The sequence below is a fragment of the Aulonocara sp. 'chitande type north' Nkhata Bay genome, linkage group LG1 (genome assembly GCF_057382095.1).
Source record: "Aulonocara sp. 'chitande type north' Nkhata Bay isolate Kocher_YH1m ecotype deep benthic linkage group LG1, A_spYH_male_GT1.1, whole genome shotgun sequence".
Lineage (NCBI taxonomy): Eukaryota > Metazoa > Chordata > Actinopteri > Cichliformes > Cichlidae > Aulonocara > Aulonocara sp. 'chitande type north' Nkhata Bay.
The window spans coordinates 27,510,288-27,632,183 of NC_141344.1; the positions used below are offsets into that span (position 1 = coordinate 27,510,288).

At 40.5% G+C, this 121,896-nt stretch overlaps 9 protein-coding genes across 12 annotated transcripts in view; 3 read left to right on the forward strand and 6 right to left on the reverse strand.

Annotated features, from left to right (window-relative positions):
- Positions 1–5,202, forward strand: part of LOC147339227 (coiled-coil domain-containing protein 81-like) — a 13,649-nt gene extending 8,447 nt beyond the window's left edge. Inside the window, exons 8-14 of the mRNA XM_086290882.1 lie at positions 341–418; positions 594–763; positions 853–931; positions 2,223–2,333; positions 2,473–2,579; positions 2,690–2,815; positions 4,904–5,202. Of these exons, the coding sequence (XP_086147008.1) occupies positions 341–418; positions 594–763; positions 853–931; positions 2,223–2,333; positions 2,473–2,579; positions 2,690–2,815; positions 4,904–5,042 (810 nt within the window). The 3' untranslated portion in view covers positions 5,043–5,202. The remainder of the gene's footprint in view (positions 1–340; positions 419–593; positions 764–852; positions 932–2,222; positions 2,334–2,472; positions 2,580–2,689; positions 2,816–4,903) is intronic.
- Positions 5,203–35,225: 30,023 nt separating this feature from the next.
- LOC147339228 (serine protease 23-like) lies at positions 35,226–42,400 on the forward strand. The gene is made up of 2 exons (XM_086290905.1): positions 35,226–37,869; positions 38,597–42,400. The coding sequence occupies exons 1-2, from the start codon at positions 37,841–37,843 to the stop codon at positions 39,792–39,794; spliced, it is 1,227 nt and encodes a 408-aa protein (XP_086147031.1). The 5' UTR covers positions 35,226–37,840; the 3' UTR covers positions 39,795–42,400.
- On the reverse strand, positions 40,614–56,971 carry tmem39a (transmembrane protein 39A). Its single transcript, XM_086290893.1, has 9 exons — positions 56,683–56,971; positions 51,242–51,455; positions 49,261–49,483; positions 48,942–49,025; positions 48,659–48,813; positions 47,644–48,001; positions 47,354–47,541; positions 47,135–47,255; positions 40,614–43,631 (listed from the first exon to the last, which is right to left on the reverse strand). The coding sequence occupies exons 2-9, from the start codon at positions 51,352–51,354 to the stop codon at positions 43,392–43,394; spliced, it is 1,482 nt and encodes a 493-aa protein (XP_086147019.1). The 5' UTR covers positions 51,355–51,455; positions 56,683–56,971; the 3' UTR covers positions 40,614–43,391.
- A 1,935-nt stretch (positions 56,972–58,906) lies between these two features.
- ildr1a (immunoglobulin-like domain containing receptor 1a) lies at positions 58,907–65,142 on the reverse strand. Its single transcript, XM_086290946.1, has 9 exons — positions 64,847–65,142; positions 64,045–64,215; positions 63,432–63,581; positions 62,944–63,063; positions 62,646–62,792; positions 62,186–62,308; positions 61,891–62,072; positions 60,627–61,253; positions 58,907–60,482 (listed from the first exon to the last, which is right to left on the reverse strand). The coding sequence occupies exons 1-9, from the start codon at positions 64,890–64,892 to the stop codon at positions 60,444–60,446; spliced, it is 1,605 nt and encodes a 534-aa protein (XP_086147072.1). The 5' UTR covers positions 64,893–65,142; the 3' UTR covers positions 58,907–60,443.
- Positions 65,143–66,877: 1,735 nt separating this feature from the next.
- On the reverse strand, positions 66,878–70,203 carry LOC147339231 (coiled-coil domain-containing protein 42 homolog). Of its 2 annotated transcripts, none has more exons than XM_086299199.1 (7): positions 70,036–70,203; positions 69,824–69,929; positions 68,219–68,311; positions 68,007–68,141; positions 67,360–67,581; positions 67,099–67,257; positions 66,878–67,003 (listed from the first exon to the last, which is right to left on the reverse strand). In XM_086299199.1, exons 1-7 carry the CDS (start codon positions 70,071–70,073, stop codon positions 66,884–66,886), a joined length of 873 nt encoding a protein of 290 aa, XP_086155325.1. In that variant the 5' UTR covers positions 70,074–70,203; the 3' UTR covers positions 66,878–66,883. The 2 variants fall into 2 exon arrangements, with proteins under 2 accessions (XP_086155325.1, XP_086155317.1); XM_086299191.1 differs by having other exon boundaries at positions 67,950–68,141; positions 70,036–70,198.
- A 730-nt stretch (positions 70,204–70,933) lies between these two features.
- Positions 70,934–96,186, reverse strand: LOC147339232 (uncharacterized). 3 transcript variants are annotated; one of them, XM_086290916.1, is made up of 10 exons: positions 95,906–96,184; positions 92,416–92,802; positions 84,574–84,693; positions 80,049–80,105; positions 77,979–78,125; positions 77,697–77,864; positions 77,340–77,468; positions 76,637–76,982; positions 75,836–76,559; positions 70,934–74,505 (listed from the first exon to the last, which is right to left on the reverse strand). In XM_086290916.1, exons 1-10 carry the CDS (start codon positions 95,949–95,951, stop codon positions 74,470–74,472), a joined length of 2,160 nt encoding a protein of 719 aa, XP_086147042.1. In that variant the 5' UTR covers positions 95,952–96,184; the 3' UTR covers positions 70,934–74,469. The 3 variants fall into 3 exon arrangements, with proteins under 3 accessions (XP_086147042.1, XP_086147058.1, XP_086147049.1); XM_086290932.1 differs by lacking the exon at positions 77,340–77,468 and having other exon boundaries at positions 95,906–96,186; XM_086290923.1 differs by lacking the exon at positions 80,049–80,105 and having other exon boundaries at positions 95,906–96,181.
- On the forward strand, positions 86,863–89,629 carry LOC147339233 (uncharacterized). The gene is made up of 2 exons (XM_086290958.1): positions 86,863–87,200; positions 87,582–89,629. The coding sequence occupies exon 2, from the start codon at positions 87,586–87,588 to the stop codon at positions 89,101–89,103; it is 1,518 nt and encodes a 505-aa protein (XP_086147084.1). The 5' UTR covers positions 86,863–87,200; positions 87,582–87,585; the 3' UTR covers positions 89,104–89,629.
- A 3,161-nt stretch (positions 96,187–99,347) lies between the features above and the next one.
- Positions 99,348–105,709, reverse strand: LOC147339234 (cell surface A33 antigen-like). The gene is made up of 6 exons (XM_086299209.1): positions 105,649–105,709; positions 102,159–102,331; positions 101,844–102,060; positions 101,486–101,650; positions 101,104–101,220; positions 99,348–101,007 (listed from the first exon to the last, which is right to left on the reverse strand). The coding sequence occupies exons 2-6, from the start codon at positions 102,297–102,299 to the stop codon at positions 100,901–100,903; spliced, it is 747 nt and encodes a 248-aa protein (XP_086155335.1). The 5' UTR covers positions 102,300–102,331; positions 105,649–105,709; the 3' UTR covers positions 99,348–100,900.
- A 1,450-nt stretch (positions 105,710–107,159) lies between these two features.
- LOC147339235 (cell surface A33 antigen-like) lies at positions 107,160–113,592 on the reverse strand. Its single transcript, XM_086290970.1, has 7 exons — positions 113,395–113,592; positions 112,755–112,927; positions 112,440–112,656; positions 112,083–112,247; positions 109,093–109,209; positions 108,810–108,942; positions 107,160–108,334 (listed from the first exon to the last, which is right to left on the reverse strand). Exons 1-7 carry the CDS (start codon positions 113,432–113,434, stop codon positions 107,896–107,898), a joined length of 1,284 nt encoding a protein of 427 aa, XP_086147096.1. The 5' UTR covers positions 113,435–113,592; the 3' UTR covers positions 107,160–107,895.
- Positions 113,593–121,896: the final 8,304 nt, after the last annotated feature.

Genomic DNA, 121,896 nt, shown 5'->3' on the forward strand with positions numbered 1-121,896 from the left:
CAAAACATTGCTCTGATAATGGTTAGGCACAAGGGCTGACTAAAAATGAGTGAAAAAGCAGACAATTACATACTCAGAAATAATGGAGAACTGTTGTTTAAGAACAACAAATAAGAAAAATTAAGAAGAAACACACACACACACACACACACACACACACACACACAACATATCACAATGTTGCTAACGATATATTTAGGAATCCAAAAAGTCATCTTAAGTTAATTTGGTGAGTTTGATATGCTTTGCTTATAATGTTTTTATTATTATTCTGTTTTGTTGTTTTTCTTTTCATTATGGACTTTCTGATAAGGCTTTTTTGTTTTGCTTTTTCTGGAAGGTGAAACTGAAAGAACAGGTGGCTTCATTCAACCTGCAAATGTCAGAGAAGGAGCTGACTCAGCTTCCTGTGAATTCTGTAAGATAAATGAAAACTGTGATTATTCCCACACTCCCATAACCATTTACATCACAGTTTTGGTGATTCGCAGTTACTGTTCAAGTTTCATGTGAAATGACTCAGTGAACAGTGACTATATCCATCAAGCAAAGCACAGTATTAAAATTTAGACCACACTCTGGGTTTTCTGTAGAATTCCTTCATCTTCCTGGCTCGGCCACTCACGCCTCCCAGGAGTATCCAGCAGCATCGTTACATGAACGAGCTTCAGATTCAAATAGACAGACGACAGAAATTCAAGGCTCAAGAAGAACAGGAACGTCGTGTCACGGAGTGTTTAGACCAGCTACATCTGATTAAGGGGTGTGTAAAGGTGCCACAAGCCAGATGTTTCAAATAATCATATGTTGTGATCACAAATACATCATGTAATGTTTACCTGTGTGATTTAGAGTAGCTTTGCAGCAAGCCCAGCAACTCCAACGTAAACGGGAAAAGGCTAAGCAATACAAGAGTGCTCTGGACACCCAGGCAAGTCAAAGTTACTTTCAAACTTGACACAAAGGCACAAATTCTTGCTAAGAATTGTGTTCAGTCGCCAGTGTTGGGAAGGTTACTTTTAAAATGTATTCCATTACAGATTACAGAATACATGCCCCAAAATGTATTCTGTAACATATTCCGTTACGTTACTCGATGAGAGTAACGTATTCTGAATACTTTGAATTACTTAATATATGCTGTTTACAACTGCGTGAATGTACTATTGCTGTGATTTATTACTGTTACTGACGGTCCGCGGCTCCGAACTGTAGTAAAGGGACCTCTGGCTAATACGTCGGGTTCGTGTCGGGCTTGTAGCTGAAAACTAGCTTTACTTTGTTGTCTGGGTCAACTTTGTTAGCCAGAGACAGAGAGAGGCGTTGAAAGACTGCTCCAACGGAACTTATTGTTTCGGAGGAAAACACGAACACGGTGTACAGTCGAGTCTTAACAGCTTACTTACAGCTGGGCTCGTCAGACACTCTTCTTGGCTGAAGTGGTTATTATTATATTTACATGCTTCCAGCTCCCGTTTCTGCTCAATGACAACTCGTACTTTTCCTTTTTCTCCCTCCCTCGCTCACAAACACATAACGGGTATGGCAGTCCATTCTCCCTGCAGCACGGACTACACTGCCCATGAGGCTACGTTCTTTAGAGCTATACCTGTAGCATTCTCCCTATTAGCTTAGCACAACAACAACAAGGCGCTCTCTCACCCAGGAAACACGCAGAGAGAGCGTCACCCTGTAACCATGGCAACCGTAACGCTGCCGCCTGGAACAACAGAACAGCTGTCAAACAAAACCCAAACAGTCCTGACCCGCAACAATATGAAACAGGAAAGTACCGCCGTGTAATCCATTTATTTCAACAAAGTAACTGTATTCTAAATACCACCTTATTAAACGGTAACTGTAACGGAATACAGTTACTCATATTTTGTATTTTAAATACGTAACGGCAGTACATGTATTCCGTTACTCCCCAACACTGTCAGTCGCATAGTCTTGGTAGCGAATTTGGAATGAATTCAGCGCAAGCAATTATCGGTATGAAACTAATGTACCATATTAAAAAAATTTTCCATAGTCCATAAACGGTTACAAAAAAAAGTTACAAAAACTCACGGGTGAGGCTTTGGACCTCTAAACACAGCACGCAAAACTTATAGGGAGAATGTAGGGAAACTGTCCAGAAAAGTAGTTTTCACGTTTTTGTCATGTGACCATCTGCATTCAGTCTAAAATCTAAAATCAGACTGTTAATTTGCCCTTAGATGTCTGAAAAGAAGCGCGCAGAACCTCCAGATTACCACCCTGACAGCTCCACGTTCAGCCGCCGTGAGACAGCAGCGTGCAAAGCAGAAAGCCGCGAAAGGGCGCAGAAGGTCACCATCCCTCCATAACAGTTTAACATTTCACTGTTAGCCTTATCATACTGCAACAACATTAGTCATACTTGCTCTGTGCGTATTCGGTCCATTGTTGTATTAAAACTGCGACGTGTGATGCGTTTCACACTGACAGATCTTCCAGGTAAATTTTAGTGCTGCCACCAAGAGAACGAAAGAACTGCACAACCAACAGGCACAGCTGGAGAAGGAAAAGGAGATGTTGAGACGCAATAAAATGGAGTAAGTAAAGGCAAATAAAAGAAATGGACCAAAAAGAACATGTAAGGAAAAAGAAGACATAATAACTGTGAAACGTACTTTCTTCTTCTCGTGGTTTCGTTTCTGTCCAGGCTAATGCACGATCGTATCAAACGCTTTGAGAAGATGCAGGACATCAGCAAGTCACTAGAGCAAGACTGGAGTCGCAGTGTGAAGCACAAATACCAGCAAGAGGAAGACGAGAGGCGCTTTCGGAGGTGTGCGGGGGCAGGATCACACTAACTTTTATAGTTAGTAAAATACAGCATCTCTTTGATCCATGATGTAATTACTGACACTGATCTTCTAAGAGCCTCTGGACCTCTAATGAATCAGAGTCCAAAATTTACTCTTTTTTTAGCCCTATTTTTGAGTCTTACTGCCTCCTGGGGGACATATTTGCCTCTTTAGCTGCTTGATGCTCCTCTTTGTTTGCCAGATAGTCATTAAATCTATGTCTGTTGTCTATTTCTTCCAGTCTTTTATATCTTTTTCACTAAATACACAAATATATTAAAGTTGATGTCTGATGCATGATACACATATGAGAAAGAAAGTGCACCTTCTTTCAATTCTAAGGTTTTATGTATCAGCACATAATACATTTGGTCCTGCAGGTTATGAAATTACTTCAGTATATTCAGATGAACAGCACATATCCTCCTAAAACCAAGAAATTCATTCTCGGGTGACAGAAGCCTGAGACCTCTATACGTGATGGCACCCAGAGTCGATTATGGCTCCCTGCTCCCCTGCCATTGATTTAAATAAATAATATTTATGCTGGTGGCCAAAATATTTCATAAAACTGTTATTAGGCAATCAGGTTTTTGGAAATGTTAGAGCTCAAAAACTGCAGGAAGGTTCGTATCTGAAGGCAGGTTAAAATCTGAAAGCTTTCCTCAATGTATCTGTGTACATGGCATGACTCAGATACCCTAGTATCCAGACATACTGGGTCATTTTCATAGCAAGTTCAATAAATTAAGCTTCTTCAAGATTAGGCAATCGGTCAAAGTAACAAATGATGGAAAATATTAATCACTTTGTGAATCTTCAGAATTTGTGAAGTGGAGTCAAATATATTCTGGTAAGGGATGAGGCAGAGAATTACATTATAGCACGAATCGAGTAAAAGTTAGGATTTTCAAACTATTTATTTTGATTTATATAATTAATATTTGCTAAGTGCATTAAACTGTGTCTCTACTTCCGTTCTTTATTAATTCAATTTCATCCCAATTGAAAATGAAAGATATTTTTAAAACGAAACATAAAAAGAAGACGTTTGGCCACAATCACTAAGACTGGTAATTATATTCAAACAGTAATTAGGCAACCACGTTTTTGTAATCATCAGAGTGCACGAACCACAAGGTGCTCATCACTGAAGGCAGTCCAAATATCCGGGAGAAATAAAACAAGCCTCAACGTGTCGATGCTCATAGGTTCCCATCTATCATATGACTTGGATCTGGGTAAACTGGATCCAGTTTAATAAGTCAAGACAGATTCTTAAAGATGAGACAGTCCTGTGTAGATGATATGAGCCGGACTATGAGAAGTTCTTTGCTCAAACGATGTTTTACCAGAAATCCACACAAAAACAAAAACAACATAACTACATCACATCACCTTCATGTGAAAGCACCTTGGAAGTGAAAGCGTGCGCTTTATTTTTCACATGATTGTATTGAGGGGGAACTGTGGAGTTGGGTGCTACTCCTCTGTTATTTACTACAAGCACAAACTTTCACATCAGTTCTGAAAGATCGTACGGTTACGGTGTAACCTTGGTTCTCTTAGTGAGAGACTATCTCTCCACCGTGAGGCCACTCGGAGACGCGTTCCGATCAAACAATCACCGGTGTCACGTCTGCACAGCTGTTTTATACGTATGCTGTGGGGCGTAGCCGGGCATGCCGGAGTGTCTTAAAGAAATATCCACGCGCCACGACCAAGGGGGGTCGTACCCTGTACATATGGAATACGTAACGGTGTGGAGAGATAGTCTCGACATGCTAGAGAACTCTAAATCAAATAATCATTCCACATGCAAATCACAAATCTCTACAATAGAAAAAAATAGATGTCACATATTCTCCTTTACATTTCTTTTCACACTTTGAGCTTTAACTGTTTCTCCTTTAATTATGTTGCACCCAGACTGGAAAATAAATTCTGGAAAATGGTAGCGAATGGACACATGCACTAGTTTCTCTGATTTTTTTTCCCTCACAGTCTCAACTTGAACATGTCCATCATTCAAAATACAGCTCATAATAATTCTGTCTCCCTGTGGTTAGGTCTGCTGGTCTCCTCCTGGTTGATAAGCTTGCAGAGTACAGGCGATGTAGCCAGTGTAAGAGGAGAACCACCAACTATGGAGAGACCAACATCTGGAAAGACTCTCATTACCTGTCTGGTACACAGTTCATGATCTGAGGACATGAATGTGAATAAACAACCAAACCTCAACTTATTGTGTGATGATTACCTAAACAAAAATTACAAGGTTATGTACATTGGTGTGAAAAAGTGATCGCCCCTTCCTGATTTCCTATTTTTGTATGTTTGTCACACTTAAATGTTTCAGATCATCAAAGAGATTTAAATATTAGACAAACATAACACAAGTAAACACAAAAGGTGATTTGACTAGGCCACTCCAGCATCTTTATTTAGTTTTTCCTAAGAAATTCAGAGATGGACTTGCTGGTGTGTTTGGGATCATTGTCCTGCTGCACAACCCAAGTGTGCTTCAGCTTGAGGTTACGAAGAGATGGTCAGACATTTTGGTAGAAAGCCAGAATTCCTGCTTCCATTTGCCACAGCAGGTCTTCCAGGTCCTGAGGCAGCAGATCAACCCCAGACAACCAAACTGCCACCACCATATTTTACCAGATCATTTCATTTTTATCATCCATCCATCTTCTTCCGCTTATCCGGGGCTGGGTTTTGGGGGCAGCAGCCCAAGCAGAGAAGCCCAGACCTCCATCTCCCCAGCCACCTCCTCCAGCTTGTCTGGGGAAACATCAAGGCGTTCCCAGGCCAGCCGAGAGATATTATCTCTCCAGTGTGTCCTGGCTCTGCTCCGGTGCCTCCTCCCAGCATGTCCCTGGCATATTTTATCAGATCATTTCATTTTTATCACGTCATCATATTTATACGTTGTTCCTTTTCTAAAATGCTGTGTTAGTTTTATGCCAGATGTAACAGGACTCCAACCTTCCTTTTCATGATCTGAAACATGTAAGAGGGACAAATACGAAAAACACTAGGAAATCAGGAAGAGGGCAAACACTTTTTTTAAACCACTGTATATATGATACTTTAATGGTGTGATGTTCAGGGTGCTGTTGTTTTTCTAAATTATTTTTGCTACCCATTTTTGCATGTTAGAAAACTCTCCTCTAACCATAATCTCTTCATTTCTCTGATATGTTACACATGATGACTGTCCTGTACCACTGTTTCTTGAATAGACACAGATAAATGCAGCTACATGTCTCTCTCTTCTTTGCTGGCTGGTAGATTTTTATGAAAATAGTCTGTGTTTGGGCAATAATCGTCTTATGAAGAAGGCACAAGCAGTTAGGTCCATAAGTGGACAATGACAGCATTTAAAATCCACCACACTGGACTTTAAATCCATGAATCCATGAATCAGGATGTGATAGAAGTGCAGACTTTCTGCTTTAATTTAAGGGGTTTAACAAAACTTTTGCATTAGTAGGAATTATTATTATTCCCTCATTTTCATAGGCTCAAACATAACTCAACAACCTACCATAACTACACAAACTAACTACAGTACAAGGACTGTTTTAATACTGGAATGTAAATCCTTTGTTTTCAGTAACTCCCTGAAGTCACTGACTGCAAATAAAAATTACCTGTTTGTACCACATTCTAAAGCTGTGGGACAGGATGTTCATTTTTATTCTCCCTCATGTGCTTCGATACTTCCATGTAATAAACACAAGTATTCCATAAAAAGTGCTTGTGGTAAACTTGATTGTTGCTTTTTTTGTATTCTTAAAAGATTTATGATCACATGGAAAGCATTTTATACTGGGTTAGTCACTTTTACTTCAAATGGAACTTATATTCCTGATATTCTGTTTATTTCTGTTAACATTGCTGTTTTTTTGTTGCTGTTTTTTTTATATGAGCATTGGGCCTGAGTTGACAGTAGCAGCGATTCAGACTGAAAACAGCAGGAAAAGAAAGAAAGGAAAAGAAAAAAAACGTGGGACATTTCAGGTGTTTGTTTTAAGCTTCACCAGACCCAAGACATCGCACGGAAGTTTGCATTACTCACAGACAAGATTTTACAACTTAAAGGTCAAGCTGTCAACTATTATCTTTAGCGACATCAATCACAAGGTTTAAGAAAAGAAAATGATACACGTTATCCTGCTTTGTTTGTGCCAGAGCGGAAAATCCCAACTGAATTTACAGCTGCTTTGTTTTTGTTTTTTTATTTGACCTTAACTGTGACCGTTATTCACTGCTGAGGGTGAGCTGCTTGTACATGTACTGAACATGTCTAGTGTTTGCATGCATGCAGCCAGTTTCTTTTTTAAATGTTAGATCATTTTGAATACAGCTGAAATGCAGCGACACCTACCGAATTTTCCTACAATACCTTATAACCACGGACAACTGCTCGGGACTCCAGGCCAGTGGAGGGCCTCCAAGAGCCGACAAACTTCAAGGTGCAGCAGTAAAAAGGTGCAGTTTGCAGCGACAGCAGGAGAGACCTGGCCTGCCCCACCTCACTTGTTTCACTCACTTTAAAAGTGAAAGGCATGATTTTGTTCAGCTCTACTTTCAATGGCACGCAGTCTTTGCATATGGAGGTCATAATAGAAACACTTCCTCAGTATTTTCAGAGTAAGAAAATGTTTACATTTCATATTTGGTTTGTTCATGTTAAAATATTTATAACGTGACTTCTGTTACAGCTCACAGGCTTGAGCAGACGATTCAATTCAATTCAATTCAATTCAATTTTATTTATATAGCGCCAAATCACAACAAAAGTCGCCTCAAGGCGCTTCATAGATACAGAGAAAAACCCAAACAATCATATGACCCCCTATGAGCAAGCACTTTGGCAACAGTGGGAAGGAAAAACTCCCTTTTAACAGGAAGAAACCGCCGGCAGAACCAGGTTCGGGGGGGGGGGGGGGGGCATCTGCTGCGACCGGTTGGGGTGAGAGAAGGAAGACAGGATAAAAGACATGCTGTGGAAGAGAGACAGAGGTTAATAACAGATATGATTCAATGCAGAGAGGTCTATTAACACATAGTGAGTGAGAAAGGTGGCTGGAAAGGAAAAACTCAATGCATCATGGGAATCCCCCGGCAGCCTACGTCTATTGCAGCATAACTAAGGAAGGATTCAGGGTCACGTGGTCCAGCCCTAACTATATGCTTTAGCAAAAAGGAAAGTTTTAAGCCTAATCTTAAAAGTAGAGATAGTGTCTGTCTCCTGAATCCAAACTGGAAGCTGGTTCCACAGAAGAGGGGCCTGAAAACTGAAGGCTCTCCCTCCCATTCTACTTTTAAATACTCTAGGAACAACAAGTAGGCCTGCAGAGCGAGAGCGAAGTGCTCTAATAGGGTGATATGGTACTACAAGGTCATTAAGATGGGGCCTGATTATTTAAGACCTTGTATGTGAGGAGCAGGACTTTGAATTCAATTCTGGATTTAACAGGAAGCCAATGAAGGGAAGCCAAAACAGGAGAAATATGCTCTCTCTTTCTAGTCCCTGTCAGTACTCTTGCTGCAGCATTTTGGATTAGCTGAAGGCTTTTCAGTGAGTTTTTTGGACATCCTGATAATAATGAATTACAGTAGTCCAGCCTGGAAGTAATAAATGCATGAACTAGTTTTTCAGCGTCACTCTGAGACAGGATATTTCTAATTTTAGAGATGTTGCGCAAACGGAAGAACACAGTCTTACATATTTGTTTAATATGTGCGTTGAAGGACATATCCTGGTCAAAAATGACTCCAAGGTTCCTCACAGCGTTACTGGAGGCCAAGGTAATGCCATCCAGAGAAAGAATCTGGTTAGATACCATATTTCTAAGCTTTTCAGGGCCGAGTACAATAATCTCAGTTTTATCTGAATTAAGAAGCAGAAAGTTAGCGGCCATCCAGGTCTTTATGTCTTTAAGACATCCCCGCAGTTTAACAAATTGGCCTGTGTTATCTGGCTTCATGGACAGATAGAGCTGGGTGTCATCTGCATAGCAGTGAAAATGTATGCTATGTCTTCTAATGATACTGCCTAAGGGAAGCATGTATAATGTAAACAGAATTGGTCCTAGCACTGAACCCTGTGGAACTCCATAATTAACCTCAGTGTGTGAAGAGGACTCTCCATTTACATGCACAAATTGGAGTCTATTAGATAGATATGATACAAACCACTGCAGTGCAGTACCTGTAATACCTACAGCATGTTCTAATCGCTCTAATAGGATATTATGGTCAACAGTATCGAATGCTGCACTAAGGTCTAGCAGGACAAGCACAGAGATGAGTCCACTGTCAGAGGCCATAAGAAGATCATTTGTAACCTTCACTAAAGCTGTTTCTGTGCTGTGATGAGCTCTGAAACCTGACTGAAACTCTTCAAATAAACCATTACTCTGCAGATGATCTGTTAGCTGTTTGACATCTACTCTTTCAAGGATTTTTGATATGAAAGGAAGGTTGGAGATTGGCCTATAATTAGCTAAGACTGCTGGGTCTAGAGATGGCTTTTTGAGTAAAGGTTTAACTACAGCTAGCTTGAAGGCCTGTGGTACATAGCCGATCATTAGAGATAGGTTGATCATATTTAAGATTGAAGAATTAATTAATGGCAGGACTTCTTTGAGCAGTTTTGTAGGAATGGGGTCAAAAAGACACGTTGATGGTTTGGAGAAAGTAATTATTGAAGTTAACTCAGAAAGATCAATTAGAGAAAAAGAGTCTAACTTAACATCGATGGTACTAAGAGTAGCTGTGGATAATATTACATCTGTGGGATGATTACTGGTAATTTTTTCTCCATCCATCCATCCATTCGCTTCCGCTTATCCTTTTTCAGGGTCGCGGGGGGCGCTGGAGCCTATCCCAGCTGTCATAGGGCGAAAGGAGGGGTACACCCTGGACAGGTCGCCAGTCTGTCGCAGGGCTAACACATAGGGACAGACAACCATTCACACTCACATTCACTCGTAATTTTTTCTCTAATGATAAAAATTTTATTTGTGAAGAAGTTCATGAAGTCATTACTAGTTAACGTTAAAGGGATTGTTGGCTCAAAAGAGCTCTAGCTTTTTGTCAGCCTGGCTACAGTGCTGAAGAGAAACCTGGGGTTGTTCTTATTTTCTTCAATCAGTGATGAATAGTAAGATGTTCTGGCTTTGCGGAGGGCTTTCTTATAAAGCAGCAAACTATTTCTCCAGGTTAAATGATGATCCTCTAAATTTGTGACACGCCATTTCCTCTCCAGATTACGAGTCATCTGCTTTAGGGTACGTGCTTGAGAATTATACCATGGAGTCAGGTACTTCTGATTAGAGACCTTAGTTTTCACAGGAGCTACAGTATCCAGAGTCGTACGTAGTGAGGAGGTGAAATTATTAACAAGATAATCGACCTCTGTTGGGGTAGCGTTCAGATAGCTGCTCTGCTCTGTGTTGGTACAGGGCATTGAAGATGATAACAGTGGGTGGATTATATTCTTAAACTTACAGTTTTTTCTGATTGCTTAAGCACATTTTTTGTAACTATTGGCTAATTTTGCAAAACTCTTCACACAAATAAGAAAACCTGTCACCCAATCATCAAAACATTGTAGTTCTCTTGCAAAAGCAAACACAGCTAGATTAACTCTTCACACCTTCGTAAAAATGGTGTTTCCGTATCAAACAGTACACACAAGCCATCATCTACTAAGCACACAATGCGCCAACTGCACACTGATGGTATGAATACAAAACACATCTGGCTTTTGCTTTCTCTGTGCACAAGGTAGGCTATGTCAGTTTGAGCTCATACTTCTGTCATAGATCCATAAGCATAGAGGGATCCAAACTTCAAGTACTGGTGTTTATTCAAACACATCAAAACAAACACAAGTGTTTATTTCCAAGTATAAGATTATTTGCAATCGCCATAATGACTATATGGGTTACTTGGTCTGCAGTGAACATGCTTCCTCTGCCCCCAGCATCTGGTCATCTAGCAATTCTGTAAAGTAACAATTTCAGTATTTTTACATCAATGGTATTGGTGTGTTTCTCATTGGCATATGGCAGTGCTACAAATCTTTGTGCGAAGTGACTGTACTAACCGATTCTCATTTCAAGATGTCCTTATGGTACTTGCTACAGTGTAGCGGCTCAGTTTAGGCTGGACCCGTTGGCCAGCTACCCTCAGGGTCATTCCACGGTTGATGACATGGTCCACTATTGTAGCTCTGATGTCATCAGCAATTCTATTTCTTACTCTTCCTACCCTTCCTCTCCCCCCTCCTCATCTTCCTCTCCCCCCTCCTCGTCTTCCTCTTGCTCCTCCTTGTCCTTGTCGTCCTCTTCATCCTACTTCTTCACCTCCACGTCCTCTTCCTCGGCCTCCTCTACTTCTCACTCTTTCTGCTCCCTCCATTGTACTCCGCACACACAGCTTACCTGTATTATAGTGCTTAGGCTGATTGCAAAGTGAACTAATTATCTAAGAAAGTTTTGACATGTGAAAGTGTGCCAGACAGTTGGCAAATTAGTGTTAATGATAGCCATACATGTGTATACTTTTGCTAGGAGTGTGTTGGAAATTTGGTAATTGAGTGTTGTGCAGTGAATTGTGCCTACAGTTTTGCAAAGTGTGTGTTACAAAATTGCAAACTGAGTGCAAAGCAGTTTTTGTGCTTTTAGTTTTGCAAACTCAGTGAGTGGTTTTGCTATAAGTCTGAATAGTTTTAGAGATTGTGCTACAGGAATCACAGTTAGGGTTTAAGCATTCAGAAAAAACTGTAATTGTACCAGTGTGCAAAACTCTGTTGTAGTGTGTGTGTTTTTGAGGGCTTGTGTTTGATGTCTGAGGGCAAAGTTTGGTTTTTCAGCAAGAGTGAATAGTTTTGGGTGTAGAGCTTCATTTTGATCTGGAAATAGGATGTTTGGGAAGTTGAGTGAGATGTTATGGATTTGTGTTTACTGTTGTGAGGATATGAGGCGTAGTTTCAAGAAATGTGTTTTAGCAATCGAGAAAAACTGTAAAACAAGATCTAGAGTGTGATTAAAGTGGTGGGTGGGTTCTTTTACATTTTGAGAGAAACCAATTGAGTCTAATAACAGATTAAATGCCATGTTGAGGCTGTCATTTTTAGCATCTACATGGATGTTAAAATCACCCACAATAATTATTTTATCTGAGCTCAGAACTAAATTAGATATAAAGTCTGAGAAATCAGACAGAAACTCTGTGTAAGGCCCAGGTGGACGATAGATGATAACAAGTAAGACTGGTTTCTGAGTTTCACAGCTGGGGTGGACGAGGCTAAGCATCAGGCTTTCAAATGAATTAAAAGTCTGTCTTGGTCTTTCATTAATTAATAGGCTGGTGTGAAAAATTGCTGCCACACCGCCCCCCCGGCCTGTGGTTCGAGATTTCTGGTAGTTAGAATGCCAAAAGGCTACAGCGCACCCCCCAAAAAACAATGACTAACATGTGTTTGTGAGTTTTTGATTAGAGCCCGAGCAAACTCTAATCACTAATACTTATTACGGAAAATCTCATGGAACAATGTTGTCACTCAAACATCCGAACACCCAACGTTTTAATAAACTGCAGCCTTCTGCAGTGCGCACAGACTAGACGCTGCACATCTTGTAAAGTTTTTATCACCAATTTTCCCATATAGAACAAAAACACGTGTGGATTCGTTCAAAACTTTAAGCCTTTCCCAAATTGTAGTCCTGCTGTCTTTTTTGTTGTTGTTTGTTTTAGATTTTCCAGCAATGTGTTGTAAAATATGTTGCACTGTTCCTGAAAATGAATTAACAAATATATGTTCAGTGGGTCTCTTTTGGTTTGGTTCAGAAGCCCATTGTTAATAAGAGAGCTTCCACTGCATTCAGAATACATAACAGCAATAAGTGCAACAAAGTAGAATAACACTGACTGTAAAAAAAGGAAGTAAATAAAGGAGGCGTAAAAAGCAGATCTAAACACTGAACGTGGGGTTCGTCAGTGCAGCTCAGCAGTCAGATGAGTAATGAAGCCGTCTGTGGGGAAGTCCCTTCTATTTTAATGTAGCTATTCCACATGTGATGCTCAGCACAGGTGTGTGACTCAAAATGCACAGAAAACGTTACAAAATGATGAAAAGCAAGAGGCCCCAAGTTTGTGAGGACTGTGTGGATGGAAATAGAAAATACAAACCATTAGGAATAGCTATGGATTTTTTCAATCTGTCATTAATGTAAAAACAAATTGAAGCAAAGATAAAAGCGAGGAAAATGGAGCAAGATGATGATAAACCGTTTCTTCGGTATGGGAGGATGTGTTCTGGCAGTGGGGAGTTTTTATAGCTGATAAATGTTGTGTTGCAGGATTGTAACAACAGTCTTCTGGCTGGAGTTGCAGTTTTCCGATTACCCAAAACTCCCTTGATTAGCTCATGAAGGGTTTCTGAAAGGTTTAAAACACAGCTGTAAAAAACTGGCCACACATTATGCATGAGAGTTTACTAAACAGCAAACTGTGCTGTGTTATAGGAAAAAAGACGTTTTTTAGGATATAGACTGTGAAAACAAAATGTCCCCAAGCTTGTGCTGTAAAAGCAAGTTTCTTTGTTTGTTTTTTGTACTTAATCTATCTTCTGCCCTAAGTGTTTATCTCTCAGTGTTTGTACTAGCTGCACTCTCAGAGACTTTTCGTGAGTTAGGTCTGTTAAGTGTGCTGGAAACCCCTGAAGTCTACCACTGATGTCAATAACTATCATGGACTCTTTTCTTACAGTGATAAAAGGTTCGAAGAGAATAAATCGCACTGACTCTCCTGACCTCATTTCTGTTTTCTCTGGTTTTATTGAAACGTGGTGACACATATTGGATATTTTTATGACTTTTAGACCAGATAGCAATGGAGAAGATAGAAGCCTGTTCAGTGATGATCACTAATGTCACCTTAGGGTTTGCATTTGTGGCTTTCTGTGAAATGTAAACTACAAGTTTGCTTCATTTTGATTGTTCTGCCTTGTACCTAATACTACTGGGCCTTGTGCATTTTTGTCAGTACAATATGCACTTTGACCCAGAACAGGAAGTCAGACATGTTATCTATTCTATTCAATTCAGTTTTATTTATACAGCACCAGATCACAACAACAGTCGCCTCAAAGCGCTTTATATTGTAAGGTAACCCTACAATAACACATAGAGAGATAAACCCAAACAATCATATGACCCCCTATGAGCAAGGCCTTTGGCAACAATGAGAAGGGAAAACTCCCTTTTAACAGGAAGAAACCTCCAGCAGAACCAGGCTCGGGGAGGGGCGGCCATCTGCTGCGACTGGTTGGGGGGAGAGAAGGAAGAAAGAATAAAAGACATGCTGTGGAAGAGAGACAGAGGTTAATAACAAGTATGATTCAGTGCAGAGAAGTCTGTTAACACGTATTGAGTGAGAAGGGTGACTGAAGAAATACTCAGTGCATCATGGGAGTCCTCTAGCAGCCTACGCTTATTACAGAATAACTAAGGGAGGATTCAGGGTCACTTGATCCACCCCTAAATATATGCTTCACGTGCATCACTCTGAGACATGACATTTCTAATTTTAGAGACATTGTGCAAATGGAAGATGAGCACTCCTACATATTTGATTAATATGTGCACTGAAGTCATAAATGACTCAAGGAACCCTCACAGTGTTACTGGAGGACAATGCAATGCTATCCAGTATGTGGTTAGATACCAAATTTCTAGGATTTTTAGGGCCAAGTACAATAACCTGAGTTTTATCTGAATTTAGAAGCAGAAAATTAGAGATCATCCAGGTCTTTATGTCTTTAGATAAGTTCAGAACACAGGCCAAGCTTCGGCCGCTCGCTCTCCCCATAGCTGGACTGGCCATCGGGCATACCGGGCATTTGCCCGGTGGGCCGCTGGCGATTTTTTGTTTTTATGGGCCGATGGATTTTTATTTTATTTTTTTTTTAGGAAGGGTATATATAATGAAAGGTGTTGGATTGGCCAATTGGTCATGATCGACTCTGGGCTGGACCAATTACAGCCGAGGAGGCTGGATGCACCCTCCCCCTTGTTTAACAATCACGTGATTTTCGCGCATTGCATGCCGGGAACTCGTGGCAAAACAATCCAAGTACCGCATCAAATGCAAACATTTGCAGCACCGCAAAACGTTAATTCTCCGGTTCCAATACCTTCTTTTTTTTTCTTTGCCGCACAAAAAAGGAATGTACAAAACAAAAGGAGAACAATGCCGGTCCGTACAAAGACAGACTCGACGAAAAGACAAAGAAAAGATACGAGGAAAAAATCAAAGGAGTGAAAGAGTGGACAAAAGACGTCAGCGTGCTGCCCAACTTTCACCACGCTCAGATTTATAATTATACGCTTCTTGGAGTGAGTGCACACACTCATGAAGTTTAGTAACTTCAGGTCACTGCAACAAGCCCAGGTACAGTTTACCGACGGATGGGTACAGGACCTTGAAATGCACCGTGTAGAACGAAAGACTATTGTACATATCATAAGTTTACCAGTCTCACAAATCGTCTTCATAAATACACATTCATTAACAGTTTATTAATATAACCTTTGAGCTCAACGGTAATTAATTAGTAGTGGAAATAATTTCTGGTAGTGTAACAGTGTTTATGTGGTATTATTCCACTTGTCACAAATATCAGTGTAATGGGGAAACAGCGCCCCCCCCCTCTCGGTGTGGCTGGCTGCAGTAATCGCTGCCAGTCTGCCGTAGCCATACGAGAGGTGAGTTGTATTGTTCCGCACACAATATAGCTAAGTAGTACAGACACATAAAACATGTTTGATTATCTGACGAGCACCGAGTGTAATAAGTGCTTAGTGGACACATGTCCAACACCAGTTTTATGTACTTTTCATTTGTTTATTAATGTGTGAAACTGTATGCTAAAGCAGAATGCTAATGAGATGTTCTGCCGTAGTGTGCTGTGCGGAGTGGTGTGTGGCGAGCCTGTGCACTGATAATACACCGTTGTTTCCATTCAGGAAATAAAGTGGCAACGATCGATCAGAGACTCCTTGTCTTTTTAAAAACACTACACAACGCAGAGTCGAGGAGTCTGTTTGGGCCGAACTGTTGCAGCGGGATGAAGCAGAAACCGGTTACAGTAGCATTACAGAAATGTAGCAGTGACAATAATATTGTATGTTGTAATCGCCAGTGTTGGGAAGGTTACTTTTAAAATGTATTCCGTTACAGAATACAGAATACATGCCCCAAAATGTATTCTGTAACGTATTCCGTTACGTTACTCAATGAGAGTAACGTATTCTGAATACTTTGGATTACTTAATATATTATCGTGCTTTTTACAACAACGTGAATGTACTATTGCTGTGTGATTTATTACTATTACTGAAGGTCCGCGACTCCGAACTGTAGTAAAGGGACCTCTGACTAATACGGCGGGGTCCCTGTCGGCTCGTAGCCGAAAAATAGCTTTACTTTGTTGTGTGGGTCAATTTTTCTTGCGAGAGACAGAGAGAGGCGTTGAAAGACTGCTCCAACGGAACTTATTGTTTTCGGAGGAAAACACGAACACGGTGTACAGTCGAGTCTTAATAGCTTACTTACAACTGGGCTCGTCAGGCACTCTTCTTGGCTGCAGTGGTTATTATTATATTTACATGTTTCCAGCTCCCGTTTTTCCTCGACGACAACTCGTACCTTTCCACTCGCCTTTTTCTCCCTCCTCGCGCTCACAGACACATAACGTGTATGGCAGTGCATTCTCCCTGCAACACGGACTACACTGCCCATGATGCTACATTCTTTAGAGCTATGCTTGTAGCATTCTGCCTGTTAGCTTAGCACAACAACAACAACGAAAAGGCGCTCTCTCACCCAGGAAACACACAGTCGCAGAGAGAGAGAGAGAGCGTCGCCCTGTAACCATGGCAACCATAACGCTGCCGCCTGGAACAACAGCACGTAGCTGTCAAACAAAACCCAAACAGTCCTGACCCGCGACAAAATGAAACAGGAAAGTACCGCAGTGTAATCCATTTATTTCAACAAAGTAACTGTATTCTGAATACCACCTTTTTAAACGGTAACTGTAACGGAATACAGTTACTCATATTTTGTATTCTAAATACGTAACGGCGGTACATGTATTCCGTTACTCCCCAACACTGGTAATCGCAATGGACAATTAGTGATACAAAACAACTGTTTTATCCTGTGAATAAAAGTGTATGTTTTTGTCAATGTACCATGGTTATAACAGAAGCGAAACGCAATATTGTGTCAGGACAATTCACTATTTATGCACAATAAACAAAGGAGCATAGCGCGACAATTTCTGTTCAGCGCCAGACTTGCTTGTAACCTATATCACCAATTATGTTAAGAAAAATGACGTATTAACTACTACAAAACTCTGACCTTTGTGGGAATGCTTGGAGCAGACTAACATGTGAGCTGGAGTGTTCTGAGATGTTATATTTGGTATATCCAGACCATCCGTCGGCTCTTACTTCGGAAACATGGCTTAAAAAATTTCACTTCAACGACGTAATCCGATAAAAAAAAAAAAACTATCTCTTTACCCGTCGGCTTCCCGTGGCTGTCATGCGACCGGTTATTGCAGTTAATAATACAACAGCTTCTTGCCATTTTTTTGGGTTTCTTTTTATCGCTGTGTAACTGAGTTCAATTGAAAGCCTGCGTGCGCTAGTACCTCTTGCCACAAGTTCCCAGAATCCTTTGCGGTTTTATCCCTGAATGACGTCACATTTTCAATCTTTATCCTGGTGGGCCGGTCTCTAGTCAAAATGCCCGGGCCGATTTTTTGTCCCAGTCCAGCCTTGGCTCTCCCGCCGCTCCGCTCCTCGCTCGCCCGCCAGCCGTTTTACTCACCGGACCTTCAACCTCGCCATGGCACAGCGGCTCCGCCTACCACCTCGGCTCAATGGAGGCTCCCGTGCCAGAGGCTCGGCTGTGTACCCCGCCTGCTGCCTCTTCCCGGAGAAAGCGGCGCACACGGCGAGCGAGAGGGGAACACGAAGGCGAGGGCGAGAGAGAACATGAAAGAGCAGGAGAGAGAAGCATAACAGGCTGGGGGAACATGGGCAAACATGACAGACAGGGGAGGCATGGAATAAATGCGAGGAGAGGAACATTCCTAAATGGGGAAAACCCCACGTAAATAAACAGAGACACACAGAGAGGAACACAGAGGGCAAAGACATAAGGGGAGCCTAAATTTACAAGAAACCAACATAGAATAAACTCAGGACTAGTAAATGAACCTTAAATAATAAACCATAATACAAAATGACATCAAAATACCAGAAACTCAGACGGCTGCGTAAAAATAACCCATAACCATGACAGATACATTACTTTGATAAATGTAAGCACATTCACACCTTGTGTTAAGTGACCTGGCACATCGCTGAGCACATGAAGACAAAATGAATATCAACCCATCATAAAAAAAAAACCCCTATAAGTGAAGAAATTGGGTAGTCCACTAAAAAAATGTGATTCTTTTCTACTGGGATGACTGGTTGCAATGTGACAGAATTTTCCAGTAGCTATTCCTCACATGTTTCCTGAAAAAAGGGACTCTGTAATATTAGATCTGATAAATAATGTCCTAACCCCTCCTTCTTGCATACACAAACACTTCATGGTACTGCATGCGGGTACTGCATGTCATCACCTGTTAATCTGCTGCAGTTCGTGTCCTCATGTCTCTCTGCACTTGCTCTGTATTCTTTAATAACCAGGCGTCTCCTGACATTTAGATGTAAACGCTCCCAGTGAGCTGCAGTTACAGGCAGTGTCTGACACAATCAGAATCAGAATCAGAATACTTTATTGATCCCTGGGGGAAATTATTTTTTGTTACAGTGCTCCATTTTAAACCAACATTAAGACAAGACAGACAATACACTAAGAATAGTACAATATATACATATATATACATACATACATACATACATACATAAGTCACTCATAAATAAATAGTTGGAAAAGAAACATGTGTAATAATCCTTAATGCATCACTTCAGCAGAAAAGAAGCCTTCAGAGAATTCAGTGTAATTCTCTATGTGTGGTTGTTTTAAAATAATGTGTGCCTCATTATCTAAGATACAGAGATATAGTACTGGAAGAGTACTTATCCTTCCTCCATTACACCGCAAGAGGGAGCATCTCCTAAAATGAGCAGCTGTAGTGGGAGTAAACCTGCCAGGCCACTCACTCTAGCAGTGTGCCTAGCAAAAGCCTAGTGACTGTGTACAAGTGTGTAATGTAGTGATGGGTCGTTCGCGAACGAAATGGCTCTTAGAGCCGGCTCTTTGACGTGAACGACGCGAGCCGGCTCCTTATCGCGAGCCGTCACGTGGGTTTTTTTTTTTTTTTTTCTTTCTCTCAGCCTCTCTCTCGCACTTTTTTTCCGCTTCACTCTGCACGCGAGCCTTGTGCTTTACGCTGGGCAGAGGGGGGAGGGGCGGTAGTTACACTCAGTAGCACAGGAACAGAGCCAGAGAGAGAGAAAGAGAGGCAGGGACAACAACATTAGAAAGGTATAGTAATCATCCACAACTATTTTCGGTTGCAGATGATAAAGGATTGAGAAAGTTTATTCATGCAGGTCCATATGACAGAGAATATGCATGTTCTTTTAGTTTTCATATTATAATTTATATTTAATTGTGTTGTGGTTTGCAGTGTTTTGTGTTCTTTTCACTTTAAATTTGTGAAAGGAAAAAGCTGAAAATTTAAATAGTTAAAACTTGAAATGTGAATAGTTGATTTTTGTATTATATGATTTATTTATTACATTTTATGTGGAGTGAATAAATAAAAGTATATTTACGGTGGCCCCTAGAGACAAATGTAACATATGTGTTAAACACTTGTGAATTTCACCCAAAATACTTTCTTTTTTGGAATAAATATGTCATTTTTTTGCATCTCACTCTCCTATCTGTGTGTTCGGTCTGTGTGCGTTCATGTGCGTGTGTGCGCTGCGTGGTGACGTAGGCGCGTGCATGTGTGCCCCGGTCACAGCTCCTTTCAGCATGGCCGGAGGAGAGGGTTACGGGCAGTCGCGTGACACGCACGGATCGAACATGTGTCTCTGTGTTGCAGATGTGCAGTAAAGAGCCAAAGATTCGACACTGTCTCCTGCCTCTTGCTTCAACACCAAAACACAACGCAGAACAGCAGGCGTAACAATTACACGGGTTACACAAAGCACATACAAACTTCAAATCACGTACGAACTCTGAAGCATGTACAAACTCCAAAACACGTAAAAACACGTACAAACTCCAAAACACGTAAAAACTCCAAAACACGTAAAAACACGTACAAACTCCGAAGCACGTAAAAACTCAGAAGCATATAAAAGCTCAGAAGCACATAAAAACTCAAAACACGTACAAAAGACAACAGAAGTGCTCCAGGATGCTGGGCACAGTGTTGAGCCTTTGTTATCTTGTGGCTACACAAGCCAGCAAGTACCAACGACCGGATTTGGTGTGTGGTAATAACAGGTAAATGAACTTTTTTTAAAATTATTTGAATATATATATGAGTGCCTGTGTATAAATACACAAACAATACACACATGCTTTCAATTGTGTGATTTAAGTGATCTAGTAGCTCTGCTTTGGAAGTTCAGTTCATGCTAGAAATGTGTTTTGGAGTTTATACGTGTTTTGTCTCTAGGGGCCACCGCATATATTTATATATAAACATATATAAATAAAACCACTTGTTTTTACGTTAGTAACTCCTTTTGTGCATAATTTTATATTATTGTTAATAATAAATTAATTAAAGCAACAAAACAACCTGAAGAGCCGGTTCGGAGCCGAAAGAGCCGGCTCTTTTTAGTGAGCCGAACCGAAAGAGCCGGATCTCTAAAAAGAGCCGGAAATCCCATCACTAGTGTAATGGTTACTATGTCTATATATTTGCAGGTAAGCAGATAAAAAATAGTAAATAAGTTGACTTTGCCCTAAGGATAGTCCACAGGTTTGCAGACAATGTGGGAAAGTTGGCTGTTAATCCTCGTTGTGTATGTTTATTGTGTATTTAGCGGTTAGCGGTGTAGATTAGCCTTGAAGCTAGCAATTAGCAGCTAGAGCTAATTGACTAGGCTGCTTGCAGACCTCATGAGGCTGTATTTATACACGTACCTGTCTGTAGTTACTGTCAATTAAGACTGAGAATCACAGTATCTTTATGTTTATGTTCTATGTCATTTATGCAACTGTAAGGAGTATTGGTTGTTTTGTATTGGAAAGAGGCCAGGCCTCTCACCATAATGCAGTTAGCCTGGCAAAAGCCTAGAGACTATGTACAAACGTGTAACAATGTACTATGTTTATATATTTGCAGTATATACAGGAAAAGTGGACTCACAGAAAATTAAAACAAAAACTACAGAATTTGAACAACTAACAAAAATAAAATAAAATAAAATAGAAGAAATAGTCATAGTTGCCTCTCCAAGGTGAGCGTTTATTTACAAAGTGGAAAACAGGAAATGAGGCACAAGAAACCACTAAAAACCTAAACTGGGAACAGTAATGAGGAGACCTGAAATAATAAAAAAGCGGAATGTAGAGCAGAGAGATGCAGGATGAATGAAGAGTACATCATGAAACGCAGACGAACCGACAAGGAGCAGGGGTAGACGCACACTATAAATACACACACACACACAAGGCAATCAGGAAATAACACGCAGGAGGAAAACACAGCTGAAACTAATGAGCAAGACGAGACACAGACATTCAATGTAAAATAGGAAATTCACAGACTGTTTTACCAGCACAGAGACACGAACAGAGCACTGGAGGAGGATATAGGTAGGAATAACAGAACATTAAACACAAAACGTCATGTCGTTAGACCCAGGACCATGACAATCGGATCTTTCAAATACATGGTTTTGTGTGATGAAGGAGTAAGCATACACTAGCAGTTTACAATAATGACAGTGGATGAAGTAAGACACTTATTGTAATAAGCTGCAACAGCTTCCTCCACTGTGGACTCATTGGCCTCCTATCATATCAGAGACATTGTTTCACTGCCAGCTCAGAAATGAAACAGACTGAGTAATATTGACTTTACTGTGAAATTTCACTCTGTGTGTGCGTGTGTCCAGTGTTACAACACTTGAACTACAGCTTGATAGATTACAGTGAAAAACAAGAGAACTGCAATCAGTTTCATAAATATTACAGGAAGGGATCCCAGGAGGAGCTGCTGGAGGTCACGTAAATTCTACTGAGACAAACTGAAACACGTCCATCCATCTTAATCAAAAACGTCTTGTTCAGATCCTCTGTTTAAAACTGGATTCGTTTTACAAGCTAGTTATTTTTACGAAGTTCTTTTTTAACAGAATGAAGATGTCAAAATACAGATGACATGACAGGTAACGATCGCGTGAATAAGTAAAGTTAGGACCATAAAATAGGGCTGCAGTCACCCATTTCCTAATAACTCTGGGAAAATTACACTTAGTTCGTTCTGACTCATTTTGATATGCGGAAATATTTCACAGCTATCGCACACAATGGACGGAATAAAACGGGCCGGATGGAGTGAACCGGCTGTAGGAACTAACAGAGTAACACTGGAACAATATTCCCATTGTCATAAAAACAAGGAAAACCCCTTTGTTGGCGGAATGACGCAGAGGACTCCCTCCTGCTGTGAGTGCACGGAAGCTCTCATTAACCCAAAATGCACCACTCTTCCTGCTGGTTGGCAATTGTGACCTGGGTAACAGCTCACTATGGAAACTCTTCTTATTTTTGCGGAGACAAATGAGCGAGGTTTAATGATGGCTGCAGAAACAAAGACTGAAGTGCAGTGAGGTAACTGACCTGTTCCTCTAACAAATTCTAAAAAAAGCTGCAGTAAAAAAAAGAAAATCTGTAAAAACAGACATAATGTGCCTACTTGTAATGCGCAGGAACATAACAGGAAGCTTTCTGCTGGACAAAAATGAGTGTACTGATGGGTATAGCAGGTTTCTGCAACACAGTAGAAAACAGCTGTCGTTAAAAACGCATCGCACTTCTGCTGTTTACCAAGTACAAAGCATGAAATATAAGAATTTAAGCTCATCATGGACTACACTTATATAACCGTTTCTACTCTTAAGGACCAGACACTTCATGTAGCATGCATCCAGTATTTCTTTTTCCTGTTTTGTTGTTGTTGTTTTTATTTTTTATTTTTTTATTTGCTCTTTAAGTGGTTTATTTACAATAAAACATTTTTAAAAATAAATGAATAACAAAACAGTCAAATGATGCTTATTACAACTCAACAAACCCTGTAAGAGAAGGCTTTCTTTCCACACTCTTGTAAGAGGCTGTAGAGTGTTTGTGGGAGTGGTGGTAGTTTTCTAGCCCTCAGGCCCAATATTGTTCTGGGGCCTCTCGCACTAAACTTGCACGCCTGCTTTTGGGTCACTCCAGGGAAACAGTGACTCAATGATGACCTCAGACCCTCAGAATCAGTTATTTTTTATACATTAGCTTAACGTATTTATTACTTGACCATCATGGGTCCAAGTTAAAGGCCCTAAAAGTACAGTTAATACATTTAACTCACACTCAAGTGTCATTAAAACCACATTTTTTTCTGTAACAGTGTTTGAGCATCAGTGTTGTCAGGTGTGCTAGGTTTTAATGCCAAAGCTTACCTATATTTTTATACGAGGATCATAACCTTGCAAGTGGAGAAACTAGATTAGTGTTTAGTCTAAGGAGCCTGGAAAGAAAAGCGTCTGGACTTCTTTAAGTTGCTTGAGATTAGTGTTTACGTGCTTCATATAATAGTTTGGACACATCACATCAATTAACAACTTTAGGCACTAAATATGTTTTTTTTAAATCTGCCATCTAAGCATGCAGAAGGGGCCTGAATTACAGAGGGTCTCAGGACAAATCAGTTTGCAATTTGTTGCTTCATTGCTTGTTCAGCTTGTGACAATTTTCTTTTGGCAAAAATGTAAACTTTTAAGGGATCTGTTTGTTGATTTTGGCCCATGTCCTTGGTTAACTAGCTTTCATAGCATAAAGCCAAAATATTGCACTCCTTCAAATATACTAAAGCTGTTGTAAAAAGTAATAATAATCTGCTCATTCTGAGGAGGTCAGATGGGAGCTCTTCTCAGATTTGATTGATTTCATAAAGAATGAGCTTTGTGAGGCTGCAGGGAGAAGAAAATTCAACTAATAATTTGGACCAGAGTTTAACAACTCCATCATTTGCTTATAAAAAATCACCTGTGAGATTTTCAACAAAAGACTTGCACCCAGAGAACTGCCACCTACTGAAAAGCAGCAGTTGAATTACACCACCTTGGTTGAGGTACTAACCTTAAAGCACTCAGCTGTAAGGCCTTTTAGAGCTGGTAATATGACAGCTGACTGCCTTTCTTCTAACTTCAGTTTTTTCGGGAAAACAAAGGTCAAGAGAAAGCAGCAATAATTCAATTCAGTTTTATTTATATAGCGACAAATGACAATAATAGTCACATCAAGGTAAAGCAAGCATTCAGGGTCACCTGCTCAGCTCTAACTGTACGCTTTGCGTCAAGTCTAAAAGCCCACTTAAACATGAACACATCCTTGTACACAGTCAGTTTACCAAAAGAGCAGAAGAGTTTACAGGTCAAGGATCTGGAACTGACTGAGAAGTCACTAACCCCATCATCAGCATTCCTAAGGCCTCCCACATGGAAGCACAGAGAGGACAACTGGGTCTGGAGCAGAGAAATAGAGATTATTTCATCATCAAAAGTGCAAAAGGAGCCGATCGCAGTCTCCTGAATGTTTTCTATGGTCAGCAGTGACTTTACTGGGAGGCTGACTGAAATAATAACTTGTGTTATGTGCTCACATTATGTCTCATGGCTGGAGGAGTTTACCCTCTGACCTTCAGCACTCATTTAATCAGAAATAAAGAGTAGTGACCTGAGGGAAACAAGGTTTTAGAATAACAGGAAAGCTAATGCTGAAAATGTTATTGTTCTGATGGTATTTGGGTTATCTGAGTCACACTGTAAAAGGTTTATGTGACTTACATGAACGGTTCCTGCAGCTCTGCAGGGATTAACAGCACCTCCTGCACAGCAGATCCTCATTTTGCATTGTACCTCATTCTCTACCACTTGTTGCTCTTTAAAAAGGTCCACGTGCTCACACGTGCAGATTTAGGTGCTCTGAGAATGAGACACTTTCTGGTTAAAAGCCTTGGAAAGTATTTTGAGTTCCAAGAAGGATTTGATTCACAGGCATTCCTGATATGCGGGGGTCCATATGGTTTACATGCTGCCACTTTTCCTCAGTATGGGATTTCTCTCTCAGGGATGGGTGGATACTCAGTGTGACTCAGAAGATCTGATCACCACTAAATAATATTTTGTGCCAGAGAGCCAACAAAAAAACATAAATACATTTTAAAGCGATGAACAGTCACATTAAGGTTGGCCAGTTGTCCACTTGCTATTAGGAAGTGGAAGTGGAAGGGGTGTCAATAGCCTGACGCTCCAGCATCTCAGCAGTGTACTCACTTCCATCTGGACCTCTACTCCACCACAGAATGGGGTATTATATGTGGTGCACCACTGCACTCATCCATCCAACCATTTTTTAACTGCTTTTCAAAATGAAGCATGATGCATAAATTCAGTGAGGAAGATCTGTAGTCGCACATCTGTTTGCTTCCAATGTGTTTGTGGCAAATCTAAGCTTTACAAATCCTGCTCAAATCGCTGTCACCGCTGGGTTCTCTTTTCCTGTGCTGGGCCATCGGAGTCTAACTGCCAGAGTTTTGGTTCCTGTATTGGCTTCTTGCTTACTCTGGTTATTAGTTTTAGTTCCCTATAATGGGGAAGGGGCCCCACCAGGGGTTTTAATCATCCTACTCTGAGGTACCCCTGAGCAAGGTACCATCCCTACACACTGCTCCCCAGGCGCCCAAAGGCTGCCCACTGCTTCACTGAGAGAATGGGTTAAATGGAGAGAGGAATTTCCCCACGGGAATCAATAAAGTATACATTATTATTGATATTACATGTTTTCTGTTTCTGCTGTGGTGGTATTTTTATATTTTCTCTTGCTTCTAGTGTTTTTCTAGTTACTTCTTCAGTTTTGTGTCAGTGTTGATGATGTGTCGCTCCCCAAGAGCAGACTCCTCTTGGGGAGAGTCGAATCTTCAGCCACTCTTGCTCAGCCCTGCAGAAACGTTCTGCTGCATTCCAGATACCTCTGAACTCGGAAGTGACGTCACTACAGAGTTAGCATGAGATCCTAGTCAGACTCGGATCCATACCATGGATCCGAGTGAAAGAAGGAGGGGGCAGAACAACCAAAGACAGCAGGACAGGTCAGGTACACAGAACAATAGAGAGACGGTGTGTTCGATTTAAATGCATGCACAGTGACAAAATGAAGACTTCACCGTCTGCTATTCCTGTCAGCTAAGAACAGGAAACCAAGGCTACAATTTACAGATGAGATCAGATTTGGACAACAGAAGATCAGAAAAATGTTGCCTGCTCTGATGAATCTCAATATTTGACAATTTGGTCAGAATTTGGTGTAAACAATATAAAATCAGTTATGACCACAGCCTACACGTCTTCTGATGGCTGCTTCCAGCAGGATAACACACCATTTCGCAAAACTCGGATAATCTCAAACATGGCAATGTGTTCATTGTACTCAAATGACCTCCACAGTCACCAGATCTTATTCCAATACAGCAGCTGTGGGATGTGGTGGAACAGAGGATTTGCATTAGGCTCCATTTTATCTTAAAGATCTCAAAGTACCATATCAACCAAGTGGAGCACTTTGCTCTTAAGCTGCTGGCTTGCTTGTGGTTTGGGAGACAGAGATGCTCTCTGGTTTTAATATTAGGCTTAAAACTTTCCTTTATGATAAAACTTATAGTTAGGGCTGAATCAGGAGACCCTGAATCCTCCTTTAGTTGTGCTGCAATAAGCCTAGGCTACTTTAGGCTTTCCACAATGAAGTGTTTCTTGTTTACTCACCTTTTTCACTCAGTTAATCCAGGTTGTATTTGACTGAACCTTGATTAATACTGACAGGTATATGACTGAGTCACGATGAAAAATCTTTTCATATGAGTTTTTCTAAACACATCTGTAACCTCGCACCGCAGCTCCTTAGGTGTCCTCCTAAAACTGCATCCTTCATGATTTAGTTGGAATCAAGTATATTGCATAAAACATGACGGTATGAAATAATTAACTTGGAAATGAACTAGTCCAAAGCGGGAAACTATCGCAACAAAATCCAACTTTTGCCCTCACATTTGTATTTCCTAGAAAGCTTACAGAGATTTTACAGATAGCAAGATGACAAGGCTGGAAAGGAGAAAGAGCATGAAACCTCAGCAAAGAAGGGAGATCAAAGCAATCTCAGGAGAGGGCAATATATTTAGAAAAATAAAACATTGAGCGGCTCCTTCTCGTGATTCCTTTGGCATCTGTGCTGTCAGATGATGAGTGATTAAACTGCACCCATGACCAGCGTTCCTGTTTCCGAAGGGTAAATACCACCGATCTTTTGCATTATGTGGATATAATGGATGTTTTGATCAAGTTACCCTGTGATCTGATTACAAGCATTGGCCTTGTGAGCGAAAATGACTTCAGAGGAAAGGAGAGTTCAACATAGACTTTACCTACCACATGAACCAAATTAAGTTTGCAAGGACATCAAATCATATCAAACACAAAACTGAAGAACCAGAAACAAAACCACAACTCCTGAAGGATGTCATACATGGTTTGAAATACCTATCACAAGGATATGAGTCATTTTCCTAAAGCTAGAATATCACATGCCTTGCCAGATAACTGTGTTCATCCATAGTGACGGTGCAAAACTGAATGTGTCCCTTTAAAAGCTGTTATTGGGAGAAAAAAAAAGAATCCCTTGCATCACATTTCTGGCACGTCACATTTCCCAGTTAGTATTCTGTTTAGCTTATAGGCTGAAAGCACGGTGAGGTGAGCCACACTCAAAATCCTGTGGAGGATGATCACTGCCCTCTATGGTCAAATCTCAAGAAACAACGAGTTTGCTGTGTTCAGAAATGTCCTCTGTTGCATTGAATGTGGAAACAGGGCATGACCCACTCCCATAAAATCTCAAATTCTGCATTCTTAAATTCTGACTTGCAATTTTTATTATATGTATTATTTACAACAAAGTAACTCAAAGAGAAATTTTTAAAAGCTTATCAAAAAAAGATATAAATTACAGTTTTCACATTATTTAAAGGAGTACTGTGGAGTACTAAAGGAGTACTGCGTACTGTGCTGTAGAGAAGTCGGCTGAAGTAAGCATGCTATCTGTAGACAGACCCTTGAGAGAACATGAGAAAATGAAGACACGCCCATGTTGCAGTAATACACAGCTGTACTTCAGAACTGCGCAGTGTTAAGGTGTGGTTACAGGTACAAATATCTGTAGGAGAGGCAGTAAGCACTGATTTTCAGCCCGGTGTTAAGAAACTCTTTAAAAAGTTTAGTGTGAAAATAAAGGTTTACATTTTGACTGCTAACAGCTGTTTGGAAGCACAGCTTTGATGGGAGGATACCTGAGAGAGATGACACAAAGGAAGCCAGGCTTTCTGTGTGTTAGTTGCCTCTATGAAACTGAAAAAAACAGTCAGTTTTAACAGGTATGACATCGGTGTCACACCGGCTCACATAAAAAGTTGTCTATGCAGATCATCAGTCATCCAGGTTATAGTAGTCTAAGAAAGAAAGCCACTGGACTGCTCTAAGTTTCATAAAGACTCATCCATGAGGCTTCTTCAGTTCTAAACTAAAGAAGCCTCATGGATGAGACGGGGAACTTCACTAAAATTAAAAAAGTCCAGCTCTGATTCATGACTTTTGCACAAAGTGATGCCATTATGAGTGCCTCTTCTCCAATCGGAGACTTATCTGATGATGATGATAAAAAGTTGACAAAAATCTATAAGTAAAAAGAAGTAAAATGCAACATGGCTGCAAATGAGATGATTAATGCTGCAGAGAATCATAGCTCTTGGAATTTAATGTACAGAGCACTAAAATAAATCTTTATAAAAATTAGTTAATCGTTTTATTGCTGTGCTGCTGTTCATTTCTAAGGTGAACAGAAGACATTTAAATATAAAATGCTACTATGTGCCACAGCCTGATAAAAGAGATGGAGAAATCACTTCAGCTTGTAATAATGAATTTGACTGATTAAACAGCTATTCGTGTATGCTCTGTGTTCTAGTAGCTGCAGTTCCAGCAGTGTAAAAGAAAACAACATTCACATAGAAAATGTATCCCCCAACAGACACGCTATGTGGATTACACTTAAAACATGCTTCAATTAAAAAAAAGTGAAATCTTTCCATTTCCAGATGATTATAAATGAAAACTGTGATTATAACTGGCTCCTGACCAGAGGGGTGCGCTGTGAAGTCAGACTGATGAGTTTGCAAGCTTAAAGTCAGAGTTTTCTGTGTCATGCAAATGGCTTTTTCTTACCTGGTTAAATCATTGTGGTAATGATAACCTGTGTTCAGTATAAGTTACTGATATAAGAACCTGTTTCTGGTCACGATCAAAATATTTTCCTAGTTTTAGTTTAAAATCACGTGGAAGCACCACATTTTCACTGATTATTTAATTCACAGCATGCTTAAAATGCAATATAGATTCTATAGTGGTGGAATACGTTCTAGGCTTCATGGACAATTTGTTAAGGCATAGCTGAATAAACCACTGCATTGTCACTGGCATACCTGTTCAGTCAATCATTTATAATCCATTCCACTTTAATCTGATCCAAAGAAAAACCCAAAACAATTTCATGTCTCCTGTTTTTTGCCACATGGAGCAAAAATGTTTCATGTTTAAAATGTAGCCAGTTTAAAGTTTCAGAGCTCTGATGTGCAGCTGCATCTTCGAAATAAACATGAGCACAGAGAGTGTCCTCAGCAATCAAATTAATTTGAATTAACTGAAACTACTCTGTGCCATGTTAATGTTCATTTCTGCTGCACCGATCACTTGTCTTATCTGTAAAAATTATAGATTTTGCAGCTATATTTTTTATTGTCTGATAACATCTCTGGCTGGAGTTGGTGGCGCTCATAGGAATCATTTTATGTGGAAGAAGAGTCACATGATCCATAAAATACCCATATTCTTGTGAGCACACAGAGATCCTGAGAACCTAGTTTAACAGAGAAAGATACCCGTTAGCCACACTTGAGGTTTTAGGTTTTCTTGAGCCAGCTTGTCCAAAGAAAGCCTGAGTGTGTTGAACTTCGTTTCTTATTTTACCCCTCAGGCTATGTATTCAGTATAAGTCACAGTGATTCAGCCAGGTAAAAAGGGAGCCATTAATTTCACTTTGTAGCACATCTCTCCAGATTATTTGTAGTTTGTGCTCTGCATTCTGCACAATTATTTGTTATGTTGTTGGTGGAAGTTATGCACCAACTCACTCTTTTTTTAAATGTATGCACCTATAGCACTTTATAAATGTATCCTTTTCTTGATTTCACAATAATAACATCTCATCTATCTTCACAAAATCTGAATTATGCATAATGTACTATTACAGCATGATTGTGTTGTCTAGCAATCAACTAGCAGTAGATTCAAATTCCCATTTTTTGCACTAAAAAACATCTTTTTATTGTTTTCAGTGTGATTAAATCTTTTTGCCGAAGCAAAAATAGACCAAACAATACACCCACATGGTCACTAGTTATATTTACTATATATGTTTTGAAGTGAGAAATAATAGCACCAGCACTTTTCCACTATAGTATCACTTCATCACCGTGTTTTATGAACAAATTTAATTTTTAACTTAACCTATTATGTTCATCCTTACTTTTTCTCATATATGTCCTGTTACAGTGGTGGATGCATCATGATTATATACAGGGAGTGCGGAATTATTAGGCAAATGAGTATTTTGTCCACATCATCCTCTCCATGCATGTTGTCTTACTCCAAGCTGTATAGGCTCGAAAGCCTACTACCAATTAAGCATATTAGGTGATGTGCATCTCTGTAATGAGAAGGGGTGTGGTCTAATGACATCAACACCCTATATCAGGTGTGCATAATTATTAGGCAACTTCCTTTCCTTTGGCAAAATGGGTCAAAAGAAGGACTTGACAGGCTCAGAAAAGTCAAAAATAGTGAGATATCTTGCAGAGGGATGCAGCAGTCTCAAAATTGCAAAGCTTCTGAAGCGTGATCATCGAACAATCAAGCGTTTCATTCAAAATAGTCAACAGGGTCGCAAGAAGCATGTGGAAAAACCAAGGCACCAAATAACTGCCCATGAACTGAGAAAAGTCAAGCGTGCAGCTGCCAAGATGCCACTTGCCACCAGTTTGGCCATATTTCAGAGCTGCAACATCACTGGAGTGCCCAAAAGCACAAGGTGTGCAATACTCAGAGACATGGCCAAGGTAAGAAAGGCTGAAAGACGACCATCACTGAACAAGACACACAAGCTGAAACGTCAAGACTGGGCCAAGAAATATCTCAAGACTGGTTTTTCTAAGGTTTTATGGACTGATGAAATGAGAGTGAGTCTTGATGGGCCAGATGGATGGGCCCGTGGCTGGATTGGTAAAGGGCAGAGAGCTCCAGTCCGACTCAGACGCCAGCAAGGTGGAGGTGGAGTACTGGTTTGGGCTGGTATCATCAAAGATGAGCTTGTGGGGCCTTTTCGGGTTGAGGATGGAGTCAAGCTCAACTCCCAGTCCTACTGCCAGTTCCTGGAAGACACCTTCTTCAAGCAGTGGTACAGGAAGAAGTCTGCATCCTTCAAGAAAAACATGATTTTCATGCAGGACAATGCTCCATCACACGCGTCCAAGTACTCCACAGCGTGGCTGGCAAGAAAGGGTATAAAAGAAGAAAAACTAATGACATGGCCTCCTTGTTCACCTGATCTGAACCCCATTGAGAACCTGTGGTCCATCATCAAATGTGAGATATACAAGGAGGGAAAACAGTACACCTCTCTGAACAGTGTCTGGGAGGCTGTGGTTGCTGCTGCACGCAATGTTGATGGTGAACAGATCAAAACACTGACAGAATCCATGGATGGCAGGCTTTTGAGTGTCCTTGCAAAGAAAGGTGGCTATATTGGTCGCTGATTTGTTTTTGTTTTGTTTTTGAATGTCAGAAATGTATATTTGTGAATGTGGAGATGTTATATTGGTTTCACTGGTAAAAATCAATAATTGAAATGGGTATATATTTGTTTTTTGTTACGTTGCCTAATAATTATGCACAGTAATAGTCACCTGCACACACAGATATCCCCCTAAAATAGCTCAAACTAAAAACAAACTAAAAACTACTTCCAAAAACATTCAGCTTTGATATTAATGAGTTTTTTGGGTTCATTGAGAACATGGTTGTTGTTCAATAATAAAATTATTCCTCAAAAATACAACTTGCCTAATAATTCTGCACTCCCTGTATGAACCAGTGATCACGATGAGCAATACTTTCAAACTGCTTTTTTTTCCTATTATTGGCTCTATGTGATGTCACTGAGAGCAGATATCCTTAATTTTGTCACCTTAGGAACACAGCAGCTCCACACTCTGTACTGTGGAAAGCTTTTGTTTGTGAGGGGTAACCAATCAGAAGAAAGCTGGCTTAAAGAGAGTGGGACAGGAACTGGAATGGATGAACTGGGGAGCTGCACCAAAGCTCAGTATACAGCAAGTAAGACTGTGACTGGGAAACATATAAAACTATTATTGCAATGTCCAAGAAAAGGGGATATAGGGCCCCTTTAAATTACTTACAGGCAGGATCCCATCAACCCAGCTGTTTCTACACAGTTGATTTCCCAGTGTTGACATTAAAGTGCATGAGAGCGAGTTCACTAGTTTATATAGTTTGCTTTCAGTATGTGGAATGTTCACCATGATTTCAGGGCCAGCAGGCTGCGACCACTTTAGGAATAAAGTTGCTCTATTGGCACTGCTTTTCAAACACAATAATTGTGGTTTTTCTGAAAGCAAAGACTCCAAACAGGAAATCAGAAGTCTTCATCAGAAAATAACTGGAATGCACTTGGTGTGAACAGTGGAGATGTCTATTAGCTGCAGCTGAGCAAGCCAGTTTTTATCATCTTTTATAAGAAGGAATTATAAATTATGTTTCATGCCAACAGTCACATTATCTCCTTTTTGGCTTTGCCTTGAGTTTTATATGTGTCTTAAACTCACCCCCAAGATTTCACAGCGAATAATTTCTCAAAGAACCTCTGTGGTTATCTCATTTTGCCAAACAGCTGTTCCATGGCCACGAGGGATGAGTGAGAGAAGAGGTCCAGGAAGGGAGAGATTATTCAAACTCGAGAGGCTCGGAGTGGGAAAATACAAAGAGCGTACAGAGCAAACAGAAAGAGACACAAGGACATGAAGGGACAGAATTCAGACTTGCGAGTCTGTCCACACTTGCTTGATTGTGTCTGTCAGAAGCGAGAGGACAGTGGGAGGAATAAAACAATTAATATGAACAGTACTCTGGGGAATGTTCGTTTCCTTGACAACAGCAGGCACAGCCAAACAAACGGGCCCTTTCATAACCATTCAAAACAAACAGAAACTTTATTAGCAACCTTGCATTAGTTTTTTTTTTTTTAAAAAGAGGCGTCCCTTTCTGTCATCCTGGAGACGGAATTCATACATTTTGCCAAATTGAATTCAGCTCCCGTGCTCCTCATTTCAAGTCATTTAATGTGGATTTGCACAGTTTTGAAAATGTAGTCTTGAAAGTGTGAGAAACAAGCCGAGCCTAGAAAGGCTATGGAGCTGATTAGAGGTAAGTGGGAGGAGGATGAGACCCCGCTGTTCCAGACAGTGTTCCACAGAGAGACGGAGAGAGGGAGGGAGACCTACAGCAGGGTGAGAAACCAAAATGAAAAACCTGAACCCTTGATCCATACAGTGAGGGGATTCTGTGTGTCCGTAATGCATTTCCCTGACTTGGCCTGGATCTGGTCTGGAGTGATAGCCTTTTCTGTCTTAATGAGAAGAATCCGCATCCATAGTGCACTATGGGTCAAGTATGATAATGTGATTCTATGCCACAGTCACCAGATCTCAGACCACTGAAACTCCTACAGGGGAGGTTTGCACTGGTGTGTTAGACCGTGCTTTCATCACCAAAGGAGGAATGCTGTTTTTAGAGTTTCAGAGAGTTGGAAGATCGATGCCAACACTCTCTGAAGCTGGTCTAATACCACATAGTTGCCCAACAGCCTTTCTAAGACCCCCTTTTGGATTTTTTTTCCCCCTTGAACTTGTTGCCTCGTTTGTATGTGCCTTTTCTTTGCATATTTGTGTTGTTGGATGGGCGCGGTTATTGTTACTCAGAGAAGTTTTATGATGAGCCAGCCAGTACGCCCTGTTTCTTGGCAAAGGTGATGCGCTTTAATCAGCTGCAGGATATCTTCAACAATGGCTCAGCATTTTCTTTCCTTTCTTGCATTGGGTAAGAAGTGAACACAAACTGCAAAGCAAACACACAACTACAGTCAACAGCTGAACATATGGTAGCACGTGGTATAAGGTAAACCCTCAAAGTATAACCTGCTTTATTCTCACTTTTTAAAAACTCATTCAGACACAGTTTGCAAATCAAAGACATTCTGTATTCAATAAGCCCTGAAACTGTCGAGTTGAAACATAAACTCAAGGGGAAAGTATTTATTGAGGTCATAGATCAAGTGAGCAGCTTTTTTTTTTTTTTTTACCACAGGCTTCAATACAATCTGCCTTCTTTACTTTTCATTATAAACCTCCTAATTCAGACCAAGAGGAAGAAGAAAAAGAGGATGAGTTTATATGGAAAATAAAAGGTGAGGTTCTGAGGTCTTTTTTTGTTGTTCACATTTTTTTTTTGCCCCTGTGGCTCCAGAAACAGAAACTAACCTCACTCTCATGACTAACACAAATGAGTTCTGACTGATTTTAATTACAAAGTTTATCTGTGAAGGCTCTGCACAACAGACAGGGATGGGTGGAGGTTGGTTAGAGAAGCACTAATCCCACCATTTACCCTCTAGTTATGTTCTTTCTTTCTCCAAGTCTTTCTGGTGGCTCTCACTCCAAATGAAGTCATAACATGTACTAACAGCTTGCACATTCAGCATGGGTGGTTTAAATGTCAAGCAGGCTTCCAACATTTGCATCAGGAGCAGTTTCTTCCCACTATATTCATTCCTCTGAGTCATCAGTGACAATGGAAGGAGGCTTATAAACATACAGTAAATGTAAGCTTTTCACCGAGAAAAAAAAGAATAAAAAAATCACAGCTGCAAGATGTGAAACGTGACTTTTATTGTGAAATAAACACCTTTCCCCGAAGCTGGCTGTTGCCAAAAGTCACGAGATTGATCGCCGCAGTTCAACATGTCGGAGAGTTTGTTTAGGCAAAACACTGATGTATGCGTGTTACATAGTTATCTAATGAGGCTTTTGACAAGTGTTTGTGGATGTACTTGAGTTTGATACAGGAAAGAAGAGAGGAGAAGGAATCTGGTCGTGTTGTCCTAGCTAAACAATGGATGTGGGTCAGTGTTTGTGTGAGTCTGTTGAGGTATGCGCAGTATCTCAGTTTTTTCTCTCAAACACCAACAAACATACACTCTTCAGTTTCCTCTGTCATAGTCCTCTCTGCAAGTTTTCCATCTCTCTGTCTCTTTATGACATGCGACTTGGTTCAGGTGGGCCAAGTTTAATGTTTTCATTAGTAGTATTTGATGAGTATTAGCACAAATATAAGTTCTACTTCTTCTACAAAGTGGATAAGTTTGCATAATTGCTTAATTGGGGGGGGTAGTTTTGCCCCTGTACATCACCCAGATTGCTTTTAAACCAAACAATCAATGTGTTTTTATTGAAAGTGCAGGCTTTCAGTTTTGATTTTAAGAGATTTCACAAATCTTTTGCATTAAGTGTTTAAAAATTAAAGCCATTTTTATACATTTATACTTTTTTAGAGGTTCAATTAATGAGCTAATGTAACATCATTTAAAATGTGGGATTTTTTGATAGTTGGATGAAAGTAATTTTCAGTCAATAAGAGAAGAATATCATTTCTTCCCCTTAAGAAACTCTTGGGTTGCTTTTGTGGTATATATTTGGTTCATTATCCATTTTCACTGTGATCAGGTTTTCATCATGTGGCTGAATCAGAGCAGAGATTAAACAACTGCATCACACAATTCAATCTGCTGGTTGAAGCAGCGGCCACATCATCATTAACCACTGACTCACGTCCACTGGCAGCTGTGAAATTACCTCCACATGTTTGACAGGTAATGTGATAGTTTCATCTTGGTTTCATCTGTGGGGAAGTTTATTTTTCTTTTCCAGAACTGCACTGGCTCTTTTAGACGCTTTCTGGTAAACTCTAAATGGTTTTGCACATTTCCACTCATAAAGGCATCTCTTCACCTTCACAATCACACCTTCCTCCCACAGAGTGCTCTTGGCTTTGTTAGATGTTTTGAAGTTGCTTTTCTTAGCCAAGGAAGTAATTCTATCATGATGCACTTCAGATGTCTTCTGTGTCTTTTCAGGCATTTTTGGTGTTGCTGAGCTGGTCAGTGCATTCCTTCTTTTTAACAATGCACCAGATTGTTGATCCAGCCACTCCTAAAGTTTCTGCTATCTTACAGATTTATTTTGGCCTCACTCATCACTTTGGAGCTCAAATTTAAAATGACAGCGAAAAGCTCTAAATTCAGTACTTTGAATCAACGTCTGCATCAAAACTAAAAAAAGAAACGGTGTCTTTGTTCAGCAAATTATAAACCTAAGTGTAGTGAGTTTGCCTGTGGCCAGATTTTACCGACGTGATAGAATTGCAACCATGCACATGACTTTACATTTAGATATCAGACATTACTCTGTAGGCACCACGATAGATGTTGCACGACAGATGGTCTCAACACCAAAAGCAAAAAAATATAAGTGAATGAGGGGAATAGATAGATTCATTTTTAATAAAATGTGTAATAAAGTGTAATAAAAAAATCTTTAGTGTGATTAAAGTTCAAACTCTTGAGGTGATCTCAACTGCACACCTGCTGAAGTAGGCAAAACTCTACAGTCTCTTTAGCAGACCATCTTCAGCAGCAGTTTGCATTTTGAGATCTTTATCATTTCAACAGCATTGCACTTATTTGCCAGATAGTTTTCCTCATAAGCAGTTATTGATCAGAAACATTTTAATTGCTAATTCTTTGCATCTTGTTTTAAAGGGTCCACGATTTTCTCTTTCGGAGCACGTGCGTGTTTCATGTTGGTGGGTTTCTTTCTGAAAATGTCATTGTGTCACAGACTGTCTGTCTTTTTCTCTGTTTGATCATCGCTGCCAGAAATTCTACAGAATAAAATCGAACTATTGATTATATTGAATCCAGATGCAGAAACGGCGTGTGATACAAAAATACAGCACACACGCTTTTTTGGATTTGATTATACGCGCAGCAGAAAGTTCGTAACGGTAACCAGCACCTGTGATAGAAAAAGTCACGTGACCGGGTGGTTACACTCCATCCGCATCGGATGTGACTGCTTGACTCCAGACAGGCAGGCAGGAGACCTGCCCCTCCTCCTATAGCATCAGCAGCAGCGATGATTCAACGCGTCCGCTGTCGACTCCTTTTTGGATTCACGGCTCAGCAGCTGAGGTCTGCAGTCCCTGAGTGAAGAGCTGAGAGAAGAGCTGGTTTGCTTTCGCAGCAGGAGTTCTTCACCGCTTCACAGCTTCCATCGAGGGCGCAGTCTGCTCTAGTTTGAGGCGTTTTGCCCCTCTGTCGGTGTTCAGCCAACAGCTCACCTGCAGAGACTCCTGACAATGCCTCGCTCCCGGGCGGAGCTCCCCCGGTAAGCAACCTCTATGGCAGGTTTCACCCAGTTTATAGGAGGGTAGGGGGGCTGGGTGTGAACCGTGAAAAATCTCCTTAGGGCGAGGTTGTAAAATAACGAAATAAACCTGTAAAGAAGAATTACCGCCGGCAATTAGAAAACCAGTGCTGAAAATAGATATTTAGCCTTCTGATTTTATGAGTTAAAAAAATAAGATTTTTTTTAATCCAAGAGTCAGATATGGAATTTTTTTTCTATTACCGTTCCTGACAGCAGTGTATCAAGTAGTTGATCTGACGGGGGGCAGAGAAAAGTCTGAGCGTGTTTAAAATACAAAATTAAGGCTTTTGTCACCCTAACCTATTTACAAGTAACAGAGCTTGTATTTAGTGCAGTAACACTGTTATTGTTATTCCACCACTCTGGCAGGCTTAAGCCAATCCCTCAGGCCACTTTGGGAATTTTCCATCCGAGCATAGTACGCCTGATCTTTGCCCTTGTTCGTGGTATCGGCTGCATTTTTTTTAAAGTGGAAGATTGTGGCTGCCAGATTTCAGTGAAGTTAAAAATTCTTCAAGTTGAAAAAAAAGAAACTCTCCCGGCTGTAGTGATGTAATCTGAAATGCATTCTAGATGTTGTTTTTTAGTTATGTTTGCTGAGGGGTCCGAACGTCCGGTCACGGTATGATAAATTTGATCTTTTCAGTGCTGCTGTTCACTCACCTCTCCTGCCTCTTCTCCGCAGGTTGACCGGCCTCCTCGTTCTCCTTTTTCTTCTACCTGTTTTCCCGTTTTCCTCATCATCCTCCTCCTCCTCCTCTCACCCTCAGTGGGTCCTCCAGCGTATCCCTGTGGTCATCCCCCAGCACACGGAGGCTCGGCCGGCCCCTCATTTTCTGTCTCAGGCCCGCTTGGACGTCACCTCAACCTGTGACCCCGAATGCCACAAGAAGGCCCCTCATCCAAGCTACTGGGACCTGCGGAGTCTCCTGGCATATGAGACTCTCCACTCTAATGGTCGGCTCACTGAGACTGCCATTAGGATCTATGGCTACAACCCCAACTCTAACACGACCCCAGCCTACTTAACTGGGTCCTCAGGCAAGGCTGAGAGGTCACATGTCAGAAGAAAGCGCCAGATCTTTGGCCACGATGGGCGATTTAGCATTGCTGGGCAGGACTTCTTGCTTAAATATCCATTCTCAGTGGCTGTCAAACTGTCCACTGGGTGTTCTGGTACACTGGTGGGAGACCGTCATGTTCTCACAGCTGCTCATTGTGTTCACGATGGTAAAAACTATGTGAAAGGAGCTCAGAGGCTCCGGGTTGGCTTTTTAAAACCTAAGCAACGAGACACACAACAGTCTTCCTTCCACCTTCTCTCCAACTTCACCAACCATGTTGAAGGAGGTCCGAGTCCCTACGCACCACCTACCAGTGACATAATGAAGTTCCAGTGGATCAGAGCCAAGCGCACCCATGTTCCCAAAGGCTGGATAAAAGGGAATGCTAATGACATAGGAATGGACTATGACTATGCTTTGCTTGAACTCAAGAAACCCCACAAACGGCGCCACATGAAGCTGGGAGTCAGCCCCCCCGCTCAGGGACTGCCTGGTCGCCGAGTCCACTTCTCAGGATTCGATAACGACCGGCCAGGACAGCTGGTGTATCGGTTCTGTCGTGCCGGCGAGGAGACTTCAGACCTGTTGTACCAGCACTGCGACGCTCAACCCGGGGCTAGCGGCTCGGGAGTCTACGCGCGGATGTGGGCTGGTCGACGCTGGGAGCGGAAGGTGATAGGTGTGTTTTCCGGGCATCAGTGGGTGGAGCGACAAGGTGCGTCCCAGGAATTTAATGTAGCAGTGAGAATCACGCCTCTGAAATATGCTCAGATCTGCTACTGGATAAAAGGAAACTTCATGGACTGTAGGGAGGGGTGAAAACAAAAACATGAGGACCACACAAGGGGTGTAAAACCACAGCCACAAATCCCTTTGGCATAACAGGAGCCACACTTTTCAACCCACAGCACTGATATGTTAACATAAATATGCCAATATCTACACGCAGACGAGACTCAGATCCAGTAATGACATGACAAATGGGCCACTTTAATTTGTGCCTTTGCTTAGTTTTTGATATCAAGAAAGTATTTTTCTCCCTTTTAGAACATTTATCAGGATAACCAAGTTTTATTTGGACTCATTTAATCTGAAACATGGACTGATGGGGTGGGACCAGAGAAACTGTTTATCTAGACACTGCAGCATTTTAACTGAGCTAATACTAAAGATTGCACTGTTTTCTCTACTGAAATTTATATTTGTGAATGAATGTACAAGTCAGCTACCAAAGTTGCCAACTGTTTCCTTCCAAACCTCTCAGTGGAAACAGTAGTTATCTACAAGCATAGCATGCTTTATTTACAGTGGGAGGCGGGGTGGAAGCGTTTTGCAGGTGTTGATATTTCAGGACTTTTGCAAGTCTGCAGATTACTTGGTAAATGAAGCAGTTTGTGGAGTGTTGTTTATTGCCAAGCGCCATCTGCTGGCCACATAAGAACACTGCAGGTGTCCACATGAACATGATGGCATCCCAAGTTAGTTTAGGCCTACATAAGCACTTTTTACTTATTTGTGACGTTTCTGAAGAAACCAGAAATCTGTCAGATTTAATGAAATATATGCTTTGAAATAAGGCAAGTGTCTTCTATTTTTTTCCCCAGTCTGCTCACAAGACAAATTAAAACAAACACAACGTTGGTTCGACAAGTTTTTATTTCCAATTTCAAAAAAAAAAAAAAAAAATCAGAAATGCTGTGGGGAACCTGAACACTGTAAAAAGCCGAAATATGAGGACCAGCTCCTTTGACTTCTCCAGCACTGACATACTCAACGGGTTCATCACTGACTCTGAATGTGGAAACGTGGATATGTCATGTTTTTTTAAAACCATTTGAAGTAAATGAGCAACAAGTTGACTAAAATCGAGAGGGTAGAGCAGTAATAAATTTAGAATCTATTCATATCTCAATTCTTCAGCTTTTATTCAAAGCAGACTCTCCACAGAAGCGGGAGTTAGAGTTAAATTGTGTCATTTCAGAATTGCCCTGGGCAAATTAAAAGATGAGAGCCATTCAAAACTCATTTCAGCAATGGCGCTCAACTGAAGGCAACAGCACGGAGAAAGAAATAAAAAAAATAAAAAAAATACCGATTCACATCAACAGCACAATTCAGCTGCAAGACTTTGCTACATTCAAGTGTAAAGTGACCACAAAGTATAAGCACCAAAGAAAGGAGAGACGTTTGCAGACAAACTAGAACATGTATGACATGTGAATTAGAGGATCTGTCAAACCTGTGTGCTCCACATGTACACTGGTTCATCTCAAAGGTAGCAATATGGGGAAAAAAAATCCACTTTGTCAAACTAAAGTTTAATACTGCCTGAAGTTACGCACTGGCTGCAGACGGACGCTGGTGATGGAGAGGTGGAGGAACATAAAGGCAAAACTACTGACGGGTAAGGTGATGATCGCAAAGTGTAGCTACACAGAAAGGCAACAACAATGCAACAAGGCAACCTGTTTGTAACACCATTCCGGTAACTGAGAATACATGAAGTGGCTGTCTTTCCACACCCTGCGATTACGCATTCAGTCCCCACTGAAGTGTCACTATTAAACACCCTCTGCGTTCAAACCTAAATGAGAGCATGGTGACAGTGACTTATTTGCAGTGGGTCAAGGGTGAGGATGAAGGATGTTCCAGTCCACAACAGACACAGACCTGATGTGATACAGTCCTATATCCCATCATACTTGAAACATTCAAGTGACTGGATGAACATTAAGTAACATGGTGTATTGTAGCCAGATTTCAGTGTGTGAAAGTGTGCTCAGGCATCACCCTCTCACAGCAGCAGCCTTTCTCACTTTAAATACTGTACTTGGACTTTCATGAGTGCGCAGTGAGTTTAACGATGCCAGACAAAAGATTTTGTCTGACGCTTGTGAGGTTGTTGCGAGACTGGTGCTGTTACTCCACCCTCCAGTTAGCCAGTGATACGAAGCAAGCAGATACTAACTGTGAAAACGTGGTTAGAAGCTGAATGAGAAGAACACGGCATTGTCTGCGGAGGCCGCGGATTGGAGTACCAACTGTGTTTTTCTTCCAGACTGCTCTCGAGTCAGTTTGCATGAACAGTTTATTGGACTTTGAGTAAAAAAATAACAGACTGAGACTTTGCTTAAAGGAATACTTACTCTTAGGAAATGTTCTCATCCTTTTACATTTAGATAATAAGATTCATATCACACTCTTGCCTCGATAGTAGCTTCAGCTGACTTTTTAGCGTAGGTTTAAGTATTTATACAGTGGAACAGCCAATCCTGCACAAACCAAAAATCACTAAAATTACCTACAATGACCCCCTAAAGCTCATTAATATGAACATGTTTCACATGTACCGACTGGACAGATTTATTTTTACCCTTTGACTTTTGTTTCAATTAAATAAATAAATATAAAAAAAATAAAAAAAAGGTTTCACACACAGGGAATCAGATTCTGCCATTATGTTAAAGCCATCTCAGAGATATAAACAAAAAGAGTCCTTTAGGGTCACTACAGAGGTTGCAGCAGTGGAAACAGTGATATATCTAACACGGACGCCTGTACAGGAGCCCTTGGTGTTTAAATTTAAACACACTAGGAACCTTTAAGTGTTGCTTTTCTTTAGAGAGCTAACTTTGCAAAGGGACATTTAACCCAAATCATGAAAAATGGCCAATCCCCAAGTAAATAAAAACAAAAGGGGGAGGACAAAACACAAGCAGTCTACTAATGTGCATCTTTGTGACGGCAGAGACTTGTAGCAGAACAGCAGGATTTGACTCCCAGGTATGAAAAGGTACGGTAAACATTTGTCAGACTAGCCATTTTTCTTGCATTTGCTAATGTTAACAGATTGAGTGTCTAACTTTGATCAAAAGACAATAAGCACATTTCCCAAAAATCCCAAATTATTCCTTTTAGAGACAAAGAGCTGCACCAATACTGAAATGAAGGAATCGTGCTGATGCCCCCAGAAACGACTGGTTCCAGATTTAAGACTGAAGCAGAATAAAGGACAATCAGGACCCAAGCATGAAACCTCCCTCTGCTCTGAATCGAACGCCTGTTTTAACAGACTGTCAAAGGCAAAGTCTGCGCCGTCATTGGCCGCCTGCACTTAAAATATCTTTGGTGAAAAGTCACTTCCTGGCATTCCCTGACTTCCCTGTCACCTAGCAACAACATAACACAACATGCTAATGACATGAGCGTGGTAATGCCCGGTGTAACTCGAAATAGTATACAAAATAAAAATATTCTTTTAAATAGGTCTATATATAAACACTGCATTAAAAATTGAACCGTATCAAAACACAATTATGAGTCCCTTAATCTCCAAGCACCTTCCACATCCATCAGGCCTCCATCTGTCTCGCCTCCGCGTCCAGAGTTTGTAGGAGAGGTCTCGCCGTGTAGTCTTTACTGTGACTTGAGCCCCAAACTGTTGGAGGACAGAGGGTAGGAATAGGCTTTGCCCAGCACGATGCGGTCTCGGAGTAGTTTGAAGAGGACATAGTAGTTGCAGAAGAGAATAAGGCCCAGAGACAATGTGTGGTTCCAGCGCTCAGAGCGCAGCAGAGAGTATAACTGGTACAAAACCACGCTGGACTCGATCCAGATCAGCAGGTTCAAGATCCGCAGCGGCTTGTGGAACAGGAACTGGAAGCCAAACAGACACAAAGAACGGGGGGAAAAAATGACAGAGTGTCATAGATTAAAAAAATAAAATAAAATAAAAAATTCAATATGTGCAGTGGTTAGCGCTGCTGCCTCACAGCAAGAAAGTTCTGGAAACCTGCTGATGGACTGGAGCCTTTCTGGTTGGAGTTCCCCTGTTAACACCGTGCCTGCACAGGTTTCCTCCCACACTCCAAAGACAGGAAGGTTAACTGTTAAATTTAAACTGGCTGCTTATGTGAATGTGAGAGAGTGTGGGTTTCTGTCAAAGTGCCCAGGATTGGCTATAGCTTTGTGGGGTGGGAAAGCAAAAACAAAACAAAACAAAAAAGACTGAATAGAGTACACATGTATGGACACTTAGCAGGTTAGTGTGGCAGACAACTTGACCTGCTGTGGACTGTGGGAGACAGCCAGGACACTCAGAGGGGGCGGCGGTAAATAAATACTCAGAAATGTTGGGCACAACCAGCCGCCGAGCAGCTTCCTAATCACTTCACCGATGTGTGAATCCAGCTGTTTCAGGGAATCCCATTAAAGATCACATCTTACTGCATGTTTTTCTTCTCCAATATCTGTTTAAAGACAATATCTGTGGTTGAGCAGCCACACAAATTTTGCCGCTGTGCTTGACCACAGGCTGATGATTTTTTGAAGCTCGGCTTCAGAGTCAGCGAGAAGTAAAGATGCTAGCTCAACTCTATCACTGAGTGAGAAGTGCCAGACATCAGCGCTTCTGTACCGGCAGTCTGAACACAGTGCATTAGCCTCTGAGGAAACTCGTACTTTACTCACTTTATTCACTTGTTGCAGTAGTTTGTGTTTAGACATGGGCCACGTGGAGCTCTGTTCTAAACATCTGGGGTGCAGACTCAGTGAAGAGCTACATGATGGACGCAGCAGTGATGTCAAATCTTGTTTTTGCTGACAGGTAAGAGCCCAAACCATCATTAGTGTTACTGTGGACCCTTCTGTCTGAACCATTCAAACAGCTTGATTTTCAAACCCCAGCCCAAACATTCATACCAGGGCTCGGTAACCTGCGGCTCTTTAGTCCTTATACTGCGGCTCCGCGTGGTTTGGGAAAATAAATTAGAAGTATTTAGCTGAAGTGTATTTTATTTATGTTAGTTCTTTTTTAACTTAAGTTCTAAATTCGAAGATTATTGTGATATTGAAATAAAATAATAAAATTACATTCTATTATTTTTTCATCGCTCAAAATAAGCGTCACACTCGCGGAAGCCGGTGTACCCGCCAAAACGGCATGCATTTTTCGAGACTTTCAACCCCAGGTAGGCCAATTATGGATCTTCGGATCCACATTATGTCAGCAGCTGTTCTCCACCGTGGACTATGTTAAAAACAAACACCGCTCGCGCCTCACAGATGACAGCTTACAGTCCTGCGTAAAGATGAAAGCCCCGATTTGCAGACACTGTGCACAGAGGTTCGGGACCAGAAGTCAGGGCACACCCGACGATGTTTGCATGAACATGCTTTTCAGCATCTCTTTATTGACCACTTTTCACACACGGTTGCTGACGCTTACAGCCGGCTGTAGCTTTTCAGCTCACAGCCCGACACACACCAACACAACAGCACAGATGTAAAGACGGCGAGGCGTGATTGCGGGTGCCACTCCGGTGCTTCCGCCTCCCCTGCAGCGGCGCTGCAGACCACGCCCTGCTACACACATTAACCAGGTAAAATACATATTTAATCAGAATTTTGCAAATATCTATTTTTCATTTTTTTAGCAGCATGGTGCATTTTTTGCCAATTATTTTTTAAAAGTCAGGTCAAGCCTCGAAAAGCCCAAAGACGATATATCGTCTTTGCTGGATCATTTTAGTTCAGTTTTCCTTTTGTTATATTTCTGTAAAAGTTCAAAATGTGTTAATTACATAAATAGGATGTAATTTTCTCTGAAGCACTTCATGGATTTCATAAGCAACACACTTTAGTTGTTCACACAAAGCATAAAGGTAAAAAAAACAATATATACGGTGTTATCTTCATTTTAGATGTCAAAAAGTATTTGCGGCTCCCAGTGTTTTCTTTTGCGTGGAAACCGGGTCCAAATGGCTCTTTGGGTGTTAAAGGTTGCTGACCCCTGATTCATACCATGATCCCAACACGCTATATGGGCCTCTTATATAACATCTTATGATTTTCTCCAAAGCAGTGATTTGTATTTTCTGGAACAGTGGGACGACTTCAAAGAGGAGAGATTGCTGCTTTCCGGTTTTCCCGTCCTGTTTTGTCCTTGAATCCAGTATTTTGTGTTAATGATCTTTTTTTTTTTTTTTTTCAACTAAGTGCAAAAGTCTGTTAAAACCCCCAAAAATAAAAATACATGTAATACCGTCTCTATTGTTTGTTTTATGCAACTTAAAATGTGGCACAAGTCATTTCTACCTGATGGATTGACTAAAAGAGTTTGTCATTATAATTTATTCAGGTCTACTGTATTAAACAAACAGTTTTTAGAATATCGCTCTTAAATTCAGGACAATTGTGAGAACACGGCATCTCCTCAGGAGAAATTGTTGGTTTCAACAGCAAAAACAAACACAATTCTAATTTCGTCCACTCGGCAGAAACAAGTAGTAAAAATCTCATTTTAATTGGTAAAGCTCTAATGTCCCGTTTCAATAAAGGCAGCATGAGGTTGTGCTTAGTTTATGAGTACTCTTATTTCCAAACACATCATCACTGCCCACACAAAAACACAAAGCCCAATCAGCTGATCAGAATTAAGGTCCGTTCACGCTCACACAAATACACAGAAAATAGCTCCAACACGGTAATTTACCTTGGCAACATGTAAATAAAGTGCTTGAATTCACTGGAGCTGAAAACGTTATACATACCAGTTTCTCCTAAAAGACATTGACCGAGTTAACACTAGACTAACCTGCTGAATGTTGATCATAATCACAGATCAAACAGAAGACTGCAAAAAATAATCACCAAGCAAACAATAACTGAAAAATTAGAGTTGAACCAATTTCAGATCTTCTCTTTGATCTATAACATGAAGTTTTGTACAAGAAATCAACACAAGTCAAAGTTTTTGTGAGGAAAGCGCCACCTCTTGGTGACACTCTGCAACTGAATTTTCATAATCAAACGTAAACACGCCTGAGTTGGAGGGAGGAGGTTTCCCAGGAATCATGAATAGGCTTGGGTGTGTCTGTACCTAAACCTGCCTTCAGTGGCGATAAGCTTGTACTCTTCTAATGCTTGCAAGTAATCAAATACTGCTGCAAGAGGGACACTGCTGAACAGCACAGAGCAGTGACTACATAATAAGGAAGGCAGTTCCACCACAGCTGATGTTTTTTGTTTGTTTTTTCCTCATTTCTGAACACATTTGAAAAACATTTTATTAGAGATCAGAAGGGAATAAGGACCAAAACTATAAACTGAAAAATGGTGAACATCAGTGTAGTTAATATGGGAAATTCACAGGTACTCACATAAAATCTTGCATGGGAAACATCAGAGGGGAGAGCCACATTATAGGGACCGACCGCCTTATACAGACTTCGACTATGTCGTACTAACACCCCCTGAGGCCAAATGGTGCTTTCTGACCACCTGCAAAACATTAACACCACAGTTATACATAACCTATTAAATAGACATTTCTAAACTTGTCTAAGTACACCAGAGTGTGCGCACACTGGGCCACTCACATGTGTTGAGGTGCGTTACTGTATGAGCCGTGCTCCAGCTTCTGCCAGCGGCCGAGGTGAGCCGCCGAGCGATGAAGCAGGTCGCAGTAACTGGGGGGCAGCAGCTGGCTCATCAGCATCACGAATGCATTGATCCACACCATGATGAGATGCTCACATGACCACCGCATGTCATAGTACTGGGTGCTCTGTAGGAGTAAGAAGAACGAGTAAGAAACCAGAAGCAACCCTATGCAACGCGAAAGGTCGGGAATTTATGACAGAGAAAGAGACGCAAGTGAAACACCCACCTCAACGAAGCAGAGGGGCAGAAAGGCTACGTAGTAAGCGCTGAAGAGCGAGTTGAAAAGCACTTCCTTGATTCGCCGGTTGAAGTCGCTCTTCAGCTCCTCCACCTCTGCTCGAATCAGCTCTGGTGTGTGAGAGTGTGTGGGTGGCGGGCAGGTGTGTGTGGGCGTGTGTGGGGGGCTGGAAAACTGCTCTCTGAGGTTCTCTCGTAATAGGAAGAGGAAGTCGCGTGGTCGGAAGAAGGGGGTTTCTGTTAGGTCGGTCTGCTGGTGGTCAGCTGTGTAATCACAATCGGCTGGTGCCACCTGGCTTTTCCCTCCCTCTTGATGGAAACAGCAGAGTGGGACATAAACACCGAATCTGGGGATGAAAAATAAATAAATGACACAAAAGCATTTTTTTTACCTTCAGATGAGGATGAGATGGTAAATACAATGTCTACATAAACTTACAGCTATCTGAACCATTTCCTTTAAAAAATATCTGGTTAATGGCTAGAAAATGTATAGTAGCCAAATTATTCCTTTTCCAATGCTTTTAAGTTTAGGATTTTTTCCCACTGCTGCAGCCATAAACCGTGTATGCGAGCAAGGTTTTTACTTTTACACAGTCCAATCAGAAAAATGTCTTTTAGAATTTGATGCCAAAGCAAGCAGGAAAAAAAGACAATTTAAGTCCTGCTGACAGAGGTTCATTTGACAGTTGTGGCAACCATTTGTGGGAAGCACTTCAGATAAAGCGCTTATCAGATCACCACACAACCTGTGCACATTTTTTACAATACTTCATTCAGGAGCTGCACAGCCCAGTTTCTGTTATTTCTTATAAAGCTACTGACTCTTATTCCAAATATAAAAATTATCCCCATTTTTTACAATTTGCATGCATTGCGCCTCTGATAGCAGACTTTGACTGCTTCACTCCAGATAATTCAAAACACTTAGAAATACTTTGCTTTGAGACAAATTATTCAGTGGTAGACTGGCCTTTAGAGAGTGAAGTGGACCAAACACTCACGGATATCCCAGGAAGAGGAGGTTAAGAACAGAGTTTTCCTTGTAGAGGTTGACCAGCGTCCAGCACAGCACCCAGCCGCACAGGGTCAGCAGGCTGAGTCGAGCTGCGATTAGAAGCACGTAGCGCAGCAGAGACCCCCCGCTGCACTGAGACACCTGGGCGAGACAGAAGCAGAACAACACGCCGTTATGAGAGAGAGCACGGCAGCCACACTGACATCATGAGGGATCAGGTCCCTACAGTGTGCTTGCTGACTGCTTACAGAGATCGAATCTGTGTTTACCTCAGAAACAATTGTCCAAACGAGCCTCCTGGCCAGCATTACTGTGATGAAGATAGCCAGGTGGTAGTCCATTAAATGAAAGTTCTGTTGTGGGAAGATAAAAAGATAGGGGTTTGTTTCTCCACAGAGAAATTGTTGCTTATTAAATTAAACCTCTTAATAAGAAAGTCGCATGTTATGAGTTGGGGAAAGACAGCAACATATTGATGCAGTTTTACTTACAGTTTTAAAACTGTGATAACAGAAAACTGAAATGATGACCTATTTTTTAGGACTACTGAGGGAACTGGTGGGAAAAGAGTGTGTTATGTGTTCTTACGAGTGAGGTAGAGGCAGCAGGGTGGCTGTATGGGTACCACCACACTGTCCTGTAGATGTTTATGTACTGGACAAACAAGGCCACCAGCAAATAGAGAAAAAGCAGGAACTCAAACAGCAGACTGCTGTCCAATGGCAGCTCGGGGATCCTCGAGTGACGCACTGGCTCCGGAGTAATGAGGGCTGAGATGGGTGGAGCAGATAGACCCAGCGTGTTACTGCTCCTGGAGGGAAAAAGAGAAAAAAGAAAGCACGCAACACAAGGAGAGAGAGAGAAATATAAATACTCAAACACATCTGGGTGTGTGATTAAAAATGTGACACCTACTGCAAGGTGTGTATGCAAACAAAGTGGGATGTGGAGACTAGTCTACAACACCCTGGCAACAAGTGGTTGTTTTTTTTGGCTGCAGCCAGGTGAACTCATTCCTTGTAACCTCCTTGTGATCACCAACTAGTCGGGGGTAGGGATGGGTATCGAAAACCGGTTCTTGTTGAGAACCGGTTCCCACTGTTTCGATTCCTTGGAATTGTTTGCCATTTTTGCAAACGATTCCCTTATCGATTCCAGTCGCCCCGAATGACGTCACCCGTTGCGGAGCGTCATTTACCTGGCAGGAAACACGGCGCCTAAGCGGCTCAAACGCTCAAAAGTTTGGTTATACTTTACGAGAACGGGTGACAACAGGACAACTTGCAATACTTCAAAAGTAGAGATTTCATTTAAGGGAGGAAACACGACGAATATGCAAAAGCATTTGCTCACAAAACACACGATAACTTTAAATGAATGTCGTGTTTTTAATTCCGCTCCGGACTCGTGAATCTCAACCCAGCAGCAGCGGTAACGTTTGCACGTCCTCTCCCGTTAATGCGGCAGGTAAACTAACAGTGCATATTATGTTAGCGCGATCTGCCTTATTACAAAACCTGCCATTACTGTGCATTTAGGTGACCATGATGAGAGACACAGACAGAGTCTGGCTGGCTCAGATGCTGGCAGTTGTCGCTGCAGTCTACCGGTAGCGTCTCCTTTCAGGCCAGGATAGACGAATGTCACCGAGCAGTGACTAAGTTTGTGATAAAACGCTTGCACCCATTTGCCACAGTAGATGCCCCGATTTTTGGTAAGTGAATGTGTTTAATCGTAGGCAGGGACATTACTGGATATTCTTGTATAATTGCTACAAATAATTTATGTTATACTTTGTTATTGCTACAGAAGAATATTTATTTTATTATTTTACATTTACAATTTTTTTTCCTGGGGACCCTGTGACACCCCATTGAAGAGCAGTAGGCTGTGGATCTCTTAAGATCTCACTGTTGGGTTTGTAAGGCTATGTTACTCCTAAATTTCTATCTTGTTCAAAGAGAAGATATAAAACAAAGCGCTAAGCTAATCGACCTTAGTGTTCTCCTTTTTAAAAAGAATCGATAAAGAATCGAATCGTTAAACAGAATCATAAATGGAATCGGAATCGTGAAAATCTTATCAATACCCATCCCTAGTCGGGGGGCAACAATCCAAGATCCTATAAGTTGATCGTTGGTTTGTCTACATTACAACAAATGTTTTGCTCAAAGCACAATAATAGCAAACATACAAAAATAACAGTTGCAGTGAATTTCTGAATCGAAATTTGACCTTCAAAATTATTCTTTAGTGGTCTTGTAAAGAAGCTGTCAGTGGCCAATGTTCATGTGCATCACAGGTTAAAAGAGTGTGATGATTCATAGTAAATGTCTCATTTAGATGAAAATGATTCAGAAATCTTGATGACACATGAATCATGTATCATCAAGATTTCTGACTTTCACCTCACACAGAAAGTTGACATAATACAAGAAAAAAGAAGTTCTATATTGTGAATTGGCTCAGAATTTCTCAATCAGTCCATTCCTGCTTTAAATGCATTAATGAATCAAAACCTCTTTATTACTGCATCTTGACAGCACTGAGAGGCTCCCTGTGTACATACCTGTTCCTGAGGCCTGTACCATTCCCGACGTTTCCTCCGACCAGAGTCTGCAGGGACGGCAGAGCGGAGCGACTTAGCTGCTGTCTGCTGGGACCCCTGCGACCCCCTGGCATGGTCGCCTATTACTGTGGCAACCAAGGGCAGAGCCCACCAACCAAAAGCCACTGGGACTTCCCCCTTCCTCCTCAGTGAGCCACCATGTACTGCCAGGCCACTGTGAACCAAACCAGAAAAGAAGACAACGTTTCATAAGACAAGACAGATTATGAAAAACCTGCAGCACACCATTCAAACTGAACTGACAAAAACCCAAAGCCCTCTACTCAGCGAGAACGGAGCTTTGTCATTTTTTTTGTTAAATCGTTTTAATTCTATGTAACTGTTTTCAGAATGAAAGGCAACTTCAACAAGAGTTTACAAGCTTGTCAAAGCTGCTGTGTTTGATACAACTAGCACACTACTATGTAATGTCAATCACATTTGAACTATACTTGAAATAATCTGTTAAAACCTAAGAGGGATAATAAACAAGGTTGTCTTCATTCACATATAAAACACTTACAGGTCCTCTGAGCCATCTTATCTACAATAAGCAGAATTTCGTTGGAATGTTGTGAGGACAGTTTCTAGCTGCTCTTTTAACTCACAACCTTATTTCAATGACAGAAATGGAACAGACAAATTATCTGACACACTTTCGATTACAACACAGTGAAAGTTCCACCACAAACTATAGCCACTCAAATGAGCTCACAATTTTTTTATTGAATGATAAAAAACCCCCAAAAAAAACCAAACAGTAAAACAGAGGTTAAGACTTACAGGGAGTGCAGAATTATTAGGCAAGTTGTATTTTTGAGGAATAATGTTATTATTGAACAACAACCATGTTCTCAATGAACCCAAAAAACTCATTAACAGCAAAGCTGAATGTTTTTGGAAGTAGTTTTTAGTTTTAGCTGTTTTAGGGGGATATCTGTGTGTGCAGGTGACTATTACTGTGCATAATTATTAGGCAACTTAACAAAAAACAAATATATACCCATTTCAATTATTTATTTTTACCAGTGAAACCAATATAACATCTCCACATTCACAAATATACATTTCTGACATTCAAAAACAAAACAAAAACAAATCAGCGACCAATATAGCCACCTTTCTTTGCAAGGACACTCAAAAGCCTGCCATCCATGGATTCTGTCAGTGTTTTGATCTGTTCACCATCAACATTGCGTGCAGCAGCAACCACAGCCTCCCAGACACTGTTCAGAGAGGTGTACTGTTTTCCCTCCTTGTAAATCTCACATTTGATGATGGACCACAGGTTCTCAATGGTGTTCAGATCAGGTGAACAAGGAGGCCATGTCATTAGTTTTTCTTCTTTTATACCCTTTCTTGCCAGCCACGCTGTGGAGTACTTGGACGCGTGTGATGGAGCATTGTCCTGCATGAAAATCATGTTTTTCTTGAAGGATGCAGACTTCTTCCTGTACCACTGCTTGAAGAAGGTGTCTTCCAGAAACTGGCAGTAGGACTGGGAGTTGAGCTTGACTCCATCCTCAACCCGAAAAGGCCCCACAAGCTCATCTTTGATGATACTAGCCCAAACCAGTACTCCACCTCCACCTTGCTGGCGTCTGAGTCGGACTGGAGCTCTCTGGCCTTTACCAATCCAGCCACGGGCCCATCCATCTGGCCCATCAAGACTCACTCTCATTTCATCAGTCCATAAAACCTTAGAAAAACCAGTCTTGAGATATTTCTTGGCCCAGTCTTGACGTTTCAGCTTGTGTGTCTTGTTCAGTGGTGGTCGTCTTTCAGCCTTTCTTACCTTGGCCATGTCTCTGAGTATTGCACACCATGTGCTTTTGGGCACTCCAGTGATGTTGCAGCTCTGAAATATGGCCAAACTGGTGGCAAGTGGCATCTTGGCAGCTGCACGCTTGACTTTTCTCAGTTCATGGGCAGTTTCTCGATTCGAATTTTGAGATGCTGCCCATTTCATCTCCAGTCTATGTAAAAGCGGCTATAGAAATAGACACAGAGATCCCCTTTATCTTTTCAGAGGCTACACTCTCCTGTCAAACTCCCTGTTAAGCAAGGCAAAAAGACCCGTCATTGCTCTCTGACTGCACAGACAAGAAAACCTGAACGTAAGCAGTTGGGCATGCTTACGCTGATTTTGGGAAACAAATGCCCAGAGGCGTTTACAGAGGGATTTTTAAGTGTCTTCATGCCAAAGAATTCAAATGCTAACACACCTCTGAGGGTGTGTGCAAATGTGTTTAGTGAGACTGATATACACAGAAAATGACAACCTGCCAGACAAAACCTGCTCTCTGCTCCTTTAGAGAACACAAACAAATGTCCCCGTGCTTACTCATATCTGGCCTAATTCACAGACTGTTACTGATTACACCTGAGCTTTTTCTATCAAGGTGCCCAATGAGCTGTGGTAATAGGTCAGCTAGCTGATGCTCTGCAGCACACATTTATAAAACAGAAGTCCACAGATACACAGCTTATTTTAAATTTAAAGTTTAAACGGTTCCATATTTAAAGGATTAAAATCTGAAGTGGGAGCACGCAAGAGTCACTTTTTGTTTTGTTTGTCTGTTTTGGTTTTTTTTAAAGTGCATGTGTGCGCGAGTGTGTGTGTTTTAAAAACAATTTCGCAACCGTTTTCCACAAATCTCCAAGATCTCTGAAGTCATGTCAACCAAAGAGTTGTAGCCTTACAGATATTCAGTTTATGGCACATTTAAAACAGTAAACAGGTCACATACAAAAAGTTGTAACTGGTTCATTTTTATAAATATTAAATAAATATTTGAATTATGTTCCACATAAACCTTTCACAATAAAGCTCAAGATCCTGTTGAGACTTTTCAAAATAAACTGAATCACGTGAAAGAGCAGATTATTTACAGATGAGAATTAAAAAAGAGCCGCCAGGTGCTAAAAAATAAACCTTAGACTCAAACGTTAGAACAGGCTTTTCCCCGCAGCACGCCGTGTAATAAATACAAAGAAAACGGTGGCCGTTACAACTTATGTCTAAAAATGTATAGTTTCATGCATCGGTTAAAACACTCGACTCCGGGTAAAGGACGCGCAGCTGGAAACACTTCACGCAAGTCGAGCTGCCCGAGATTCACAGAATTTACAGAAAATGTTACATTTTTGTGATTTTTATTGTTATCGGGACGATAGAATTCTTATATCGGGATATGAGATTTCGGTCATATCGCATATCATACTTTTCAGACTCACCTATTCTTAATGGAGACGTTCACACTAACCAACAGTAGCAATTTATATGTAGTAAAGTGCAATAAGTGCAATAACATCACGTATATTCTATAAAAGAAAAGGGGAATTCAATGTAAGACACTTTTAACAGCTTAATAATTTAAATAATTTGTAGTCAGTTCCAGATTTTTAAGAATTTGCTGCCGTTTTATCTCGTGATTACTAGTCACTTTATTAGGTACACCTTACTAGCACTGGGTTGGACACTCCTTTGCCTTCACAACTGACATAATTCTTCATGGCACAGATTGAACAAGGTGCATGAGAGATTCAGATTTTGATCCATACTGACATGCCAGCATCACATAGCTGCTGCAGATTTGTCTGCTGAACATCCATAACGCAAATCTTCCTTTCTACTACGTTCCAAAGATGCTCAACTGGACTGAGATTTGGAGACTGTGGAGATCATTTGTGCACAGTGAACTCAATGTGATCAGAAGATGGCCAAACTGTGATCATAAAGGCATACACAAGTTCAGCAACAATACTCAGCTGGTTCTAAAAGGCCCGAAGTACAGCAAGCAAATACCCTACACACCATTACACATCAGTTTCCTGTTTTCAGTTGACAGAAACAGCACCTAGTGTGGTATTCTGCCACCATAGCCCATCTGCTTCAAGGTTGGAGGTGTTCAGAGATGCTCTTCTGCACATCTTGGTTGGAGCAAGCTATTTTTTTTAAGTTACTGTTGCCTTCCTATCAGCTCAGAGCAGTTTGGCCATTCTCCACTCTTGGCATCTTTCACAAGAAAACTGCCACTCACTAGAAAGTTTCTATTCTTCTGACCATTTTCTGTAAACCATAGAGATGGTTATGAGGGAAAATCCCAGTAGATTAGCAGTTTCTCCATTGCTCAGACCAAACTGTCTGGCACAACCATGCTACTTTCATCATCATCTTTGTTCCTCATTCTGATGGTTTGAACTTCAGCAGGTCGTCTCGATCATATCTACACAACTAAATGCAGAGTTACCACCCTGTGATGGACTGCTTAGATTTTTTGATTAAATATCTGAGCGATTAGATATTTCTGTCGACAAGGAGTTGAACAGGTGTTCCTAATGAAGCGGCCAGTGAGAGCATTCATATGATTCTGAGGGTTTCAGCGTTTTGTTTTTCCTTCTTCTGTCAAAGGTATGGTGGCATTTATGAGTAGAAAACAGGCTGGGTATATGTGTGAGCCTGTTCACTCATCATTATAGATATACCGTAAAACATGAAACGCATACTAAAAACTAAAATAATGATAACCTACAATAAAAAGAGACACTTGAGACTTTCCCCCCATTATTTTCTTGTTTGCTTGTTGCAGGGCTGCAAACAACAGAACATACAAACCTCCAGGAAGTGTAGCTACAACTCAAATCCTTGTCACTCTCATTATATAGATTCTTATGATTACCCAGTGACTTAAAACACACACACACACACACCAAGAACGTAGTTTCTCATCAACCAGTGACAGACTTCTAAACGAAAATTAAACCAGAGCCAGATAAGCAGCAGCCTCTATGTATACCAACATTTCCTTTATGCTGATGGAGCTTGTGAAACATGATGGAAAAGATAAAACAGCTTGCTCACAGGCCACTGTGCGGCATCAATATCGAGCACTGGAGCTGACTGTACAAACAGGAAACCGACGTTAACTCACGCACACGCGACTCAAACAGAGCGCAGGGACGCAAGATGACAACTCGAAAAAAAAGAAGCCAAAAGTGAAAACGGGAACTGAGGCGTACAGAAATGAACTACAATGAAGGGATTGCAGGATGGTGTTTAGCAATTTTGTGGAAGTGCAACGTGTTTCTTACTTTAAGCGCGACTCCTTATAATTGTGAAATGCTTTTGTTGCACTCTGCACAACATTTTGTGAGACGGTGTTTTGGGTTTTTATTTTTTTGTTCTTCTTGGGGGGGGGGGGGGGTGTTAGACTTGCTAAGACGTGCACTGAAAGCTGCTCGTCTGGATCATGACATCAGGCGGCGTTGTCATTTTTTAAGACTGCGGAAACTTGGGAGCGCACTTTAAAAAGAGCGCTAAAACGGACACAGGCAATAGCTTTTAGCTCGGTGGCAAACGTGGACAGTTTAAAAGCTGTGTAAAAGCCGTCGTTACTCACAAAACATCGACAACATGCGGGCGGCTGAGCTGGACGAGGATGCATCAGTCAGTTGTGCGGCGAGTCCGGGCAGTACCGAGCATTTCTCCGCCTTTCAGCTTCAATTCCCTGGACTGAGCTGCTGTGGCGACGGGCTACAGCGGCGAGGGCGACACCGGGGGGGTCGCCTTTTCTCAGGGTGAGAGCACTAAACGCCACAAAAAGTTAGCCCTGGGCTGGAAGAGCAACAGTGTAAATGCGTTGCACAGAGACCGACGTGGCAAACCCGCACCGCCTCTGCGCGTGTCGTCATCAGCGCGCGACTAAAGCAAGCTGCACAGTCGCAGTTTGATTAAAAAAAAAAACTTACCAAAAAAGCTGATCTGGAGTCAGTGCATCGTTTTTTCATCTTTTATTCTTAGTGATCATCTCAATGCTGCACTTCACTCATGTACTGTACTATCAGAACATTTTTGCATGCACACGATTTTACTGCCCATACTGTTGTTTGTAGTGACAAACTATTCAGCTGTCTCTCCTACTGCCCTACAATGGTAAAATACATAAATAACAATCATAATAAATTATGGAATTGCGATTGAAGATAAAATTTCAAAAGAGAAAAAGAAAGAAAAAAAATCGAGATTAAATATATCTTTCTAAGAATGTAATTCATATTCACCATAATAAAAGTAATTTAAGTGACTTTGAACAATACGTCTTTTTGCTGGCACCACATTACTTTTTAATGTTTTTTGCATAATTATGTGTGTGCAATTTCTTTAGCGCAGTATTTCAGAAACTGTTTATCTACTGGGATTTGCCCACACAAACATCTCAAGGGTTTACAGAGAGTGGTTTCAAAAAAGAGAAAATATCCAGTGACCAGCAGTTCTCTGGGTGAAAATGCCTTGTTGATGTCAGAGGAGAATGGCCAGACTGCTTTGAGGAGACAACAATGGTTGAAAGAGCCAGTTGTTCCAACCAAGGTATGCAGAAGAGCATCTCTGCATCACCAGGTGTGGTCTTCTGCCTGTACACAGCAGTAGAAGATCACACCTGGTACCACCCCTGTCAGCTAAGAACAGGTAATTGAGGCTACAGTTCACTAAGGCTCACCAAAACTGGACAAGAGAAGATTGTAAAATTGTTGCCTGGTCTGAAGTTTTTGTTTTGTTTTGAATTTCTGCAGAGACAACTAAATGTTAGGAGAATTTAGCATAAACAACATGAAACATAAATCCATTCTGCTTTGCATCAGTGCTTCAGGCTAATAATGGTCTAGTGGTGTAGGATATTTTCTTGGCACACTTTGGACCTCTTGGACTCAGCATTGTTTAAATACTACAGCTTGCCTGAGTATTGTTTGTGACCATGTTCGTTCTTTTATGACCCCACAATGCCAATCTTCTAATGGCTGTTTGCAGCAGGACAACGTGTCATGTCACAAAGTTCAAATCATCTGAAATTAGTTTACTGAACATGAAAATGAGTTATCTGTACTCCTTCACAGTCAAAAGATCTCAATCCAGTAGAGCACCTGTTGGAGGGGGTAGAACAAAAGAGTCTCATCTTAGATGAGCAGCTAACAAAGCTGCAGCAACTGTGTGATCCTGTCATGTCAGTATGGAGCAAACTCTCAGAGGAATGTTTCTAGCTCCTTTCTGAATATATGCTATGAAGATTTAAGTCAGCTCTGAAGTCACAAGGGGATTCAACCCATTACTAGCCAGACGTAACTGGTAAATTGGCTGGTAAGTGTACAACAAGAGCATCAAGTGATAAACAGTATTTGAGAAACCACTGTGTGGCTGCATTAGGGCATGCTGCTGAAACAGTGATAATGATAGTGCATTCAGAAGTGCTGTTTGTGTTTGCCTCATTAACAGAAGCAGGTATAATTAGCGTCTGGTTTCTCAGTTCAGCTCCATCATGTGCACTTTCAACAAAGACAGTGTAAACCGGAAGAAGAAAAAAAAAAAACAAAACCTCATGCACTTTTAAATCTGAGAAAAATACATATTATTTTACATTTAACTTTGCTACTGTCCTTTTTGCCAAATAACCTAATTAGCTGTTCTTCCAGTTGTTTCTTTTTAGTGCGAGTTACTTTCAGTTTTTTGTTGCCCCTGTCCCAGCACTTCTGAGATGAACTGCTGCCATCAAATTGACAATGAGCTCATGTTTTCCATGAAATGGTGAAGTGTCCTAGTTTAAACATTTCACATTTTCTGTGTTCTGTTTTGAATAAAATAAAAACTTTTGAGATTTCCAAATTCTTACATTCTCATTTTTATTTACATTTTACACAGGTTCCCAATTTTTGGGAAGTAGGTTTGTACAATGACTTTACAGAAAACAGTTTCATTTAAAAAAAATTAAAAAAAATAAAAGCACCATAACAGAAAAAGAAAAAAAACCCAGCTGAAAATGACATTAAGACAAAAAAAAAAAAAATCTACATTAAAGCGCAAAAACAACTGACTTGCTTTGCCAGTATGTGAAAAGCCACCAAACAAAAACAAAACAAACAACAAAAAAAAAAAAACACCCCAAAACTATAATTCTCCTGCAACACCTTGACCTTTACATAAACTGTCCTGCCATCAGCTTTAATTTGCATCATATTTAGGCTTTATTTTACAGTTCTACTGTGAATCGTTTTGGGGTTTGGGGTGTATAGTCGATGTCTGATAATTTATAGTTTTTGGATACATACTTTGATATTGCTTTTGCATTTTAGGCTATATTTAGATATGCAAATAGTTCAGAATATTAAAAACTATGGCTGTCAAGAAAACAGTGGCAGTGTGATAAGATATGGCAACCTACTTTGATGATTTCTCTCTACATGTGGAATATCGCAAAGATTATCGACACAACATGTGCGACTATCAAGTTGCTCAAAGGTCAAACAGGAAGAAGAGCAACTCACAGGTACGTTGTACCCCAGATGTCAAAGACTTATTGAAGTACTATGACAAAGTAACTGTACAGTTTTTTAAAAAGAGAAAAAAATAGCTTGTAATAACAGTGAATGAATCAAAAAGGTCCGTCACTCCACTGACTGTATGACTAATTTACTCCTAGTATCAACGAGATACAAGTTATGTACACATGCATTTTCTAACCATAGCCAAGTAATGTATGCATTTTCTTTTAAAATATAGCAAATACAAAAGACACTAAAGACATTATGGAGATGTGAAAGCAATATTTTGTGATTTAACAAAAGCATAAAATGTAATCATATTGATGTGATTTAAACTATAAATTATAATGTAACAAAAACAAAAATGCTTACTCACCCTGAGAGACTTTTCTTTTGCACCTTGTAGCGTTTGTTTCATGACTTTATCCCTTATAAGAATTAACTACCAAATAAATAGAGCTTCAGCACAAAAAAACAAAAAACGCAACAAGCTTTTAGTCCAAATTTCCTTCTGAATAATTTCTTTAGACTAACAAACCAGCCGAGGGGAGTATTACCACAATTTCTTCAGAGTTACAATCATTTGATTTAATTTAATTTAAAAGGTTTCCCTTCTCTCATGAGCCATTTGACCTCTATCCACCTGTATGAGGGGAAAGCATGACGAATATCTGGATTTTTCAATCTCAGAGTTTATGTCCTTCATCAGATGTACAAAGAGTTAGTCGTTTCACAGATTAAAAAATATATATATATGGGCATATAAAGGGTTTACCCAGAGCCAGACAACAGGCTAATGAGTTGGCTTGCTCTCTGAAACAGAGGTCAGTGTGTTTCGCAGATGGAGGGCTCAGATGACGATGCTGTTGCCACTGCGAGACGCCTTGTCCTGAGAGAGACATACTAACTTTAGATTCACTGCACTAGCAAACAGAGGTTTTATTTATAATAGTGACTGCATGTTTGAGAAATGTGTGATACAAGTGCATTGGTGTACTTGCAAGTTTGCAAACTAAAGCAAAGTATTCCTTACAGAGTAATAATCATTTCTTCGTGCTCCTGGTTTCTGTCCCGGCTCGTACTCTGTGTAACTGGGAGGTTTATCGGACCAGCCTCCACCTCCTCTCCTTGCACCTCCCACCGCCCCTCTTCTGCTGCTTCCCTCATCTGAGCTCCAGGACCCTCTCCTCGAGTGTCGTGCTGCTGGGGGAGAGTAATTCCCTCTGGACCTGCTGTCAAACAAGTCATCCCTGGAACGGGATCGAGGGCGGTCCATGCCTTCTCGTGCCCGGCTGCGACCCCGCCCATCCAGTGACTCCTCGCTGTAGCTCCGGGGAATACCTCTAGATCTGGTAGGTGACGGGTAACGTCTGCCCGCTCCCCCTTGCTCGTCGCGACGAGTGTAGCCACTGCGGCTGCTCTCGCTGGAACTCGGTGGCCGGGTCTTGGGCGCAGGAGGTGGAACTCTACCTAACTGCGACTCCCTTATTGGCGGAAGCGTAATGACACGACGCTCTGCTGGGCCATCGTTGAGGGCAGAGATCATGCTGGGGGGGCCTGGTGAAAATGGGACATTGACGGGCATGTGGCGGGAAGGAGGCGCATAGTGCTGGGCAGGAGGTGCATAGTGCTGGGTGTGAGGTGGGGGGGGTGGCTGAGACTGAAAGAAGAGAGAGATAAGAAGAAATAAATATATATTTTATATATATTTTCTAACACAATGCTGTGATTAACGTGTTTGTGTCAAGTCTGGATGTCTCTAACTATATGCATTCTTGACATAAAAAGTGAAAGACGTGTTTAAAACTAAGCAAAAAGCTCTCTCTTCACTGTGGGTTTGATGAGCCCGTCTGAAACGGTCACACTTTAATTCTCTGATGACATCAGTCAGACATAAGTCATAAAAAGTCGTCGCAACTGACTTGTGTTAGCTAAAAAAGAAAAACGATACAGAAAGCAAAAGTATTCAAACAAGTGCAACGCCCATGACGTAGTAGGCCATGAAGCATAGGAGCCATTACAATTCACAGATTGTTGCCTGTAAACCAGGGGTGGGCAATTCCAGGCCCCGAGGGCCGGTGTCCTGCAGGTTTTAGATCTCACCTTGGGTCAACACACCTGAATCACATGATTAGTTTGTTACCAGGCCTCTGGAGAACTGCAGGAGCTAGTTTAGCCATTTAAATCAGCTGTGTTGGTTCAAGGACAACTCCAGGCCCTCGAGGCCTGGAGTTGTCCACCCCTGCTGTAAACCAACAAATGTGTTTTTGTTTACATTAAAAGTCGTGGGAACATACCTGTAGAAGAGGACTGGTCATTTCCAACCCCCTCACTTGGTTCTCCAGGTAGTCGAGCATGTGATTGTTATTGGCTGGCGTGCGGTTACCTTGGACACTGGGAGGGGGCATGCTGTAAGCTGAAGACTGAGGAGGAGGGAGAGGCATAGTCTTTAAAGGGATGCTGCTTCCTGCAACAGACCCTGAAGACAAAAAAGAAAAGAAAAAAAAGCATTTAGAAAATTTAAGGAAACAGCAAATTATAACCTATTTAAGTCTGACACTTTAATATGTGCAGATTAATGTGTGCATGTACCAGCGTAGAGCATTGGGTTCATCTGGCTGGGGGCGGAGCTCAGTGGTGCATATATTGGTTGTCCTCCTAACCAAGGATTCATGGCCTTCTGAGCCTGCTTCACCATACGATGCTGCATCACAGCTAAAACGTGAGAACAACAATTTCTAGTATGTACAGATTCAGTGAGGCTATCTCAAAGTATATGGGCTTTTTATTTGCAGCATGATAAGGTCACATGTTTGATTTCACTAAGGCTATTAGCAATAGGTACTTTCAAACACAAATGAAGGCCTGCAGAAAGGATCTGTTAATGACCAAACTGAGTGGAGCAATGGAAACAGCAATCAAACATTCACTAGATATACAGGCAATGAAATATTCTTCCTTCCTTCATGCTTGGTTTTTTTCCTCCTCAACTCCCAAACTGCCTTATTCCTTGACTTCTGTTGTTGAAGCGCCCTTAAATGAAAGCTTTTACCTTTCTCAGGACAGCAGCACCTTTGTGGGCAGCAGGGACAGCGGACATAGCAGCAGCATATCTGAGGGCAGCACTGGCAGCAGCAGATGCATAAGAGCAGGATGAGAAGGAGGGCACCGATGATGATGAGCAACACAGTCAACCAGTCTGTAGGAAGACGAAGAAAAAGGGAGACGCTCTGTGTTCTGTGTCTTAAGAAGCAGACTAGGTTTTTGCGTATGTTACAGCATTAATAACATTAACAGAAGCTGCAGCTTCTGCTGTGTTTAATCTTATGCATTCATATTTTCTTTCTTACTGTAGACAATGAGTTTGACTTCTTTGGAAGTGATCCCACTGGTGTCTCCAGGAGCATTAACATTGCAGATATACACCCCGTTGTCCCACCACATCACCTCATTGATCACCAGATCTGCCTCTGTCCAGACAATGCAAACATACATGATTAAATTCAACTTCCTCTGTTGTGCCCTAATTTCAGAAGCTCAAAGAACTGGACAGCATTCGTCAATTCACTTCCATCTCTACAAATTAAAAGGCCATCAGGATAACATACTATTAATCCTTTATTTCTGCAAAAATGATCACATAATGAAAATGAAGGAAGAACAACCAAAAAAAAAAAGTTCACAGTTATTTGAACAAAACTACCCATTCATATTGTACCAAGCATCTATTTAAAAGATTTATACAGGTGCTTCAGCTTAAAAAACAAAAAACAAAACCCCCAAAAAAACAAAAAAAACAAAACAAATCACATTTAGGCTCATCTTGGGGTGAACTCACCGTTTTGGACGGAAATCTTCCGTTCCTGGTACTCTGTTCCCAGTATAGGCTGGTTGCTTCCTGTTTTCTGGACCACAGTGCGTATTGTCCGGTCACGGTCTGGACAGTCATTTGATGGATCTTGTCCTAACTGTAGTTGAGCCTGGTATGCTGCAAAACCAGATGTAAAAGCTTGATAGTGCAAAGACTGACAACTGGCCAAAACATGTTACTGGCTGTTTGGGATAAAACTGGTGGTTCACAAAAGACAAGATCATCAGGTACAACCCACAAATGATCATAGATGAAATTATTATTCTTATTGAAATTGTTCATTGCAGCCTTGGGAATAGCAAAAACGAAATGTGTGCAGTAGGAAGCACCACACCAAGTGAGGTGAGAGTAAAAAAAATAAAATAAAGAACTGATTGAAAAAAAACAAACAAACAAAAAAAAACCCCCAAGAATTAGATCAAATTAATGCAGAGGGCAGAAATGCACAGAAATGTATATGCATTTAAATCTACATCTACATAGATTTCCATCTTTGTCACCGTTGCCGAAAGTTTTTTGGCACTTTAATCCCACTCTGTGGCGGCACCCCCCACCCCTCAGGTGACAGTTGCTTTTGTACCTGTGGAGTAATACTGCAGTACAGGGTCCATGCAGAAAGACTTGAAAGTCCATGTGAGAATAACGTTTTGGGGGTTTGCAGAGGTGGAGTAGTCGCAGCGGAGGACCACTTTGGCAAACATAAGCGTGCTGTACTGCGTGTAGGGAACGATCACCTGAACGCATACTGACACTGCAGAAAGACAACAGACAGAGAGTTAACCACATATAGTATTATACAATGATCCATTAGGTTACATTATTTATCAGCAAAAGTCCAGGAAGAAGAATAGAGGAAAGGAGACAATGAGTGAGAGCTACTATGAGCCAAGGAGTTAATGTCAAAGTAGCAGGACCAGAAAAACAGGTGGCACAGACAAAGACACAGGAAGTGGCCTACTGTGAAACTACCAAACAAACACTGAAAAGGTGGAATGAAACCCGATGAGTTCATCTAAGTGTGCGCATAGCGCAGTGACTCTTTCCAGAGTGGAAATAAAGAAAATCGTTGGCTTAACTTTAAAGAGTGACTCAATGGTCAGGGTCCCAAGTATCTCTAAAGTGACCCAAATATTAATAATCTCCGACAGACAAATGTTTAAATCGGTTATAAAGACGAGTAACACATAATTTGCTTAACCAACTATGAAACAAGACGGTCATGTTTGATTGCTTCATGTAAACACCTGTGTCATGTGACCGATACTTAAACTGATGTTCATTTTTGTAAGTGTTTTTTTTTTTAACATTTTCTTGATAAACTGGTTTAGTACACTTGTTTTTACACAAACATGAAGCTAACATGTAAAAAAAAAAAAAATTACCTTTCAGAAGCGACAGCAGTACGACAGCGACAGGAAGTCTCTCCATGATTACCAAAGGGTACAAACCCCCTCACCCCAAAACCTTCGGCTCCAAATACAAACAGAGAGGCAACACTCCCAAGATTAAAAAATAAATTAAAAAAATTACCACAAAACACGAGTTTCTAGCTTCACTTTGGCCTAACCAAAACTGCTCATTGTTTCCGCCTACGAGTGCCACTGAAGATTAGCCAATGTTTGTAGCTGATCCCTGAGACTGAGCTCATCTATGGCTCCACCCCGAAACAGGTGAGCTTTCCTGTGGCGTAGGCAGGTATAAAGCAGGAAAATGCCACGATCATTTGCAAGCGCATAAACAGATACTACCTGTAACATCTCACTGATCTTATCTGATTTTCTCTGGCTGTAGGAGTATTTTGTTTGTATGACACTGTGACAAATGTGTTCTGAACTCTAGATTCAATCTTTTGACTGGGCTGGAGAGAAACCATCCCTGGATTAGGAAAAAATATGTTCAGCTTATTCCTGTTAAGCAAATATTTGCTCTTCCAGGTGTTAGGAAATGTTTTTCGAAATCCCTTCAAAACAGCTGTGTGACTCATGAATGAATAATACAGGGGAGGGAAAAACTGAAGCTGGGCTTTGCTCTTCATGCCTTTGTTTCCTAGACTAATCAAAGTCTTCTAGTCTTTCATAAAAACCTCAACAATAATAATCTGTGTTTTAGTGAAAACAAATTACACTCATATAACCACACACAGATCCAACCTCTTTGGTAAGTTCATATTCAAGTATACTTACCAACTGCGCTTGTGTAAAACTATTGTAGCTTAACTGTTCTGAATGATCAGTATCATAATTTCTTCTATTCCAACTTCCAAGTGGAAACAGGTCTAATTAACCAAGTAAGTGAAACTGGAACAATTCACTGGGTTCATGAGTTGTGCACTGACATGTTTATTAGTAGGTGTCAGGGATTAAACAAGTGTCATTATTTCCAAGTTACAAGTTAACTAATGATTTGCACTGGCTCCCTGTCAAATACCATGTTGAATTTAAAATATTGCTGCTTACCTTTACAATCATAAACAATATAGCGCCTAGCTATCTCATTGAACTCCGTAGACCATACACCCCTGGGAGAGCCCTAAGATCATCAACCCAATTACTCTTGGTACAGCCTAGATCTCGGCTTAAGACCAGAGGTGACCGTGCATTTGCCCTGGTTGCTTCTAATTTGTGGAACAACCTTCCCATTGCTATTTGTGCGTCCGACTCCATCCAAACATTTAAATCATGACTAAAAACTCACTTATTTAACCTTGCTTTTCCAGTTAGTTAATACTCCTATACCATCTTCATTTATGTGCTTACCATTATATATATCTCTTCACTTGATATCCATGTGTGTCTATTGATTATGATGTGATATTTACTCTTTATTTAACTTTTATTCTTGCCCAATTAGTGCCATTGACCCGCTAGCATACTCGGTACATTGCTAATGGTCTTTAATTATTCATGTTTTAATCTGCTGTACTATTGTGAAGCACTTTGGTGTACCCTTGGTCTTTAAGTGTGCTATATAAATAAAGTTGTTGTTATTAATTTATTGGATTAAGATCACATAAGAAGCTAAATGACTGTCGTACTGACCAATTAACTCATTATGTGTGTAGCCTACTACAAGTGTTTGTTGTGCGTTTGTAGTTAGATGGAAAGTTGCTCAGTTCTGGGACAGGCCTGCTAGTTTTATGTGCCCCCTTATTACTTTAATCCTGACAGTACATAAATATACAGTAAACGCAAAGCAGCTGCTGATTGCAGTTCATGTTCGTCAGTGTTTGCTGAATTCATTTCTGAAGTTGAGTCAGCGAATTACATTTTAAAGCCGTAAGCACTTACACATTACAATACTTATTTCAACTTCAGTTAATTCATTCAAATCATAAACACACAAATAGACTTTAGATAAAAAATAGTAATAACAATATTTAAACAGATCCAGTGTACAAATAATTTCATAAGACAGTCTGTTCATATTTCTTTATTTGTGGGTTTTTTGCTTTTCTGTTTTCCCTGATCATTGTTACGCCTTTGTGAGTGAGGCTGATATTGTTGCACTATGTCCGTCTGGTCCTCGAAGAACTGCTTGACCTAAGGAAAAGACAGTGGGGGGGTGTGTGTTACAATCTTCATTTTAATGTTTCACTGTCAGCTGCTCACCGTCTCTGCTCTGTGAAGGTACACACCTGCTCCAGCTGTTTCTCAGTGTCATTCACATCCACACCTTCCTCTCCTCCTACCTGGCCACCAGTCATTTCATACAGATTTAAAATTGCCATCTTAATCTGTCCCAGCTTCAGTGTTTTCCTGGCAGCCGTTTCCTGTATGTTATTCCATTTCTTCTCCTGCATGAACACAGGACAACCAGAGTTCATTCAGAAGACGCCAACATCTAAGGCCGTCTTAGCACTGAAGCTGGGATTTTGATCCAGGATTATGTGTCATACCCATATTAGACCTTCAGAGTGAGTTTTCTCCAGCTTGGTCTGGAGCTGAGACAGCTGGTTGTTCCTCTGCAGCAACAGCAGGTTGTGCTGTTGCTCCAGTGTCAGCAGTGCTTTTCTCTGCTCGTCAGCCTGCTCCTGTGCCTTACTCTCCCTCTCAGAGAGCTGGCATCTGAAGTGGAGGAGACTCTCTAAATGATCCGTGAGCGCCGCCACATCTTTAAACTGCAACACAATTACACTCTCATTAAGGATGTAGCCCGAAAAGCAAATTACCATCTATTTCAAACATGCCAGAGTTTGCCTGCGATCTGAAACAAATCCACTGCTATCATCAGCAATCGTTACCCCAAATCCCAAAAAAGATGGGACGGACTGTAAAATGCAAATACAAACTGAATGCCGTGATTTGCAAATCCCATAAATCCATATCCATCACATTCAAATTGAGCTGATATTTTTTATGAGACAGTCAAATATCTCACTTTATCCATATATGTTAAAAACAGGCATTAAAGCATCAGATGATGTACTGAATTGAGAATAATATTTGTCACATTTATTGTAATACTTGTATTCAAAAGCTACAGTACCTTAGTTATTTTGAGCAGCTGCTCCAAGAGATCTCTGTACACAGAGTGTCTCTTCACCTGATGCTCGAGCTCCTGTTTCTCCTCAGTCAGTTTGGCCAACTGCTCCTTCAGCCTCTCTATCTCCGCCTCTTTTTGAAGCACCCTTTGTCTCTCCTGCTCTGCTTTCTCGATTGCTCGATTAGCTTCTTCATCCTAGAAGCAGATTGAGGGCCTTACTTTTTTGTTCCTCCCATAACATTTATAGCATGTAACGTGATCTCCTGTCATACCTTGTGATACATGTCAAAGCTTAAATGCAGGTCTTGCATTTCCTTTATCTTCTTGTGCAACTCCTCTTCACGCTGTTGCAAACTCTCCAACACCTACATAAACCCACATAATAGGGTTAAAAAAAAAAATTATGCCAAAATTTGTATGAGACTTTTGCTACAAGAAGACAAGCATGTCGCAGTTCTGGGCTGTAATGAAAGTACAGTTTAGAGATACTTATATTTTACTTGCAAATCTGAATTCTTATGCTGTCCTACTCTTCTTCTTCCCTCTGAAATTATGAGCATGGGTAGCAAAATTAAGATATTTGTATACAAAACATATCAAGTGCTTATAAAATTAGTTACTGTACATTAAGTTGCACTGTTTAAAACAATTAAGATAAACATTTGATCATTACAGTAAAACATAAACTTAACGATCTCCATCTGTCCAGTTAGGAAGCATAAACCAATGTGAATCAATTTCACCTGCTTTAGCCCAAATGAAAGTGACAACAGGTACACTGGAGAGGCACAAATAAGACATGTCTCCAAAAAGGGAATGGTTTTGCAGGTGGTGACCACAGACCTCTGTTCTTGTCAGGAAACACCAAAACTGGCACTGATTCACACTGAGCATATTTTACACACGTTAAAGAGTCTGGAGACACTATGGCAAATGTTATGCTGCCTGCAACATCAACCAGCATGACTGGTTTGGCAGTGGGTGCATGATAGTGTGAAGATGCATTCATACTATTTGTGAATTTCAATCCAGTTGGTCCCCCTAAATGAGGTGGGTCCCTCATGCCTCCCTCATGGAGTCTGATTCTGATAGTTTGTTCAGAAACATGCACAAGTAGCATACTGGAGGTCATTTTGAAGGGCTTTAGCAGTGCTCCTCCTGTTCCTACTTAAAAGTGCAGATGCTGGTGCCCAGCTGGGTTGATGCCCTTCTACAGCCCTCTGGCATAGCCAATCTCCTATTATCTCTACTACTAAGACTGTGCTGGGAGGCAATAGGCTTCTTTTTTTCTTTGGGGGGGGGGCACATACAGCTCCTCCAGTGGGCTGAAGAAGGAACCATCTCATGCAACCACTACTGACAAGGACACTAGCAAAAACTAAATGTACAGAAAAATCTCTCAGGAATAAAGAGAGAGCAATGGCCTGTGACCACCACCTGCAAGCTGCATAGACGTTTAAATTCATTAGTGTTGTACTGCAATGAATGATCCCTTAATTCTTTTAAAGATTATGGCATTTATATGAATAGTTCCTGATATATCATATAATATAGTCATACACTTTTACAGCAAATAGATTTTATTTATTATTTAGATTTTATTGTTAACAACACTGAATGATGGGACAGCCCTGCCACTGCCTTTAAGTGGCAGATAACTGGCTGTTTAGATAATTGTTTAGGAATTAATAGATGCTCCCAATAAAGTGCTCTTAATTCTTTGATGAAACTTAAATACATTTGTTCGTTTTTAAGATAAGAAATACTTAAACATTCAGTAGTTACAGTGCGTTGGTAAAGTTCACGCTACCCTTCAGACTGATCGTTCAGCTATCGCGAGAAGTGACTGCCTCGCGTCTCGAGAAATAATTCCGCACCTGTTTGCTTTCCTCGTACTTAGCTTTGAGCTCTTCCTGCTCTCGCTGTAATACTTGTAGCTCTACGAGGACATAGCTACTGTCGCGTCCCGCTGCTGTCCACATCCTGTTCACACACAAGCAGCGGCAGAAAGTTAGCAGCACTGACCGCTCAGATTGATGTTGGCTGGGCTTCACTCGCTCGGACGGGAAGAAGCAGCACACAAACTCACCGTGAAGCCGACTCCTCAGGCGTTAGCTGCGAGAACATGACTTTATGTGTTGTCTTTTCAAATTTCAGCCAGAGTAAACCGTACGGTCTCCAAGTTTTACTCTCCTTCCTGCAGAAGACTCACGACTCTGTAGCGTTTCTATGGTAACAGTTCTGGGAACCTGTAAAGGCGCAGGTCTCCGCGGCAGCGGCTAAAGTTGGTGCTGCAGCCGAGACCCGTAGAAAACTGCACCATTTTTGTGCATTTCATTTTATATCATACAAATGGAAACCTGCAATCATTTACATTGAATACTTAAACATTTGTAATTAAATTGTTGACTAAATAACAGAAATGCTATTGATTAAACAGGTAGATTTCTAGGTGTTTACCACTTGTTTAACCTACATCTGCAGTTTAATCAGAATTAACTGACAGTAACCAAACAGTCCACTGATTGCCATAAGATTTTTGACCAGAAACAGTTGGTAGCTAATTACTTCCATCCACACCAAACCTTTAAGATCCATCTATGGCGTATGTTGATGTCATATTCCTTTGCAGCCATGCTTCATTACAGATGAGAGTTGCTCAACAGCATTCCTGACATTTCACAGGCTGTGAGTGGTCACTGAACCCTCCCATCACAAGCATGCAGTGAAGGAGCTCACATAAACTCACAGAATAATAGCTCAAAAAGTGAATTATTTCCTTCCTATTAATATCTTAAGTAATTACAAATTGTATCCAAATCTTTCACTTGGGTAAAAGTGCAACAGTAATGTAAACGTGCTACACGGCCACTTTTAAGTAAGTCTTTTTCTTTTTAAGTCTTTATCAGAAAGAATTAGACATGAAGGGGAACATTTCATTCTTTGGCCCAGAGTAGTTCTACTGTTCAGTTCTTATTTATTTATTTGTACTGAACCTTTATGCAGCAATCACAGTGTTATGGGAACATTATGGTTCAGTGGTGGCAGTCTGTGGGCAGAAAGTCAAACTGCATCAAAAATATGTGGTACAACCAGTCAGTGGGCTAATCTTGCTTGTGCTGTTGTTGGTCCATCAGCCACCCATGGTGAAGAATGAAGTTATACAACAAGTGAAAAGTGTCTACAGCAGCCGCTGCTTGTACCCTTCATGTTCTATTTTTTTGGTCTTTGATGGTCTTTTTGTGCTTCATCTAGATTGAGCGATGTGCAGCTGGGATTTTGGAGGCCTCAACAGGAACATATCTGCAGTGGTTGAAAGCCCCTCTCTGTAGGCAAATACTAATGAAAACGGACACAAGTGTAATAGTGCAAACTAAGCATAATTCTACCTGTCTTGGATCTCCAAGGCTGCCCCTCCTTAAAAGCCACCTTTGTTTTGACTGGCTGCTCCTCACCTGCTAAACCTTCCCTTTGGAGGTGTGGCCAGATAACAGAAATCGCAACACACTGACGTCGGCTTGGCACGCAAACAAAAATAAACCCAAAAAAAGAAAGAAAAAGCTTCCAATTAAAGTATTTCTTATGCAGGATTATAGATTTGATGATGTGTTGATTAGTATGGAAACAAATAAATGGCTATTATTGGTTTGTTTACACAGACATGTTTTTAGATGGACAACATTTTATAATCTCAACGTTCTGGTTAAGGTTTAAAATATTTATCCACAAAAGTAAGTAGAAACTACAATTACACAGTAAAGGCAGTAAGGTCTGCATACCGACGCAACAGAAATACTAAGCAGCATGATAGAGAAACACCCTCATTCCACTGATGTCTCTGCAGTTTAAAACAAATAATCTGAACTTTCAATAAACCCTGGAGTTTTATTTCTGCGGACTTTATTTTGCTGCGTAGTCAAACACTGCTGGCCTTAATGTTTGCCACCCTGCAACTAGGCACTTTAGCAACCTATTGTCTGCAATTATAACAAATGTGGTATGTCGGCGACAAACAGGGACAATATCTGCGGCTTAGCTGGAAGACCCGATATGTGAGCGTCGAGCCAGCTGTGTAGTCAAGACTACAAGTCTGTGATTAAAACAATGAACAAAGATATGAGTCATACGCAATCACACATTGTCTCCTTAACAGAAAAATAAAGAGTCATCTCTCTCGCTCCTGCTAACTCCCGCACACAGAGTTGTCTGTACCAAACACAAGAGAAAACAAAGGGAGAATTTTTCCACCAACCATTAAAAAAACAATTACACAGATGTCACCAACATGGGAGCCATGAATTACTGGACAGTGTAATATTAGAACAAAATATTTGATATGACCGTTCCATAAAGCACGCTTAGTGTGTGGCTGCTGATAACACTGAGTTGGTTTAAGTGCTCACTCAACATTGATAAGCAATGGCTGAATTATGGTGAAATACAAACTTCATCTTATGTACGCACTTGAGTGCTTACACACACGAGATCATTTACAAATTTTAAACACAAACACACCACGTGCACAAAGAGTTCCGTACAAAAGTGTAGTACAAAAATCGTTCAAAGGCAAATTGCAGTTCAATACCTTTAAATGTTTACAGACAATACAAAATGTAACTTTTAGTTATAAATTGTAACATGTTTTTATTAGAGGAGGGAAAGCTCCACAAAGTAATGTTACTGTCGCATAATAATCTTGACCTATGATTAAATCTCTAAAACTAATATGGGGGGAATTTCCAATGGGATTCATATAGTGGAAAAAAAAGTTGTTGTTGTCGTTTTTCTTTGCGAGGGGAGGGGGTCATTAACGATTCCCTAATTTTTCACTAATTTCATACAGTTTCAGTTTGTCATGTACTGTTGTATATTAAAATATTTTGATGGGAATCATGTTTTAGCATGTATCATGTAAATATATACCCGTCATTAGTGATAATGTTACAAAACTGCACTGGGGTTAACTGCATCACCGCTGCTAATGCTACAGCAAATGTGGGTCATATTTGGGTCAGAGGTCAGTATAGGTTAGTCCACACCTTCATCACTTTAGTGCTGCGTCAGTGCAGCTTTATCAGTTATGACTGATTTTCAAAACCATTTCTTATTTCTCACCGTCAAAATATACTTTTGCTGTTTGGGAACAGATTATGAGGCCTCTTCTGGTGCTTCTACTTCTTTTCAGGGTGTTTCGTTCACACAGTGATGAAAAATCATTGTCTTTTTAATACAGTTTTTTTATCCAGACTTAACAGGTATTTTAAAATGTTTAAAATGCATAGATTTCTGTCATATTAGGTCATTTACAGATTATATGCAGACAGCTTAATGCTCACATTTGTAACCATCTACAAGAGGCCCATTCTGAGGTATCCTGTTGCTATAAACTTTTAATAATAGACATACGAAACTAAATCAATTCAGACGTTTCTAGCTGATACATGTTGCTACGTGGAATTAAACCTTATATTACAAACCTCATTTGTATAAGTGACTATATCAGTCGAAGTTACCACAAGTTACCATTCATTTGGAATTTATGTTAGATATTCTTCTCGTGTAGCTCTGCTTTGTTCCTCTCTAACTTCTGAGAACCTCCACTATGTCCACCATCTAATCACTAACTGTGCCTCTAAGTGATTTGGTGCTGAACAGTGTGTTTATCTCAGCTCTGATGAGAGGGAAGCTAAAGCGTTTAAAGAATTTGTTAGTCAGTATCACTTCTGCATTCGATCTACTACGGGGCAACTTGTTGACAGTCTTTAATTGTTTGTGTTGTTTCAGATTGCTGCTGCACATTGTCAGCACTGTCTTATTTCTCCTATTTTCATCCTTATTTTAAGTAGAAAAAGCTTTACCTCCTTTGGTCATTTTAGTTGTATTCAGATGATGGATCCACAATAGCTGTTGAGCTCTGACACATAAACACTGTCGTTTCATTAATGTCCACTGTCCCATAAAATAAATAAGCGTAAACATTTGGTAATACTGATTACTGCTGCAGAAGCTTTCTGACTAAGGTGCCTTAGTCCCTGAATATACTACAGAATGACACAGCGGTCCTTTACAACAACCATGCTGTCATACCGTTGTCATGCTACAGCAGTTCTTTTTCATTCACGTAACTCATCAGATGGAAATGAATGCATGCATTGTGCTGAAAGTGTAACGTAAATCTCTCTGCTTCAGAGCCTTTTCTGACAGGAACAAGGGGAGACCAACAGCACACTGCTCGCAGGAACGGTCCAGGTCATACTCCCTGCACGCATTAGCTCAGTCTTAGTCCACATAACACACAGCCAGTGACTTCACCATGACATCACAAGCAGCTGAGTAACAATCTCGGGTGCCTCTGCTGTCCTTGTCTTCACTCATCAGTACTGATTCAGCTCTCCCACAGTCTGCTGTCCTTGACGTTATCTTTATGAATCCAAGTTTGTCATCTTTTATCAGCTGACAAGCAGTTCCTGTAGTGCATCAAGGCTGCACAACGCTTTCAGTCTGTACTGAAGACTGAAGTCCATCAGACGATAAGGGAGTCTCGGCTGAGGAGAGTGCTCTGATGAGGACAAAAAAAAAGTGTAAATGATCAAAGCAACAACATAGCATATCTTATTGAACAGTGTGAGGCAGTAAAGAGAGAGTGGACATTAGCCAAACGTGGTTATTATGGTGAAGTGGAACCTGGGACAAAGTGCCTTCAACTCTTTTGTGAGATCACTTGAAGATTCGTTTCAAGACCTTACTTGAGGTCAAAACACTGACTCTTCTTAATCGATGTGTTTTGTAGAAGACGTCTTTGACACAATATAACATTTTGACCCAGGTTTGTGAGTAAGGAGACAACCAGTTATTATTGTTATAGTGGAGTTGGAGATAGAACAGAATCTTCTACCTAGTTTTCATTCTGGTAGCATCTGAACCTGACCTGCCAAAGGTACAACAATAACACTTACTACAGGCCTACAAACCTTTTTTCAACTCTTTCCCAGCCAGTTCCCTGAAGAAGACATTTTAATATGAGGTATTTTCAATTATAAAATACATTAGCTTTTGTGTATAATTCAACTAGAGCTTTCTTCAAGTTCAGGTCGCACGGAAACTTTGAGGCCTAAAAAGTTGCAAGTCCACATTAGCAATTTCTGCATATTTTAGATACTGTTGGCTTTATTTGAGGTGCAGAAATCGACCAGCCAGGGACCGGAGTCAGACAGTGTGTCTCATTTCAAATAGTTGGTAGCATACTCCCAGCCATATGCTATGAGCAGCCAAACTTTGCTAGCATGGGGTTGTGGCTATTAGCGAGTTCTTCATTGTGAGCGAAGACACAAAGTTTCCCAAAGTAAACCGTGGGGACAACCACCACGAAAACGTTTGTAACAACAAACCGAATGAGACACCCTCACTTTTACCAAGCTGAAAATGTTAAAGATGCTAACCAAAGATAAGCAGCTAAAGCTATAGCTATAGAATGAAGCTCTGCTTAGCTCTGCCCACTTTTTCTAGAAACTGAAAAGAACTTTAACCTAATCCGTAAAACCAGAATGATCAATTATTTCTTTATTTATAGAATGAAGTGGCTGCTGTGTTCGACTGCCCTTGTTAACGTGACACTTTGTCCTCAAACTATTGTACAGGATCTCTAAGCTCATGAGTTCCTCAACAGTTTTGTGGGCTCCTAGCCAAGTGCACGTTATTGGAAACACCCTCAAACAATGGGGAAATACAGCACTGGGTGTTTAGTGATTTGAAGCTAGCCTAGTGTTATCATTTTTCTAGTCTGTATTCATTAATTACACACCAGTACCAAGAAAATATATTGAATATATACTCTATACTTTAAATCCTTAAATTTGCATACAATCCCAGTAATTCACGATGTTACTCACCACTTTCCTGGACTTGTTTCTGGGATCTTCTCTGTGACTCGCTAAGGAATGAACGGGCGGCTGAGGGGAGTGAGTGTTTCCTGGTGACGACCTGTCAGTTCTTACTCGCTCTGTCTCCGTGTGAGGAGGCAGCAAATCTGCGTCGGGCCTGTTACTAGGTGAGCGACTGCAGTGCCGACTGGATTCCCCGCTGCTCTTTTTCAGGCTGCTCTTCGAGGGTGTGTCTGAATCTTCATCACCCCGGGCCCCAGTCCTCCCCTGGGTAACCCCTCGTAACTTAGCTTTACGCTCCAGCAGGCTGTTGAGGAAGGTAGCATCATAGTCCTTCTCTTGAGAAGAAGTTGAAGGTGGACCTGCTGTGGGAGGAGGTGGGACAGTGCGCTCCCTATCTGACGTGTCCCTCCTCTTTTTGGGTGAAGGTAGTGGGCTGATGTCATGTCTGTTTTTCTTGATCCGCCTGGGTTGCTCTTCGCGGTCGCTGATGTCCTCAACCTCATTTTCATTACTGTGATAATGCTGAGGTGGGGCAACTCGGTGAGAAGGGTATCGGCTGTACTCCAGATGCTCCATCTCATACTCTCGCTGTTCTTCGTCCCTCCTCTCTGCCCCTCTGCCTCCTCTCTGCTTGTAACAAGCAGCAAACTCCTCCAGCTCGTCCAGTGAGCCGGTTCGCCCTGCAGTTCGGTATGTTTTTCTTTGAAGATGTTCAGAGCGAGGGTTCCACCTGTAAAATACGACATGAGTTAAGTGTACGCCTGTATCTCTGCATAAGGCATTCTGTGTATTCAGACAGTCCTCCACCTGTTGTGGTTTTCCTCATTGTTGTGGTTTTGTTGCCGCTGATTCCGTCCGGGCCTGCGCGACTGAGACGAAGATGGAGGGTCATCGCTGTATCGGCGCGGAGGAAGAGGCTCGTCCCGTACGTGGCGAGGCTCTGGGTCAGGGTCATCATGATAATGGTGGGGAGATGGGGGATTATCGCGGTAACTCTGTGGCTCCGGACTGCGGTTTTCACGGTAGCGCTGAGGTTCAGGCTGAGTGTCGTGATCGGGGATGGCTGGCAGAGCGTTCTTCTGGATGTTGCGATATGTTTGGCGGAAGCCACTTTCTCCCTCATGGAGGGAGCTCAGTTCAGACAGGGCACAGGCTAGATAGAACAAAATTAATGAATTAATCAAATAAGTAACACCTGCCAAAAAATGAATTAAAAGCGCCCTTCTCCCAGAACAAGACCCTGCAGATGAAGAACATCAAGGTTTTAAAGAAGCTGCCTTAAGTGTGAAGTGAGAGTCATTAAAAAAAATACACTTTCAGGGAAGTAGGCATGCAAAACGGCAACTAGATAACATCCAGACTAGAGGAAATTCAGAAGGCAGATTTGCTGAGTGCAGGGAGTCATGCCAAGAGAAGACAAAAACAAATAAAAGACACTACCAAAGCTGCAGACAGCATCAGAACACTTTAGTAGTACAGTAAAGCCACAGAGCAGGTTTATGAGGCTTACACTGGTGGCTGGTGGACCTGGCAGGGTTGAAGTGAGCCAGCTGCTTCTCTACATACTGCAGCACCCTGAGAGAATCCTGATCCTGAGGTGAAGGCACGCGGTAGGGAACCCCTACAGCGTGCACGGGCACTGCAGATACACACTCGAGTCATCAGAAAGGGAACTTGGATGTGTGTTTTATTAGTTTGAGGACCATACTGGTGTTTTTCTACTTTACCATAAACTGAACAAATAACAAATAGTTTATCACAGGGACATTCGGGCTGACTACATTTCTTTTAACCTTTTTTTTCTAGCTCAAATGACAAAAAATATAGTTAACACATGGCAATCAGGTAATCACGAGTAAGTCCCCACCTGCTGTGAGTAGGGTCCCATCTGAGCCGGGGACTGAAGATATCTTGTCCACCAGAGAGGGAGGAGCAATTGGGACCATGGTCGGGACACCAGAGACGAAATACGGTGGGTAGGGAGGTGTCTGAGGTGAGGAGGTGGTTGTCTTTATACCTTTTCCTGCCTCATACACTTAAAGAAAAAAAGAAGAAGAAGGGAAAAAAAAGCAAAATATAATCTTGTTCAGACATGCGTCAGTTCTCCGAGCACAAACCTGTGCATTTCTGAGTGTGTGTTCATACTCACAGTGTCTGGGGCAGCAGCACGTGTCGGGGCAGCACCAGCAGCTGACGTAGCAGCAGCAGGAGTGAGGGCAACACTGACACCAACAAACTCCAATCAAGAGCAGGAATAACACACTGCCAAGTGCCACTGCCACCACAAACACCCACTCTGCAAGCACACACAGCACAAAATCCTGCACATAAATAAATACGTATGTCCTACTCAGCACACTGATACAGGATCAGGTTCATTTGATCATTCTGGAGCCATACTGTATTCTGAGAATGCCATGTGAAAAATAATGAGTAAAAACAAAACACAAAAAACCTTTAAAAATGAAAAAGTAGTGTAAAACAGTTCAAGCAGCCTGCTCATAAACACAATGGCCGTAAAATGTAACGCTGAGAGAAACTGAAGGCTAAAAATGTTATTATCAGCAGCAACCTTTATTCTTCATCTGTGTTTATATAATCTCTAAAGCAGGGGTGTCAAAAAAGGTAGGGACTAAAATTGGCTCAGCACAGGCTCCAATCCAGCCCCAGTGCATGGCTTTGGTAAATGTGAAAGAGAGCATACATATTGGACTTTCAACTGTTTTCTTAGCTCAGCTTTGGCTACATTCATACTTCACCAAAGTAACTAAGTAACAGAAAAACAATTAAATGACAGAAAGGGTTTTGTTTTTTTAGTATCTACTTACTTTGTATCTAGAAATGGCAGGGGAGGTTTGTTCGGTAAGACAAAAACATTTGTTGTGAATTAACAGAACTCTGTTTTATAATTACAGGACAGTCTGACCAGTGAGCTACCAGAAGATTCAGAACTTTTATTTTATTTAACACTTTTATTCATCACAACTGCAGGCCAAGGAGTCATGCTAACAGATTTATTTTAATCACTAAAGCAGCATTTCTCTATAAGGTAAAACACTGACATCTATGACTTTGTGTGTAGCCTGATTTAATTCTACCATTTTTTAATGTGATGTATTTCCTGTCAAAGCAGGAAAAAGGAAAAGTGAACTGGAGCGCGCTGGGACATCACAAAGGAACAAAAGGCTGGAAAGCTGCAAGTTTATGTCCCCTCGTAGATTTCGTAGATTTTCTTGCACTTATTAACCTTGTCGGGTTGTTTTTGGATAGGAAAATGGGAACAAATGACATCTTAGTTGGAATATGAGTTACAGGAAAAAGGAATGATTGTACAAACTGTTATTAAATACCACAGCTTTGGAGAGAAGGATAAAGTGAGTACAAGAGATAACCTACATGTATCTGTCTGGGGGGAAGGCAAAGGAAAGGGAAGGCGAGCGCAGATAAGGAAGTCTTTAACAATATAAAACTAAAGATGTTTTCTCTCATACAAACAAACTAAAGGACACCAGAAGAAAACACACACTCATGTGCAGGAAACCTGTTTTTGCTACAGGAAGGAAAAGGACAGTTTACTGAACGCTTGGCTGCTACCACCAAATTGCTTGTTATGTGATATCGTTTGGAACCGTAATGACTCCTTAACACACGCACAGATACACACACGCACACTGTGGGAGTCATCGTGGACAGCAAGTCATGCTGGGAGTTGCTTCCATACAATCTGCACATTTATACATTTATACAAAAGAATCCGATGCATCATAAAGCCCTCCTCTCCTTTAGATTACTGTGTTTTTGACTGGATATTATCCGAATGGTGTGGGAATACTTGCTGACCACAACCACAAATAACTTTAATGACCATAATAGCTGTTTTCCAGAGCAGCTCATCTTAGTGGGAGCAACGACCAGCTCATTACTTGATGGGTGTGGATGAGTCTCTGAGTTAAAAGAAGGTGAATCACCAGCACTTGCTGCATTATTAGATGTTGTGGGTGAAGAACAGGTTAGACCATTGACTGTAGAAAACAGTCACTGGGTTAGACAGTGTTACAGGCAATATTAGCACAGGAACCACTGAACATGGTGTAAAAAGTGATCTTTTTTTATTCTTAAACTCATCTACATAGTTCCTATATTCATAGTCTGAGCAGTCAGCAGTGTTAGTATGAATGAAAGAAAGCAGGTGCAGGGGGGGAATGCACTAAGCCCCTACCTGGCATTATCTTCAAATCAAAGTCTGGCAGGAGGTCTTCAGGAACACCTGAGAAACCTGGAGAGAGAGCACAGTGGACGAGAGGAGATTGGGAAAGAGAGAGGAGAAGCAATGGAGTTGATATAAACTGAAATGACTGATTCAAAGAAAGTTATTGCAGTAGCGGCATGCATGCATTAAAAGTGATTTAAGAGAAAGACAGAGCAAAATACGAAGAAGGAATGAAAATAGACAGATAAACAGCATGCATGAGAGGACATTGTGGTTTTTCACTGGAACAGGGGTGTCAAACATAAGGCCTAGGGGTCTGAATTGGTCTGGCAGAGACAACAATCCAGTCCACAAGACAACTTTCGAAAATAGGAAGGAAGATCCAAATCTTTTACTTTAAACTGTATTTTTAATGTTTTACAGCCTCTATTAGTGATATAAACTTTCCCCACGGCTTTTCATATCACACCAAAGTAGCAAAGATAAACAATTAAATGACAGAAAAGAGCTACCAGAGCTTTAACTTTGTTACACATCACCAGCATTTATTGTTACGGTGAAAAGCTGAGATTTACTATTAAAATGACATGTCTTTTTCTTAGATCTCAGGGATTAAATATGTAGTTAAACATCTTTACACTGACAGAAATGGAAGTTTTACTGATCTGACACACTTAAGATCAAAGTGGGCTGTATGTGGCCCTCGGCGTACAGTTTATGGTCCCTGCTCTAGAAACATTTCAAATCAACTGATTAGAAGATTGATTGTCTGACTGCTGAAAAAAAAACGAAAACAGACTGGAGTTTGAACGAGTCTCATCACTATAGCTGCCAAGTCAATGAGACTTTGTTTTTATAGAAGCCGACAAAAGTTACTAGAGAAAGGTCAAGTGTATCACGTAGCTTTTAGCTTCAAGAACTATAAATATCTTCATTCATAGTGTTGAAAGATGCACCTGAAATATTGAAGTATTTCCTGAAATGCCAAACTACTCCAACTATTCAGGTCAACCAAATGGTGAAGATTGGCTGTTGAGGTCGCTGCTACAGCAAAAAACACTAAAAATGTCATCTAAAATCTGAACTCCAGATGGCTCTTCTTTTACTGATTCCTATTTATACAGTTACTTTTCTTATGCTGTGTTTGTAACATTTTGGAAACAATTTACCTATTAAGCAAAAGTTTTCTTCCAGGAACTTAATAATTACATTAATCCCAGGCCAGCTTTATTAGCACTGTTTATTGGGGTGAAATAAAGACATACGTTAGATGCCTAACTGCACAATTTTACTCTTTATTTAATTTAATGTTTTCCACTAAAATGGCAGTGTGCTTGGTGATGCATGTTAAGGCTGATGTGTTGTCGATAATATTACATATAGAGTTTGTGCCTTTTGTCTTCCTCCCCTCACCCCCAACCAGTCACAGCAGATGGCTGCCTACCCTGAGCCTGGTCCCACTGGCGTTTTCTTCCTGTTAAAAGGGTTTTTTTTCTTCCCACTGTCGCCAAGTACTTGCTCATAAGGGGTCATTTGAGGTGGGTTTCTCTTCAATTTATTGTAGGGATCTTACAATGTAAAGCACCTTGACATGTCTATTGCTGTGATTTGGTGCTATACAAATAAAATTGAATTGCACTGAATCGATTTTAGATCATTTTAATCTGTCTAACCCTAAGTTTAGGGTTAGACAGATTAAAGTAAATGGTAAATGGCCTGCATTTGTATAGCGCTTTAGTCAGTCCCTAAGGACCCCAAAGCGCTTTACACTACATTCAGTCACTCAAAGTCATATCAAGATAAAAAATAAATACTAGTTTACTAGTTGTTTTTTAAATTTCTCAAATGTTCCTTAACACATTTTTAAAGAAGAAGTCAAACAAATGTCTGAATACAACATGTTACATGAGAGGAACTGTGTCACGAGCTGGTGCAGAAATGTGTGTGAATGTGTTTGGTTTGGGTGCGCAAGTGAAAAAGCCAGCATATGAGTGTGTGATACAAACAAGCACTGGTATTTTGCTGCTGAGTGTGTCATTCTGGCAAAGAGAGGAAAGGAGTGGTAAGTATAAAAAAACAGTTTGGAAAGGGTGCAAGCTGGACTACTTTGGCCTGATTCTAGCTGACAGTGCACATACCTTATTTAATATCTTTCTAGTAGGCTATACATGTTCTTTGCTGGATTTGAAAACAGAAAAAACCTATTAAGGTTATTGCATTTAAAAATGATGTCGACATTTATATCGCTTTACTTCAGACCGCTGCAATTTTTGTTTTTATCTGCTGCTGTCTTCTGTGATTCTCATGCTGTTGAAGCATAGCACTTGTCCAGCTTCTACTAAATCCTGAATTTGCCCGAAGACTGGTGATAAACCAAGGTTTTCTTTCAGATATGCAGGGATTGCATACTTGACCCTACATGCGATCCTGATAGGTGCCGTTTAACAAAGCCATATATACATCTCCTTCAGAGATTAAATGTATGGGGAAAATGAGACTATATGTTGGGGCTGTTTTCACACACTAAAACCAGACAATATTGAGCCCTTCCTTCCTGTAGGCTTATAGTCAGGGTTAAATCAAACTTGTCTGAACAGTTTCAAGAGATCAGTCTATCACACTAACCATGTATCTAGAATTTTCCATTAATATGTATAAACTAGATACAATAAAATAATTCAAATCTTTGCATTTTAGGCCATTAAATATGTATCAATAAGTATTAGGACCAGATTAAGAAAAATAAATATATTACTGATCATCTTTTCAATGTCCTCATACTGATCATCACACTGTGTTTATGAGGTAAAAGAGAAATTCTTTCCTTCCTTTTACTGAAACCAATTCTGAAGTACGATTTCACTAACTCAGCGGGTATAGCAACCGCAGCAGTTTGTCTTGAAACAACAACTGTAATCTTCACATCTCGACTTTTTTCTCAAAATAGATTTTCCTTTTTTTTTTTTCTAATGTGACCTAATACTCCATCGTAAATGTGCACTGTGAATTTCTTAGATGCTATTTTTGTAAATATCCAAATAGACTGTATATCTACCTTTCCTAACCCTCTCAGTTGCCTTTTATAGTCTATGGACTGATTTCTTTTTTAAGGATGGAGGCCGGACTTTGTGCAAAAATCCAACCATGTGACACTTATACTTTATACCGAGTGTCTCACCTCGTTCCTTCTCTGCTGCTCTTAAGCTGATAGCAGTTTTAAAATAGAGTTCACTAATCAGTGAAGTGGTTGATTCAAAGTACAACACAAATTCTTTAGAAAAAATGACAAAAGTAGTACTGGCATGGCTTTAGATAGTGGATTGCCAGCAACAACGTTAGTGAGCAAGCCGGCTGCGGGTATCAGAGAATTTATCTGTGTTAGCGGGTAAGCCAACACTAGTCAGAAAAGCCTGTATTATCTAATGAAACCTGTCTGGTCAAAATTTATCTGAAGGGGGAAAACTACAAATATCAACACAATATTTTAATTCAGATGTTAGCTAATGTTAGCTAACACGTCCTTGCCCAGTGATAACACCTGGAACTGAAAAATGAAACCAATATCAAAGTCCCAAAAGAGACCACATGAGAAACGTGGACTAGCAGAGCTTGACCAAAAGAGGGAAGTCTAGCTGACCCAGAAAAGCAGCAGAAAATTGTTGAATTATTTTCTCTCTGTGCATTTTGTATCAGAACCATATCGTTTCTGACTGTAAATTTAAAACCAGACTGTTCGGCTACAGGATTGAGCTCTCAAAGGCCCACATTAGCATCACCCTCATCTATTGTCTATCACTGTGCTCTGCCGACCCTCCTCCACATCATTAAATCTTCCCTGTCTTCTTTGCTGTGAACCCATTTGCTCAAAAGACAAAAGATGCCTTCAGCCATTCACTGTGGCCTCAACTGTTGTTATGGAGACACAAGAAGCGCTTCACATGCCATATTAGCTACACTAAAACCAGAAAATATAGCATTTAAGCACCATGGTGGATTTAGGGTCTATCACATCAGGGTGAAAACTCACAGTTATGGAACCTGTAACACAACTATGGAGTGGAATTCACTCTATCAAGAGGAAACTGTAAAAGCTTACTGCTGATTACCTCTGTGTATGTGTGAGTGTGTGTGAGAGAGACTGTGTCCTTTTGTGCATACACATAAGTCTTTGAGTGCCAGCCTAACAAAAGTTCAGCCTGAGTGTTTTAAGGCACCAAGAGCTACATAGCTTCTCAACAGTTTCTCTGGTAACATGTAAGTGAACAAAGACAAGTACACTGTTACTGTAACACAACACCTTACTGATACATTCAAAATACACACGTGTGCAGACACACAGTGACGCTGAAGGACTTAGTTTAAGTCTAACATTGTACAAATTTCTGTGAAATCAATGACTTTTAACACAGTGTTTCAGTTGATTTACAAGCTACATATATTTGCAGGTTACATCAATAATTATGACACTTCTTAGTTTTGACTGCAAGTTCTTATCTTTCATTTAAAAATTCCATGTAAATTACAAGCAACTCACCAAGAACCAAAAGCTCCACAGACGCTTCGTTCTGTCCCTCCAGATCATCAGATATGACCACTTTGCAGATGTATACTCCACTGTCTCCCCACTGGACCTCTCCTATCCTCAGGTCAGCCTCTGAATTGGGGGAGTTGAAAGAAAAACGAGTGTCTTACAATTTTTGGCACTCTGGAATCAAAATAATAATAATAATAATAATAAAAAAAAGCATGACTTTCAAAAGCACGTGAATGATGCATGGTTGGAATTATTACCCTGAATAAATCTTCCCTGTTTGTTTGCATTTCTACAAAGTTCAAAGACTCAGATACAAAGTACTACACACATTACACCGATAAAACATCTCATTGAATGCCACAAGCATTAATTAGGCTAACTGCCATTGTGGAAAAGCTTTCAATAAGATCTCAGAGCCTGGCAGCAGGTTTGTTTCTATTCAGCCACTTAATGGTCTCTTAGTGAAGTGGCCACTGATGTTGGGCAATAAGGCCGGTCTCACAGTCTGCGTAGCAAAGTAGTTCAGGGATATGTGTAGGCTAGTTAGGTTTTTCAGTATATTGTCTGTGAGCTCAGGATAATGTATGAAGTTATTTGTTTTTATGTTTCCATGACTGTGAAAGGATTCAGAAAAATGTCATTTAGCATATTTGAAAATCCCTGACACATTAAAAGAGCAAAATACAGTTAGGATTTAAAGGTCCAAGCTAATCGTCTACACTCACTAGCCACGTTATTTTGTAGAACTGTTAAACTTCTTGTTACAAAACTAAGAAATCAGCCAATAACACGGCAGCAGCTCAGTGCATTTAGGTATGAAGACAACTCAGTGGGAAAGAAAGGTGATTTAATGTTTCGATGCATGTTCAATCATCCAGGTAAGGAAATCCCAAAAAGTGGATTCTGTTCATTTGGACGTAGCGTATTCAGTTGAACGGTAAGATTGGAAAAAGATTGCTTATTGTCAATTTCTCTACCACATTCAGATGGTAGCAATCACAATTTGGCATAAACAACACTGCTGCATGGCTGCATCCTGCATTGCATCAACAGTAGAATAGAATAGAATAGAATTCAACTTTATTGTCATTGTACATGTCACAGGTGCAAGGCAACGAAATGCAGTTTGCATCCATCCAGAAGCTTTAGCCATACTATAGATATATCACAAATATATATTAGCAATAATATAGGTATACAGATATCTATAATACTGTATATATAGATATATTACAGTACAGGTTGGTGGTAATGGTATAATGATATGGGGATGTTTTCTTGGCACACTTTGGGCCCCTCAGTACCACCCAAGCATTATTTAAACCCCACAGCCAACATGAGTATTGCTGCTGACCATTTATGACTACAATGTACCCATCTTCTGATGGCTGTTTCCCACAGGATGATGTACCTGTACCAGGATGTCAACAAGCTCAAATATATAATAAGTGGTTTCTTAAACATGACAATGGCCTCCACAGTCACCAGATCTCAATTCAGTGGAATGGGAGATGTTTCTAGAAACCTGCTGAATCTATGCCACAAAGAATTAAGGCAAAGTGGGTCCAACCCAGCACAGCAAGGTGTACCTAATAAAAAAAACAGTGATTGTATGTTACATATAGAAATCTAGTGATAAAAGGAACATGTCATTGTCCATTGTCACAGTTGAGGAAAATCACGGAGCTTAGCTAGAACACCAAATAAGAGGGTGGGTTTGGTGTAAGATGTAATATGATGGTGATATGATGTAAAGAGGGAGAGCCATGTGCATAAACATGACTAGCTTGCAGACTTTGCTCCATTTGGCTCAGGAGTCAAAATAAAAGACAATGTTGGTCCAATGATTCTATTGTGAGGAGGTTGACATATAAATACAGACAGGAAATGGGTTGTATAATTCACTTCCTTTTCCTGCTAACTGAGGAAGGGGAGGAGAGACAAGCTGCCACCAGTCTGGAATACAATCTACTTTTACTACTTAATACTACTTTTTTTCATTTAAAACTACATCTCCTTTTCTTTTCTTTTAATTCTTGCTGTCTTCAGAGTATGTTATAATTTCCTTTAGACTGTGTGCGCCAAATGTACACAGAGCCAAATGTACGCCATTTAGTTAGCAGAACACCCCCTACCCAGTCCATGCTGGCACAGACTCCAACCTCCCTGGGACCCTGAATAGGATTACATGGGAATGGATGACTGGGCGTCTCCAAAGTAGGGTTGCAAAATTCCCGGAATTTTCAAAGATGGAATCTTTCCATGGGAATTAACGGGAATTAACGGGAATTTATGGGAATAAACGGGAATTAACGGGAATTTATGGGAATAAAGTGGGAATTTTCAAAATTGAAGGTTGGCTCTTCTTAGGGAACTTAAATATAGTTGAGGAAAGTATATTTTAGCATAATATTGACAAAAACAAACAAATGCAATTCAAATACACTTGAATATCCATGCCATTCCTTAATCACATGTACAGAGCACAAGCTTGCTGCATGGCTATTGAGACCACCTACTGGCACTGTGCATGCCTCCATCACATGTACACATGGACCACACTTTTGAGCCTGAAGGACAAAGAGTATTAAAGGCACACATTTGAGCCTGTGGACTTAACAAGTGAGGTAAGTTTTGATGATATTATGGGAAAATATATTCATTAAATGTTTAAATTGTGAATATCACATAAAATGTATTAATCTGGTAGATAGCAATCTGATAAGATGCTAAATAAAATGCTAGCATCTGATAAGATGCTAAATAAAATGCTAGCATCTGTTAGATGCTAAATAAAATGCTAGCATCTGTTAGATGCTAAATAAGCCATAGCTAGTATAACATAAAGAAGATGCTAGCTTCCTCATTTGGTTGTTTTGTTTTGAAGATCATTCCAGTTGTTTAGCTAGCCTTACTATTTATATCTGTTTATTATCATATTGCAATTGTATTATTACGATCTCTTGCATTGCATTAGCATTTTTACAAGCTCTTGTTTTATTTTACAGAAAAATGCCACGTGCGCTATCTGATGTGTGGAGACATTTTACACCAGCTAATGTACAAGGGAAATCTGTATATATGTGTAAGTATTGTGATAAGACGTACGTGAAGAATGCCACAAAAATGCAGCAGCACATTGCAAAGTGCAAAAAAATTCCTCAAGGCCCAACACATGCAGCAGCCAGGAATTCCACTCAAGGGGAAAATGAATCTGTTTCAGCTGTATCAGAGTCAGATACCCACTCATCAGCTCCTGGTCCCTCTGGCATCAGAGGATTCTTTGATTTTATGGATGACACTAGCCAGAAAAACGCAGATGAGTGTTTCGCTCGTGCAATCTATGCAACTGGCTCACCCCTGATGCTGACATCCAATGTGTACTGGAAGAGATTTTTGAATGTTCTCCGACCAGCATACATTCCCCCAACCAGACATGCATTGTCTACTCATCTACTGGATGAAGAGTTCAGTCGAGTTCAAGCAAAGGTGAAACAGACCATTGACCAAGCTGACTGTATTTCAGTCATCTCTGATGGATGGTCCAATATCAGGGGACAAGGAATTATTAACTACATAATCACCACTCCTCAGCCTGTGTTCTACAAGAGTGTAGACACAAAGGAAAACAGACACACAGGCCAATACATTGCAGATGAGCTAAAAGTGATCATCAATGACCTTGGACCAGATAAGGTTTTTGCACTGGTCACTGACAATGCAGCCAACATGAAGGTTGCCTGGGCACATGTGGAGGAGACCTACCCTCATATAACTACTATTGGCTGTGCAGCCCATACACTAAACCTTCTCCTAAAAGACATAATGGCACTAAAAACAATGGACACTCTGAATAAGAGAGTGAAGCAAGTTCTGAAATATGTTAAAGGCAAACAAGTAACTTCCGCTACATTTCTGTCAAAGCAAAAGGAAAAGAACAAGAGTACTACACTGAAGCTTCCCAGCATAACGCGATGGGGTGGTGTTGTTATCATGTTTGACAGCCTTCTGGAGGGAAAGGAGTCTCTGCAAGAGATGGCCATATCCCAGTCTGTAGGCATCGACAGTGACATCAAGAAGGTCATCTTGGATGATGTGTTCTGGGAAAGAGTATCTAGCAGTCAGAAAATCCTCAAACCTATTGCAGCAGCAATAGCGAAGATAGAGGGGGATGGTGCCATCTTGTCAGATGTCCAGTGCCTTTTTGCAGAACTCAAAGAAGAAATCCAGACAATTCTGCCCACTTCCCTACTACTGAAAGCAGAGGAAACGGCTGTGGTCAAGTCATTGGAACAGCGGAGGGAGTTCTGCATGAAGCCAGTGCATGCAGCAGCATACATGCTGGACCCCAAATATGACAAGGGCATACTTTCCGGGGAAGAGATCAACGGTGCCTATGCGGTCATTACAGCCATGTCTGACCACCTGGGTCTCGATAAAGGCAAAGTTCTAGGCAGTTTGGCAAGGGGATGGAATATGGCAGTCATGCCAGCACATATCTGCAGCCACCTGGTGGAAGGGACTATGTGAATCTGAGGCCCTTGCACCTGTAGCCTCCATCCTCCTCCAAATCCCACCATCATCAGCCGCCTCCGAGCGCAACTGGTCACTGTTTGGGAACACCCACACAAAGGTTCGCAACAGGCTCACAAATGTGAGAGTGGAAAAGCTGGTCGGCATTCGGGCAAACCTACGGCTCTTTGAGCCTGACACAGAGCCATCCTCAACAAAGCTGGAAAGTGACACTGAAGAGGAAGACTCAGAGTTGGATGCTGAGGAAGTGGACATGTTGTTGGATGATGATGAGGTCCAGGAAGAGTCTATTGACTGAGCAAAAATGAGAAAAGAGGATTGCTTGAAGGAAGATTTGAATGTTTAATGGGACGTTTTGGAGGATAAGTGGCATTTTTCATTTAACCTTTTGAATGGGACTTTGTGGAGATTTTTGGACAGGGGGCATTTTTGAATGAGCGGGGTTAGGGGATGGTAATATTGAACTCAACATTTCTGTTTTTATTCATCCATGAAACAAGTTATTGAAACGTGTTCTATTCTACTGTACTTACAAATAAATCTGTTTAATTAAATATCTGTTGAAAACATTTTGCATGGAGGTTTTCTTATGATTTCTGTTTATATTTATGCTTGGAAATAATATATTCCCAGTTAGTTCTCCTAAATTCCCATTAATTTCCATAATTCCCATTATTTCCATGGACAGTTTCCAATATGGAATATTTCCAAAATTCCCAAGCTTAACTTACCATGGAAATTTACCGGAAACTTTTCGGAAATTTACCGGAAATTTTCCGCCCCTTTGCAACCCTACTCCAAAGGCAACAAGGTTGAAATTTTTCACTTTTTTTGCCCATTTACAACACTGACCTGTTTCGTTATAGGAGGTGGAGTGGGGACAGAAAGAGGCAAGAAGAGAAGAAGAGAACTCAAAGAGCCTTACACTGAGAGAAGTGACTGTTGGTAGGGTGGGATGTCCAGTGATCAAGAGAGTGAAACTAAAAGCGGGACATTGAGGTACATCAGAGGGAGGAGTCAGAGGTCAGAGTGAATAAGTGAACAGCGTGAAAACCATTTCTTTTGTCTGTAGCCCTGGCTCGTGAAGAGAAGGCCAGTTCTTCAAGAAGCTTCATAAATCTGAGGCTGGCACACAAGACTACCTCTCTGTATTCAACAAGAACACACACATACAGGCACACACAACTACACACAATCCTGTATACACGGCGTTCAGATATTTATATATATGTATTTTACATCTCTGCTGATCTCTGAAAAGATGGTTTTGAAAAAGTATTCACACTCAGAACAACTGAAAGTGTTAAAAAGTATGCCGATTTTAGCAACAGGTTAATAGACTCCACATGTTGCAGCATCTGACTTGTTCCTTTTGGATATTTAGGTATTAAGGAATCTGAGAGAAAGGTGAGCCTGTGCCCAAGCTGTGGGTTTTATGAACCTTGCCAGGCTTGGCAAAACAAGAAAGAAGAACATAAGACTGAATCAATGCACTGAGGGAAATCTGTGATGCTGAAAATATCGTTCTGACATTATTTTACCTTTGCAGCCCTTGCCAATTGCAAGCAAGCGTGCTGTAATTCCTTTTATAATGCTGGTGAGCTCAATTTCAGCCTGTTATGCCACAAAAAAGTGCTGCTGTATGACCTACAGTACAGTGGGGCAAAAAAGTATTTAGTCAGCCACCGATTGTGCAAGTTCCCCCACTTAAAATGATGACAGAGGTCAGTAATTTGCACCAGAGGTACACTTCAACTGTGAGAGACAGAATGTGAAAAAAAAAATCCATGAATCCACATGGTAGGATTTGTAAAGAATTTATTCGTAAATTAGGGTGGAAAATAAGTATTTGGTCACCTCAAACAAGGAAAATCTCTGGCTCTCACAGACCTGTAACGTCTTCGGTAAGAAGCTTTTCTGTCCCCCACTCGTTACCTGTATGAATGGCACCTGTTTGAACTCATCATCTGTATAAAAGACACCTGTCCACAGCCTCAAACAGTCAGACTCCAAACTCCGCCATGGCCAAGACCAAAGAGCTTTCGAAGGACACCAGGAAAAGTATTGTAGACCTGCACCAGACTGGGAAGAGTGAATCTACAATAGGCAAGCAGCTTGGTGTGAAAAAAATCAACTGTGGGAGCAATCATCAGAAAATGGAAGACATACAAGACCACTGATAATCTCCCTCGATCTGGGGCTCCACGCAAGATCTCATCCCGTGGGGTCAAAATGATCATGAGAACGGTGAGCAAAGATCCCAGAACCACACGGGGGGACCTGGTGAATGACCTGCAGAGAGCTGGGACCAGAGTAACAAAGGTCACCATCAGTAACACACTACAACGGCAGGGAATCAAATCCCGCAGTGCCAGACGTGTTCCGCTGCTGAAGCCAGTGCATGTCCAGGCCCGTCTGAAGTTTGCCAGAGAGCACATGGATGATACAGCAGAGGATTGGGAGAATGTCATGTGGTCAGATGAAACCAAAGTAGAACTTTTTGGTATAAACTCAACTCGTCGTGTTTGGAGGAAGAAGAATACTGAGTTGCATCCCAAGAACACCATACCTACTGTGAAGCATGGGGGTGGAAACATCATGCTATGGGGCTGTTTTTCTGCCAAGGGGACAGGACGACTGATCCGTGTTAAGGACAGAATGAATGGGGCCATGTATCGTGAGATTTTGGGCCAAAACCTCCTTCCATCAGTGAGAACTTTGAAGATGAAACGAGGCTGGGTCTTCCAACATGACAATGATCCAAAACACACCGCCCGGGCAACAAAGGAGTGGCTCCGTAAGAAGCATTTGAAAGTCCTGGAGTGGCCTAGCCAGTCTCCAGACCTCAACCCCATAGAAAATCTGTGGCGGGAGTTGAAAGTCCGTGCTCCTCGGCGACAGCCCCAAAACATCACTGCTCTCAAGAGGATCTGCATGGAGGAATGGGCCAAAATACCAGCTACTGTGTGTGCAAACCTGGTAAAGACCTATAGTAAACGTTTGACCTCTGTTATTGCCAACAAAGGTTATGTTACAAAGTATTGAGTTGTATTTTTGTTATTGACCAAATACTTATTTTCCACCCTGATTTACGAATAAATTCTTTACAAATCCTACCATGTGGATTCATGGATTTGTTTTTCACATTCTGTCTCTCACAGTTGAAGTGTTCCTCTGGTGCAAATTACTGACCTCTGTCATCATTTTAGGTGGGGGAACTTGCACAATCGGTGGCTGACTAAATACTTTTTTGCCCCACTGTATCTTAGAAAATAAAACACAACCATAGGTAGTGCCACAGACGCTTACTGTTAATGATGGAGATGTCTCTGTTCTTGTAGTACTCTGACAATGTGACTGAGGAACCAGAGATGGAAGCCACAGTTCGGACGGTCCGACTGTTGTCAGAGCAGTCGAGGTAGCTGGCTGTCATCCCCTTCTCGTACCCTCTGCTGATTCCTCCCGTTCCGCTTGTCAGCCCTCCTCCACCCAGACCTCCGCCCAAGTTGTCGGGAAAGTTAAATGAATCCCTGGTGCGGTCGCGACAGTACGACTTGTAGACCCACTGCACCACGGCGGTTTGGTAGGACACGGTGGTGTACTGGCACGGCAGAACCACTGACTGGAACAGCACAGCATACTTCTTCTCGTCTCTCACAAACACTTGGACGCCGGAGCTGGATGGAGGGAAGACACCTGTGGGAGAAGATGATGAAGGCTTAGTAAAGTGTGAGAGATGTTCTTCAAAACAATCCATTGACAGCTCTCTGCAGAGCAGCTCCCGGTTTGGATTCAGAAGGAAGACGCTCCCTCTGCTTTTAAGATTAGACTGAAACCTTTCCTTTGTGGTTAAGCTTACAGTTAGGCTGTAATGCGGGAATTCACGTGAGACCACTAAGCACTTCTTCTTCACTCACCTCGTTTCACTCCCCCAGTGTGCTACTACAATGTTGTTACATTTTGTCCAATTTACTCTGTCAGCCATGGCAAATGGAACCCTGAGCCTGGGTCTGCTAGAGGATTCTTCTGTTAAAAGATAGTTTTTCCTCCTCACTATTTTAGGAACACCACTGCAGACAGCAACACAATGATTCAGATACTGAATAGAGCCCTGAAGAGACACCTGCTCCTGTTTGCAGAGTTTAAAAATATCTGAAAAACATGCTACCAGAGGATGGTGAATGACGTCATCTAGATATACCAGCAGACTTAAAAGAATTCCCAAGAATTCTTTCCTCCTTTAGCTGTAATGAAATGAAGCAGCGTGTGTGTTGGTTTGAGTTGCTTCAGCTCAGTGAAATCTGACTCTGAGCTGGCCTGATGTTGCTGTGGGGCATCTGAAGCTGTGCTACTCAGGGTCACATGATGAAGGTGGGCCTGGGATCGACAGTCCACTAACAACATTACACAGGAGAGGTAGTCATGTGAAATAAAACACACACACACGCCCAAGAACATATGTGCGCATTTGTGTATATGTGTCAAGCCAAGCTGTGGGAGGACTGGAACAGCGAAGAAGGGCAGAGGTAGGAATGAAGAGGGAGGGGACTTGGCTTAATCAAGACCCGGCCCTTTTATTTTCATTCTGTTACTGAGAATGAAGCACGCCCACTCCTGAGGGAGAGAGCTGAGTGAATTTATCCAAAATGCAACAAGCTACAGCAAGGGCAAGCACGGTGTTGTGTTTACTAGCAGTGTAACAACTGCAACAGAAACACTACACAAATGTTCATATTATACCAGAGTTCCAACATACCCACATATATCTTTTGAAGCTCAATTAAAGCATACCACCCTTGTGAAAGCTGTTGTGTGTAAAGATCGCTCAGTTTGGAAGAGAATACAACAGAATAATCTATTAGTACTGCACAAAGTTTTAGGCAGGTGTGAAAAAATGCTGTAAACAAAGAATGCTTTCAGAAATATACATTTTTGTTCATTGGCCCCAAATGTATTCTGCAGCAGGACAACGACCTCAAACATTCAGCCAAAGTCATTAAGAACTATCTTCAGCGTCAAGAAGAACAAGAAGTGCTGGAAATGATGGTATGGCCCCTTCAGAGCCCTGATCTCAACACCATTGAGTGTGTCTGGGATTACATGAAGAGACAGAAGGATGTCTCTTCGTGTATCTGCATCCACAGAAGATCTGTGGTTAGTCCAAAATGTTTGGAGCAACCTACCAGCCAAGTTCCTTCAAAAACTGTGTGCAAGTGTACGTAGAACTGATGCTGTTTTATAGGCAAAGGGAGGTCACACCAAATATTGATTTGATTTATCTACTGTGGTTTTGGAGAACTTTGAGATTTCTAATGTTAAACAATGGCTTAGTACAATTTATTTACATTATTTTCATTACTTTACATTATTTAGTACAACAGGAACAATTAGTCAGCTGACTGATATGGACTTTTTTGGATTCAGAAGTTCAGCATGCTGCAAAATGCTTGGGGACCACTTGGTTAGCTGATCAACCAAAAATCAAATGACACATTATTTACATGTATTTACCATTAATTCAATTATGCGAAAGATATTCTGGTTTATCAGATTTAAAATGATTATTTTCTTTGTTTTAAATACCTGTACACTGAATATTTGAAGTTGTCCTCTAATTTATTTTTATTATTAGTATCATCAGCTCATATTTTCAGGTAAAAGTCTTAGGTTTTTAAATAAATGAAGCAATGAATTGACTCAAACTAAAGTCTGCTGAAACATAAATTCCTCAGGTGGGAACCTCACTCTGATTTCTAAGAACTGGAGCCCAAAAACAAACAAACCCACAAGTCAGCTCTTTCCGGGATCACAGACTGTGGGGTCATCCTGGCTTTATTAAGTTTTCAGAGCCTTTCTTGTTCCAGATGAGAAAATAAAAGTCAGAGGAGGGGCTCTGTGTTTTGGATATTAGTACTGAGGAGATGGGAGTGGCTAGCAAATGTTTTGTCCTGCTGTCGGTCAAACGTGTTGCCTTCATGTGAAAAGAATCGGATGAAAACATGTGGCACTTAAAAATCTGTAAATCTGCTTCTTAAATGATTTGCCATTACTCTTTCAGAGCTGTTCTCCAGTCATAGTCAATAATGTTGGTACCCCTAATTAATATAATTAATATATATGTCGGTTTGATTAAAGATAGCACTTTAAAAAAACAACTTTAAAGCACATAACATGTACTTATAGCTGGCAGCTCCAGTGTGTCTATATAGCACTATAAATTTCATAAACATGTTACATAAACTGTAACAAAGAATGTAGGTGTTTTATGGAATATTCCACACACTCCTGATTACAGTCACTTTGCATGGATCAGGACATAAATAAAAATGATGAACTGCAGTTTTCTAGTTTTACTTGTCATTTGTAAACATTTTTACTTGTTGTTTGTTTTTTTAAGTATTGTAGGGATTTCTCTGTCTCTAATTTAGACCCAGTAAACGTGTCTGATGTTAGACCTCCTAATCCACAGCCTCCTTTAAAGCTTCTGGTCGGATCATTCACACATGACTGAAGCCCACAAACAGTCGACTGCAGCTCAGCTAGCTCAGCGGACCTACAAGCATTAAAACCCAAGTTAAAGGTTAACTGATGTGACTATTAACGTGAGGGGAAATGTTTGCATCTAAATGCTTAATTCTCCCCCCACTACATAGAGTCATTATCCCACAAAGTAGGCAGGGCACCTTACTTATCCACAAAGACTACGTTACCGTTACTCCAATCTCAGTTAAACAACCTGTTGCAGCGCTGTACACGCACGGGAATCACATTGGAATTTTTTAATGCTCCTCTTTCTTACCTGCCAGAAAAACAGTAACAATCCAGCACTCATGGGAGGACAACATATTCCAAATCTTGGAGTTGAATTTCGTAACTGTTTTCTGACCAGTGCCGTCTTCTCTTCGCCTCCTTCTTGCCCCTGATCCGTATCCAGGCTCCAGTTAACTGGCACTTAACGGGACGGCGTCTCCACAAAAGCGGAACCTCCGGCAAGTTTATCAAAATAAGACGACTTCCGGAAACTGCTTTCGAAAAATAAAAACCCAGTTAAGCCAACATTTTTCGGTAGTGTATTTATTTTAGTTTACTCAGGGTGTCATGGAGAGCATTCTATATGACTATATAAATACAAATTTACATTACATTAAATAAATGATAACTTTAGACAAGATTTTCAGTTCATTATACATTTATTCACCGACTGCAGACGAAGTTCCAAACTCCACTCAGTATTTAGGTTATGTAAAAATAATAATAAATATTCAAAATATTCAGTAGTAACCACCTTTTTCAAAATATATTATTCTGGTGTTGTATTGTAATCACTCAATATTTTTAATATCTAATATCCTGTAACAGTTTTATATTGTGAGATTTTGAAGTAAAACGTGTTGAGATAAAAAAAAAAAAAAAAAAAGCAGATCACCTCCATGGCTTCTCAGATGTTACTGAGGGAAGATTTTCACCACTGACCGATTGTAATTTTATTCTGAAGTTCAAATGTTGCCATATTCACTATCAGCTGTGCAGCTTTACACAGGCTCCCAGTTCCTTCCAGCGTCTGCAACAATGGATGGCGGCAGTGAAGTCTTAACCACGGTGAGTAAAATAAAATTAAAGTTGCTGTTGAAAATATGTCACCCTTTCCCACCCTTAGTTAAAAGCTCAGTAATCACTTTAATGATAACAACGGAAGTGCAGGTTATTTTGGTTATCAGCTGATGAACACAGCTTTTTGGGAGGTTCTACGTTGCCATCTAGTGTTTAGAAATCAAAGGTATTGTTTTATTCATTAATGTATTCATTCTACTACAGCGCTCCATGTGTGTTTCTCTCGGCCATGATTCCTTAATCAACCCCCTTTCACCCTTCAAACTCCCCAACTTTGTTATCGCTGATATATTTTAATTATTGTTAGCACTACATAGGGAGATAAACTACTTAGCTGGTTTATATTGTACTTTTAAATCCCTTAATTAATTAACAGATTAATTAAAATGAATTAAAAACAAGAAATTCATTAACGCCTCCCTTGGTACAGGTGTGTCCTGTCATGTTTTAAGTAGGCTGTATTTCTCTTCTTAAAAACACAGCCTGGACCCAACTGTTCTGGCTAATTACAGGCCAGTTTCGAAACCCCCCTTTCTCTCAAAAGTTCTGGAGAAAGTGATCGATTTACAGTTGCAGGCACCTTGATCTTAATCAAGATTGATTAATCACCTTCTTGCATCTTCAAAAAATAAAAATAAAATAACTGAGCCTTACAATGGAGTATGGTTGCAACTTGTTTACTGAACCGTCTTGTCAGTACATGTTCAGAACATCAGTGTCCATTTTTACTGCCTCCTACACGCTCTTCTCCCACTTTCTTACAACATAAATGTAACACAGAACTTCTACTGCCTCTCCTGGCATTACCATTGTAACGACACACTCTTTCTCTCTGTTTCTTTCAGATGAATAACAGGAACTTAGGATGTAGGTATCTATGAATAATAACTATTATGCATACTCATATATTTATATAACCAACTAATTTCTTGCGATACCACACACCTTGATCTCTGAAAAGCTTCAGTCTGGTTTTAAATCACTACACAGCACTGAGACAGCACTTTTAAGGGTTTTCAATTATTTTCTCTTAACTCTGGATTCTGGCAGCTCTGCTGCCCTCTTGTTGTTGGACCTGACAGCAGCCTCTGTCATGGTCGACCATGATATGCTGCTATCATGGCTGGAGTATGCTAGGCTAAAAGGGTCTGCTCTCCAGGGGTTTCGGCCCTACTTATCTGGAAGGACTTTTTATGACAGCATGGGCCTCCACAGCTCCAAAATAACCCCTCTTAATCATGGTCCTGCCCTGTTTGCACTGTATATGTTGCCTCTGGGCTCTATTTTTTTATGGTACAACCTTTCATTTCACTGTTTTGCAGATGACTTGCAGATCTATCTGACTTTAAAAGCAGGGACAGACCCACTTTAGCTGTCATTACGTTGCCTTGATGACTTTAAACATTGGATGGCTTTACATTTTTTTAAATGAATTAAAAACAAAACAGAAGTTGTCATTTTTGGCAACATTGTTAATAAACACAGTGACAGTGCCCTGGGCCCCTTATCTTCCTACTGTAAGTCAAATGTAAAAAACCTCAGTGCGTACCTCGAAGGTTCCTTTAAACTGTGTAGGCAGCTGAACGTAGTAATCCAATCCAGCTTTTTTCATGTGAGATAGCTAGCCAAGGTTAAGCCATACCTTCCAGCAAATGTCTTTGAACATGTTATTCATCTTTTTATTACTTGCAGACTGGACTACTGCAATTCTCTATATTTTTGGTTTGAACCAGGCTTCTATCTATCGTCTCCAGTTGGTCCAAAATGCAACTGTTTATCTGCTAGCTGGTACAAAACAGAAGGAGCATATTATCCCAGTTTTGGCCTGTCTACACTGGCTGCCTGTTTCTTACGGGATCCTATTTAAAAATTTTCATTTTGTTTTTAAATCACTAAACAGTCTGAGCTCCTTTTTATTTACGCTCCAGATAGAACCACGAGGTTCTGGTTAAAACTAACCTTATCTATTCCACAGACTAAACTTAAATCTCGTGGCGACAGAGCCTTCTCTGTGGCAAGTCCCAGATTCTGGAATAGTCTGCCTCTTAATATTAGATCTGCACAAATGCTCGAACATTTTAAATTGTTACTAAAGACACATTTTTATGGTGTGCCTTTTAGCACACATCAACCTAAATATTTCGGTATTAACAACCTTAGTTTTTGTTGCTGTTTTAATACTTGTTTCTTGACTTGTTGTATTTTTTCTTTTATATTTTACTACAACATTGTTGTGCATTTTATTTGTTAAGCACATCACTCCATGTGCTCACAGTGGGACGTCTTCATGTCAAACACAGGATCACCAGCAGATTGTGCTACGAGTGCACCAGGCATAGGTCACTGCTCTGTCACCAAGGGAAAGTTAGCTTACTGTATTTATAAGTGATCAGTAGATGCTGAAGTGCATGCTTATCTTTTATGAGTCCGTATATAGTTTTATATAAGATACAGCCATGTGTTTGTATTCATGTGTGATTAGAAATGTATTTCAGTTCAGTTTCACTTTTATTTGTCATATGCAAGTTAGGGTCAACACTGCAATGAAGACAGTCACTCAGCAGTATAGTGCAGTAAAAAGAAAAGTAAAAGAGCAAAATATTTATAAAATATAGTACAACCCCCCCCCAAAAAAAAACTAAACTAAAAAACATACAGTAACAGTAACATACAGATTAAGCATAACTGCAAAGCAGGATTTTGATGCCTTAGTGCTGACCATAATCAGATTCTTAAATCAATGCGATTGCACAAATTTACATGGACTTACAGATAATGTGCAAATGTGTGTTAGAAAAGCATAATTAGAAACCCAGGAGCTCTGGACAGACAGGAGGAAAAAGAGGAGACACTATCAGGGACTTCAATAGCCATTGGCTGCTGCAACATGTCTATCCAGCAGTTACACAGCTGCAGATGTGAAGACCTGCATATAGAAGGTGGGTACCGCTAACAGTCACTTCTTACAGTGCAAAGTACTATAACAAGAGTGTGATACTCCAGAGTAAAAATGTCACACAGGAGATCTCAATCACTTGATTTTACATTTTAAAGCCATATTAGTCCCACACTGTGGTATTAAAGCAGTAAACAAGTAAGTAAAAGAATAAATGTAAATAAAAAAGCTAGTTCAGCATCAGCAAGTAGACCAGCTTCTCACCAGCATGCAAACACACCGATTTGAAATGCATAAGTCTAGGTGAGGTCCATCTGTCAATCGATCCATCTTCCTTTTGAACAGCCACCCTCACACTTTCCAATTCTTTAAATTTATTTCATAAAAAACGAAAACCACACAGATGTTGCAAACACTTCACTGGAAAGCATAATGCAATTGCAGTCAGACAGTTGTTTTACTACTATACACTGCTTCCCCAACTTGTGCATAAATAATTCAGGGGATAAATTGTTAGTGAGAGTACTTTGGCTGACAGTAATAACCATTTTGTGTATCTGGTCACTCTCCTGATGCTCTTGGGATTAAGTAATCGGAAAACGAAATCCATGCAGTTAGCAGCAGCTAACCGCGACTGAGTCCTGAAATTCATACAGTCAAAGAAAAGTGGAAGTTCTAATTTTTGTTTCCCTAATACTGTGGTTTTTTTAAATACAGAAACAGAAAGCACTTGATAGAAAACTGAAGGTAGTCGATGTTTCTGCCTTTACGCAATCGAGCAATGACTCACATCAGAATGTGACCAACCCAGAGTGAACGGCAGCGAAGTCACAGTTGTACACAGTTCACAAATAAACCTAATGCATGTACAGAAAGATCACACAGAAAGAATTAAATAGGCTAGTGGTAAAATTGTGTGATAGTAATAAATTCCTTAATTACAAGAAAAGAACAAACCTCATATATAGAGAAATGACACAGTGTTGGTCGCATTGTCCTCTTTCTGTACAGCTTGGAAAAGAAATATTCATCAAATATGTGTGTAGACTCTGGTCTGGTTGCAGTAAAGGCATCATAAGACAAATACGTGACTTTTTAAAAAATATATATATTTTTTGGGGGTGGGGGTAAGAAAGAACAGGGGGGAGAAATGCACCGAATGTCCCTGCTCCTCTGAAAAGGATCCTGAAGTGTCTTCTTTCTCCCAGTCATCTCATAAAAAATGATTTAATAAATGCTTGAATCTTCCAGAACGAGGAACATTACCCGACGGTGTAATTCTCATTGCTATTTATTTTGGCAAAAGAAGAAGATGATGATGATGATAATGAGAAAGATCAGGTAAGCAAGAACTCTGCCTATTATTCCTCCAGTGGTAATAGCATTCACGGATGCTGCAAGACAGACAAGTTAACAGGGGGAACAACAGGGGTATGTATCATAATAATTTTCTGTAGAATTTTCTCTATGAAAAAAAATGTTTCTCTTACGTGGCATGAGCGAGAGGGTGAGGTTGCAGGTAGCAGCGCGGAGCTTGTTCTGTGAGGTGCAGATGTAGAATCCTGATGTATCTTTGGAGATATTATACAGTGACAGGATGCCGTCCTCTGAAACACAAAAAATGTGGTTTGATATACAACAAATTTGATACAATAAATTAATACAGGCTGTGATAGAGAAGAGTGACATTGCACATCTGACTGCTCACTTTCTTTCACTTTCATCATGTTTAATATGTTTTGATATTAAATACCAAACAGTGGCTGTGAAACAAAAGTAAAGCTCACTTTTACACCAAGCGTAGCGTCGCTCTGATCATGTCCACATTTGTTCTTGTTAGCAAAGATTTTAAAGGATCAAAGTGTCACTTACTGTCAGTGATTTGGGGGTCTTGAGGAACAGGCTGATTATGCTCACAATAACGTTTCCAGCTATAAGTAGGCATTGGAGATCCTCCTGCAGATGCACAGGTTAAGGTGATATCCTGGCCGTACTGTGCTGTTCTCTGGATCTTACAGACGGGCGTAGAGGGAGCCACTAAAAAAAAGAGAAATATAAATATAGTGTGATTTCTCTTTGACTGAATTGCTATAAAACTCCTAAGTAGTAATGGATAAAAAGGCAAGTCACACCCTGCGCAGGGCTGACATGTAGCAGATAGACTTTCCAGTTAACTTAACAGTCATATCTCTGAACAGTAGGGGGAAGCCCACAACATGTGATATATTACCTAGAACCACCAAGCGTGCGGAGGCAGCTTGGTTGCCGTCTTCGTCATCTGGGATCTGCACATGACACTCAAACTCTTTGTTGTCAGCTAGTGAGATGGAGGAAAGCTTTAGGTTAGCCTTTCCATTCAGGACATCCACGTCCAGGGACACCCGACCTTTATAGGGGGGTGTGATGCTAGTTTTCTTTATAGGATAGTAGTAAGTGATGATCGGGGTCTGTTAGAAAATTACAGGATTAGAAGAGTAATAAAAACACAAAGACATGTTCTTATGATTTTTGATCACAAATACAAAGATTAAAGGTAGATACCAACATCTTTGACATTTGCTTCCAGAGCCAAAGCCGTCCATGTGATGACAACTGCTTCGGCAGTGTTTATGTTAATTGCAGATTTAAAGGAGCAGGGCAGTGTGATGTTGTCACCTCTGGCAAACTCATACTGACTTTGGGGCATGGTAACGTCAATGGCACCGACACCTGTCAGCACTGTCATGGACATAAAAACAAAATCAAAGAGATCAGTATTATTCATGAATAAAATAAAATAAAAATTCAGAATGACTTCTGAAGTCTTGATTCTGAAGTCTTGATTCAGCTCAAGACGCTGTAGATTCCCGTCAGTAACACTTTCGGTCCGCTAGTAAAACGTAGTTCTATTAATCTGCGCTTGAACCGGAACCGGATGTAAGTTCCAAAAAACTGAATTTTGGAACTGAAATTGAATTGTAGAACTGAAACTGAATGGTGAGAAGTGAAACTGAAATTATTCGAGAGCTGAATTTTTAAAGGATAAAATGCAGTTTCAAAGCAAATCAATTCATTTTCATAATATAAAATTCAATTTCAATTTAGTGATGATCATTTTCAAACCATAAATTCAATTTCAAATTAGACTAATTCAAATTCAGTTTTCAAAAGCATTTATTCAAGTTACAATTCAGATTCAATCTGAGCAATTCAAATTCAAATTGAACTTATTCAAATTCAGTTTCTGGTGGCACAGATTTCTGCCCATAAATACCAAACACCTTAACTATTTTGACCAACAGGCTGACACTGGTGTTAATCTACAGCCTGATGTGGCAGTTAAAGAAGTTAGAACTACAGGGGAGGTGATGTCAACTAATGTAGAAGAAACACCCACAACATCTGAAAAGGTCAAATACTGTAAGAGCACTTTGGATATGGTAAATGGCCTGTATTTATATAGCGCTTTTCCTAGTCCCTAAGGACCCCAAAGCGCTTTACATATCCAGTCATCCACCCATTCACACACACATTCACACACTGGTGATGGCAAGCTACATTGTGTACATATGTGTGCCTCTGCTGTTGCACAGCTCAGGGCAGCTGGATTACGCCAATCTACTGTGAACAGTTTTGTCTCCTCAATGGAGGAAGTGTTTTTTGAGATTCATCCTCAGGCTAAAGATGCAGCCTTAAAGAGCGTACCTTTACAGGACACCACAAGTAAAAATAAATATAAATATAATAGTAATAAAATAAAGCATTGGGAGTACTTTAGCCTTGAAAGATTAGCTTTAGGACCAGGAAAGATGGTGACACTTGGAGAGCTGGAAGAAGGTCCAGAAATTGCTTGGAGCTGTGTTGTCTACCAGTTTGTTTTCAGCTAAGTGGATAATAACACATGGTACAGAGTACCGCCCTGACTTTATCATCTGTACAGATGTAGTGTCTGAGATTCCGTTTTTTTGTAAGATCAAAAGTATTGTTGTGAAAGATGGCATTGTATTGCTCTGTGGAAAACTGATGGAAACCCTGTGTTTTCATGACCATCATCATACATTTAGGAACAGACTGCATCCCAATATGGTGCTGAAGGTGTTGAAGATAAATGAGCTGTGTTGCTTCTTCAAATCAAGTATGGCATTTCAGATTCCTCCCTGTATGTCGTTCCATATTGCCGTTTTATGCCAAACTAAATTCATTGTTTTAAAGTGTTTTATACACTGCATGAGATGTTTTTATATTTTGAGCCTGACATGAAAATAAAGCTGTTAAATGTATTATCTAGTTGTGGTTTTTGCTTACTTGTTTTATATGTAAAAGCATTATTAAAAACCAGGTTTTCGTGCTTCAAAACAGTGAATTGTGTGTAAAGTAGACTTGTAGTCAAGACCGCCTAATCCAAGACCAAGACAAGACCAAGACCAGAGGGTATCGAGACCAAGACAAGACCAAGACCAAGTTGAGACGAGACCAAGACCGAGACCGAGACTGAGACAAAAAAAAGTCTTTAAACTGCAGCCAGATGCTATTCTATATACATATGCAGGACACCTTAAACTAGTTTTTTAATTAAGCAGCAAGGCAGAACAAAGTCGGGCCTGTATCAAGACACAGGGACTAAACCCCAATTCAACCAGACCCAGAACTGATCCGGAATTAAAACAGGACTACAACAGTAACCAAGACAGAACCAGAATCAGAACTAGATGATAGTAGCACTAAAAATCATCATAGACCTGCACTACACTTATTTTTTAATTCTACCAAAGTACAATATTTAGATTGAGAAAAGTTTATATAATTATTTAGCCTTGTTGTGCAAACAAGCCTGCATAACTTAATAAATATAGAATTTGAAAAGTAACAAATGGTATCTAAAAAGAAACACTAGGTACTAGATACATGTTCTGATGAGTTTTGGCAAACAACCATTTGACTAACATGTGTGTCTCACCTGCTCTTGTTCCATCTCTGTTCTGTTGTCAGTCTCTCTCTCCCTCTCTGTTCCTCTCTCTCCCTCTTTGTGCTGACAATCAAGCCAAACACCAACATCATCAAATATACAGTTGAAACCAGATATTTATGTACTCTTCAGATAAAAACACAAACACTTTTTTAATTGTAACATCAAATCAGACTAAATGTTTATTTTTTTAGATTGATAAATATAAAAAAAACATATTTTTAACTTTAAGAGTAAAGAGAGAAACTATCTGTATTTCTTAATTGCAAATGGCACCAAATTGTATTCAAAATTGAGCCACACTTATGGAGCTCGACAATTCTTTTCCTGGTGTTTTGGTTGACATCTCTTGATTTTTCCCATGTCAAAGAAACAGGCTCTGTGTTTTGCCTTATATGCATCCACAGCTGTGCCACCAATTTACTCACATGGACTCTACTAACCTATCAGAAGCTTCTTCAGCTCAGAATGGAATCGTCTGTAGTTTTCTTATTAATTAACAATAAACTTAGTGTATATGTACTCCTAAATTTGATGAAAGTGATTAAAATAGACAGCTCCCTCTTTTTATTCTGACATTTAACTAATTCAAAAGATATTTCAACATTTATTTATCTAAAACAAAAGTTTACTCTAAATTCATGTTTAACGGTAAAAAAAAGTTTTTATGTTTTCTCCATAAAGTGTATGTAAATATCTGGTTTCAACTGTGAATATACTGCTGTGTATTGAAATTTCTCTTGTTTTGCATAGATATACTGAACAACATCCAAAGCATAATATATAAAATAACATCTACCTGAGTTTTTTCTTTGAAAGAAGCTCCTTATGTCCATTGTTGTGTTCATCGGTACACAACTGAAACCGATTTAGAGAGTTTGTTTAGCCGTGGAGGGTAACAACTGAAAATATGAAATGTAAGCTAAGACTCTCTAAAAAATCAGCATTGCTGTTCGGCTTTTTATTTATCCATTTGTTGATTCACTCGAAGAGCAAGTAACGCAACCAAGTGATCAGTTTGATATCAATCTTTTGTGATACACCGTCATATTTACATTATTAGTTCAGTACGAATGATTTGCTTTGGTACCTGGTCAAACTTAAGCTCTCCTCTGTCTGCAGCAAACTCGCAGGCAGCAGCTTCTCCCCCCTCGCTCACATGGGTGCTGCGCTCAGTCGCCTAGTGCCTGAGCTCGGATCATACCAAAATTAGGGGGAATTTACGACGGTGCGCTCTGTGCTTCGTGTGTTGTTTTTGTTTTATACAGTTGTCAGTCAGGCCTCTAACTAACAAATTACACTCCAAAAGACCCCATGCTTCTGAAAAGATGACCCGGGCTTAAGCCCAGTAAGCCACCCCCCGCTCCGCTGATGGTTGACTCCAAATCTCCCGAACACTATGTCGATTTGAGAACGCAGGACCGAAACAGCGAGACCAAGACCGAGACCAAGACAAGTCCGTCGAGACCAAGACAAGACCAAGACCACGTAAAAGTGGTCTCGAGACATCCAACTCTAGTGTAAAGGTAACACTACAGGAAGAGTTTTAGTAACACTACTTGGTGTAAAATTAATTACAAATTTTACTCTATGAGAGCTAATTTTTCACTAGAGATTAGTGTATGAATAACACAGTATAGAGTAACATCAACTCCCATCAGAGTTCTTTGAACCCCCAGTGTTAATTTCAAATAACTCAATTCAGTGTTAAAAATCAGTGGGATTTTACTCAAAGAGTTAATTTATCACTATGATAGAGTAAATAATATGACACTACCACTACTAGTAGTGTTAAGTTGATTTAACACTATGCGGTGTTACTCAGTGTTAAATATTTACTCTATTTAGAGTTAAATTTACTCTAAAGTTTTAACACTCTAGAAAGAGTTGATTTAACACCAATTCCGAATGGGACCAAATAGACTCGGAAGCAGTGTTAAATTTAACTCTTTAAGTGTTAGTTTGACACTGCAAATTTTACTGTGTACTTCAAGCGTGCAGACCCTGAATTGGGACACAGCCATAGACTGCCACTCAGCCATACTTGTTTTACACCGCTGCCTTATGAATACTCCACCTTTTATGTTTCTGTGTCCTGCTTTCTAAGTTATCATCTTATGTTTTCTCCCAATCCTTGCCACTGTATTTGATCCGGGCTGTGACACTGTCTTAACTATGTGTTGAAAAGCACCATTTATATATGCTATTAAAAGAGTCATCAAACAATCAAAAACTATAAACTTCTGTAATATGTAACGCACTAAAAATTCAACCTACAAAAGCAATGTGGCCACGTCATTGGAAAACCTGCTCAGCAATGCAGTTTCCTAATCAACTGATTATGTAATGACCACACAGACATATTAAGAGGTTTAGTTGTTGAGAGCAAATATGGAACTGAACATAAAGCAACAGAGCTCTGGTGTCACATGCCGAAAACTAAGCCCAGTCAACTTCATCTTTTTTAAGAGCATTTTTCACACAACAGGTTTAAAAAGATTTTGATGATTCTCATTTATAGTCATAACATTGCCAATGCAAAATATGTACCAAACAGCATGTAATTATACAGCATAACAAAAAGAATGTTTGAATTTGATAAAAAGTAGAAGTTCCACATTTTGTGATTTTATTTTATTTTTTTAAAGATACAGAAACTGAAAGCACTCAATAGAAAATTAAAAGTAAATGTTTGGAGTCTCTACAACTGTATACAAAAACATTTGAGTAATTGCTAATAACTCTTTGGGTTGGAAAAAGAAAACTACCCCCAGCGATGCTAATAAAGAAGTTACATTAAATTGTATTGTGAACAGCAAGAGAGACAAAATGTATTTGATTAACTGAAAACTTAAGCAACAATAACACTTTTGACAGCATGTTTTGCCTGTGTTTGTGTGTCAAGCCATGACACATCAGTATATTACCAGACCATTCAAACTCCCACAATTCACAGGAAACATGACGCATGCACGGAAATATTACAGACAAAAACTTAAAACATGTCACACAGTAGAAATAAATTCTTTATTTACACATAAAACTGGCAGTACACAGAGAGACAAGCGTTTCACTGTTCCCTGACTGTACGACACACAAAAAGTAACATAGGACAAATATATCAGATATATAAAATCTGAAAAATTACTTTAAAAGACCTAAAAATCTAAGACATAAAACTATTCCTCCCAAACAAATTATTACATATTATTCTTTCAGCTCTAATTTTGCAGTTTCCTGGCGATCCATTATGTAACAGCTAGGCCACCATTTGATAATCTGGTTGTATGTAAGAAAAAACCAACAACAACAGAAACTGGTTTACAGGTTGGAGGCTTTAGTCATGGTAGTCCCTCCTTGTGGGCTTACTGTTGGGCACCGGTGGTCTATCACGGTCCCGATCATCGTAGCGGTTGTCATCACGACGACGGTCTTGGTAGCGGCGATCATCATCGTAGCGCTCACGACGGTCGTCGTAGTCGCTGCGGCGGTCGTCGTAGTCGCGGCGGCGGTCATCGTAGTCGCTACGGCGGTCATCGTAGTCGCTGCGGCGGTCGTCGTAGTCGCGGCGGCGGTCGTCGTAGTCGCTGCGGCGGTCGTCGTAGTCGCTGCGGCGACCGTCGTAGTCGCGGCGATCCGGATCACTTCTTTCCTCATTGCGTTCAGTCCTCTTTACACTCGAGTCCTCATAACTGTCCTTCCCCTGGACTTCAACACGTCGACCCTCACCGTTTCTATCCGGCTCCTTGTCGTGGTACTCCTCCCCCTCATGAACTCTAGAAAGTGGAAACAACACCCGCACACAATCAGTGCAGTCAAAAGCATCCAATGAACAGAAAATACTCACTCACAGAAAAAATAGAATAAAAATCACAAAAGTTCTGTGAATGTGCTTGCCTAACGAACGGAAGTTGTTTTTTTCTGACGCTCAGATGAAGAAATCATATGGACGTTGAATTCAAAATTCATATGGCACAGTGCAAAAAAAAAAATCATCATTAATTTACTATGAAGTTAATTTAAAAACACAACGGGAGTTTTTTGTCCCTTGCATGCTCAGGAATAATGGCAACTTCCTTTGATTACAGCCATACGAATAGGTCCCTTTACACCACAGACATGGTATGTGCAAATTTTGTTTTTTATTCATGAAAAAAGATTCTATTCTTAAAATCCCACAAAATATTCAGTTCTGTCAGCATGAGTGCCTCTGTGTTGATTGCTTGTATTAATAAGAGGATGGAACCTTACCCCATTTCATATTCCTCATCTTTGTTCTTCTTCCTGCAACAGCAGCAACAGATGATGATGATGAGGATGAGTAGAACCAAGCCACCGACAACTCCACCAATTAGTGCTGGAGTGGAAGCAATGTTCATGGATGCTGCAGGGTTGAAGACAGACATGTTAGGAGGGGGAACAACACCGAGGTGTGCGTCATAATTTGAGTAAAGATTTATTTACTTAAAAAAGACAAATAACAAGAACAACAACAAAAAAGAAAAGCCTTTTCTCTATTAAATGTTTCTCTTACGTGGCATGACCGCAAGGGTGAGGTTGCAGGTAGCAAAGCGGATCTTGTTCCGTGAAGTGCAGATGTAGTATCCTGATGTATCTTTGGAGATATTATAGAGAGAAAGGATGCCGTCCTCTGAAACACAAAGAATTAGTCACATATACTGAAGGTACATATAACCGCTCCATGCTTCTTCTTTTTTTTTTTAAATTTCATATGCAGAAAAAATTAAATCCTGAGTTTTCTGAATAGTATGTTCAACTAGAAAGCGAAAATTTCTGAAGAAATTTTAAGTGTGCCTATGCCGCCGCTAATCGGTGTAGTTTGCCATTCAAACGGCTACAGAGAGCAAAACTCAGCAGAGCAGCCATTCTCCACCATGAACTATGGTTAAACCAAACACCGCTCGCGCCTCACAGATGACAGCTTACAGTTTTGTGTAAAGATGGGGTGACTTCTTACAGCCCCGATTTGCAGACGCTGTGCGCAGAGGTTCATAAGCAGACCCGACAATGTTTGCATGAACACGCTTTGAAGCATTACGTTATGGACCACTTTTCACACATAGTTGCTGTACCCACACAGCCGGCTGTAGCTTTTCATCTTACAGCCCGACACATACCCAAAAAAACAAAAACAAAACAAACAAAAAAAACGGAAGAGAGAGCACAGACTTTACGCCTGAGAGGCGTGATTGCAGATGCCGCTGAGGTGGGTCCACCTCCCCTGCAGCTGCACTGCAGACCACGCCCTGCCACACACATCAAACACGTAAAATAAATATTTATGCACTTTTGCATTCACTTTTTGTTTTTTGTTATTTTTACACAGCGTTCTGAATAAATCCAGCTTTGTGTCTTCTTCCATTCTACCTGAAGTACGGGACAAACTGCGTTCCTTTTCAGCTCAATACGAAACGTGTAATATTTTCTCTGAATGCGGGACGATTCCGTTTGCACGGGGCGGTTGGCAACCCAATAACTAACCTTATGAATACAATAAAGTTCACCATCAGTAACACAGCACCCACCCAGCTGTACGACTTATTGGTCATGTCCAAATTCATGGGCTGCATCCTCCTGAGGCCACATTTGTAGACCGATTACGTCACAGCAACGCGCCGAAGGCTGTTCAAATTCGTAGACTGCTCCGAATGCAGCCGACAAATGCGTCCTCCTTTTCCCCGAATTTGAAGGATGGGTCGGGTGTGTCCTTCGTGGCCCACCATATCCCAGAACTCATAGCGCGGCCCAGCCAAATCAGAATCAGAAAGGGTTTTATTGCCAAATGTTGGGCAGGTTTACAACATAAGGAAATTGCTGCGGTGCTTCAGTGCAGACATACTGTCATAAATTATGCTTAAATAGACATGAAAACAAGAATAAGAATTAAAAGTTAAAAATTAAAAGTGCTAAATAGATAGGTATATACATGATATATACACATGAGTGCAGGTGGTGATCAGTGCCAAACATGGAATGATGCAGTCAACACAGCGTAGGGTCATGTGTTAGGGGTGGGAACAGTCATAAGGTTATTGTTCATGTGTCCAACAGCAGAGGGGAAGAAACTGTTCTTATGGCGAGAGGTTCTGGTGCAAATGGACCGGAGCCTCCTGCCTCCAGTTTCAAACTCCAGTTTCCAGCAATGGCGGCTGCTAAGTTTTAAAATTACTCTTACTAATATTTCTGGGTCACAAAATAAACTTTTAACATATTTTCAGGCGAGAAAGTAGCTGTGTAAACATCAAATATCTGCTCGGTTTATCAAGATATCGCATATTTGCCAAAGTGCTTCGATGTTTTCGGAGACGTCTGCTACCCACCAGCTCGACAGCTAGCCGGGAGCTCGAGGGTTACTGATGCGGCCGAGAACGGCACAACTCCCGGCACATCATTTTCAGATCATCGCGGACTTTCGCTACTCGGGTTAAATGTAATATATAATTCACTTAGACAACCTACAAATGTTATTGTTGGGCTTTTTTCAGTGTTTTGTTTGTTCGTGAGTAAATCGGTTTGGCTGAGATTAAAGCTATTAGATTAGATTAGATAAAATAAAACTTTATTAATCCCCCTCCTCCTTGGTTTTTACACAGCTGACTAAACGTCAAACAGAACGCGCAACCTTAAGAATTCCAATGGTTCCTGAAAGCACCGACGCTGTGCGCGCCGTTGATATTGTCATCATTATGGTAATCCAAATACAGGGACATACCAGAGTGAGCCAACACACCACAAATTAAGTTTCACTTACATTTGAAGTTAAGTTTCACTTTGCTTCCCATTCATTTCAATGGGCAAAAACTTGCATTAAAATATTCATATTTAAAAAACTATAGAAGTAATAAACACCAAAAGTCATAGCAACTCATTCCAGCTCAAAACTGTGGGGCGAGTTACGGTCCAAAAATTTCAGGCGGAAAAAGGAAAATAATAATAATAATAATAATAATAATAATAAATCCGAGCAATAGTAATAAGTGTGCCTTTTGGCATAGGCACACTTAATAATCAATAATTGCAGGGTGTGACATCAGATGTGCAGTTTGTCTGCTAGTATCATTGTGTAACTGCCTTTCCTCTCTGTCACTTCCTAAAAACAAAAATAGTCCCTAGCAAGTCTTGCTTTATAAATGAGACCAGACTGCGGCAGAGAGTAAATATTTATGAAACAATTCTGAAACTGTGGTGGCTTGTGCTGCTATTGCAAAAAGAAAGAAAGAAAACTTAAAAAGTTACAATGAATGAAAATATTCAAATGTTCTACTATGAAACACAGCTGCCACTGTTGTTGTAGTTCAAGTAAAAGTCCTGATTTGGGAGCATCAAACAGCACCATGTGGTTCAATATTAAACCCCTAGCAGTGGCTATGTGACACAAGGTAAGGCCACTTGCACCGTTAAGTGTGGAGCATCACTATGATAGCCACAGTGGTTCTTGCAATGATTAGTAAAACTTTATGTACTCATGTGACATTAATTTTCCAGGATCAATGTGTCGCTTACTGTCAGTGGTTTTGGGGGGTTGAGGAACAGGCTGATTTTGCACGTTACGACGTTCCCAGCTATAGGTAGGTGGTGGAGATCCTTCTGCTGACAAACAGCTTAGGGTGATATCCTGGCCGTACTGTGCTGTTCCCTGGATCTTACAGACGGGCGTAGAGGGAGCCACTAAAAAAAGAGAAATATAAATATAGTGTGATTTCTCTTTGACTGAATTGCTATAAAACTCCTAAGTAGTAATGGATAAAAAGGCAAGTCACACCCTTCGCAGGGCTGACATGTAGCAGATAGACTTTCCAGTTAATTTAACAGTCATATCTCTGAACAGTAGGGGGAAGCCCACAACATGTGATATATTACCTAGAACCACCAAGCGTGCGGAGGCAGCTTGGTTGCCGTCTTCGTCATCTGGGATCTGCACATGACACTCAAACTCTTTGTTGTCAGCTAGTGAGATGGAGGAAAGCTTTAGGTTAGCCTTTCCATTCAGGACATCCACGTCCAGGGACACCCGACCTTTATAGGGGGGTGTGATGCCAGTTTTCTTTATAGGATAGTAGTAAGTGAGGATCGTAGCCTGTTAGAAAATTACAGGATTAGAAGAGTAATAAAAACACAAAGACATGTTCTTATGATTTTTGATCACAAATACAAAGATTAAAGGTAGATACCAACATCTTTGACATTTGGTTCCAGAGCCAAAGCCGTCCATGTGATGACAACTGCTTCGGCAGTGTTTATGTTAATTGCAGATTTAAAGGAGCAGGGCAGTGTGATGTTGTCACCTCTGGCAAACTCATACTGACTTTGGGGCATGGTAACGTCAATGGCACCGACACCTGTCAGCACTGTCATGGACATAAAAACAAAATCAAAGAGATCAGTATTATTCACTTGCAGTTATAAACACAGTAAGTTCTGATATTTAACCATTTGTATTCTTTGGGTCCAACCCACTCCCCTGCTGACTGTAGGAAATTGTCTTGAGCATTTGTGTTTAAAAAAAACATAGGATATGTTACAACTACTTCCTGACTGTCAGCTCAACTTTGGAGCCAGTTTCATATGCAAATGAGAAACGAAAAAGACAGAGAAAGAGATATATTCTGTGTGGTTTCCGAATCCCATTTCTACTTTATTTGCTCGCACTGAAATATAGTACTTTAAAAAACATTCAGCAATAATAATGGTGACTCCGGGCTTCTTGGGCCCGCTCCTCTTTTTTAATACGCGACCCTGACGGTGCACAAACAGGTGTGGCAGGTCGGTGAGGCCCAGAGGAAAGAAATGTTTATTAAAAGAAAAAAATACTCACCCATACACAGAATCGTCCAGTACAAAATCCTCTTCTCCATGGCAAACACTTAGTGTTCAAACTAACCCCCACCGACGGCTCAGTATCTACTTATTTCCTTTATAAGAAAAATGAGAAACCAACACACACGCATCGAAACCCGACAGCCCCGTAAAGAATGATCCGCCAGCTGCCTAACCTTGACGGGTAGCGCTCCCTGCCAATCGCGTCGCCTTTGGAGGTTCAGGTGACGTTTCTGTTCCGCCCACCTAACGAGTTTTAGCTTGTCCTTTGCTCCAGCATACCTGCCTTTTCGGGGATACTTCATTAATTAGATTCGGCTTTTCAGGATTTGAGTTTATTCCCACCACAGGTCTCATTTTAAAATTAAACATGCCAAATTTTGACATTTGGACCTCGAAATCTTTAGTTCATCTTGTGGAGAGCACAAAAAATGAAAAGAATCACATTTTACTTAAGTATTTAAGTATCGCTTTTATTTATCTTGGTTTCTTTTGGAACATTCGGTTTTATTTTATAAGAATGAGAAGAACGAGGTACGTTTAAAACGACAGAGAATAGCAAACACAAGACAGTCTGACTAGGCGGGGTGGGTGTGTGTTCCCAAGGAAAAAGCCACCATCAACACCACCAGTGGTTGTTTCCTTGTCAGACTGGTTTGACGAGGTACTATCACCTAAACACACACGCAAAGGCGCAACGCAGAAACTGAAGCCAAGGGTGTTGTCATCTTAAAATGTCCAATTTTGAGATATTAATGCCCATACGGTAAAAAAACAAAACAAAAAAAAAAACATTTTTCCTGGCCAAAATATATTTCAAATATATGGTAAATATATGTTGTATTTGTGATGGTCAAAAAAATATTTTTGAATTTGAAAATATATTTTTTTCAAACCAAAATGCATTTCAAAAGATATTTCAGAGTGAAGAAAATACATTTCCAACCTTACAGAAGAATGTATATCAAAGTATCCTTTATTTAAAATGTATTTAGTGCAATAATGATAATAATAATAATAATAATAATAATAATAATAATAATAATAAAAGTAACAACATGTTTTATGTACATCTGCAAAAAACAGTTGGATTCAAACAAAACAGAGTCAAAGGTTTAGCAAAAATTAAGCTGTTTATTCATTTGCTTACAGTATTTCATATTACACCATAATGTAGCGTTCATTGACTTTGAAATTATCTGTCAGTGATACAGTAAACAAGATACAACAACTGCTATGTACACTTTAGTTTTTGACAATATATACAATATAGTACTTAAAGGAACACACTCCATTTTTTTTGAAATAGGCTCATTCTCCATCTCCCTCAGAGTTAAAAATGCAGCGTCTTCTTTCTAGATCTGTACGTTAATAAGGCTCTGGAGCATGATCTTACTGGATGGGGTGTAGCCATGATTTTTCATTGAGGCGCCATATTAGCAGGCCAAACAAATGCTTGCTGTGTGGTCGGTTGTAATGTTAGATTGCACTACCGGCAAAGGAATAAGATTGAAAATGGGCTCTCTTTTCATCGTTTCCTCACCTGGAAGCATCATGAGGGAGCTTATGGATGTTACCAAAAGAAGGCGTCTAGCCTGGGTAGCAGCTGTGAGACGAGCTGATATTCAGTTCTCTACCATCCACAGATATCTGTTGGTGTGCTGCTGTTTCCTAAGGAAGTATAGCCATTGGTGGCACCTCCTGAGAATCTCCTCCGTGTTGGCAGAGAATTTCAGGAGGTTGTCAAAGATAGTTCCCAGGTATTTGTACTCCTCAACTACCTTCACTGGATTCCTGTGGATGGTGGTGATGACTGAAGCAGCCAGATCCCTCTGCCTACTGGAGAAGGTCACCACCATCTCTTTGGTTTTGCTCATATTCAGTTGGAGCTGTCACACCACTCTACAAACTCCTGAAGAGTGGGTCCGTGGTGTTGTGAGGGGCCTGACAGCAGTGACAGGAGAACTCTGTCGTCAGCATATTTCACCAGGTGACAGTTGGGCTGTGTGGATCTGCAGTCATCAGTGTAGAGGATGAAGAGCAGGGGGGAGAGCACACAGCCCAGGGGGGAGCCAGTGGAGGTGGAACGGAGACCGGAAAGAGAGTTGTTGACCAAAACTTTCTGAGTCCTGTTGGTCAAAAAGTCCAATATCCACAGGATTAGCTGATCAGCCAGGTGAAATCAGGTGGAAAGTTTAGTGGCCAGGATATTAGGCTGCAGAGTGTTGAACGCTGATGAGAAATTAGCAAAGAGAAGTCTGGCGGAGGAGTCAGGGAGTTAGATGACTTTTTGTCAGCCTGGCTACAGTGCTGAAGAGAAACCTAGGGTTGTTCTTGTTTTCTTCAATCAGTGATGAACAGTAAGATATTCTGGCTTTGCGGAGGGCTTTCTCACAAAGCAGCAAAGTGTTTCTCCAGGCTAAATTATGATCTTCTAAATTTGTGACACGCCATTTCCAGCTTACGAGTTATCTGCTTTAGGCTGCGTGTTTGAGAATTATACCACAGAGTCAGGTACTTCTGATTTGAGGCCTTATTTTTCACAGGAGCTACAGTATCCAGTGTCATATGTGGTGAAGAGGCTAAATCAATTCACCTATATATTGTGTATTGTGCCTTAATTAAGTGTTCCCTGGTGTTTCCCAGTTGCAGTGTGTGTTACTATCAGTAAGTTTGGTAGTTCATGAAATAGAAGAGCTTCTGTTCCTGTAATATTGAATGTTGTTTTAAAAGGTGTCCAAAACAGAAAATAAAGTATTTCAAAAGACAAGGAATATATCACAATGAATACATAATTTGAATTTATACAATTTAATTAATTCCAGTGTTAGCAGTTAAATGTTATGTATTTAGTACCAAATCACAACAGCAGTCGCCTAAAGACACTTCATGTTGCTGGGTAAAAACACAACAATAATACAAAGAAAACCCCAACAATTTAAGTACCCCATATGAGCTAACATTTAGTGTGAGTGGGAAGGAAAAACTCCATTTGAAAAAGTAGAAACATCTGGCAGAAACAGGCTCAAGGAGAGACAGCCATCTACTGTGACTGGCTGAGGTTGATGAAAAGGAGACAGGACAACATATACACTGTGCAAGAGATACATACTAACTAATGATTAAATGCAGAGAGATGTATAAACACAGAACGAGCAAAGAAGGAAATAATTCATACATCATGGGAAGCCCGCAAGAGCCTAGGCTTATTGCAGCACAAATAAGGGAAGATTCAGGGTTACCTGATCCACTATAACTGTATTATTTGTCAAAACTGAGGGTTTTAAGGCTAATCTCAAAAGCTGAGATGTGAGCTGCATCCACAGAAGAGAGGCCTGAGAGATGAAGACTCTGATTCCCGTTCAACCTTAAAATTCTGTAGGAACCACATACACCTAATATTCTAAAATTAAAATCTGGATTTCAAAGCAAGTCAGTGAAGACAAGCAAATATGGCTGAAATATGCTGTCTCTTTATAGTCCCTGTCATGACTTTCTCAGCAGCACTTTTGATCCATTATTATTAAACAATTATTGATGCAGCAGATTGAGATGAAACTTAGCCCAGAGGTACAGTAGGTGTCCCAGAGGAGGAATGTGTTGAAAGTTGGACCTCAACTATTCAAGATGATCTTTAATGAATTTTTGAAAATGTCATAATTCTATTGACTGTATTGCATTGAATACAAGTTTCCTGTAATTTCATAGGAATATTACAGTGAATCTGGATGAAACTTGGCCCAGAGGCACAGTAGGTGTCCCAGAGTAAGAATGTGTTGAAAGTTGGACCTCAACTATTCAGGATGATTTTTAATGAATTTTTGAATATGCGACCAGACTTTGGGCTGTCCCAAAGCAGTGTATGCGTGCATGTCTGAGTCCGCGCGCGTGAATATGTGAGTGCGTGTGCGCGTGTACTTGTGCGCGGGTCTATGCTTTCGATCGGGAAAGAAGGAGAAAAGGTGCTGCCGTAAATGCCGGTGTAGAAGCGCAAGAAAATTAATGCGACTGAAAAGAGGCGGATGGCTTGACTGCGGCTCACAACTGACGGCTCACTTGACCGCGGTGACAACAGGGGATGAACTTGCTACGTTGTCTTTTGTCTTCCCCATACCACCAGACGGTTGCAGCAGATGCCTGAGCCTGGAACTTCCAGCGGTTTTCCTTTCTGCTGTCACTAAATGCTTACTCACAAGGAATCATCTGACCTGATCTCTATATTATAGGGTCTTTACATTGCAACATAAAGCATCTCGAGGTGACTGTTTTTGTATTTTGGTGCTATATAAAGAAAACTGAATTGAACTGAATTGACTTTGATAACTACAAATGCATAGTAGTCGAAAAAGGAGGTGTTTGCCACTCAGTGTAATGTAGCAAAACCAAACCTGAAGGAGCTCAAGAGGTAACTGGGAAAGAAAATATTGAGGGTCCAGACTAAGGGTGAAACCTGCAGGCTGTGGAAATAAAGGGGTGGAGAAGGCCTCAGATGAACATTCAGATAGAACCCCCCACCCCACCCCAAAACAAACAAACAAACAAACAAACAAAAAACCCAAAGAACAAAACAAAAAACACTCCCTACAGCAAGCAAGCACTCTGGGAAGCAAAGGAATTAAGGAGCCAGATAGGGGTGCAAAACATTAGGCAAGGTGTTCAACGACTTAAGTAAATCAGAGTGTAGAAAAGAAAGGTTCTTGCACATTAGTGATGGGGTCATTTTCTTCACTCTTAAAATATTGGTGTTCTTTATTTACTATTCCATTAAACTCAGTGTCAGTGCTCACATGCCAATCACATATATTACAGAATTAAAACTCAGCATTTTGATTTGACATTTTATTTCTTTCACAGTATCATTTCTGAGATTTTCTAAGTCGTATTTAAAAATGTTCACGGTATTTGTTATTCCTTCCCTGGTACTTGGTGACTTCCTGCCTTTCACTTGTGCTTGACTTTTTTTTTTTTTTTGCTGCCCGACCATCTACTATCCTAAAAATTGCAATTAAGAGTCGGTAAATAAAAACAAGCCTCAGTCAGCAACACTGCACAGAAAACCTGCACAGCTGATAAATACAGAAAATCTAAACACGACTGAGGAAGTAGAGCAGATAAAAGTGTATGCCTATGTTTAACTGATGTGTAACACATAGTGTGAGAATACTTTCATTATTATCGTCTGCATGTGGTAAAACCAAAGGCACCGTTGCCACTTCCTCTTGATGATGAGTGTCTTTTTTTAACCTTGGTAGGGAGCAACAACAGTTAGGTCAGCACATTAAAAAAGACAAACATTTTTCTCACACTGCTCAGCAAAATACATATTTTTAACTTTCAAAAAGACTGGGAATGTCAGATTGAATTTCTGTAAATATTGTAGAATTATTTCCTGAAGTTTTCATAAAGTTGGCATTTTATGCTGTATCACATAACAGGCAAGGAGGTGTGGTAAAGAGCAGTGTGTATTTTCACTACACTGAATGTCTGCAAAAGCATCACCACATTGTATACTTGCTACTCTGTGGTATCGCAAGAAATAAGTGGTTATATAAATATGAGTATACATAATAGTTATTATTCATAGATACCTACATCCTAAGTTCCTGTTAATCTTCTGAAAGAAACAGAATGAATGTGTTGTTACAATGGTAATGCCAGGAGAGGCAGTATTAGTTCTGTGTTACATTAATGTGTAAGGAAGTGGAAGAAGAGTGTGTCCTGTAGGAGGCAGTAGAAAATGGATGCTCATGTTCTGTACATGCCCTGAAAGTAAGGTTCAGTGAACCAGTGCAACGATACCCCGGTGTAAGGCTCAGTTATTGTATTTTTATTTTTTGAAGATGCAACATACTCTATTCCCCAAACTTTTCCCTTCTCTGGATTCACACACATGTAAACTTGAGTGACTTCCCATTCTTAATTTGTAGGGTTTCATTACAGAAATTCAATCTGCACATTTCACGAGTCACAGAAAACCTAACTGGCATACAACGACATGGGTGACTTAACAAAACCTTCAAACCGACAACACTGACTGTACCCGGATTCAGTGTTTCATCTTCATAACCACACAGTGAGTGACAGCGCATAAAGAAGCTGATACAGAAACACTCACGGCATTCCCAGTCTTTTTAAAAGTTTTTTAAATTTCATCTGGGAATGTCATGAGTGTAAGAGTTATTTTGCTGTTTGTCTGTTTTAATGTGCTGAGACCTGACTGTTGTTGCTCCCTAGCAAAGTAAAAAAAAGACAAAGACACTCCTCATCAAGAGGAAGTGGCAACAGTATCTGTGTTTTTACCACATGCAGATGATAATCATGAAAGTATTCTCACACGATGTTTTACAAATCAGTTAAATATGGACATACACTTTTATCTCACACAGTTTCACCTACAGTTTCACCAGTAGTCAGCCTGAAAATCCAGAGCCACACCATTGTGTCTCCTTCTTTCTCCACATAACACTCCACATAGCCACCTATCACTTTCACTCATGACTAGGTTCAGAGGCAAATGAGAAGACTCTACTCATGTAAGTCTGCTGGATCAGATAGGCTGAGTCCCTGCGTCCTCGAGGCCTGTGCCCCCCAGCTTTGTGGAGTCTTTCATAAACTGTTCATGCTGAGTCTGTGTCTCCAGAGGGTCCCAGTGCTGTGGAAGACATCATGCCTTGTCCCTGTACCAAAGATGCCACGTCTCAGTGGCCCCCAGGATTCCCGGTCATCACGAAGACTCTGTAAAGACTCATCCTGGACCAGCTCTGACCCATAGTCAGACCACATCAGGATCCCCTTCAGTTTGCTTATCAGCAACAGCTCAACATGGCAAAGACTAACAAATTGATTGTGGACTTTAGGAAGACCAGGAAAACCTTGACCCCTGTTTCAATCCAGGAGGTTTAATGTGGAAACTGTGGAGGACTATAAATACCTTGGAGTACACATAGACAATAAACTGGACTGGGTTAAAACCACCACTGCACATTACAGGAGGAGCCAGAGTCGTCTCTATTTTCTGAGGCGGCTGAGGTCCTTTAACATCTGTTGGGCAATGCTCAGGATTTTCTATGAGTCTGTTGTGGCCAGTGCTATCCTCTATGCTGTTGCATGCTGGGGCAGCAGGTTGAGGGTCGCAGATGCCAACAGGCTAAATAAATTGATCTGCAAGGCCACTAATGTTGGGGGGATGGAGCTGGACTCCCTTAGAGTCGTGTCGGAGGGGCAGATGTTGTCCAAGATAAAGACAATGTTAGATAACACCTCCCACTCACTCCATGACATGCTGGCTAGCCACAGGAGCACATTTAGTGAGAGACTGAGATTCCCAAAAAGCACCACTGAACAACACAGGAAATCATTCCTGCCTGTGGCCATCTCCCCATATAACTCATCCATCTAATACATTGTAAACACTGCAATAGATACACCCTTTTTCACACTCTCTTTTCTACTCAGTAATATTCCTGTCAATATTCTCGATATTTATTTATAATCACCTCTGTCAGTCCTTGATATTTATTATTGAGTGATTTGTATACATTGTGCTATTTCTTAACTTTGTAAATCTGTAACGTATTGTATCGGATGATTCATATGATGTCGGTCCACACTTTGCAGCTATAACAGCTTCAATTCTTCTGGGAAGTTGTTCCACAAGGTTTAGAAGTGTTTATGGGAATTTTTGACCATTCTTCCTGAACTGGACATGTGTGTGCTTAATAAACTGGCAAATTACAGCAGGATTTTCCTATCCTTGGTCAGAAGGCACAGGTGACTTATATGATGAAAGAGAGGGTCCACAGCAATGATAATTAGGGTTCCTTTAATCCAAAACATCTCCAGAAGTGAACTCACACGGACAGAACCACACACATACATATATGTAGGGGAGACCGGGGATAGTTGTAACATTTTTGACATTTCTGTCTGTAAATTGGAGCTCGTTGAAGGTAGTGGATTCAAAATGTAATGCAAAGTATTTACATGTCTCTGTTATTAAATAGTGCAGCTATTTTCTCTGCAGCACAATTACCCATTGCATGGTATGGTCTCAAACACGAAGAGTGAAATGTTACAATTAACCCCATAGTCTGGGTTAGTTGTAACATATCCTGGGGTAAAATGTAACACAATGAAATAAGGGTACTAACAAAATATTAACATGTAATCTTTTTTATTCAACACATGAATGCACTTAGAGCCATTTATGTAGCTGTGTGTGTGTGACAGAATGCAGAAATCTAGCTTTTGAACATATTCCAACCCCCCAAAAAAGACAAATTATGGAATTTTCTGCAACTGAATATTTCATTAATTTTGGTTGGTCTTCCTTGAGTTTGGCCTCATTGGCTCAGTGGGCATTATAACCTACAACTCTTGCACCAATTTTAAACATAACAATGAAGCTGAAAAAATGTAGTTGTTCACCAGCATCGCAATTCCATTACTTTTTATCATGGCTTACCTTGGTGTGGTTTGCAAAGTGCTTCAGAAAGATGAG

Excerpts from the sequence above, each read along its gene's own strand:
- LOC147339228 (XM_086290905.1), top strand. The coding sequence starts at position 37,841 with ATGCCTCGCTCCCGGGCGGAGCTCCCCCG. Across the intron at positions 37,870-38,596 it reads TCCCGGGCGGAGCTCCCCCG|GTTGACCGGCCTCCTCGTTC; the intron begins GTAAGCAACCTC and ends TCTTCTCCGCAG.
- tmem39a (XM_086290893.1), bottom strand. The coding sequence starts at position 51,354 with ATGCCAGGGGGTCGCAGGGGTCCCAGCAGACAGCAGCTAAGTCGCTCC. Across the intron at positions 48,814-48,941 it reads TTTGGACAATTGTTTCTGAG|GTGTCTCAGTGCAGCGGGGG; the intron begins GTAAACACAGAT and ends TGTCTCGCCCAG. Across the intron at positions 47,542-47,643 it reads TGCCCCTCTGCTTCGTTGAG|AGCACCCAGTACTATGACAT; the intron begins GTGGGTGTTTCA and ends TTACTCCTACAG.
- ildr1a (XM_086290946.1), bottom strand. The coding sequence starts at position 64,892 with ATGGAGAGACTTCCTGTCGCTGTCGTACTGCTGTCGCTTCTGAAAG. Across the intron at positions 64,216-64,846 it reads ACTGCTGTCGCTTCTGAAAG|TGTCAGTATGCGTTCAGGTG; the intron begins GTAATTTTTTTT and ends GTCTTTCTGCAG. Across the intron at positions 63,582-64,044 it reads ACTGCAGTATTACTCCACAG|CATACCAGGCTCAACTACAG; the intron begins GTACAAAAGCAA and ends CTGGTTTTGCAG.
- LOC147339231 (XM_086299191.1), bottom strand. The coding sequence starts at position 70,073 with ATGTTCTCGCAGCTAACGCCTGAGGAGTCGGCTTCACG. Across the intron at positions 67,258-67,359 it reads ACTCTGAAGGTCTAATATGG|GAGAAGAAATGGAATAACAT; the intron begins GTATGACACATA and ends GTGTTCATGCAG. Across the intron at positions 67,004-67,098 it reads CTGAGAAACAGCTGGAGCAG|GTCAAGCAGTTCTTCGAGGA; the intron begins GTGTGTACCTTC and ends TCTTTTCCTTAG.
- LOC147339233 (XM_086290958.1), top strand. The coding sequence starts at position 87,586 with ATGCCACGTGCGCTATCTGATGTGTGGAGACATTTTACACCAGCTAAT.
- LOC147339232 (XM_086290916.1), bottom strand. The coding sequence starts at position 95,951 with ATGTTGTCCTCCCATGAGTGCTGGATTGTTACTGTTTTTCTGGCAG. Across the intron at positions 76,560-76,636 it reads AATGAGGAAAACCACAACAG|GTGGAACCCTCGCTCTGAAC; the intron begins GTGGAGGACTGT and ends CGTATTTTACAG. Across the intron at positions 74,506-75,835 it reads GAAACAAGTCCAGGAAAGTG|AGCACTCTCCTCAGCCGAGA; the intron begins GTGAGTAACATC and ends TGTCCTCATCAG.
- LOC147339234 (XM_086299209.1), bottom strand. The coding sequence starts at position 102,299 with ATGCCCCAAAGTCAGTATGAGTTTGCCAGAGGTGACAACATCACACTG. Across the intron at positions 102,061-102,158 it reads TGGAAGCAAATGTCAAAGAT|ACCCCGATCATCACTTACTA; the intron begins GTTGGTATCTAC and ends ATTTTCTAACAG. Across the intron at positions 101,221-101,485 it reads AGACCCCCAAATCACTGACA|AGGACGGCATCCTGTCACTG; the intron begins GTAAGTGACACT and ends TTTGTGTTTCAG.
- LOC147339235 (XM_086290970.1), bottom strand. The coding sequence starts at position 113,434 with ATGGAGAAGAGGATTTTGTACTGGACGATTCTGTGTATGG. Across the intron at positions 112,657-112,754 it reads TGGAACCAAATGTCAAAGAT|GCTACGATCCTCACTTACTA; the intron begins GTTGGTATCTAC and ends ATTTTCTAACAG. Across the intron at positions 108,335-108,809 it reads GATGAGGAATATGAAATGGG|AGTTCATGAGGGGGAGGAGT; the intron begins GTAAGGTTCCAT and ends TCCACTTTCTAG.